The 144,179-nt window shown below is 37.5% G+C and overlaps 2 protein-coding genes across 2 annotated transcripts; both read left to right on the top strand.

Moving 5' to 3' along the window:
* The first annotated feature begins 30,813 nt into the window (after window positions 1-30,813).
* On the top strand, window positions 30,814-117,020 carry LOC149170213 (uncharacterized). Its single transcript, XM_089425482.1, has 6 exons — window positions 30,814-30,950; window positions 44,615-44,687; window positions 111,469-112,549; window positions 112,822-113,607; window positions 113,872-114,528; window positions 114,655-117,020. The coding sequence occupies exons 1-6, from the start codon at window positions 30,814-30,816 to the stop codon at window positions 117,018-117,020; spliced, it is 5,100 nt and encodes a 1,699-aa protein (XP_089281608.1).
* Window positions 117,021-131,551: 14,531 nt separating this feature from the next.
* LOC149170212 (uncharacterized) lies at window positions 131,552-132,364 on the top strand. Its single transcript, XM_089425481.1, has one exon. The coding sequence runs from the start codon at window positions 131,552-131,554 to the stop codon at window positions 132,362-132,364; it is 813 nt and encodes a 270-aa protein (XP_089281607.1).
* Window positions 132,365-144,179: the final 11,815 nt, after the last annotated feature.

Raw genomic sequence — 144,179 nt, 5'->3', positions numbered from 1 at the left:
CTTGTAAATACTTCAATGAAAGAGTGACACATTCAGGAAAGTCTTAATAACTGGAAGTTCATAGGAGTCAGAGCATGTGGGCATGAATTCTGAGTAATGATACATCAAGGTATTCAAAAGGAAAGAATTTAAAGTGATAGATCATAGTTTAATACCTAAAGGAATTCAGAGCATGAGTAACCATGAATTCTGAGTAATAAGTATTAAAACATTGAAGAAAAACATCCAAAGATAGGACCCAAGAACTCAATTCGCCATAGTTTAACACTTAAAGGAAGTCAGAGCATGTTCCTCCATGAATTTTGAGTAATAAGCATTAATACTATGGAAGTAAATCATATCAAAGATAAAAGATGAAGCTCACTGAAGTACACTAAGAATCTCAGCTTCAGAAAAGTCCAACTGCTTCTGTATATATCAATCCCTGCATAGCATTTACAAAAGTAGTCTTTTTCTCTAACATTTTCCAACCCTTAATACATTAGTTCTTCTCCCATATATAGAGTTCATGTAGATTCCTTCCTCCAGCATGAGGGGAATTCGAATTCCTCCTAATTTGACACCTATTGACACTTAAAACTAACTATTTAATACAAAGGACAGCTAACTAGGAGTCCTAGAGACCTAATACAACTAGGAGTGTAACTCCTTATTATGATTACAAAAACCTTATCTAAACATTTAAAACATTCTTTGACACCTAAAACTCCATGAAGTCGAATTTTATGGTGCTCATAACCTTTCAGCTGGCCCTTGATGACTCATCCTTTTACTATTCCTGGAAACTAGGAGGTTGTTCCTTGCTCTGTTCTCGCTGAAAAATGGGTCTTGGGACAGAGCTCATAACTTCTCACAAAAACCATATTTGGAAAAACTGAAGGAGGCTTTTGTGAATCAATCCATTTTGAACAAAAACCTCTCTTTGTTTTTTGAAACACCTTCCCTACCTCCCAGAATGTGTCTTTGAAAAATAGGAGTAAAATAGAGAAATATGCCTATGAAAAACTTGCACCTACAATAGTTTCGTAGCGCACATTTAGTCACCCATTTCTCCCAGATCATAATTAATTTGAAGAAAATGAAAGAGGTTTTTATATTTCCGTATGTTGGGAATACATACCTCTTTCAATTTCCCAAAATATGCTTTCGGTTGCTCTAGAGACCTCCTGGAAGTTGACTACCTAAAACAGTTTTTCTCCTGAAAAAGGCTGCTTCAGTGATTTCGTAGCGCAAGGTTTGGTATGTGCATATGTCTTCATTTCTTGAATTTTCCTTTTGATTAGGGCTCAAAAATTCTCAAGTGATCTTATTACACCTCTGCATCAACATCCCTTTCAAAATAATCTTCTTTTTCTTTCAAGGTAGATCCTCAAAAAACAAAACTGTCATCTTCAGTAGTTTCGTAGCGCGCTACGAAACTGTTGTGTGAGTCAAAAACACATAGTTCTCTTTTTTTAAAATCGTCTTTCTTGGGATTTCAGTGACTACAGATATAACCTCTGGAGAGATTGGTAATTCAAGCACTCCAACCTCTGAATTAAATCCTGTGAAATTGGAAGCAAATTCTTTGGTGACTTGCATGTGACCTCCTTGAAGTTTTTCGCAGAATCTCCAACAGCCAACCTGTTTGAAAGCTCATTCAATATTAGACACCTTCCTGACCTATGATCCTTCTTTTCTGTAAAGAACTCCATGGAATTCCTGCAAGATGAAAATTGAAAGAGCTTGCACCATCTTAATCTCGATCATTGCCTTGCTTTAAATGAAAAGGGAAGCTACTTCACTTGGACTTCAAAGAATTGTGATTAAGTGCTTGTCAATTTGCTTCTCATAGATGAACCCATACATAATCATAACTGCAAATACTTGGCTCCTTTTTTGAAATTTGAAACTTGAGTGCACCAAGACACTTAACGAACCTAATGATAAGAATGAGCAGTTGAATGTGATAGGCAAGGTGTATGGATTGACAATTGATGATGAAAATCTAACAAATTCTAGTAGATTTGAAAGTTGGATGACATTTGACACGAATCTGCATGAATCCCTGATTTCGTAGCGCAACCAATGCAAATTCTGGGTTTTGCGCTACGAAAACTCCTAGACTGGGTTTTGCGCTACGAAAACACCTAGACAGTTTCGCTGTGCATAAGAACTTTGAAATAGGATTGGCATATGGAGCTTAGGTGTGATGTGAGACCAGTGATGAATGAAAATGGAGTGTTGAACTTTATTTAAACATACCAACAAGACTCCTAGGACTTAGACACTAAAGAAAACATGGAAAAATTAAACCCGAACTAACACCTAACCTTTACAATCAAACTGATGTGAACAATTTAGAAATTGTTTCCTAAGTGATAACATGTCCAATTGGAATATTTTAATTAATAAAGTAATTTCATGGAGTCTTACCTATTCGCGGTACTAAAACATTTGTTTGACTGCATCTTGGAGAACAGGAACCCTCGTTTCAGCAACCTCACAACAAATTTGGTAACAACCAGCCATCAGGAGGCCACGTAGCTAGAGTCACGACTCCCCTGGAACTATTCTTGGACATTTTTTCTATCTCGGACATCTGGTGATGGTGTCGTTCCAACTAATGTACATTTTGAAGATGTAGTTACCATGTTTCAGGGAGCTCTATTAATCTCCCTCGCTGTGTATAAAATTCAGATTGTTCCTGTGAATTGGGGTTCTCCCATCGCTATTGTAATCATTTGTTACAGATTAATAAAATACCATCTATTTTGTTGCTCCAATATTTTTCGTGACTAACGCAACCCTTATCAAAGAGCTAGGCCTGCTTTTCTGATCAGGTGTTGCGTCTTTGTGTGTGTGAAAAATATTAGTTTATGCTTGTTGTTGCAGTTCTTTCCTGTTTATGATTATTTTTGAAGTTTTGTAATTAGTTCAATCTTACAACCATCTTTTGAATCTTAACCTACAAACCCTTGGTCAGAACGGATTATGCGTTTGCCCCTGCATATACCTTGTGCGTTGCCTTGAAAGGATACACACCCAGATTGATAATTTAATGTCGGAATAGGGTGAATAAATCGTTCATACCTGGACACCAACATTTTGGCGCCATTGTCGGGGAGGCTAACAAGGTGCGAACAATGATCCGGACCAACCAGAGGGTCAATCTCTCGTCCTGGGGAGAGAATGAGTTTTCTCACTTTGCTTTAGGTCCTGAGCGTAGGTATTCTTTCTGCTTGTTTATTTTTGTTTTTTTTGTTTGATTTTGGGCCATTCTCTTGTCCTAGGGAGGGAGGAGTCTTTTGATGCCCTGCTCCGGGCCCTGAGCGAGATTTGTTTCTTTTTAACCCTTGTGTTTTTTCTTTTTGGGAAAAACCCTAGTTTTTACCCTGGGGAGGGAGGAGTCCTCTGACACCTTGCTCTCGGCTTGAAACCCTAGATCTTTGTTTTGTTAGTTGCCTTTCTTTTTGTGAGTTTTTTTCATCTTGGGGAAGGAATGGTCCTCTAACACCTTACTCCAGGATTGAAGCATTATAGGTTCATACTAAGACCCTCCATCATATCAACTTTTGTATGAACAAAGAATCAAATAAGAGGGGCGGAGGGAGAGCCCCAAAGAGGGGAGGACCAGATTTGGGAAGAAAAACCTATATCCAATAGATCATAGCAAAGGTTGAATCAGAAGCATCCTCTTGTGCAGCTGTGAGACCAGGGGCAAGGAGAGTGAAGTCTGAAGGACAGAAGGTAGAGCAACCAGTGCTAGCTACGGTATTCTCTGGTAATTCAACACAACAGGTCCCTCTAGTTGTGGAAGAAATATCTAGTAGTAGACCTAATTCGAAGAATCTTGCACTGGTGATAGAAGAGGAAGAAATTGCAAGTAGGACATTGATAGGGTCAGACTGCTCCAATAAGGGAAAGGAAGTTGCAGCCGAGGGGTCAAGCCATCAGGCCTCAGGAGAAGGAAACGAGGAAAAACTTGCATCACCAAGAGACCGGGGAAGTGCTACTAAAGCAACTCAAGTTCCAGTAGTAAAGAATCCTCAGCCACCCTCCACAGAGCCTATTGAAATCCCCAGCGAGTATTGGAAGATATTTATGGCTCCCACAACCTCCACCATCGATTTTCTGATCGGGGATCTGGGAGCTAGCACGCCTACAAAGCCTATTCCATTGGCAGCCTTACCAAACTTTCATGGGCTCGTTTCAGAAGACCCCGACACATTTCTATTTGAGTTTGACATAGTGTGTCGAGGGTATGACTACACAATAGATGCCCAGAAGTTAAAGATTTTCCCATCTACACTAAAAGGAACGGCTCTGTGATGGTTCATGGGCCTTGGAGGAAAATCCATTTCCACATGGGATGATATGCAAACAGCTTTTCTGGAGAAATACCAGGATTACTGTAAATCCCGGAACATCAAGGAGGAACTCTTCAAGTTCACACAGAAAGAAGATGAAAGTTTGGAGGACTGTGTGGAGAGGTTCAAGTACACCTTACAAAGGTCAAGTCATTCTGACCTGGATAAGGAAATTTTAAAGATTATCCTCCTTCGATCTTTTCGACAGGACTCGATGGAACTATTGAACATTGTGGGAAAGGGAGACATCTCCAAGGAAACATTCGAATATATTTGCAATTTATGTATTCATTGTTCAAGGGGGCTTGTAAGGAATAATCTTGGGATCTTATTAGTGAAAGGATCTGGTAGGGGTGTTACAAAAGTAGAAACCGGAAACCTGCTAGACAATTTGAGGAGAGATATCCTCAGCACCCTGTCAGCACAAATGGACACTCTGCAAGTAAAACAGAAGCAGCTAGAACTGGATAGGACCATGGTAATATTTTATCCGAAGTGCAAGAAGAAGCACCTGGAAATGGAATTTCCACTAAATTCCATAGAGGAATGTGTGATCTGTGAGCTCAATCATGCAACAAGCTCATGCCCCTCCTTGCCAGACCTGAAAGCAGTATTTCAAGGAACGGGGGAGGACACGGAGCAGCTGTACCTCATGGGATCCAGGAAGCCATGGCAACCTCGACACCGATGGGAAATCAAGGTATGTACCCAAATCCATCTCAGTATTTCAATAATTACAATATGAATCCTGAGACCATGCCTTACCCCCCATGTGGCCGCAATACCAGTATCCACCTTGGTAGAAGTGGAACCCTCAAGCCAGTACGAGCTCTTCATGGGCTCCAACTTGGCAAGGATCCCCTCCTGGTCAGTTTCCTCAGCAGATGCCTCAGCAGATACCACAGCAGCAGCTCCAATTACCCTCCAATGTGCCTCCTGGTAACCAGCCTGCCTGTCCTCAGCTTCCAATGCAACCTAACCCTAATCCTAACAATAAGGGATCTCATCAAGCTGATGTTTTTAACCTACCTTCATATAGTATCTCCACTGCAGAGTTTTATGAAATGAATCTGCGATCAAGTCGGACAGTTAACTTCCAGCCTCCTCCAGTCATCATTGAACAACTTGATAGTGAAGGTAAGGAGGCAGAACCGACTAGTAAAGAGCCAAAACAAACTGATAGAAACTAGGCACCTTCCGTTAAACAACATCAATCTGAACCACCTTACCCAAAGAGACTAATTATGAGTAAACCAATCCCTCAAGCTGAATTTGATTTATTAGGAGAATTGCATAACTTATCTGTTAAAATTCCCTTGTTGCAAGCTATGAAGGATGTGCCAATCTATGCAAAGACTCTTAAGGAATATTGTTCAAAGAAACCTTCCAAGAAAACTAAATATCCCCTCACTATACATGTTTTGGGAAAATTATCGGACTTTCTGATGGGAAAATCAATGCCGTGAAATATGGAGATCTGGGGAACCTGATTTTGACAGTACAGATTAATGGGGTAGAGATTCCAAATGTGTTGGTAGACTTGGGAGCTGCTATCAATGTCATCACCACTGAAACCATGCATGTGTTAGGTCTTCGCAATTTGAAGCATACACCTACAATATTGGAACTAGCAGATCGATCTACAGTCAAACCTGTAGGGAAGTTGGAAGATGTGACAATTTCAGTGGATTCATGGCACTACCCCATAGATTTCCTAGTATTACATACACAATCTTCAGTGGGTGGTCATCCCTTAATTTTGGGTAGACCATGGCTGGCCACTACAGACGCTTACATTGGGTGTCGCTCAGGAAATATGGTTATTTCTAATGGACATAACACTAAGAATTTAGTGTTATATCCACTGGCAGAACCAAATTTATCTATAAAACCGGCAGGCGGCAAGAAAGTTGTATCTGTAGTAGATGTTGAAACGGAAGATGAAGAAGTGAGACCAGTCCTCACTATTGGACAGGCCCTTCAGTTGAAAATGGAATCAGAAGACGATGTAATCACTTCCTTCATGGATGATCCTTGTTCTGTTTCAGAACCAAACCAACAGATCCTAGAATCTATCCTAAGCTGCGAGACTCAGGAAACTATGGAAACAGTAGAAGGATTAGAGGAGCCACCTGCTGATACACCCCATGAAAGTGTTCAAGTGGAATTGGAACCCGAGAAAACTTTGAATATTAATCCAAACCTGTCAGAATCCCAAAAGAAGCAACTTGTAGACGTTCTGCGGAAACATAAGGAGGCCTTCGCCTGGGATTATGTAGATATGAAGGGGATCCCTGCCAACTTATGCACCCATCATATATATATCAAAGAAGATTGTCATCCTATAAGGCAACCTCAGAGGAGAATGAACCCTGCACTGAAAAATGTTGTGAAAGAAGAGCTTCAGAAGTTACTGGATGTAGGTTTTATCTATCCTTTCTTAGATAGACAATGGGCCTCACCATTAGTAATGGTCCCCAAGAAGAATGGAAAATGGATAATCTGCATAGATTATCGAGAGTTAAATAAGGCGATGTAGAAAGACCATTTTCCCTTGCCATTTATTGATCAAGTTTTAGACACATTGGCTAGCAAGAAATTTTTCTCTTTCCTGGATGGGTCTAGTGGATATAACCAAATCCAGATTGCTCCTGAGGACCAGGATAAGACCACTTTCACATGCCCTTGGGGAACGTTTGCATACCGAGTCCTTCCTTTTGGCCTATGTAATGCTCCTGCGACATTCCAGAGGGCAATTGTGGGAATCTTCTCTGAATTGATAGATGATAGTGTTGAAATCTATATGGACGATTTTACTCCATATGGGGACTCGTTTTTGGAGGGGTTGAAAAATTTGGAGAAAGTTCTCGCAAGGTGTATACAAGTGCGTGTCTCTTTGAGTATAGTAAAATGCCACATGATGATGGAAGAGGGAATCATTCTGGGACATTTTCTCTCAGTTGAAGGGATTAGGATGGACCCAACAAAGATAAAGGTAATTCTGCACTTCCCAACACCTAAGATGCCCACACAGGTACGCAGTTTCATTGGTTGTGCTGGGTATTATAGACGTTTCATAGAAAATTTTGCAAAAGTAGCACACCCACTATTTCAATTACTAACAAAAGATTCAGAATTTGTGTGGTTAGATGACTGTGATGCAGCCTTTACAAAAATTAAAGAATTGGTCTGCAGTGCTCCGATCCTTAGAGGACCAGACTAGGCATTACCTTTCCACATTCATATGGATGCCTCTCAAACAGCAATTGGTGCAGTGTTGGGACAGCAAGAGGGTAAGGTACCTTACGCAGTCTACTATGTTAGTAAAAATTTGGCCCCCGCTGAATTAAACTACACGGTGACTGAGAAAGAATTCCTTGCTATCGTTTATGCCATCAATAAGTTCTGACACTACATTACCAGGTATCCTACTTTTTTGCACACTAATCATGCAGTCATTAGGTATTTTAATGAACAAACCCGTTACCCCTGTCGTATTACAATATGGTTGTTGCTACTACAAGAATTTGATATTACCATAGTAGATAAACCAGGGAAGGACAATATGGTTGAAAATTTCTTATCTAGGATAGAACATGATGGTAAGGATACACCAATTGAAGATAACTTTCCAAATGAGCATGTTTTTGCAGTTTATGCTAACACCCCATGGTATGTAAATATTGCTAATTATCTTGCTACAGGTAAAGTGCCTCGTCATCTGTCCTATAAGGAGCAAAGGAAGATCATTCACCAGAGTACCCGATATTCATGGATGGTAGGATATCTCTTCCATATAGGGGTTGACCAGCAGATTCGGCGTTGTGTGGCAGGAGATGATATTTTTGAGATATTAAAAGTTGCACACAATGGACCCTATGGAGGACATTTTGCAAATAAAAGAACAGGTCATAAGGTGCTGCAAATGGGATATTACTGGCCCTCCATCTTTCGTGACGCTTGGGATTATGTTCGAAGGTGTGATAGCTGTCAACGGATGGGACAACCTGGGAAAGCAGATGAAATGCCTCTTCAGCCCCAGATAGTCCTTGAACCATTTGAGAAATGGGCCATCGATTTTGTTGGGCCCTTTAACCCACCTTCTCATCAAAAAGCTTACATCCTGGTCTATACTGACTATGTAACTAAATGGGTGGAAGCTAGAGTAGTCACGAGAGCAACAGAGCAAGTAGTGGCAGATTTTCTTTTTGAGGAAATCTTTGCCCAGTATGGGACTCCAAGAGAAATTGTATCAGACGGTGGATCACAGTTCACATCTCATATGATAGAAAAGTTGATGCAGAAATATGGGGTCAAACATAGAGTGACAACCCCCTATCATCCCCAGGCGAATGGACAAGTAGAAAGCACAAACAAGGTATTGGAAAATATCTTGACAAAGACAGTAGCAAGCCATCACCGAGATTGGGCACAGAAACTTCTAGAAGCTTTATGGGCATACAGGACAACATGGTGGAATACAACATGGTTTTCTCCATTTGAATTAGTCTATGGAAAATCCCCCTCGTTTCCAGTGGAATTTGAGATTAGCACACTCAGAACATCTCTGGAAGTAGGCTTAGATCTATCAGAAGCACATAAACACTGACTGGAACAGCTGAATGAGTTGGATGAGATTCGAGTGGTGGCTATTTAGAAGACTACTGCTATTCAACAGCAGAGAATGAAGTGGCATGATAAATTTATCAAAACTAAGGTGTTTCATGTGGGGGACTGGGCATTACTATATGACTCCCGATTTAAGGATTTCAAAGGCAAGCTCTGCACTCGCTGGATGGGTCCATATCAAGTGGACGCAGTGTTCGACAATGGAACGGTTAGACTGAGTACAATAGATATGACTCCCGATTTAAGGATTTCAAAGGCAAGCTCTGTACTCGTTGGATGGGTCCATATCAAGTGGACGCAGTGTTCGCCAATGGAACGGTTAGACTAAGTACAATAGATGAGAACCATACCTCATTCTTAGTAAATGGACACCGTCTAAAACTATACCATCGTCCAGCTTCTAAAGATGCTTTTGTTAAAAATATTTCTGCTTTATCTGATTTAATGGTCATTGGAAAAGAGGATACTCTCACTCTGTCCTATATATATATATATATATATATATATATATATATATATATATATATATATATATATATATATACACTGTCGCTACTTATTTGTATTTTGCAGGAATAACAAAGAAATATGGCGAGGAGAAATGTAACAACTAGTGTTGTCATGAAGATATCATTGTATTCCACTGGTGAGAGGCACTAAGTGTTGTTACTCCACTAAGTGTTTTTATTTTACTAAGTGTTGTTACTCCGTAACTGTCGTTATTTCGCAACTTCTATTACTCCTTAACTGTCATTACTCCACCGGTGCCGCTACTCTGCAACTGTCGTTACTCCGCAACTGTCGTTACCCCGCCGGTGCCATTACTCCGCAACTGTTGTCACTCCGCCAGTGTCATTACTACGAAACTATCGTTACTCCGTCGGTGCCGTTACTCTGTAACTGCCGTTACTCATTGTTTCTATTACTCCCGGTGTTGTTACTCGTTGTGTTGTTACTCGTTGTGTTGTTACTCATTGTTGCTGTTATTCACTGTTGTTGTTACTCGTTGTGCTGTTACTCACTGTTGTTGTTGGCACTGTTGTTGTTGGCACTATTGTTGTTACTCATTGTGTTGTTACTCACTGTTGTTGTTACTCGCTATGATGTTACTCACTGTTGCTGCTATTCGTTGTTGTTGTTACTCCTTGTACTGTTACTAGATGATGCTGCTACTCCGTTAGACATGTTGCTACTACTCCGTAAAAACTTTTGCTGCTACTCCACCAAAGGTTGGTCTGTAGGTACGTCTCCGTCGATCTTATGGATTTAATTAAATATTCCAAAAAGGACATTAAAATGTGCCGTGGTCGGCCGTCATTAAGTTGGTGGGGGCGGGAACCGTCATAATGAATGATGGCGTACCTCGAAAAAGCATTTATGACACATGATCCTTACCTAACTGAATCTATGATTTCAGTACTCCGTAATCATACTTTTGATGTGTTGGGATGCGTATTCGTACGCGCCGAGTTGTATCAGTCACCCTCCCAACATGCTGCATTAAATTTCAGAAACATCCCACAGTACCACCTTAACTTGTCATCATTCCCAAACGTACCAGTACTATTCATTCGTTGTTTCCAAATCAACCATGACGTTATTTCAGTTTCCAATGGTTTGGAGACCTGTCACTCTCCCTTGCCAGCCAACTACAGTCGTCGCGTTGATTTTGCCTCTGCAACAATGGGTGGCTGATCTATTCGCCATGAACCTGAGAATACAAGGGGAATTCGGAACAATCAGGAGGTGTGGCAGGTTTTCGAGAACATAGGCTGGGATGTTTATTTTGACAGATTGAGGGGGTCGAATGAAGAAATGAAGACAGCATTTGCATTGAACTTGGTAGAAGTAGGCTCTCAGATTTGCGGAATTGAGATCCCTGTAACAGAAGAAATCATCGCGGAAGTCAGTGGGCTTCCTCAGGTTGGGCAGCGATGGTTTTCGAGAAGGACCGCCCTCCCAGAATTTCCTGAGGCTTTTCTACAAGTGGGTGAGAGTATTGCACAGAAGGGTTGAGGGTATGACAGGAACTCGCTACCACATCCATGGGGAGGAGTAGCAGAGTTCGTCATCAAATATATGACGTGCGAAGGAAGATACTCCACCATCTTCAAATACCATCTCCGCATACTAGCTCACCTGTGATTTCCATAGGTGGAAGATTTTTCAATGAATGTGCCTTATTTTCTACTAAGGAGCCTTCACTTAATGGCACATTCGGCTCAGGGGTCGCGGCAGGTATTGGCGGTCATCACTCACCACGGGTTAGTTCAGCTGTTGATAATGAATGCTATTGGACAAATCTCGATTCCATGGGAGCTGTTTCGGGATTCCACAAAGGAACAAATAGCAGCTGTTGTGGCTGCTAGGGCAGAAGAACCTGAAGCTATGGAGGAGGATGCAGAAGATGATGATTATATTGACCAGGAGGAGCCGGAAGAAATGGAGATGGAAATAGAAGAACTTGGAGATGAGGTGGGTCCCCAAGAGCAAGCCAAAACTATGGAGTCAATGGCAGATGTGGGGATTGATATAGAAAGGCCCACTAGTACCATGGCTGAGGCTGTCCCACAAGAACCAGTCTCACCCATGGAACTAGCAGAGCAAGTTGATAACATGGAAACCATGGAAGCAGACCCACAACAGGCCAGCATGGATGAAACGGTCGATATGGTGACTGAGGGTACTCCACAAGGATCTCCTGCCACCATGGAGCTGATGGAGGAGGAGAATACGATTGAAGAGGAGGTCATGACCACTCCAACCATAGAACCCATGGAAGAGAGAGAACAGAGACAAGAAGGGCCCAGAGTTGAGGAAACTAGGGGACCCATGGAGGAAGCAGCGGGAGAATTAGGGCATGAGGTTGACACTGACCCACAAGAACCAGCGTCAACTTCGGGGCCAAATGTTGAGGATTCATTCCAGTTTTCCTTCTTTATCCCAAGAGGAGCGAGGGTAACTCATTCCCCACGACAAAAAGAAGAAGAAGAGTTTGTTGTTCCTATGGCTCTAAATCTGTCACAAAGGCCCCAACCATACGGGTTGAATGCTACACAAGCGGTAAGCACCTGGGAGCCAGAAAGGAGAGAAGAAACAGAGATTCTTGAGGCTGAAAAACCGGGAGGGATCCCAACAAGCACAGTAGGAGGAGAGCATCTCGCCAGGGCATCACCGGTCGTGATGAGTGCACATGAAGAAGAAATCGTCGTTGGCAAAAAGGAGGGACCAAGCGAAGCGGTCTCGATGAATGAGCCAATGACACAGCCTAGTGAGAAAGACGTGAAGAACAAAGTAATTGAAGAAAGGCAGAGAGTGGAGGAAAACTCAATAGTGGGCATAGCAGAAGAGGTTTCACGGGATTTACCCCCAGCTGCCGAAACGGAGGAAGTACTGATTAAGCAGGAATGGATCGAGCTGTGTGAACAACGAAGAATTACAGTTAAGCAAAAGTATTAGCTACAGTTTAAGGAGATAATGCAGCTCAAAATGGAGGTAAGGAAACTCAAAAAGAAGGTGCAAAGAATGCAGAAACAGATTAAGAAGTACAAGCGGCAAGCAAAAAAGTCCAAGACCATCGAGGTTGAAGCAGAAACTCAAGTGGACTTGACAGCCACAACCTCTGTTGCCACTCAAACAGACTCGGTCGAATGACTGTTTGAAGACTGGGAATATGCCTTAATAGCTGAAATACAGTCTTGGAAATCCACTGCGGCTCAATACAAAAATGAGATCAGAAGGACCAAGGAAAGAGCCTCCACAACCATCTTTGGATATGTGGAGCGCATAGATGTTATGAGATTAAGGCATGTGAAGCAGTAGCTCAAGACGGAGCAGCTGGAAAAGCAAGTGGCAGAACTGAAGGCCGATAAGGAGCAGATGTTCAGTCTGGTGCAAGAGGTTATGGCATGTCATCCCCCTGCTTCTTGTTATTCTTTATTTTTGCATGAACGTTTCCTTTTATTTTGCATGGAAAGCATCAGAAACAAGGTTAGCTATGAGATAGAAGACAGAGTACAATTCCTCTGAATCTTGAGGAGTCATGACGTGCCAACTCAACATCTGATGTGTGATTTTTACCTGCACGGGTATCTACTACGTCTGGACAAATATTTTAACCCAGTTCCATATGTAGGGGACATTCATTTAAGGGCCCTCACCTCTTATGCTTTCAATCACATTCACTAGCAGAAGGCTTGTAACACTTCTGAATCCAATCAAGTTACAAAGCCATTTATAGTAAGAGGCGAGCATGAGAGGTCAGTCACAATGTTCAATAAGCATAAAACCTTTTTGGGAATTGGGGAAAACAGAGATAGAATGGTGAGGACACAAAGATGGTGTCTTGATATTTGTGTCAAGAAACTCACCACATTTCAAAAATAGGCCCTTGATTGTTGTCAGAGAAGGTGGATGATGTCACCTACAGTTTTCCGGAACAGGGAACCTTTTGGGGCACCAAATTTTGCACGAGTACTTACCAGAGTGCCCAGATATGTGGCATGTGTCCAGACATGTGGGGCCTGGTGGATGGGGATCCGGTTTCAGTTTCCTATTCTTTGGTTGCCTGCCGAAACTTACACTCCAGCTTATGATGTTCCAAGGGATTGGTGGAAGGAAGTTCTCCTTTTGGATGGGTTTAAAGTTCCAGGAACAGAGATGGCCTCAGAATATGATCTCGTTGGGCTTCATGAGACTTATAGTTTGCAAAACCCAGACTTGAAGAGGTGGTGGACTGCATGAGGACATGCAGAAAGCTAGGTTGGGGGAGATGTTGGGTACCAAATTGGGTCATCTTTCCGTTCATTTCTATTATCCTTTTTTACCTTTTTGTACTCATTTACCTATGTTGTTATATTAGACCTACAAGGTAAACACCCCTGACTTGTGCAATTGGAATATTTTAATTAATGAAGTAATTTCACGGAGTCTTATCTATTCGCGATACTAAAACATCTGTTTGACCATAGCTTGGAGAATAGGAACCCTCGTTTCAGCACCTCACAACAAATCTGGTAATGGCCAGCCATTAGGAGGCCACGCAGCTGGAGTCACAACTCCCCTGGAACTATTCTTGGACCTTTTTTCTATCTCGAACATCTGGTGATGGTGTCGTTCCAACTAATGTACATTTTGAAGATGTGGTTACCATGTTTCAGGGAGCTCTGTTAATCTCCCTCGTTCTGTAAAAAATGAAAATTGTTCTTGTGAATGGGGGTTCTCCCATCGCTATTATAATCATTTGTTACAGATTAATAAAGTACCATCTATTTTTCTGTTCCAATCCTTTCCATGACTAACGCAACCCTGATCAGAGAGTTGGGCCCGCTCTTCTGGTCAGGTGTTGCATCTTTGTGTGTGTGACATTTATTAGTTTATGCTTGTTGTTATAGTTCTTTCCTGTTTATGATTATTTCTGAAGTTTTGTAATTAGTTCAATCTTACAACCATGTTTTGAATCTTAACCCGTGAACCCTTGGTCGAAATGGATTACGCTTTTGCCCCTGCATATACCTTGTGCATTGCCTTGAAAGGATACGCACTCAGATTGATAACTTAATGTCGGAATAGGGTGAATAAATCGTTCATACCTGGACACCAACAAGTTTCCCAGTCAGGAAGATTTTCCAGAAATGGCTACGTGACAGATTAAAGAGATAAGATTAGCATGTGTACAATTTGGTAGTAAGAAAAATAATTTATGTGCTAACATGTGTTTGCATGCATTCCTTTTCTATTTGATAATGGCCTTGCAAGGATCAAATGTAGAAACTTGGATACAAGCGTCTTACATTTGCTGACCCTAGCCTATAGTTGTATGAAAATAATATAATCACTATAAATGCATATATATATATATATATATATATATATTTGAAAGCCAAGCAAGTATAGTATACAAAGAGGAAAAATTGTGAACTATAATAAATAACTTTGAATAAAGTTATGATTAAAATCAAAGAGAAAGGTATCATATTCAAGTCATTCTGAAGAAAACTCATTACAACATGTATATATAACAATGGAGGGATTTTACTTCGTAAATTCAGTAAGAAAATTCCATAAAGTCGATACATCAGAATATTGACAAGATTCCACTCGACCTCAACCAAGAACAAATCAAACAAGAATTATATAAATAAGATCAAATATAATTTTTCAGGTTACAGGTATATATAACCTTGTGCCTATAAAAAGTACAAATTTATTATCCTTAAGCGACTACAGGTGTACAACCTTGTGCTCGTAAAAAGTATGAATCAAACTTTTTGAAGTAGCATTCATTTCACCTACTCAGTTCTCTTGACACAAATAAACCATTCAACTAGGGATCTATATGAAATTTCACTTATACAAGAGGGCTTAACTTGACAATACTAATTTGGCCTAGTCAGGTCGGGGTAACCTCCAGAAGAAAAAAGTTGTGACAATGGTAACATATAAGAAAAGGTACTTAAAATATGTAGATAATAAAAGGAAAGATAAACCCTTGTCAAGTCCCCTTCCCTATTGAACTTCATAATGCCATGAGTGAACAAACATGCAACATCATTGTTGTTAGTAATAATAGCTTAGGAAGTGAGAAATCCAAAAATAGTTTTAAGTAAAATATTTATCAGAGTATAGGACAATTGTTACCTGGAAATAGACTTGACGAAAGTGGGAATTCTTTGCTCTTGTCACAACACAATGAGGGCTTTACTTAGTAACCCTTGTTGGAAAGACAATAAACTTAATCACAAAAGTAAATGAAAAAATGCCAAGACCATTAGAATTTTCATTTTTTGGGATGGGTTACTTGAATGGCATTAGAGAAAACTAAATGTATCAATAAAAACTTGCAGACGAGTGCAGTGGAAGAAGAGGGGAAATAAATCCCTACGAAATAAAAAGAAGAAGAATGAATTATATTAACCTTAATTCGGGATCTGCAAGTCGAGTGAGTGAGGAAACTAGTCACTTGATAAGAAGTAATTTGAAAAACAAGTGATAGAAGAAATAGCAAAGAAAGGACCAAAAATTTTAACCACTACCTAGAATGCAAGAGAGTGTAGCTGTTTATACCAGGAGGCATAGAAGACAGATAATAAACCCTCATTTCTAACATAAATTTACCATAATAGCATATTCATGTTGAAATATGAACCTTGGTAGCAAGAATCCTTAGACTTCCAAATATTCGCCCTAAAAAATCAAGTGTGTAAGTGACAAAGGAGATAGTGGGAGGAGAGGGGAGTAGTTACCTTAATTGTTGGGTAACTAAACCCCATTGTTGGATCCTCAAAATCAATCTGTACCATTCACATCTTCCCTCACATGATCAGGGATGAGTTATCTATAAGTTTCCAGGCCATGTGCCCTTTATCATGTGAATAGCAAGACAATTGGGACCGTATTTGTAACACCTTGAATGCACCATCGGAAATTTACCAACATAGTATAAAGCACTTTATATACCAAAGTACATCAGTATAAGGGGAGTGAATTATTATGTAGTCAAAACTTTTAGTTGAACATGATGATAGTGTTGATTTATGCTATGTATAAAAAATATATATGTGATGACTTGTTACCATCACAAGCCCAAGAATCATTCCCAACCAATGTTATATAAATTAAAGACAAGAGTGGGTCCAGGTACCCTAGCCAACCCAAGAAGCCTTGATGTATAATAATATTTTAAATGGTTGATAAATCATGAGCAAATAAACTGAAGATAAAAAATAACAGTTATTCCTATTATGGTAGTAAATAAATGGGCAAGATTAGGTTAATCAAAGAGGATAATAAAAAATTTAATGGTATAAATTTGGATGTTCCATTAATTTAAGTTGGTAAGTTTTGAGGTATGTTACAATGCTTTCCTTTATAGTTCCCATAAATATTTCTAACAAATTATCCTCTGAAATATTCTTTATTTTGAGACTCAAGTTTTGGAATTGTTGAATGTGATCTATAACTAGACCTTTTTATCGAAGATATACTAGTTGACTAAAGAATGTATTTCTTTTAATGTCCCCATAATGTGATATCAATTCCTTTGTAAAAATGGACCAAGATATAACAATGATAATTTTTCCTTTGAAAAAGACATTGATACCATAAATGTTGGTCTTGTTCTTAAAACATAGATATACTATTTAACTTTTGTAAGGATGCGACTTGGTGTAGATCAAAGTATTGCTCCATCAGAAATATCCATGTTACAGGATCATTACCATCAAATCTCCTCATATCAATTTTTTGAATATAGTAGTTCCTTCATGTGAACTTATTGAAAATCCATGACTATGGTTCTTTGAATCGTAATTGTGCTCTCCAATTTTGATAGCATGTTTCCCATGTGAAATTCATTCTCAACACCATTCTTCTCCTTATGTTCCTGGTTTCCTTGTATTTACACATCCCTTTTTGGGAGATCATTTAATAAAATGTTTTGTAATTTTTTTAGTTTTTCCCTGATGGATTTTTGCATTTCTTCCTTATTTTCATTCATCTTCATTTCTATTTCTTCCTTATTTTCATTCATACTCTTTTTCACTCCTTCCTTATTTCATTCATCTTCTCCTCCATTTCTCTTTTAAAATCCACCTTTTTCAACATACTACCATCCATTCCATTACCTCAATTTTCTAATTGAGATAACCTAAATTCTAAGCCTTCACTTTCTTCATGAGTCAAGGATGATCCTTTAGTAGATTTAATTGGTGTAGTAGCTTTCTTTGGAGGCATGTTGGAAATTAATAATAGTACTCCTCTTTATAACAATTTTCAGTCACAAAAAAATGGGCTCTTATAATCAATAGTTAGGTCACTTGTAAGTTTTGTACCTTAATTTGGAGAATATTTGAATGGCTTAAGTTTTTCTTGATCTGTGTATGAGATTTAAGTCGTTTTGGATCTAAAAATTTGGTATATAAAATTCGAATATGTATTTTTTTCAATTCGACACGTGCGAATAAAATTTGATGTGCCAAGTGAAATTTATGGTAACTTTCCTAAAACTTTTTCATTTTTGGCCTCTTACAACGAGCAAACTTATATAATGTGCCATGTATCCAATCCTTCAAATATTATTTTGAAATGGGTACTTCTATATGTCTCCTAAAATCTTCATTAGAGAAAATTTCAGCCTAAAAGTGGCCTCCTAAGGAAAAATAATAAAATAATAATTAAAATAATAAAATAAGAGTTATGAATTTTGGAGGAAAAAAAAAACTAATTTTTTATTGTATTTTTGGCTTATCTTCTTATATATTTACTGAAATTTTAAGTTTAGACATTCATTGGATGCAGAATTAAATTCCACATCCAATGAGTACTCATTATGCATACTTACAAGAAGAACCACATTGATAATAAAAAAATGAAGTTACATTAAAAAGCATGCTCACCATGTTATAGGCCATTTTTTTACATATGGTCAATAGGCCTACAAACTAGATCAATCAACATCCATGAACATGTTGTCATCAACCCTTCACAAAGCCCTAAGCATGACCTTTCCAAAAATTCTGAGTTTCTGGGATTAATTACTCAAAATCAATGTTTTTATCCCCAGTGCACCATGTTCCTTTAGCCACCTGCATTCAACGTTGGTTGCTCCCTTCTACACCAATGTTGGTCAGCACTAGTTTCTCCCTTCCACAGGTGCATTTATTCTAGAAATTCGGGAAAACTAAAAATAATTCTGAAGCTTCCTCTTACATAAGCTTCCAAGGGTCGTTTTAACCATTTACCATTGATAAGAAGCTTGAATCCTATCTGATCCTACCTTGGAGATTTCACACCTTATCCCTTGATCTCATCCTTCCATCATTAGTGGATCTTAAGCTCATTATGGTAAATCCTAAACTACCATCCCTCTCCTATAAATTTACTTCCATCCATAGCATCAAGGTTAGCTCATGGAGATTGATTGTTCCCTCACATTGTTTCCTTGAACCTAAAGGAGTCATCGTCTTCATGCATTATGGTTGATATTGAGGTGTGCTTTGTGACAAGGAAGGACAAGTCAACTTGGGGAGACATATACAAGATCAGATATTATTTATGGTTGTAAACGCTCTCCTATTTTTATTAATACGAAGAGTATCTTGTTTTCCTATATGTTTTGTGTTCTTTTTACATTCATGTATTTTAATTCCTTGTTGATTCATTGAATAGATATGTTAGACTATGCTACTTGGTTGTTGTAGATCCTTTACTTGTTTTAGTCATGTGTGCAGGTTTTAATTATATCACTTGGAGCTGCAATTGGAGCTTACAAGCAAGGAGGAAGGAAAGCTTGTTACAAATTCGAGGTAGGTCTCTTTCCCATTTTCTAACTTCTCTAAGGGGGAACAATCCTCTTAGGGGGAAACATCCTTTGTGATGAATACAATGTACAATATAATACTTGATGATTCTCAAGGTAGGTCTCCTTAGTGTGTGTGTGTGTGTGTATATAGGAGACAAAGGGTACAATTATAATAAAGTGAGAGCATGAGAGGTTCTAGCCTACATAACAATAGAGATGTATTCACTCAATAAAATGGGTTTTAGGGTCAACATGGGGCTTATATAAGGCTTAACATCTTACCATCTAGTCAAGATAGAGGTAAAGACATTAAAAAAAATGGAAAAATCAAAAAGCTATCAAACAATTATTCGATATAATTTTAGGGTATGTTTGAGGTATAATTATATATTCAAAATTAAATATGGTACTATCCACACCTCAAGAGGGGGAACTCATTGAAAAAAATAAACTCCCTTACACCTTAAGGGTGGGAGTGAATATTACTTAGTGGTAAATCAAAAACCCCACATTGTTCAACTTAAATTGGTTAGTGGTCATCAAAAACCACCATATTGTTCAAGTGAAATGGTTAATGCTAAACCAAAAACCTCCAGTACCAATGGAATATCATTAATGGTCAACCAAAAACCACCAAATGAAGTGAATATGGTTAGTGGTTAAGCAATAAAACCACCACATAAAGACTCCAAGGCTCCAATTTGGATCCCTCAATTATGAAATTTTGAAGAACAAAAGAATCCAAAACTAGAGCTTGGATCCCTTTAGCAATATTCTCACCTTGCACCTAATAGTGGAGATATCAAATGTTAATGGTTAGGCTTCAAACTTAGAATTCTTGCCACAATTGAAATTTAATTAACATTTGGGAATTACAACATAAAAATTGATCTCCTCAATAAGTAGTCAACAATCATTTCAGTTACCCATTAGGAATGTTCTAACATGATAGCTATCCACTTCCAAATATTGGTGGTTGTTCAAGTATATCTTCATCAAAACGCAGTTTAATTATTTAGAATTGTGATCTAACGAGGGCGGGGGGAGGAATGTTGGACTATTAGTCCCTATACAATCACAAAGTTTGAATACCACATTATCATGAGTTGTAACCATAATATTTGATGAGGTGTTTCCATGAATCATTGATGACTTGTTAGTGACATCTAGATTTAGAATGTTTAAATTCATGTACTATAAATTCAATATTGAGATCGATACAAAATGTTGAATATGTCATAAAGACTTTTCACTATTTCTCTTGATGTGTTTGATTTTTCTCAACTATTAACAATATCTAACACATTCTCACACCATTCCATAATATTTGAAACTCATTTATGAGAGATTCAAAATACACATCCATTTTCTAAGTTTGATACCTTTTAAGGATGAGAAGTGATAACTTAATTATTCCTTTGTTTAGGAATGAATGGAAGAAAATTATAATAAATAATCACAATTTACCATATACAATAGTTTGTTGATACATGGGATAAAAGATTCACCCTACCTAAAGCTAGACCTAATTTTATACTCTATGGCTCATCTTTGAAGTTTTTTGGCATTTAAAAGCATTGGGTACATGCTAAAAACCTCTATATTTTTTCTTATTTTCATGATTTCATCAAATAAGAAATGTTAGTGACTTCAATGATAAAGCCATTGAAATCTAGGAATTAGAGGCACTGGTGTGAGATGTTTTAGGAAATTTTTTTATCAATGGCATAATAATGGTAATTTGGCTCTTAACCTAGTCAATTAGCTTAATTGATTTGAACAAACAATATCAAGGTGGAATTATTTAAGGTCTCTAATTTTTTAGGTCATTTAAGTTTCAAGACTACATAAGCTACACTAGGTTACCAAATACTCTTGTGTTTTGCAATTAAACCACCCTCCTTTCAAATGTTCCAAAGAAGAATGGAAGGCCTACAAGGTTTTCATTTTAAAAAAATAGTAATGTGGATTTTTATAATTGTGACATATTTTATATTTTATATATTCCTTAATGCTTTTTAATTTTTTTTAAAGCATTATATTATCTATATTCAATTCAAGTTTATGTTTCTATATAAAAGGGGTGGAAATATATATATATATATATATATATATATATATATATATATATATATATATATATATATATATCAACTTTAATAACCTAAACTCAATATATGCACATGTAAATATTCACATAATTAAGAAAACCTCAAAAGAAATAATAAAAGTAAACTTAACATTTACTTCAATATTGAAGTGAACCTCATGTTTGTGCAATTAAATTTGTCTTTCAATCCATTAATAACGATAAGAAAAAAACAATATGATATGTGATCGAATCCTTGATTTAAAAGTGAAGTGGTATTTCTTCTTTGATGCATTCCATTGTGTTAGAGTCGAAATTCAATTAATAATCGTTACAATCACTAACTAGATTAGTGTTTTGACTTTTTTATTTCTACAAGTGTATTTGTTTTAAGTGTGGTTCACGAATACTGGGTGGTCGCTACATCCACAATAAAATCCAGGAAAATCAATTTGAATGGATCTACCCGCCGGCCAAACAAGCGAGGCCTAACCCCAAGGGCATCGAGGAGATTTGACCCCGTGACCTCCCATCTGGAAGGGTACTGAGCAACAAGAACTCGACCAACTGAGCTAACCCTTGGGCTCTACAAGCGTCTTCCTTATATTCACTATTACTATCATATATAACATCATTCACCTTCCAAAATTAATGGAAAATAATATCATTGCTACCTCTTCACACAATTGAAAGATCAATAGGATTAAATAAAAACATTTTCGGAAGAAATCACATCGGAAGAATTAGGTCGACGTGTTTCAAACCAACCTATGTGTTTCATCATCAGGACAAGATGAAGAATCAAATCATAGCTGTAGGTTAAATAGGGAGATGGGCTTTCTAACAGCTAAAAGGAAACGGCTATGTTTGAGTGGGCGAGGAAAACCTAGAAAAATGAGAAACCATTTTTAGTTAGTTAGTTTAGAAATTTTTTATTACTATTTTTATTTGCTTCATTATTATTATTATTATTATTTTATTTTTATTTTTTTGAAACTAAGAGTCAAATAATAGATATTATTTTAATGGAATTTAAACTAATGGTCAAAGGTAAAATAATAATTGCTAATAGGTATATTATCAATTAGATAGATTTTAATTAATCTAAAAACTAACAGAGTGGTAAAATAATAAATAAAATTATTATTATTATTTTATTATTATTTATTTATTTAATAAATAAACATTCTTTAATATTTATATTTTATTATTATTTATTTATTTAATTTATAAACATTCTTTAATAAATAAATAAATGTATTAAAACCATAAAAATAATAAATTTAAATATATGTAGATAAAACAAAAATTATATATATATGGAATACGATAGAAATACCTTCACCTAAGGAGAAGCAGACCAAAAAAGCAGAAAGGGGAACGAGAAGAGAGAAATAGAAAATGAATCAAACAAGATAAGGAAAGAATCTAGGAGGAAAGGGTAGGAACTCAACAACTACTAATCTTCCATCCATCATCCCTATTAAGATTACTAGGCCTCTTCTCAATTTCTATGGCTTCCCTAAATTTACGGTGATGGAAATGAGAAACCTTTGCAATGACCTTAGCCTCCTCAATGCAAATATGATGTTTTGTCTTCTCTGCGTGCTCTGCTAAGGCTGAAGAGCGAGTTCTATTGTGCTTAATATCAGCAGCGTGCTCCTTAATCCTTTGATTAATGGACCTCCCCGTTTCACCAATGTAAGATGTTCCACAAGAACACGGGATGATATAAACACCTTCATATCTTTCGGGTCCAAGGGGTCCTTTACCGACTTTAAGGAACTCCTAATGGTGTTAAGGGGTCCTTTACCGACTTTAAGGAACTCCTAATGGTGTTAAGGGGTCTAAAGGTTGAGGGAATATTATGCTTCTTAAGGATTCTCGCAATCCTATTGGTTGTCCATTGGATGAAGGGGAGGTGAACTCCAAAGATATGATCGCCAGTGTCTTTTTTAACTTTGGGACTCTTATCAGCTTTGAGAAAAGCCTTAAGACCCTGTTTCCTACTATAACCATTATTGGCGAAAACCTTCAAGAGATGGGATTTATCCTTGGGAAAATGGTCCCCATCAAAAACCCTCTTAGCATGAGTAGCTAAAGTGCAGAGAAAACCTAACTTCTGAGCAAGGAAATGACGGGAACTGGCATGAAGATACTGCTCAGTATGAGTCTTCTTCCGAAAAACCTGATGGGAGAACGAGCCATCATCTTTCTTAGAAATGAGGACGTCAAGGAAAGGCAGGCATCCATTAACTTCCTTCTCCATGGTGAACTTTATGGAGTTAGATTGATTATTGAGATGCTCGAAGAAGAGATCTAACTTATCCTCACCTAAGCTTTGGAAAATGTTTGTAGATAGCACCTGCACCATTTGGCATCACGGTGAGGATACGTTAGATCTGTTCTTCGATCATCTCAATAATCAATCTAACTCCATAAAGTTCACAATGGAGAAGGAATTTAATGGATGCCTGCCTTTCCTTGACGTCCTCATTTCTAAGAAAGACGATGGCTCATTCTCCCATCAGGGTTTTCAAAAGAAGACTCATACTAAGCAGTATCTTCATGCTAGTTCCCATCATTTCCCTGCTCAGAAGTTAGGTGTTCTCTGCACTTTAGCTACTCATGCTAAGAGGGTTTCTGATGGGGACCATTTTCCCAAGGAGAAATCCCATCTCCTGAAGGTTTTCGCCAATAATGGTTATAGTAGGCAACAAGGTCTTAAGGCTTTTCTCAAAGCTAACAAGAGTCCCAAAGTTAAAAAATACCCTGGCGATCGTATCTCTGGAGTTCACCTCCCCTTCATCCAAGGGACGACCGACAGGATTGCGAGAATCCTTAAGAAGCATAATATTCCCTCAACCTTTAGACCCCTTAACACCATTAGGAGTTCCTTAAAGTTGGTAAAGGACACAGTGGACCCGAAAGATATGAAAGGTGTTTATATCATCCCGTGTTCCTATGGAACATCTTACATTTGTGATACGGGGAGGTCCATTAATCAAAGGATTAAGGAGCACACTACTCATATTAAGCATAATAGAACTCGCTCTTCAGCGTTAGCAGAGCACGCAAAGAAGACAAAACATCATATTTGCATTGAGGAGGCTAAGGTCATTGCAAAGGTTTCTCATTTCCATCACCATAAATTTAGGGAAGCCATAGAAATTGAGAAGAGGCCTAGTAATCTTAATAGGGATGATGGATGGAAGATTAGTAGTTGTTGGGTTCCTGCCCTTTCCTCCTAGATTCTTTCCCTATCTTGTCTGATTCCTTTTCTATTTCTCTATTCTCATTCCCCTTTCTGCTTTTTTGGTCTCCTTCTCCTTAGGTTAAGGTATTTCTCTCGTATTTCGTGTATATATATATATATATATATAATTTTTGTTTTATTTCAATATATTTAAATTTATTATTTTTATGGTTTTAATACATTTATTTATTTATTAAAGAATGTTTATAAATTAAATAAATAAATAATAATAAAATATAAATATTAAAGAATGTTATTTATTAAATAAATAAATAATAATAAAATATAAGTATTAAAGAATGTTTATCTATTAAATAAATAAATAATAAAAAATGTTTATTTTACCACTATGTTAGTTTTTAGATGAGTTAAAATCTATCTAATTGTTAATATACTTATTAATATAAATATTAAAGAATGTTTATTTATTAAATAAATAAATAATAATAAATTATTAATAATAATTTTTTATTTTATTTTACCACTATGCTAGTTTTTAGATTAATTAAAATCTATCTAATTGATAATATACCCATTAGCAATTATTATTTTACTCTTTGACTATTAGTTTAAATTCCTTTAAAATAATATCTATTATTTGACTCTTAGTTTACTTATATTAAAAAAATATATAATAATAATAATAAAAGAAAATAATGAGACCAGTTGGGAAAACATCCTCGAGCGAGGGTTTGAAACAGGGAGCGATATCAGCAAACTGGTAACCATGGAGGGACAAGGAGGAGGGAGCCATGGAGGGACAAGGAGGAGGGAGCTCCACTCCCTCCTACAACAACGTGGTCTTGAACAAAGGTAGAGGGACAAGTCGAAGCAAGCAGAAAAACACCATGGAGAAAGAGGCAAGAATCACTGAGACACAAGTGCCGGAAGGCAGTGAACCCTAGGAAGAAAAAGGGACCCACGAGGAGGCTCGGGAAGAAGCAATAGCAGGTGACAGAGGTCAAAGGTTGGAAAGCATAACTCCAATAGGACCCTGCAAGCCCAAGGCTATTATTAAACCACGGGTGGTCCTTAGTGATCCAGCTCTGTAGGAGCACAAAGATCACATGGCTATCTATGCAGTCATATGTAAGTTCATGGGCATCTAGCCCATGGAGAAAGCTCTATATTCTTGGATAAGAAACACCTAGAAGCCAAAAGGAGATATAACTATACATGTGGGTTCCAAGGGTTTCTTCACTATGGTTTTCAAGAACTTGGAGGATAAAGACAGAATATTCGAAGGACGACCCTACTTCTTTGCTGCCGCAGGTCTCTACATGCGAACTTAGACGATGAACTTTATGCCAGAGCGAGAAACATTCACTTTGGTCCTGGTATGGACTAGACTATATTCCTTACCTTTAGAAGACTGGCTACCGGAATCCTTGAAAGCTATAAGAAATAAACTAGGACATTTTATAAAAATATCAGAGGCTACTCTGCGTGGTAAATACACATATTTCATGCGCATATGCATTGAAATGGACTTATTGGGAGCACTCCCGGATGAGGTCATACTAGAAGTTTATGATGAGGGATGGGTTCAGGCAGTCGACTATGAACACATCCCGTTCAGATGTTACAAATGTCATGAACATGGACATCTCTTCAGAGAATGCCGACTCAACAAAAGAGAGAATAATCTGAAAGGAAACATTGGTAAAGACCTTGAAGGTTACACCAAAGTGGCAGGCAACGGGAAAGGAGGGGGGAAGAAGCACTAAAAGAAACCTAGTGAGAACAACCTACCAAGTCACAACAGTTTTGAGATTCTAAAAGAGGAGGGGAAAGAAAATGAAAAGAGTAAAGATATGGGGAATACCTCAACAGAAAGGGAAAGAGAAGATAACATGGACATAATACAGGATGACAAAGAAAGGAAGGATGACCAACTAAACAACATAGGACTTGGAGAAGACCAGGATATGACCCCCAGCGAAGTAGGAATGGAAGATCGAGACCTACAAGATATCCTTGAGAGGGAGAACCTAGAACTTGAGCAGTTTCTAGAATAGGGCACTAATAAAGGGATTGACTCTCTACCTCAAGAGAAGTTTGATAGAGTGCAACAACTCTACCTCCGTAGATCCAAAAAAAAGGCTGTTGGAGTCAAATGGAACTACGATAACTAGGAGAATAAAGGGGTCAAACAAATGGAGATCACACCATGAAACTCCACCAAAAATCCAGGAAAAAAAAGAGGAAGAAGAAGACAGAACAATCTCCTATCAGAATGCAGGAAACTCCTGAGTAATTCAGGTAAGATGAAAGATCTTACCAGTTACTCTTTTACAAGCACCTCATTATGAAGCTCACAACCTGGAATATTAGGGGGCTAGGCAGCAAAAGAAAGCAAAGAAATCTCAGTAATAGAATAAAAGAAGAGAAACCAGATATGGTTTTCATACAGGAAACCAAATGCTCAATAGAAAAGATCAGGGACCTCCACTGCAAATGGCTCAACAACTATGAGTACCTAGAGGTCAAAGCCAACAACACAGCAGGGGGAATTCTTACCCTCTGGAATCCTCAAAAAATTGAGATCACAGATGCAGAAGCATCCAGAAATCATCTCTCTATTATAATCCAACCTCTGGGGGACAAAGATTGTTACTTGACTACAAATGTCTATGGTCCTCAACTGCTTGAGGATAAACTAAGACTACTCACCTCACTAGAGGAACTAAGAGGAAGACATCCAAGCATCCCCTGGATTTTGCGGGGGCGACTTTAATATGATCAAATCACTTTCAGAAAAAAAAAGGGGAAGCAGAATGTTGGGGCAAGACTCACTCACATTCCAGAACTTCTTAGAAAACATGAGACTAGTAAGCATGGAGACAATAAATGGCATCTTCACTTGGAATAACAAGAGAGGGGGAACAGCCCAAGTTGCTTCGAAATTAGATCGCTTCATAGTTTTGGAGGAGTTAAAGACTCACAAGGAAATGGAATCGGTGCTGCTTCAACATTTCAAAAGTATAGGAAACCTTGGCAGATAGATCACACTCCATTAAGTACTTCACTAAGAATATTCCCAAGTTGGTGACCTAGGAAGACAGCTACAATATCAATAGGCCAGTAACGGAGGAAGAGGTCAACGAAGTGATCAAATAGATGCACAAAGGGAAAGCTCCAGGACTGGATGGTTTCAATGTAGATTTCTTCAAAACTTGCTGGGAAACTGTCAAACACGACATTCTTGATGTGGGAGAGGACTTGAGAACATCCAGAAAAGTTCTCAGAGCGATTAATGAATCTTTTATAACTTTAATCCCGAAACAAGAAAAGGCAATGACTCCTGAAAAATTTAGACCAATAGCTCTTTGCAATGTGGTGTACAAAATCATTTCCAAAGTTATAGCTAACAGACTCAAACCTCTACAACCATCGCTAGTTTCAGAGGAGCAGACTGGGTATGTGGAAGGCAGACAAATACTCAAGAACATCATCCAAGTGCATGAAGTCATCCATTCCCTCAAGACTCATAAGCAAGCAGGAATGATAATACAGTTGGACATAGTGAAGGCCTATGATAAACTTAGCTGGCAATATATAAAGGAAATCCTTAAAGCTTATGGCTTTGACTTCAACTAGATAAAGTGGGTCATGGCACTGGTCACCACAGCAAGCTGCTCTATCCTTCTCAACAGCTCACCTTCCAACACTTTCAGGCCTTCACGAGGCCTTAGGCAAGGCGATCCTCTCTCCCCATTCCTTTCCATTATCATGATGTAAGGATTGGGCAGAACGATCAATACAGCCAAGAAGGAAGGAAGAATCAAGGGGCTAAAACTGACTCAGAATGGGGAGGCATTAACACATCAACAATTTGTGGATGACACAATGCTGCAAGGCACACCCACTGTCAAGGAATCCAAAGCCTTTAAGAAAATCTTGAACGACTTTGCCCATGCTACAAGCACAGAGGTAAGCCTTTCAAAATCCAAAGTTTTCTTTTTCAATGCGGACATTGAAATCCAAAGACATCTCTCCAGAATTCTTGGTTTTCAACGAGAGAATCTCCCCTATAAATATCTGGGTATACCTCTTACTAACAAACCTCTAAGTAAGGCAGTATGGGAGGCAGTTACAAATAAGCTTAAGGACAAGGTCAACAACTGGACTAATAGATCCTTGAATTTAGCAGGAAGACTAGTTCTTACAAAGGCGGTACTTCAAACCATTCCAATCTACATGTTCTCTGCCCTTCCAGTGCCTAAAGGAGTTTTACAGCAGATTAGGAACATCCAAAGAAACTTCCTTTGGGGAAAAAGGGAAGAGAAAAAGAAATGGGCCCTGGTAGCGTGGGACAAACTCTGCAAACCCAAAACCCATGGTGGTTTAGGTCTCCACGACCCGGACACCCTGAGCAAGGTCCTGGGGGCCAAACTTTGGTGGAGATGGCTAAAAGAGTCCAACAATCCTTGGACCAAGTTATGGAAACAAAATTATGCAACAAATTGGCAGGAAAAGGACCACATTCGTATGTCAGGGCACATCAGGGGTTCTCCTATTTGGAACAAGGCGTGGGAGAATAGAACTTTAATTCAGAATCACAGTTTCTGGGAGATCAGAAATGGGAATCTGGCCTGGTTCTGGGAGGATAACTGGCAGCAGGAACAGAATCTATGCAGAGATAGTCTAGATATCATCAAAAATGACACCCTTAATAAGGGTCTCAAGAGGGTAAGTGACTTTTGGGACCAGTCCAGAGGGGAAGGGAAATGGAGATTATGGAGAGTACCATCTTACAGTGCAGAAACCCCTTTGAGAACCCAAGCAAAAATTCTTGAAGAGATCTTAGAAAAGAGACAGATTCTAACCTCAACTTCGGATGATATTCTTAGATGGGGTAGAAATAACGAAGGTACTTTCAACCTCAAAGAAGCCAAAAGGATAATCACAGGATCTGACTATTCAAATGCTGACAAGACTTGGGAGAACATATGGAGCAATCCTTACTAGATGAAAATCACAATGTTCATATGGCTAGTTGTACACAAAAAAATTTTGACCTGGGAAAATCAAAGAAAAAGAGGTTTTGTTGGGCCTTCTAGGTGTCACTTATGTGGTCTACAAGAGGAGACCACGGATCACCTTATTAGCATGTGTGAGTTCACCTCCTCCATATGAAACTGGGTAGCCTCTATCTTCAACCAAACAGATAGAAAGGAAAATGACATTACGGAAACTTTAAAAAATTGGAGGAAAGATTTCTCAGAAAATGAAACAGTCAATGTGGCTTGGACACTGATCCCATGCTTCTTGATCTGGGATGTGTGGAAAGAACGCAACAATAGAATATTCAAAAATAAATCAAGCTCAACACAAGGTATTGTGGCTCAGATTCTTAATCAGCTCAGAGAAACAGTTAAGGTCTTTATGAAGCAACCTCCTAGGAAACCCCCTGTTCAAAGAGACATCCTCATCCTAGAATAGCTGGGTCTTCAGGCTTATGATACAACAAATAACAATAAGAAAGCAAGGCAAAGAACTGAAAACAAAGCCTTCTGGAAACCTCCCCCTCATGGCTTCATGAAACTAAACATTGATGGAGCTTCAAAAGGGAACCCAGGGGATGTTGGTTACGGAGGTGCCATCAGAAATGCAGAGGGAAATATCCAAGTTATCTTTCATAGTCATTTGGGGAGGGCCACCAACAATATGGCAAAACTCATGGCCATTGAGCAAGGCTTAGAGATCCTAACAGATTACAATCTACCCAATACAATTATAGAGGCAAACTGAGAATTAATGATTAACTCAGTTAAAAGAATAAGCATTGGCTCAGCACCAGATAAAGTTTCAAGGAACTGGAGACTACGCAAGTGTTTCATAGAGTTCAATCTCACCTCAGAACACTTAAAACTCTGAGCTTTGTTCATGTGCGAAGAGAGGCCAACATGTTGGTGGATAGATTAGCTAATGAAGGAGTGATCTACAATCAAGAAAACAAGTGCCTAGTTTGGGAGACTGTCCAATCTGGACAACTTCGCGAGGACTGTAGTACTCTGGCACGTGAAGATAGGGAGCATCACCAAAACTCCAAAGGAAATCAGTTAACAAAAATCTCAGATGACGAAATTTAAAAGCACAAATGACAGACAGGCTAAGTTATGGGCCTTAAACAGGATAATAAGATAGAGGAATGGCACGGAGAGGAGAAAGAGAGGAAAACTAAAAAATGGATCCAGGGCTTCTTCTTAGAGAAGGGGGGTTTGGAAACCATTACCAGAGTTATCGGAAGCTCGAAGGTGCCAGAATCGGTTTCACCAGAAAGCCTCCGATGCCACAAATGGATCTACAAGTGGCCCTCGGCAGGTTGAGAATACCGCCTTCATCGGCCTAGTACACCCTACGCATCTCTTCAACCCGAGATCAGGTTCAGCTGTCGGATCGGGTGGCAAGAGATCTAGGGCTATGAATGGTAGTGCTTGTTGGTGGTGGGACCGCGGCAGTTTTACTACAGTAGCCCTGGTTTTCTGGTAGCTCTATTTACTTAAGTGGTTTTTAAGAAATGCATACAATGTCATTGATCATGCAACACGTGGCTCCAGACACAAAGGAAATACTGCCTTCATCGTGCGAGTAATAGTCGTGCATGTAGTCTACGCGATATTCTTTGCAACCGTCGGATCGGGAGGTAGCAGATCGAGGGCAGAGCTTGAGAGGGCTAGTTGGTGGTGGGACCGAGATGGTGTGGTCATAGTTTCCCGAGTTTTTTGGTATCAAATCAACTACAATCAGACTTTCGGTAAAGTCAATGACCAAGTGACAAATATTTTGAGGATCGATGTGCATCTTGGGCGGCTAATTCCCATCAATTCCACGAACTTCAAATGGTCGGAGATCGGCGGCTCAGATTTGCAGATATATCTGTACTTCTAAGGGTGACACTCCTAAGCTTTGGGGTTTGTAAATTGAATGCGCATGTGACTTTTGCTCTCATGTATATTATGTAACTTTTTTGTTGATTTAGTTGAATAGAAGGTTTGATTCTTGCCTAAGCAAAAAAAATAATAAAAGCAAATAAAAATAGTAATAAAAAATCTCCAATCTAACTAACTAAAAATGGTTTCTCATTTTTCTAGGTTTTCCTCACCCAATCAAACATAGCCATTTTTATAGCCATTTCCTTTTAGTTGTTAGAAGGCCCATCTCCCGATTTAACCTACAGATATGATTTGATTCTTCATCTTGTCCTAATGACGAACCACATAGGTTGGTTCAAAACGCGTCAACCTGATTCTTCCAATGTGATTTCTTCCGAAAATGTTTTTATTCAAAATATGGATCACAAAAGCTTAAATTTGAATATCAATAGGATTATTGGATATGGAAATAACAATGACTTAATCATTTATGAAATGGAGAAGGTACAAGTTTTTGACTTTCCTACGACAAAGCATCCAAGGTCTGCAAATTTCCATGAATTAAAAAGATAAGTGTCTAACTTTTGTATCACTTTCCATTGCAAATATTATATATCCATATGTTAAAGGAAGAAATGTGTCTATTTGTTAATTGAAAGGAGATAATTGTGTTTAATTATTCTTATGTATTTGTTATGCATTTTAGTATGCATTGCATTGTGTAAAATTATGAGATGGGGATTTCTAAGAAAGAAGAAATGTGTTTATTTGTTAATTGAAAGGGGATAATTGTGTTTAATTATTTTTATGTATTTGTTATGCATTTTAGTATGCATTGCATTGTGTAAAATTATGAGATGGGGATTTCTAAAGGGGGGAATTTTTCAATATACAGGTTATTAGAGGTAACCAACATGGGATTGAGTCTCACGAAAGGTAGGAATGGGTTAGCAGAGGGTTGTGGAATGTTACATTTACTGGACCAATTGAGAGACTAAATAGCTATGTTGTACGAGTACTAGGAATGAGAAGACTTGGAAGTATTCCAGCTTGATTGGAGACCTTGAAATGGGTGTGATAAAATCCATAGTCGAGATAGCTCTAAATGCTAATTTTCAAATCTATTATAAATATAATAGAGTCCTTCTTGTAAATCTAATGTGTTGATGTGTATCTAAATGATTTATTCTTACGAATCTATGGGGACTTCATTTCCTTAGAAGATGAGCCAAAGTGTTGGCCTCTCTACTTGTAAGTGTTTGAAGTGTGAAGTGTGAAGTTTGTAGTCCTAAAAGAGTGAGAAGAAACTCATTCATTTGGGTGAAATTATGGATTTGGACATTGGCCATCTCCTTAGCTTCCTTAAGAAGTTTCCTATTTATTGGTAGGATTTCTTTTAGATGCCTTTGTGGGTTGGTGAAGAGATTTCAAGCTTCAAAAGTATTTTGGGCAATCCTTGCCCTAAAAAAAATAAAAAAATTAAAAAAAATAATAATTAAAAATAAAATAAAAATTCAACCACAAAACATGTTAAGAAGTTCTCTCTATAAGCATGTTTTCCTTTGTTTTGGGATATTTGGGAATTCAAATATCGATCTCTTAGTCTCATGTTGCTTGGAAATTCGAGGATTGAATTATCCTTCATTTTGACAATTTTGGTAATTTGGGGATTGCGAACCTTCAATCCTAGCTCGTGGTCATACGAGTCAGTAAGGGGGCCAGGAGAAAGATCTTAGTAGAAGGGGACTTAAGCTTTAGAGAACGAGATATTGGTTGTCAACATATCAGGCTATCAATATCAAGTAACACTTCAAACCATGACTGGAATGAACTCCTAATACAAGCATACCTTAACGACATCCATCATTTAAATAAGAATTTCCCATCATCGAGATGGATATATATTGGCCCTTTGTCTATTAGGAAGTTAGTTCTCAAATTTCAAGAGATTGAGGATCAGGGGTTGGAATGTCAACTATTGGACATCGGACATCGAGGAGTACTTCAAACATCAGCCAATGAGAATCCCTGATACCAACAAATTCCAACAATCATTGTTAACTAACAAATAATTTTCCATCAATTATCTACAATTTATAAACCTTTGGTTATTCAAATGGTGGTTTATTGACCTTCCAGCTCTTGGAGTCAAGAATACTTCAAATAGTGTCCAGGACTAAACTCTCGATACTGACAAACTACAATACATCTATCGAGTAATTGACACAAAAGGTACAGGATATATCAATTGATGGGATATCGAGCCTCATGTTATTAGGCCACATGTTATAGTATCAGGTATCAGTCTTTGAGATATCAAGAGCTCAAGACACCCACTATAGAGGTTTCCTAGAACCCAAAATGTTCTAACGTGGTATGCTAGGTGATAAGTCTCGAGTGAGGTTGCATATTGGCGTGGTTGATGCCATGGTGAAATGATGTGCCATGGTTAATGTGAATGGCAATGTGCATCAATGATGAGGTGGAAATCAATGTGGTATGGCTAAATATGTGGTCCTATGAGGTGGTGACATATGGACATATTTTCAAATGTGCATAACTTTGGATAAAGAGCTTGAATTTGGACAAAATTTATATCGTTGGAAATCTTTTCATGAGAAGAAGATGGTGGCCTCCAAAATAAGTTTTAAGGTGGTTGCAAGAAAATAAATTTTGATAATCCCCACCTCTATAAAGTAACCTTAAAGGTCAGGTGTAAATACCCTGCATCCTTAATCATGCATTAAAGGGTTGAGTATGTTATAACTACTTTAAATGTAAACAATAGGATTTTGGCCCATTCAAATGAACACTTTGAAAGATATCAACGAGTCTTAGCATGGAGTTGGGTTACACTTTTTGGCAAGGGAGGGTGTGTTTAGGTGAAAAAAAGAGAGCTCGATCGAGCATATTAAGTGCTATATCAAGCCACTTTTTAGCGCTTGATCAAGCCCCTTGAGCACCAAAATAATTTCTCGTTAGAGCACTATGGATCAATCGAGCGTTAGAGCTCAATCAATCTCTTGTTTTCTATTAAAACTCACGCTCGCGGTTTTTGCACGTCATTTTTACGCAAACTGTGGACAGGCAACAGCTATACCGAGATATCTGGAGCTCGATCGAGTGATTGCATGATGGAGCAACCCAACCAACCTCACTAACAACCACGTCAATGTCCCAAAGGCTCAAGCAAAGTTAGGTTTCCTATCCTTTTGTGTTTTTTATTTAATTTTTCTTGCAAAATTAAATAAATTAATTTGAAAAAAAAAAACCATGAAGACCACCAAAAAAACCTTTCAAAATAACAAATAACAACTTACAAAACTACAAAACCAACCTAGAAAACCAAAAACGAAACCTAGAAAACCACAAAAATAACTTAGAAAACACAAAAAACAACGGAGAAAACGCATCAAAACCACCAAAAGAACTATAATCTAGGTTTTAAATTTTTTTTCTTACTTGCAATGGTAGCATGCTTATTATGCATATTTTCTAATTTTGAATGGTAAAAACATTATTTTCTAATTATTTTAGGTTTTAATGTTTTTCGTTAGGAATTTTGTAAAAAAAAATATTTTTTTGTTATTTAAAATGGATTTTAAATTCTAACAAATTTGACCAAAAATTTACCCCAAAAAACTCCAAAACAGAAAAAAACCAAACTATAACCAATAAATAAATTAGAAGCTTGAGATTGACATGATGAATATAGTTACTCATAGTCAACCTCTATTTATCACCTATGAAATTTTATTTTATTTTATTTTATTATTTTAAATTTAAATTAATTTAAATATTTTAGATTTTTTTAATAATAAATATAGTACAATTAGTTTTTAAAAAGTAATTACTTACCAATAAAATATTAATATGTTATTTAGTTAAATTATATATATATATATATATATATATAACTAACATAATGTCACTATATAACAAAACATAACTTAGTAATATACAATATTTAACTATATATAATTATAGCATAACATAATTATTTTTAACTATTATTTAACTATAACATCACATAACATAGAACTATATATAATATATAAAATATAACATAACTGATCCAGGTGGATATTGGTGGCCACCCGCCTATTCCACTTGGACCCCCACCATTGTTTCTTTCATTTTTTCAGTTTCCTTAATTGTAGCACGGTTTACTATTTTTGGCGGTTTTTCAGGTCCTGAACTTCTAGAGCTGTTTTGAGGCCCTAAAGGATGTTTTTTGGGAAAACCATTGGCGGAAAACATATGGTTTTAACACAATATTCACTTTCAATAGTTTTAGTCCTCGGATAGATCTTTCTAACGAGGTATCGTGTGCGTCAAACGGAGATCGTATGCCAAAGTTACGACCCCAGGAAGTTGATGTACCAACATAGACCAACGGGGCCCATCGTTTGGTGTTTCATCTCCTATAGTTAGGTTTTTGGATGCTTAGGGTTTTCCATTGTTTCTTAATAATAAATAGGCCTTAAAGCCTCATTATAAAGTAGTTCAAAGGCAAGTAGCGCCCACATCTCTTCTCAGAGATAAGACACCATCACCCGAGCTAGTTTATTTCCATTCTGTATGTAAGCATATTTCAGTTCTTTGATATTAATGAAATGAAGTTTTATTTCCGCTGCATCTCTGTGTGTGGTTATATCTGTAATTTGTTGTGTTCCTATTTAAATTTGTATCAATGGTATCATAGCGGTCAACTCTTTCTCGGTCCTTCTTTGCATGTCCCCAACGAAGTCGGGCTATAAGGAGTTAGGGTTCGATATGGGTGAACCTTTGCAAGATCAACCTCACAAACCACGACGGTCGCCCATAGGGGAAGAAAAGAAAGACGAGGGAGCAGGAGATCCTATCAAAATATTGCTCGAGGAGGCCCTCGAGAAACAAAGGAATGCAATGATGGATAACTTTGCCCAAATCCTTCAACAGTGACCCACCAGCGGCGCATCCACATCCAGCAGTCACTCTGCAGGCGTCACTCCTTTTAAGGTACAAGTAAACTTTGATATTCCCATATTTAAGGGCCAAATAGATGCAAACGCCATAGATAAATGGTTAAATTTGCTAGAAGGATATTTTTTTGTTCATGATTTTTCCAACCAGGGAAATATTACTTTTTCTCTTCTCAAAGTCGCCCCCCACATCAATGACTGGTGGGAAACCTACTGTGAGCAAAAAGATGAAAGTACGCCCTCACTGTTTTCAGCCGCACCCTCTTAGAATTCATTCTGGGATGCCATTAAAGAGTAGTACTACCCTATCAGGAGCTATGAGGATAAATACATGAAGTGCACCACTCTGGGTTAGGGAAGGGGCTAAGATGTGCTAGAGTTTACCAATGCTTTTCATACCCTTCACACGAAGTTGGGTATCAAGGCTTTTGAGAAACATTTGGTACTCAAGTATCACAGCTACCTACATAGGTACACCTAGGATGAGATGGAGTTCCATGACATTTCCTCGCTTGGAACGGCGTACCAATATGTTGTCAAGATCGAGCATAAGCTTAAATAGAAAAAGAGAGACTTTGGATCTGCAAATCCAAAGCAAGGGAAAGGTGCCCCCAAACTTCAAAATAAAGGACAAAGTCAAGGTGGGGTGGCCCAGGACAACCCGCCAAAGCAACAAGCAAATGACAACACCGTGAAGCTGAGGAATGACACATGAAAGTGGTGTGAGTTCCATAAGATCTCCACTCACAACACAAATGAGTCTCGGGCCAACTAGTCACTGGTGACCGAGCTGAAGGCTTCTGAATCAGATGCATGTTCTGACTCTGAGTCGGAACCTGACAAGGGGAATGAGAAAGGGAAGCAGATTATCGATGTGGAGCCCAACGCCATCGTTGCCACCATGAAGATCCAGAAGGAGGAACCCAAAGATCCAGAGGAGGAGGAGAACCTCTTCCACTCTCAGATGTGGGTAAATGGTTCCCCGCTATAGTTCATTGTTGATAATGGTAGCCAAAAGAACCTCATTTGAGAAGAGGTCATGAAGCGACTGGGCTTACCTACCACGACACATCCACAACTGTACACCATCGGTTGGCTTCACCAAGGACAAGATCTCCGCGTCAGTCAGCAGTGTCACCTTCCATACAGCATCAAGCCCTTCATGGATGAGGTATTATGTGACGTTGCTCCTCTTGATGTTTGTGATGTATTATTAGGCCAACCATAGTTGTGGAAGCGACAAGTGTATGAGTCAAGGCCTCGTACTGTTATTGTTACCTTGGTAAATAAGTTTTACAGAATACCGAAGCTAGAACCGCCTATCACCATCTCTTTGGTTACTGCAAAAAAATGTAGTAAGCTTATTTCCAAAACCAGGAAATTTGTTTTCCTAATGATATGCCCTCAAGGAAAGAAGAAGATGGTGGCCATGACCTCCAAACAGGGCCCCTCTACACGACAACAATAGATCGACAAGGTTGTGGAGGAGTATGAGGAAATCTTCACCTCACCCGCAAGGGTGCCTCTGCACTGTCAAGTCAAGCACTCCATCGATCTAACCCCAAGTGTGTCATTTCCCAATGGACCAATCTATCGACGCTCTATTCTGAAGAAGAACAAAATTAAGAGGGAGATTCAGGATCTACTATAGAAAGGTCACATCCGGCTGAGTTCATCGTCCTGTGGGAGCCCGATCATGTTGGTACAGAAGAAGGATGGGACTTGGAGACTTTGTATTGACTATCACAATTGAATAAGATCATTGCTCAGAATAGGTACCTGATCCCAGAGTTTGATGACCTTTTGGACCAACTTAATGGGGGCAAAATTTCAACAAGATCGACTTGGAGTCTGGATATCACCAAGTACCAATCAAACCCTTTGATATGTGGAATATTGCCTTCAAAGCCAAGGAGGGCCTTTTTGAATGGTTTTATATGCCTTTTGAGTTGAAGAATGATCCTGCAACCTTCACGAGGTTGATGGATGACATCTTGTGGCCATTCACCAACTTACTTGTAGTGGTATACTTGGATGACATCCTGATCTTCAGCCAGAGTTGGGAAGAGCACCTCCACCACATCCGACAGGTTCTCCAAACATTGCGACAACACAAGTTGTATGCCAACTTGTAGAAATGCACTTTTGGCATGACCCAAGCTCAGTATCTGGGATACATTATTGATGAATGGGGGGTGCATGTGGATCTAGCCAAGATCCAAGTCATTCAATATTGGCCAGCCCCAACCACTCTAACAGAGCTCCGTAGCTTTTTGGGTCTTGCCAATTTCTACTGTAGATTTGTGTTGGGGTTCTCTCATATCACTTAGCCCTTGAGTCAAGTCACCAAGGGAGAAGCGGAAGAAAAAAATATTTTGGTTTGAATCTCAATAGAAGAGATTCACAGAGTTGAAACATCACCTCTGGTTTGCATCAGTTCTCACATTACCAGACTTGCAACAACCATTTGAGATCAAGACAGATGCCTCTGACTATGCTATTGGGGAAGTCCTTACTCAACAGGGGCATCCAGTCGCATATCACAATGAGACACTTTCAGACATAATCTGAAAGTATCCCACTTATGACAAAGATATGTATTACATTGTGCAGGCTTGCCGACAATGGAAGCATTACATTTTGGGGAAGGAAACAGTCAACCACGTAGACCATCGACCCATGGAGTTCATATAGATGCAAGGGAATTTGCAGAATGGTCGCCATCAGAAGTGGTCCACATACCTGCAACAGTTCCATTTGAATTTCAAGTACAAGAAGGTTAGCACCAATAATGTTGCAGTCTGCCTCAATGGACCCCCGATCATGGCGTTAACCACCGTTCCCAACTCTTGTGGGCACGAGACTTCTCATTGGCCACTTCTCTACAAAAGCGACCCAGAATTCGGCCACACATACCTTGAGGTTGCACTGTTATGTAACCTGGGACACCTTGTTGTTCCTTCAAGTGAGTGTGCCAAGATGATTTGGGAAGTGCACTACAGATGGTTCATTGAGCATTTCAGGGTCGAGAAAACAGTGGCAGTACTGCAGAAGTATTTCTATTGGCCAAATCTTCGACAGGATGTTGGGAAGTACATGAGATCTTGCACTACCTGCGCCATTTCCAAAACGACCATCAAGAAGCAATGTCTCTATACTATGATGCCTACTCCTAGTTAACCTTGGGAATCCATCTCCATGGATTACATGTCAAGCCTTCCTTCGAGTACACATGGCAATGACTGTGCTTTTATGGTAGTTAACAGATTCTCGAAGATGGACATTATGGTGGCCTGTAAGAATAATATCACAGTAGAAGCCACTGCTAAACTCTTCTTTGAATGAGTGTGGGTACACTTTGGGATCCCACAGTCTATCATTTCAAATTGGGATAGAAGGTTCCTCAGTACATTTTGGTCGAATCTTTGATCGATGTTGGACACCAAGCTCACTAAGTCCATATCTTTCCATCCCCAAACTGATGGCCAGATAGAGGCCTTGAACAGGATGACCGTACACATTTTGTGCATGTACAATTAAAATCATCCACGCAATTGGGATGAAAGCCTCCTCTATGTCCAGCACATCTATAACCGGGATGTCCACAACTCAACTAGCTACAGCCCTTTTAGGTGTGCTTGGGATTCCAGACACTATGTCCCATTAATGTGGCCATACCATTTGCAGCTACTCAAACAGATTTGGCTCATGTCCAGTCTGAATCCAACAAGGAAAATAGCTTCATTGAGCACATTCAACACATCCTTCATGACATATTGGACAGAGCCAATGCTAAGTACAAGCAGTGGCATGATCAGCATCATGTGCCACACAAGTTCCAAGTGGGCGACAAAGTTTGGCTACATTTGCAGAAGGAGTGCCTCGTTGGACCCCACTGCAAGCTTTGCTCACTCCGATAAGGGACATACACCATCACCAAAGCAATAGAGGACAATTCCTTCGAGTTCATTATTCCACCATTCCTTGGTATGCACCCAGTGTTCAATGTGGACCACCTTTGGCCCTACTTTCCACCATTGTTGGACACATCCGACATTGCAGAAACTCACACCAATAGAGTTAAACTCGGACTGCATGGAACAAGCCACAACTAATCGAATCATGGAAACACAGATCAAGAACACCCAAAAGCAAAGGATCCAACTATATCAAGTTGTCAAAGCAAACCAACTCCTTCACTAGGGAAAGTGGCTCACCAAGGACCAAGTTCAGTAGAAGTTTCCTCATCTCGTGGAGGAATGCAACGCAATGTGAACCATTGCTTCTTAAGGGGGGAGGAATGATCCAGGTGGATATTGGTGGCCACCCACCTATTCAACTTGGACCTCCACCATTGTTTCTTTCAATTTTTCAGTTTCCTTAATTGTAGCACAGTTTATTATTTTTGGCAGTTTTCATGTCCTAAACTTCCAGAGCCGTTTTGAGGCCCTAAATGTTGTTTTTTGGGGAAAACCACTCGTAGAAAATACTAGTTTTCAACTTGATATTTGTTATCAATAGTTGTAGTCCTCAGATAGATATTTCTAACGAGGTATCGTGTGCGTCAAACGGAGATCGTATGCCAAAGTTATGACCCCGGGAATTTGATGTACTAACTTACCCCAACGGGACCCATAGTTTGGTATTTCATCTCCTAGGGTTAGGTTTTTGGATGTTTAGGGTTTTCAATTGTTTCTCAATAATAAATATGCCTTCAAGCCTCATTATAACACAGTTCAAAGGCATGTAGCCGCCACATCTCTTCTTAGAGATAAACTACCATCGCCTGAGCTAGTTTATTTCAATTCTGTATGTAAGCATATTTCAGTTCTTTGATATTAATAAAATGAAGTTTTATTTCCACTGCATCTTTGTGTGTATAGTTATATCTGTAATTTTTTGTGTTCCTATTTAAATTCATATCAATAACATAGTTCTATAGCTATTTAGCATAACATAAAGTTATTTAACACAACACACACACACACACACATATATATATATATCACATAGCTATATATTATAGTTCTATACATATTGTTTATAAAATAAAATAGTTCTATTCCTCGAAGTGGGTGATTTTATGACAACTGACTTCTAACGAGTGTTATAACTGGCTCTCGGCAAGTGTTTTTCTACCAACACAATTTTATGATCATGGCAATACCTTACATGTGAATGTTTTCATATGGCCTAAGGTTTTGCGACCCTTGATGTGTGAACCAGGCTCTACACTTGGCCTCGCATGGAATGCGCATGGCACTTCCACGCTCCATGTACTAGGGATCACCTGTCCAGGCCCCCTCAAATTAAATACTTGCAACTATGGTTTAGCATTTTCATACGCTCTGGGATCATCAACAAGATCATTCCTTCTGTCTGCTTTGATATGTTGAGCTCCTTCCATGGCATATTGGTTACAGGAGGTGAACATTTTGACAGACGATTTATGCTCATTTATGAGCTCATCATGAAGCATTTCCTTGGGATGGTGGAGCTTGGGTTCAACCAGGACACTTGTCCCTTATAGTGCAGGTTCTATGGCTTTCACTTCATTCATCGTACTAGTCTCCTCATGTTCGTAATTCGTTATATAGCCCACCTGGTCACCTGGTTTTCAAGGTCTTAGTATCTCGTCGTCTCTAGGCCTCTTCGACTCCATATAAAGGATGGCTAAATCATATGGTCATAACAGTGTTTAAAGGTTAGTTACCAGTTACATACCCTTCATTCCTTGCACCAGGTTTCTGTCATGGTCGTTCTCATCGTTGAATTTCTCAATGCTTTGTTACCCAGGGTCGTGTCTTTTATTAATGTTCTTTGTTTTGTTTTTTCACGACACAGGGGCCAGTTCGTCCTTCAAATTGGTGGTTGTTTTATCCTCAGCATCAATACAAGCCTCTGAACTAGCCAAGGTTTCATTTAATTTCCCAGTGCTTGTCTGTGGGGTTTGGTATTCAAGTACATTTTCCATTTGGTTCTAAAATTGGTTTTCGACTCTCCCAACCCTTGTCTTTGCAATTTTTCACAATTTTGGTACAGTTGTCACAATGAGTTTTCGAAGGGTAATAATTACTCCTCCTCTACTACCCCACACCCTTCTCTTGTATTGCATTTAAGCCTTCCTTCTTCATCTGGGTGAGACTACACTCTTGTCTAGACACTACTCATATAGTTAAACCTTTCATTGAGGAATTCCCAATCAATTTCATCTTGAGGAAATCGGTACACGAAATTACAAAAGCGTGTGTGAAATTGCTCAATGGATTCATCAGGTGCTTTCTATAATTCCAAAATTTCTTTATTGAGTTCTTTACAGTCAAAATGATTGAAATCGCGGTTTATCTCTGCGAACAGATGGTGGAAAGAGTGAATAGATTTTTCAGGTAGCGTGACAAGTCATTGCAATGGGTGCCCATGAAGCGTGTATGCAAACAACACGTAGGTCATGTAATCTTCATGGATTTCATGACTTACACAAGAGCCTACGATGCCAACTGTGTGTCTAAGCACAGATGCTCTACCTTCACCATCATATGTATTGCGTGACAAGTCATTCCAAAAATCCTCCGGTGTTTCAAAGTAATTTCCATAGGACATATATTCCGGAGGACAAAGTGTAACATAAGACAAGATAGATGTGGGAATATTCAAAATAGACTTTGAGGACTCATCTTGTCCTTTGGCCCTCCTTCTAGCGCCAAAAATGTTAATGGTGTTGGACCCGCCAACATTCAGGGGATCTCCCCGTATGAAGTCTCAACTATACCTCACAACGTTTGGTGTAGGAGTCCCATTAGGTATGATGGCCCGATTTCCATTATCTTAAATATTTCCTTAGCTCTTTCTTGTCAGCACATGAGAGTTATTTACTTTGTCTTCGAACAGCAAAGTTTGCGTGCCTGGTGAGTTCTTAGTGTCACTTGTGTCAAAGTTCTTTCACTGCAAAGGGAGAGGGTGGAAGTGAGTCTCAGGTTGAGAGGGAATAGTCCCAACTCTACCAGAGACACAAAACAAAACAAGACATGCACAACTTCTGGCGAAGTATTCCACACGGATGCGGTAGTCACAAACACAAGTTGAACAGATAGCATGCACAACACTCAGCGGAATAGTCCGCACAAGTGCGACGAGCATTATAACAAGTTTTCAAGAATGAATCTGTCGAGTGTCCGGTGGGATAGCCCACGTGGACGAGACATCATTAGCAACTGATACAACACATTTCCAATAGAATATGTACTAAAACAACCGAAATAGTTCAATTGTCTTAATACAAGTTAAAGAAACATGCCTTACAAGCATCCAAAGAATAGTCTTACAAATGAATACAATACATGTGTTAAAATGTGCTAGCCTATTAATAGACTTCTAAATTAAGGAAAAGTTCCAAGACACATCCATACACCATTACATCACTAACCCCGATAGTGGGGCGTTGGAGCCACTGCTCACTCCTCAAAGAAAATATTACAAACTCTCAAGGCTATGTGGGAGGAGCCAAGGTGAAAAAGTCCTTTGCATGTACAAATGAGGGGTATATATAGCCAAGGGTGAAACTAACCCTTGTGATTGTTCGACTTCCCTCATGACTGTTTGACTTACATGACTCTTCAACTTTACATGACTCACCAACTTTACATGTGGGTCTCTTGAAATTCCACATTACATTACATTGATTACAACAATATGGCCCACAGTAGTGATGTGGCTGAGATCAATCCTGACATGACTTGACACGACAGTGCTGGTATGTTCATGCTACTGATGGTGTTCATGTCGAGTTGTAGTACTGTTGAGTGATGAATGTGCTCTTGGTGTAACATAGCTTCACCTCTAAATGGCAAGGTGTGCGGAGTCTTCGATGGTCTTGGTGTTCGCTTGATGTTTGCACATGCATGTCTCTCCTTCACTTGTACTTGGCATGATCCATGTGTTCATCCGTTCATGAAAAAATATCCTTGCATGCACTCCTTGTTCGTCTTGTTCACGAACAAATGTCCTTACATGAGCTCCTTGTTCATCTTGTTCGTCTTCGCACAATGTCTCATCGATGTACCTGTATTTTCAATCACTCATGATGAGACGACATCAAATCCAAAAATATTCTAGTCTACCATGATGCATTATCTTTCACTTTTGAATGCAGGTGGCCGGGGAGAGGACAAGGCTCTGAAAATGCGCAGAGCACACTTGGAGCCAGGATGCGGCCTCTGGGCACTGTTAGTGAAATTTCACAGATGTCACTAGGAGGTTGAGATGCGAAATCCAGATCAGCAGTGACTATCTATGGGATCTGGCTTGGCTGAAGGGAAGATTTGTGCAATTTTTCCAGGGAGACAGTACAAGAAGCAAGGGGAGACTGGCAATGCAAACTGTGCAAATTCTACAAGGAGGCTGGTTGCGGGCCGCGGGAGGCTGCTGGCCAAAACTGCGCAGAGATAGGAGGCTAACCTACAAGAAATTCCTATGCAGTTTCTGGGTTGAGCAGGATGCTAGGAAGCTAGGAGACTACCCATGAATACTGCGTAGTTTTGAGGAGGAGCAACAGGAAGGCTGACAAGGTGATTGGCTGAGAAAACTGCCGAATTTTTTAGAGCAGTACAGGGACAAGCAGCGGGTGTCTGTCCGGCATGTCTGCGCAGTTTCATTAGTCAGCAAAAGCAGCCATGCTTGGCAACTTCTACACAATTTTTTGGAGGAGTGAGGCCCAGGGTCACTGCCTAGTCAAAATCTTCGGTTGACCAGCTGAAGGCTTGATGGCTCTGCTTGCGGGAAACACAAATTAGGATGAATTGCTGAGAAAACTTTGCATTGTTCTAGGTGATAGTCAGTCTGGTCAACTCAAGGATTACGTAGTGCAGACTTCCTGGGAAGCAGCCTCAAGCTCTATGTAATTATGGGCAGCAATACATGTTGACTAAGGGCTAAGACTATGCGATGCATCTCAGCGAAGGTCTGGATATTGGAGAGAGGTCTAGTTGTCAGAATTTCAATAAAATGACTAAGTTTGTGAGTGATTGAACTTGTGCATGCACGGCCTTGTGAGCACACACTCAACATGACTCAAAGACAAGACACCTCAAACCATCAAGACAACATGCACTTAGTGTGATTCACCGACGGGTCCGACTGACAAGCACAACACTTGTGAGTCCGACAGATGCTTACATAGCAAGCACAACTAAAACACAACATTCACCATCACCATAATGAGGTCGCAAACATGACATAGAAATCAACATGCCAAAGATGATAGTTTTTCAAACAAGCGAAAATAAAGCAAGACATGTAGAATAAACACATAAAATGACTTTTTGTGTTTGTGCACATGCATGTTACTAAGGAAAAGATGATATGACAATGACAAGCAGTCCTACAAACTCAACTAAGAGGTGTACTTCGAATGGTGTTCTTTACTCACCATACTTACCTTCAAGATGATCATGCATCTGATAGAGTTTGCGTGTGGTCCTGATCTTTTCCATTACTTGATTCCTTGGCCCTTCCCCTCAACTCCTTGGAAGAGATTTCAGCATGTCACCTTTTCCTGTAGTCACTGAGAGGTAGATCTGCACAATTTCAGCAGACAGTGACTACTGCCGAAATGAGGCTCTGGGAGGCACATCTATGCAGTTTCTGCATGCGAGACTGACAAGACAACTTGGAAAACACTGCATATTTTTGAGGCTCAAGGCACTGCTGTGAGACAAGGGTCCTAGGAGGACAGCTCTACGCAATTTTTGAGTGCAGTGTAGGTGGACTGCTCTGTGCATTTCTGGAGAGTAGTGCTGGCTTCCTGATTGCTCTGCGCATTTTTGGAGAGCAGTGTTGGCTTCCTGACTATTCTGCACATTTTTGGAGAGCAGTGTTTCCTGAGGTCTATGTAGGTTATGGGGTTTCAGCGGGCAAGGGAGGTTGGTGTCTCTGCGCACTATGTGGTTTCAGCAGGTAAGGGAGGAAGCTTGATGGTTGCAGAACCAAAGCACACAGTTCTGGGAAGCTGGATGAGGCTAGGTTTCTCGGGAAAATGGCTAAGTGTGAGATCAGTGAAACATATGTAAACATGATATGAATTGACTGTGATCACACACGGACACTTAATGACACAACTTAGACCACCCAGAATACATAAGACATACTTTTCTTGATGCAACAACCTTCGTGACAAGAGTGCATGAAGTGAGTGCGAAACATGTCCATGTGATGACAACCACTCATATAAACATGATTTCCCTTGAAGCAAAACAACATTCCCTTTGCATGACAAACAACAACCCCTATGCCCGAAAATGACACGTGTTGCATCAAGATGAGAAAGCGGGAAACTCTTAGGTTCAAGGAGGGGAGCTTGAAATCATCAGCTTACCAATAAGTGACCAAGGATGATCAATCACAGGATCGAAGGTAGCCTCCAAAATTTGCATGTGAGCCAAAATTTTGGAGGGTTTTTGTAGCCGCTACAACATTTTGTTATCACAATGTATCACTATAGGGTCCATTGGTCCTTCAAATAGGTTTGATAGCAGCTTCCTTAACCAAACATCTTCACTTCTTACTTCACGGGATGCAATGTATTAAGCCTCATCACTACTCAAATCAATTGTATTTTTATTTATTCTCATCTATGACTCACGTCACGGAGGATCCCAAACTAAAACGTCCTCATATAGTGCTCCTTCCATTCTTCTCACTACTTCCCAATTCATAATCTATATATCCAATCAGGTGGACATCATTGCTCCTATCATAGTTTCGGGTGTGGTGGATTGTTCCTTGTAGATATCTCAGTATATGTTTTGTTGCTATCCAATGATCATGCTTCGGCTCCACTTGGAATTGACTAAGAACATTTACTGCAAAACATATGTATTTTCGAGTATTCACCAAGTACATCAATGAGTCAATCAAATTCCTATACCTGAAAGGATCCACAAGGCTTGATTCGAAAATCCTTAGACTTTTCATGTTTGTGATCATCGGGGTTGTCATTGGTTTGCAATCCATCATGTCAAACCTCTTCAACATCTTGATCACATACTTTCCTTGACCTAGATAGATTTTATTAGGTCCTTTTCAAACTTCTAGTACCAAATAGTAGTGTCTTAGCCCTAGGTCCTTCATGTCATATTATGTTGCTAGATGCTTCTTACATTCCTCAATTTGACCTTCCACACCTTTCAAGAGAATATCATCTACATACAGAAGAATTATTACAGGCTCTACCTTCACAACCTTAATATAAAGGTTTGGATCATAATAATTCTTTAAGAAGCCTAATCTTTGTAGGTATGCATCCATCCTAGCATACCATGCCCTTGGTTCTTGTTTGAGGTTGTATAATTCCTTCTTAAATTTGTAAACATATTTCGTTTTGCATTTAACTTCAAATCCCAAGGGTTTCTCTATATAGACTTCTTAATCAATTGTGTCATTTAGGAATGCAGTATTGACATCCATTTGGTGGACATTCCATCCCATCGATGCTAACAAAGAGACCAATGAACGAATAGTTGTATATCTTGATGTTGGAGCAAATGTCTCTTCATAATTTATGCCTTCTTGTTGAGATAAGCCCCTAGCCACAAATCTTGCCTTATATTTATCAATACTTCCATCTGTTGCACGTTTGATCTTGTAGAGCCACTTGGAAGTTACCACAGATTTGTTTTCAGGCCTAGGTATGATCTCCCAAACTCCATTCTTCATTATAGATTGATATTATTCTTTCATGGCATCCTTCCATTCTTGGTGATTCACGGCTTCTTCAAAAGAGGATGGCTCTACTTCAATTAGTTTTGTCATGTAGGCTACATACCCAGAATATTGTTTGGGCTTCTTGCTTTCCCTTAATGTACCTTGAGCTACTTCATGACCTTCTGCATCTAGAAGCGTATAATTGAACCAATTAGTTATTTTTCTAGTTTTGGGAATTACCACATATTGTATTGGTTCAAAAGGACCTTCATCTTCATGGTTTAATTCTTCTTCATTCCTAGTAACTTCTTCTTCGAATACCATAAGTTCTTTATCATCAGAGTCCATAGGGAGATCCTTTTATTTCTTGAATGCAATACTTTTTTCAAATATCATATCTCGCCTAAATTATATTTGGTGTCCTTCCTTTATGTAGATCCTATAGGCCTTAGAAGATTTATTGTATCCCACAAATGTTCCATTCATGTTAGATGGATCCAGCTTCTTTCTTTTGTCCTTAGGTATATGTATATAGATAGGACAACTAAAAATTTGGAGATGATATATAGTGGGCTTCTTCCCAGTGAACACTTCTTCGGGAGTCTTGTTATATAGATACCTGTGGGGACTTCAATTTTGTATGTATATAGTTGTCTTTGTAGCTTCACCCCATGGAAATTTCGGTAAATCTTAATCATGTAACATTTATTTTACACTTTCTTGAATGGATTGATTCTTTTGTTTTGTAACCCCATTTTGTTCAAGATTATATGGGACTATCATCTCCCTCTTAATCCCAAACTCCTTATAGAAATATATGATTTCCTTGGTTGTATATTCTCCTCCATTATCAAATATTAATATCTTGATTCTTCTTTCTGTAAGGTTCTCTACTTCAGCTTTGAATTCTTGAAATTTAGTAAATACTTCATCCTTGGATTTCATTAGGTAAACCCAAGTCTTCCTTGAATGATCATTTATAAATGTGACATAATATAGATGACCTCTAATGATTTAGGAGTCATAGGACCACAAACATTGAAATGAATAAGATTCAATATTTCTTTTGACCATGAAGCACTACTTCCAAATGGTCTCTTGGTGTTCTTACCCAATGCACTTCCCTTGCATACTCCTTCATGATCTTCTTTCAGTTTAGGGATTCCATCTACTATAGAACTTAGAGTTTGAAGAATTTTGAAATGGAGATGACCAAATATTCTATGCCAAAGTTCACATGGGATGATTTCGATGTGAACTAAAGCTTGAGAAAGAGGGGATAGCAACCTGTAAAGTCTTCCTTCATGAATCCCAATTACTCTAGCATTTTATATGCTTGAACTTTTACCCCATACTACAAATTTTGCATCAATGAAAGCCACTTTATCACCTTTATTTTCTAGACTTGAAATGGAGAGTAAGTTCTTATGCAAACCTAGAACAAATAGGATGTTTTGAGATGAATATTCCCTACATTATCCAACTCTATTGAGGTTGATCCAATTCCTCCCACGTGATATCTCTTATTATCTCCAAGCTCTATGGAGTAAGAAGAATTTCCTTTTGACAATTTTTTTAGCTTCTTGTCATGCCCGGTCATGTGCCTTGATGCTCCACTATCTATTACCCAAATGTTCTCATCTTGAAATGTGTCAGTGACTGCTGAGAAATGTCCTTCGTCCTTTGTCTTGATTACTTTCTTCTTTGGAGTGAATAGGAAATTCCATGCTTCTTTGATACCCTTCTTGAGATGACTTGCTTCCTTTTAACACTTCCTTAGAAACTTCTTCAATGTAGTAGAGATCTTCATAATTCCCTCTGCCAACCTTAGCTCTAATACCATGTTGAGAAATCTAAAGGGAAATGATTAGAGTGATTTATCTTTTCTTGATAACTGATTGTGATGTCCTTTTAATTTTTCTTCCTTATTAGCTTCTTTACTTATTATTATGTTTGTACATCGTCAAACAACTACCAAACAAGAATAACAAGAACACATAATCTAGGTTGCAAGCCAGTGCCAAAACCTCTCCACTTGAGAGGAAAACTCGTAAATCTCTTCTCTTCCTTATAGATATTCAATTGATGAATTCCAAGACCTCTAGACCAAGACCAATACCCTCCAATACCAATTCCAATGCTTCCATATGTTGTTATTTCCTTGGCCAAGTCAAACTCAGTCAAATCTCTTCCAATAGCACAACTTCAACCCCTAGCTGTAGAATTTCGGCCTTCACTGTATACCTGAAATTTTCAGCCCTCTTGTAGTTGTTGTTGCCACATGTGTGAGATTCTTTTAGCCTCCCATGCCTTCCTCATACCTTCGCTTGGATTTCTCTTGCTTCTAGAGCTTGAGGATGGCTTCTTGTGGCCTTCACTTGACCTTCTTTCCTTTCCTTCATCAAGATAGAACCTATAGAAGAAAACCCTAGATCAACTATAAAAACCTTAGCCTTACTTCGCACATTTGAGCGAGAAATAGCCCAAAGACAAGTCTCCTTCATCCTCTTCCTTCTTTTCTACCTTCTTCTTCTTCCTCCTTCACTTGAATGAGCGAGTGATGAATTTGTTCCAAGGAGGTCGAGTTTCCTCCTTTATATAGGCTTCTCAAGGTGGACGTTGCTCCTCAAATTAGGCTGACTTGCCAACTACCAGGTCAACTTTGCCTTGAAGGGTATTTTGACACTTTTAAGGACAAAACTAATTTTATTTACAAGTTATAATGTGCTCGATGGTGTCTTCAAGTTATGACAATGACTCTTTTGAATTCTTGACCTAGGACCAACCCTAGAAGAATTCAATGGGTGCTTGACCTATAAAATAAAATACCTTGAGCATGAAACCCATGCTCCAAAAATAATAGTAATAATTTTCTTTCATTTTACAACTTACAAGAACCAAAATTACATCTCATATTTATGAAGGTCGAACCTATTTACACATATTTCAACAAAATTATCAAAAAATGGACTCTAAAGTTTAGGACTTAAGGCTAAATTATTCTACTTGAGTTTAGAAATGGTTTTATTGTCAAAATTATTTCTAAGTCAACATTTTTTTCTTGGATTAGTTTATATATATTATATGTAATAGTTTAGTCAATATTTTTTCTTGGATTAGTTTATATGTATTATATGTAATATGTTGAGGCGTCTCCTATACGTGCCCCAACTGTAGGTCATTAAAGTGTGAGGGGATATGTTATACATGTTCGGTCTCATGATAGATCACGTAGCCCACCCAAAGTGCACATTCCAGTCATAGATCCTGCCTTCGATGCCAATCGAAGTGTCAAAGGCAGTGTTTTTTTCTCTATTGATGATCATGCTACCTCTAGTGGACCCTCTTCACATGTTTTAAGTACACCTCCTGCATTTTTAAATCTTTTTAAACTTTATGCGTTTATGTCTTAAAATTGTCTTTAATTTTAAATTGTCTTTGACTGATGTGTTTGAATTTAATGTATATGTTATTGTGCTTCTAGTTTGTTAAATATATATGTTAAATTATGTTTACAATTTGCAGACCCTCAACAGGGCGAAGTTGGGGATCACAATGCAACATCGATCCTTCCGTGGGACAATGCTACATCTCATATCACATTGGAGTATGTTACAACCCAGTATACATGGATCACACAAGAGCTTCTTAACATACCTGCCAATTCACCTACTAGTCATTATTTGTCTTTGATGTTGGAAAGCATCAATAGGTTGATCGAGACATACTAGAGGTCCAACCCATAGAGTCACCTCCTACAGTCCATACAGAGGATTAGGAGGAGTTAGGTTAGAGTCCCACATACTTGGGAGGTAGTGAAGGAGGCCACCAAGAACATTGATGTTAGTGGGGAGTTGTTCGACATCTGTCCAAACTACCCTACTAGACATAAAGGACTGCTTCCACTCAAAAATTTTAAGAATGTTGATGTAGCCCCTTTTCTGCATGATCGATTCATTAGATATTGGATCTAGTTCCCCCACAACGAGTCACCGTTTATTTTTCCAAGGATACATATGCAGAGTTTGTGTTACATATGAGGTTAGATTACATTGATACCGGATCTCATCATTATGGAGTCGACTTGGGATGTAAATATGACCGCGAGGGGGCTCATAAGGACCCCACGTATGTACAACCATCTCCAAGATTTTTTCACTATCGTATCAGAGCGTGGTATTTCCAACAGAGCTAGAGGAGTCATTGCAACTCAGTGTTGAGACGAGGGGTACCATTGCAAATAGCATGTGAACGTCGTTGGTCAATGTGTGTGTTGCATTGCATGGAGAGATTAGCAGATCACCACCATTGCCTCATGACCCGCCAATTCTTTATATGATGATTCATTTTTCTCGAGTTTACTTGTTGACCAACTTTTTTCATATGCATGTATGTATCGTGATGTCGTCCATGACTTTGGAGGGTGCACGACCCACGTGACACAGACCAAGTACATATATATACAAAACTTTTAACTCTTATTATCAACTCATGCATAATTATTTATATTAATTTCTAGTTCATATTAGATTGCATTTATATTAATAAGTTCATGATAACATGTAGAAACAACACAACTACATGGATGAGCTTATGATCTCATCCGAGGGGGTAGTTGATCAGCTAGGCCATCCTCCACCAGAGCATGTTTCCATGGATTCTCCTCCACCTCATAACATTTATGTGGAGGAGAGTCATTATGTACAACCATATGGACTAGCAGTTGTGGTAAACGTTTTTATTCCTAATATTTCAACATTTTCCTTTTTAAGTTATGCATATGCTAATTAATTCGTAGACTAATTATAATGTGTCCTTGCCATTGTATACATAGGCCCATATGCAGAGTGTTGTTGATGTCTTAGTTATGTGGATGCATGAGTGGCATGTTGGGTATAGAGGCACTGACCATGTAGTTCCATCGATGCAAGTCTCGATCATTGAGTCATAGGCAGGGGATCACCAAAATCAGATTCATCAGACCCCCATCCTATCTAACTTGCATTTGGACTTGACTGAGTTTAGTAGATTCATATATATAATTAAAAATGTGGCTCAAAATCATTTATTTCCATATGTATTTATTTTGTACAAATAATGATCTAATTATTTTGAATTTGATTGTGTAATATTACAGTACCAACTTATGGACACTTACTTTATGCAATAGAACTCGCATAAGAATTCTAGTGGTACTTAGAGTGGATAATTTGTATATTTTCAGGCCCATTTCATAGGGCACATTCACTTGTGATACAAAATTTGTATATTTTCATACATGGACAATTTATGGATGTACATCAACATTATTTCAATTTATGGACACTTATTATTTCAGTTTATGGGTGTTCATGTGATATTTGTAATTTGTATATATTTTCATATGGATAGTTTATTGATACATTATTTCAATTTATGTATTTGTATTAATCTTGTTTATGTATGTTCATTAATTTTTATTTTTATTTTGTAAGCTTGGTAGGACCTTTCTTTTCGTTATCATTCAAAAACAGGTAGGTTACATCCATATCCTGAATGGTTTGGTGGCCTCAACCTGCCCTGAGGGAAACTAGGTTTCTTGGCCACCTAACAACAAGATAAGCCATCCAAAAACAAAATAGAATAAGTCGATCCGTCCATGCTAAAAAAATTTGATTGTCCTTAAACTACCTAACATCTAGATACCTGTATAAATACTAAAAGTACTGACAAGATAAAAATTGTTTCATATAATAATAAGTAAAAGAGAGGTGATATGCCAGACTACTCGTCAAATAGGGTTAGAAATCACAATCTACACTAAAATAAATGCATCTAATGTAAGCAATCAAATAGGATTAGAAATAAACATCTACACTAAAATCAATGCATCTAGTGCTAGCAATCAAATAGGATTAGGAAACAACATCTACACTGAAATCAATGCATCTAATGCAAGCTCAATCAAACAAGATTAGAAATTAACATCTTTAATGAAATCAATGCATCTAATGCAATCTCAATCAAACAGGATTAGAAATTAACATATTTAATGAAATAAATGCATCTAATGCAAGCAATGAAATATAATTATAAATCAACATCTATACAAAAATCAATGCATCTAGTGCAAGAAATCAAATAGGATTACAAATCAACATCTGTACACTGAAATCACTGCATCTGGAGCAAGAAATTTTCTTCCCTTTCTCTCTGCCCTCCATCTATATCTATATCTCCATCCATCTCGCCTTCTTTGTCTCTTTATATCACCTCCCCAAACACACATGTTCTCTCTCTCTTCATATCTATCTATCTCTCCCTCCCTCCCTCCCTCTATCTCTCTCTTCTTCCTTGTCTCCCCCTTCCATCTATATCTCTATCTCCCTCTATCCCTCCTTCTTCTTTGTTGATTATTTCACACATTAGAGTTAAATGGAAAATTAAACATTTTTTTTTTCACTTTCTCTTATCATTGTATGTGATTCATTTGGTTTTCTAAACAATACCCCTCACAAAATCTTCCCATATAGTTCCTACGGCACCATAGGGGACCCAAAGTTTACCCATATCTTTAGGTGTGTACCAGATCTCCCACCTTTATCGGGAGGAGTACTTGGTTTCTCACGACATTGTCGTAGGACACAACATCCAACTATCTTGTTTGGCACATCCATTCTTGGCACAAATTTGTTAGGATCCAATTCTTCTCCAAGTACTCCAATCAACACTCCTTAGGGGAACACCAACACTACCTCATAGGGTACCCCTACCAAAACCACCCCGCAGGGAACTCCTTTCAACGCCACATTGCAAGGTCACCCCACAAAGGAAAACATTAATAAGACACCATTTGTAGTTTCATTGAATCTCCTAGATCTTACGAAGATTACAAATGATCCCATTGCACATAATCAACAATGGCCCCTATGCCAACCAAGTTACCATCGTAAATACCTAAATTTGAAGGAAAATAGGGGGAAGATCCTGCCAACCATATCATGACCTTTAATCTATGATGTTCCTCCAATAACATCATTGAGGACTCAGTTTGATTGAGATTATTTCACCACACCCTCATCGGCCCTACTGTGAAAGGGTATGTTAGTGTGGCTACAGGTTCCCATCAAACCTTTGATTCTTTAGAGAAATATTTCCTCGCCTTTTTTTAGCTCCCATTTTTCCAAGACACAAACAGGGTTAGAATTGTTAACCCACTTTCGACAGACTACCTCCACCCATATTTCAAATCATGTTCATGAATTTTGGAAGTGTCGTAGTCTTTGCAAAGAGGACACAACAACACCTCTCCTTTTGGTTTTCTTCTTGAAATCAAGTTTGCCCACAATTGCAAAAAAAGTCACCATTTCCATGCCGCAAAAAGAAGAAGAGGCCATAATCAAGCCCAATAGTTTCATCTTATTTACATGCAATTACGGTACCTCTTTTGTGTTATCCCATATTCTCCTCACTTGTATTCATTTGTTCAAGATAAACTTGGAGCATCAAATGTTGTTGATGGGTTGGTTAGGACCCTCACCCATAATCAACTAGGGAAATTTTTCCCATATCCTGGAAATATGTATGGTACGCAACCATATTCCAAAACATTCACTGGAACATCTGCAGCAACAACACCCTGAAGTGTTTGATATTATCCTAACCAACCTACACCTCCTCAAAACGCTCTCATGCAAGGGAATCAATTCCCAACACACTCTTCAGAAGGAGTGTCAACCTCCCAAACTACTTACGCAAATCCTAATCAAGGGAACCCTTACTTTTCTTTCCCAACACCATAGTAGAATAAACCCCCACCTTAGAAAAATGCGGGGATTAATTTTTTCAACTTTCATTCCCTCAATAGAAATAGTCATTCGAACAACTCAACACTACAAACCCACCTAATGTCAATAAAAAGAAAGGGAAAAATAAACAAAAAAGATATCAAGGACAAGGGGGAAATCAATAACAACAACAAAAACTGAGGGAATCAATTTGAGGCAATCCCCTAATCGAAACCAAAACTAAGTTACGAATAACTTTCAAAATCAAAACAATAATTTTGGTCTCTGAACTAACCACTCTTGTGCCATTTGTGGAGAATATGGACATTATACCCATCATTGCCCTCAACACCAAGAGTTGAAACACGTGAGAGAGGATAGGGGACAGGGAGGATCAAACCAACAACCTACCATCATGCAAAATTTGTTTCCACATCAAGGAGAGGTAGCTACTCAACATGAGTTTAATCCTCCCCAATATCAAAATAAAATAGGGGGAAGTTCAAACGGCACTGCTAGTCATGACATCTACATGCAAGGAACATATGTCCTACTCCAAACATGCAGTCATGAAATCTACATGTAAGGAACAGATGTCCTGCTCTAAACATGCAGTTGTGATTATGGAACCCCTCCGGAACCTAATCCCTCAACATTAACAGTACTCATTACAAATACATATATGCCACCTTTGATTATTCAATGACCTCCCATTGAACCTATATCCAAGATGGTGAAAGGACCATTATGTCGCACAACACATAATTCAAAGGCATCTTACAATTATAGTATCATTAACAACCTTTCACAACCCCCATTAGCCATGTCAGCATTGGAGGTCCTCCAAACATTCCCAACTCAATGGAAAGCACTCCTTTCCGCATTAGGTGCAACTGATCTTTCATATTCGTGCTTGATCACCTTTAAATTGAACAATTCAAAACTACGACTGCCATCCATAGTCACATTTCAGATTCCATTTACCATTCAAAATGTCACTATTCATCATTGCATTGTTACGGGGGGCATCCACATGTATCATGTCAAAGTCAGTTTGGCAGAAACTAGGATCCCCCAAACTCATTACTTCCTCCATCACATTGAGAGCATATGACAGCGGTCCATTGTCACATGTAGGACTCTTTCAGAATGCCCCTGTTGAACTTGTAATAAAGGCAGTTCTCATAGATATTGAATTCCTCGATGCACCTCTTGATTACAACATCTTGTTTAGAGGGTGGCATCATCAATATTTTGCACATGGTGTTCCCCCATAATGGAAAAATCATTACAAACTTTTAAATCATTACCATTGACCAATTAACCCATTATGAGACAAGAAAGTTTTCATTGTTGGATGATGTGTTACCTTTTGTTGGGTCCCAAAATGAATTGGTCCCTTCCTTGACTGAATTCAGCCCAGGAATGTTCAAAACTTCATCTCTCCTCATCACATACTGAGGAGACCCACCAATCGTCACACCAGATTCCAAAACTATTGTATGCATGATGACCACATCAGATGGTAACCAAATGCAAAACCCTTAACCACCAAATTTGGAAACACCAAATGTGGTAATAAGTGAACCTCCTTTTCTTCTTTACATGATTAGTCAGACCCCTTTCCTATATCCTCCACCTGATTTCAGTTTTCACCAACTCATGGAAACCCTCACCTTACTAAATATGTCTATAGCGATGATCATTTGATATTTGGCATCCCAAGGCATGTTGGAAAGATCGAGGATCACATCTACTGGATTGGTTACCACAACCCCCCTTACGAAACCTTACCACCCGAAGTATCACCTGCATCGACACCAAAGAGGGCCACCAAGAAGGATGAATAAAAATTCAATAAGAATGACACCCCAACTACCTCTTCTCCTAGGGTACCTCCCCCATGTGCATTATGTGATGTAACAAGGCACCCTAGCTATGGATGCTCGTCGTTGGAAAAGTTGGAATCCCTTATTCATGCCCCAAAATCACTTACTCCTTCCCCCTCTGCTCCAGGAGAGAATTCCACCTCATTGTGCAATAAGGGATTATGCACCAAGCACCCATGTGCTATTTGCGCACAACATGGGCATTATACTCACCATTACCCAGATTCCCCTCAATATCGGGATGTATTATTTTTCCTCCATCAAGCCAGTATAGTTGCATCATTGATTTCTATTACTTCGACGGTTGATGATGCACCCCAAACCATCTACTGTGTCTTTGAAGATGAAAACTTCCAAACAGCATACCCATGCGCTTTCTTCCATCATAAGTCACATTTTATGTCAGTCTCCACCAGGATGAAGAAGAATCTGAAATAGACTCCTCCAAAACCAACCCCTTCATGTGCCCTATGTAATGAACAAGGACATTTGATCAACCATTGTTCATCTTTGAAAGATATTTTGAGTTTCTTCCATTCGTCTTTTCCAACCCCTCAAATTGCACACAAAATCAAGTTAGGGTGCAATCATAACAATTGTTGTATTTTCACACAACATGTGCACCACACATGTTATTTCGCACGCCTCCCTAGGTTTAGAGAAGCATGGATAAAGCCAAGTTTGATAGGTAGCATGCATCCCAACTCACAATCAGGAGCTATGACTGAATTTTCACCACAAACTATCCACTACATAATCTTAGAAGCTACATATTGTGCTTTACATCCATGTGATATTTTCACTAGCACTTCCCATGCCTCATCCACATGTTTGCTTCTTTAGATATTTGGGCATCTTAATATAGCGCGATACCCCCCAGATGAAAATCAAGAAGAGCGCCATCCCAGAGAGGATGAACATTTTGCTTCCAAGACATCGGCACCTTCTTGGGAATCATCTCCTATTCACCCTCAAGCGGCCATCAAAGAGATACCCATGCCCCCTGGTGTTGATGACACACAACATCATATTCGCTTCATCTCTTCTTTTGTAGGAACCATGATTAAAGTCGTTTGTTCATCGTTCCACGGTGTCGAGATTCATTTGTCCATTGTGAAGGTTTCACCGCCTATGACCGTATGGACTCACCACGTCTATACGTTGTCAACATCTCTTAGTTATACGACAACAAGTATGAAATCATTCCCCTGGTTGTCATCTAGCACTACCATGCACCAAAAAAATTCCTCATGACCTATCATCACCTCCATCACCATTTTCGAACCTCTTTCATTCTGACAAGGAAATCCTGGAAGCCATGACAAAACGTGAATTTCCATAAGATGCCATGCATCATCGCTCTTTCTTCCTCCCAGAAAAATCATTCACACCTACTGGAGCACCAACTAACACTATTTTCCTCGTACAAACCAAATATTTCCTACCTACAGGTCATGTAGATTGGTTTTAAAACCCCATTCCTATGCCCGATGTGTTTGAAGACCATAGCACCATCCAGTGGGTATGGCCCCCATGAGGTCAGTAAAAAAAATTAGAAAGAGAGAAAAGGGGGAAAAACACCAAAATTCTCAAGCCTGGCAACCCTCGCAACTGTTTGGAAGACATTCATGTGGGCCTCACGTGTGTACCATTAATAGGAATGAAGGGCCTTACTCATGTGCCCTATACAACCATGGCCAATGTCGTAGATGTACATCCCTATCCCACGAGGGCCCCTCGAAGGGGATCTCGCATCTTTTTCCACGCAGTCGCAACATGGTCATGGTTGCATCTTATTTCATTGTTATACCATCATGACTTAGTCTCTCTAACCCGCAATGGATCATGCGACTATGATCCAGTTGCCCACAAGGGTTAGGAAGTTTTTCCCTAAAAAAAAGGATGTACAGGCCATCCTATATGACCTATCTACCCTAGATCTATTGAATTGGCAGAGAGGGTTTAACGATGACAAACTTGGCTCTCCTCACACGGTGAACAAACACTCTAGCTGACCGCAATGACAAAAATGATATTTGGGCTGCACAACAAGCGCCACTTTAGCAAGTACAAATGAGGTGGAAAAATGGGCCCCACTACCCTTATATATGCCATTTTTGCCATTTTTCCCGAGGTTCATACGGGATCCCATGAGATCCTTTCACCAAACTTTCAATGGTGTTGGGTTCAAGAAATTCTCATCTACACCATGGTACACTCCTTTTAATTCATCAAAAAAAATCATTTTTGGGCCCATTTCACATTCAAAGTACCTGCTAGGTGCGCCTTTTTATGTTTTTGGATACATATTCTTCAAAACTTATAGGATACATGTTTTTATATGAATATATTTTCACTTGGGTATTATTTTTTAAGTTATAGGTCATCGGTAACTTTCACATTGAACTCAATCCTTTGTTGCACCAATCGGAAACTAAGGTATCATTCTCCACTAGCACGATAGGTTTCCCTAGAAATTCTTCATATGCTAAAATCATTTCTCTAAAATTAACCATAAGGTCCATCAAATATGCCATGTTTACCGTCACCTTCCACTCGCACTCAGTAAACATTCATGTTGGTCGATAAAGATTCCACCCACATGGATTACCCCATTTTAGTATTTTCCCCGCTATTATTGGTATCCATGACCATGTGTTTAGGCCTGGGAGCCGTTTCATTTGCACGATTTGAAGACAAGTCTCATCTCTCTTCTTCAATTTCCTGCTTACTACCTTCTTCCTGAACCACCATTCTTTTCGAATCATGACAAATGCACCAACATGTTCAACACTTGGCCTACCATCCATCCACATTCCATTAGACCATATATGTTATCATTTTTATTTCATCCACCTCACAATGAGACCAGCCAATGGGAACCCCACCCTTTCAAAATACCCACATGTATCATTAAGCAGGCCACCGTACTCTTGGTTCACTCGTCTCTGTTTTCGTGCATCCAAAACAAATTTTAACTTCTTTTGGAAAGTGTACAAATATTTTTTGGAAAAGGATTTTCACCCATATTTTTGTGTCAATTACCTGGTAGAAGTCCTAGTATTCCCTTGGTTAGAGCTTGTTTTATACCCATCTCATACCCACATCATTGATCACCATTTGTTCACACCGTCCACAGCGGTAGTCAGAACATATATATACCTCCACTAGACGTCCTCCCAACCTTAGAGGCCTATCCCTCAAAGTTATTTTGACTACCGCCACTCGCATTATAGCTCCAACCTTGGGCATTTTTCCATATCCCTCCTATACTGTCAACATTCGTTATCATGCCTTTGACCCATCATATTACAACACCTACCCCAACTTCATATGGATTTCCCATAATCATTTTTTAGGCGGTTAGAACTTCTTTTCTGCTGACAACTCTCATCTTCCACAATCGAAGTAGTAACTTTGTTGCTTCCCACCTTTTTTGGGACACTCTCGGGTAGAGCAATGGAAGCACTCATTTCCCATTGCTTTCATTGATCCCCGTTGATGTTTGACACCGTTATAAGTTTTCACATCTGGGGTGTATCATACTTTATGACCATTGCAATTCTCTCATTTAGTCAAAGACCCATGCGTCCAGATTGCACGTCCTTCAACATTGCTTTGTATTTGATGCATAGGGGCACCTATTTCAAGTCTATTTGTCAGAGACGACCCGGAGGGTGAACACAATTATCTTCTGTAATTAACAGCATATCAGCCACTTCAATGATGATTTGACATGATTTTCTTATGTGTTTATAATATTTCGGTCATAGTCATGAGCATGGGACATGCTCGTCTCATATAGACACTTTGTATCAATATTTCTTCATAACATGGTTTTCTTTCAGTTCTCAGTCAAGGTCATTTCTCCTAATCATATCAACACCAAGTTTCTCTTTCTCAAGAAGTCAGTAAGACTCATCGTTAGAAAAACAAAACATGATGTATTTTGGCTATACACTTGCTCCTAACCTCACACATCAGGGGGAAACTATTATTATGAAAAAATGCTACACTCACTTGTACACAGTAGAAGGCACTCAGAGTCAGTAAGAAGCATATATAGAAGACACATTTGGAGATTAAAACATTATGAAAAGCAAAAATCAAAAGGTTTTCCTAAATTTTTCTTAAAAATCAATCCTCGCGGGTGCTCCAAAGACATTTAATTACACACTCGCAACCTTTTCTTTGATAGCCAAAAGCGTCACTAGAAGCCCAGTAAGCACCTCAAGATACAAACTTGCTTGAAAAACACTCAAACTCTTGACATGATGGGCTAACCATTTGAACCTGGAGACTCAATAAGCCTTAATGGCACAAAGATGGTAGTTCTTATCTCATTTATGAGCCAAACAACCTCATTGATGAGCCAAAGAAGGGAGAGAGTGTTCAAAAAATATATAAATGCAAGAGCGTGGAGAGCCAAAAAGAATAAGTGCATTGTTATGCTTCCAAAATTTCTCCAAAGAAATCAAGCATACCAAGGCTAGGAGAATTTCACCATTTGAGAGAGTTTTCCTTACTTCTTTGAGAGAGAAAGAGCTTACAAAAGAGATTTAAAAGGGGAAATCCTTGTTGAGAGTTATTGAGCATTATTTCTCAATCAATTCTCTTCAAGTGTCTTTGAAATTCATTTGCAATTCTTCCCCTACTAGCAATCAATATAGAGGATCATTTTCCTACTCCTTTTTTTATTTGTTTTTCTTCATTGACTTGTTTTTAGTTGTTTTAGTTTTGTTTTGTTTCAAGTTTTTGTTTATGCGTTATTTCCACTTAATTCAATGTTTTTTTAATCCACATATAATCACTAACATCAATCATTCTTTGTATATTTCCTTGTAAGAAGCAATCGGCTACAAGGAAGGTGGATTTGGTACTCATATGCTACCAAACACACCATACACCTAGGACTCTAGTGCCTTCTATTTTTCCTTTATATGAAAACCAACTTCTGGTTTGTCTTGGGTCAATTTCTTCAACTCCTAGTAGGCTTGGGGGTTTCTCTAGCTCTTTTTTTATTTAGGGATGTGTTTTGTTTGAATTTTCCTTCTCTTAGCTTGAATGCCATTTGACTTTCCCTTCGGTTGGTGGTTCTCTTATGGTCCTAGTTTTGGTACTACTACCACTCTCTCATTCTCTTACATTCAATTGTCGATGAAGTGTGAGTTATTATAATCTTTTTGAATGGGGGAAAGAGGGTGACTATAAATTTGTTCTATTATTTAATTAATCAATCCACATTAAATGATATTATTTGGAATTGGCATTGGGGGAGTAGTGGTTCTTACCTTCTTGGAGTGTGTTGGCTTCTATGGTTCCACTAGTTCATTATGCCCCTTTAGCATGCTCGTAGTCAACGTGATGTTGGGGAGAGGACAAACCAAAAAACCTCACACTAAGACTCTCGCCTAGGAAGCATATAATGTTTACCATGCAGCGACCTCGCTAGTCCATTAGAGAAATTTCGAGGTCTAAAATGGGCCTCAAAACAAAAATGTAAAATCAAAATCAATTTTATAAGAACCAATAGGATTCAAGATGATAATGTCAACCATGGGGGATGATTCACCATTTTTGGAGTAAAAAAATTAAAAAGTTAAAAAATTAAAAAAGTATTTTTTCAACTTGTATTTTTAACTTATCTCCCTATGATTTTACTCAAATTTTGAGCAGGAGCACTCATTGGATGCATAATTTAATTCCTCATCCAAGAAGTACCCATGTTGCATACTTTCAATGGATCATGTTACACGAAAAATTAGAAATACATGAAAAATGTGATTGCAATCACGTTTTTTCATGTATTTATCATTTTTCGTGTAAAAGGGTCCATCAAAAGTATGTAACATGGTTACTCCTTGGATGAGGAATTAAATTCCACGTCCAACAAGTTCTCTTTATCAAAATTTGAGTAAAAACGTAGGGAGATAAGTTGAAAATACGAGTTGAAAATTTAGTTTTTAAATTTTTCCTCTAAAATTTAATGATGTAATCTAATCTTATTTTATTATTTCCGCTATTATTTTATAATATTCCTTAGGAATCCCATTTTAGACCTCAAAATATATCTAATGAGTTAGCCTAATATTCAACAGTTGGAAAGGAATATTTACAAATATAGACAAGAATTTTCAATTCTAATCTTAATAGGGTTCTCAATGGCATCCAAACCATGGGCACACTAAAGAATGGAGAAACCAATATATGCACATTGTTACTCTTCTCGGGGAGTTTAAGACTTTACTAGGGTAATTTCTTAAGGAAAATCATGATGACAAAAAATAAAATAATTTCATTCCACAATTACCTCCAGCAGAATGAATGGATAATGTACAATAGCCTTCATAGACTGGAAGCTCATTTGTCCCATATGGAAATGCATATTCAATGTGAATTTAAACTCCCAACTATTGATATTTTTATCTTGGGATGTACTCAAAACTTAAGGCTAGTGGGTTTTGGAGGAATGAGCACACAAATATGTTTGTGGGCTTAAAACCCAAGTTTGTGGGATTTGCACCCAAGTATGTGGGGGTGAAACCATGATGAGGTTTGATGATGTGATTAATAGAGATGATAAAGGACCTCGAGAGAAACCAGAGGCAATGAAAATTATCGAAATCTAAGTTGTAGAAATGGATATATGATTTTTTATGTGTAGCTTGTGGGTTTTGTGGCACCTAGAGCAAGTCGGCTTGGTGTATTAGAGTGCCACAAGAAATGTTGGAGCACACCATATGAAGCCCTGGTATTTGTGTATAAATATAATGTGATTTGGAGTTGTTTTCACACATCCAATAAGCATCTAATATCAAGAATACCTCTGTCATTTGGACAGCGAGTTAGAGGCAGCTTGGAGATAAGGAGGACGAGCATCTTGAGGAGTATTTTCTTTGAGTTTGGGTGTAGATTTATTGTGGAAGAAAGTTGTAGGCCTATGTAAGCTTGAGAAAGGGCTAGAAGGACTATTTGGGCAACTTTTCTTCTATGATTGAGTGTGTCTTCCTTTCCATATCCTAGTTGTAGATCAAAGGTGAGTTTAAGGGTTGTTTATGCATGTGTTAATCGTATTTTTGTACTCTGGTTTTGGGTTGCAGGGAAAGTTGCTACTACAGCAAGTAGGAGGAACTTGTGGAAGGGCCAAGAGGCCTAGTTTGAGTCCTCTACTTCAGCCACAGTCAAGGAGAGTAGGTCGTAGTCAAAGCAGAGGATATAACCCTTTCTTATGGGAATATTCATGTTTTTGTTGGTAGAGGATTGTTGTAGGGTGTGTTGAGGAGAAGCCTCAAGCCCTAGATCAGTGTTGAATGCCTATAAGTGGACAACAAAGGGAGAAACTCATTGGGAGAAGGTTACACAGTGATTTGAGCATTGGTTTAAGGTTCTTGGTGTTCCCTAACTAGTCTGGTTGATGCACATATCACAAGGCAAGGTGGTAGAAGCAAGGAGTTGTAGATGTCATCTTGGTTGATGGTTGGATGTTAGGTGGATGAGTGTCCTAGAAGAGGATAGAATGTGGAAAATTGTTAGCAACCAAGAGGAAGGGTAATAAAAGTGATCAGATGCCCTGAGGAAGGGTAATAAAAGTGATCGGAGGGCAGCATGAGAGTGGACCACATCTGGGCCTAGATAATTCAGAGTTGGAGCATCCTAAAGAACAACTTGGGAGGATTGTAGAGGCCTGCTTCAAGCCTGAAGAAACAATTATCTTGAAGGACTAAGGGATTGTTAGATGTGACAGAAGAAGAGCTCATAGTTCTGATAATCCAAGAGCAGTTTGCAACCCTAGACTTGCCTTGTGGGGGAAATCTATAGTAGAAGAAGGGCAGCCCTCCTAGCCTATGTTCATTGTGGGAGAAGGACATCTTGCAGTGATAGGTGCTAGCCCTTCGTGCCCTATGTTAGTCTTCATTCGAGCAATGCAGGAAGACTATAGTGGGATAAAGTCCTGAAGTAGTTGAGGAGCAGTAGTGGGCAGACGAGAGTTGTTCACAAACATAGTTGTGAACAACTCGATAGGAGTCTAGATGTGTTGATGTGTTGAAGGACTAACGATCAACAAGAGAGCAGGTAGGAGCCGAGATTCAGTGGCCATATGGGTTTGGTGCATTGATAGAGGTAGTTGCTGCAAATATGGAGTCGAAGGACTGGGTAGGTGTGTTCAGGGTACAACCTAGAGGAGCTGAGAGAGCACGCTACAGCCATATGGTCAGAGTATCTTGTTCAGGGTAGATTGGTGGTCATCGTGACAGACACCAAGCCCTAGTTGTTGTATATATTTGTATCAATGGATGTATGAGGGCCATTATCCATGGTACGAAAGTCTTAAACTGTTGTATTATCAGTTTGATTAATAGAACAAAGTTGGGTTGTTAAATTTGTAAAAATTTGTGTATATTTTATGCACTAGTAGATTTATTGTCGTATATTATTCCATTGTGCAAAGTAGTCTTGTTGTGATACTTGGATTGGTAGCATTAGTTATTTAAGTTTTATCATAGGCTCTAGTATCATGGGAAAACAACACCAACTCCTTCAAACCACATGTCGTAGAATCCAACTCTTGTGACATCATCTAATTCCTATAATGACTCTCTATTTGGCTTGCTTACATTGTATTTGTGTCTCCCTCGAGATGTGACTTTTTGGGTAGTCCAATGACTTTTATTGGATATAAAAATTTTGATATATCACATACTAACCAACAAATCTAGTCAATGTGAGGTTGGTATAATTTTGTTAAAATGTCATCAGCGAGATAATCATTTTCTTAATAAAAAACCCTCAACTTCCTAAATAAAAACTTATGCATATCAACATTGTTACAAACTTAATCCATTTCAATGTTTAATTATTGGGATTTTTGTGCATCATCAAAAATTTTGAGTTATTTATAATTCAATAGCCTAAATATTTCGCATGCAAAAACACAAACTATGCTCAGACACACTTTAGTGAACATGTATTGACACAAATAAAACCATTTAGACCAAGAAGAATGTCCATATCATCCCATACATGATACCTTATTTGAATTTACTTATTTTAAGTTAATGATCACCATAAATGTATATTGTCACAAAATCCATAGAAAACCATTTAAACTAAGAAGAATGTTCATATCATCCTGCATTCTAGTACTTGGTACCTCATTTAAATTAAATATTTTAAATTAATATTTACCTTTTTCAAACTTGTATTTTGCACTGTTTAACTATAAAGTGCTTTCTATTGAAAACTATTTTTTTACTTATATTTAAAGTGAGTTGTAAGGTATTATTACTACTATTAAATAATGATTAAAATTTTTAAATTTATTGAAAACATTTTTATTATCAAGACTTATATTTCAAATTTTAAATATAATAACAAAATATTGATTAACCTCGGTTAAACTAATTAAAGCACCAAATAAAAATAATCATAACACAGTTATGAAATAATAATAATCATGAAATTATTATAAATCACTTTTGAATTCAAACTCCGCCCAATAATAGTAAAATTTAATAACAGATGACTATTCAATTTAAAATTATAGCAGCGGTATCAAAGCAACTAGTTTGCCTTGATAGGAGAAACCTTAATAGGGAAATATTAAAGATTTCCATTGAGCAATCAAATAATCCCTTTCCTCTTACATTTATAGATGGCATGAGACAATAATTTTGTTGGTCAAAGCAACTAGTTTGGCTTGATAGGAGAAACCTTAATAGGGAAAGATTAAAGATTTCCATTGAGCAATCAAATAATCCCTTTCCACTTACATTTATAGATGGCATGAGACAATAATTTTGTTGGTTAGAAAAAACTATAGTAATGAAAGACTTCCTTGTCCAGTGAAAGTTAGATACTCACACGACAATTAGATATTATGATATAAGGAATGGTAAATAATCTTTTAAAGCAGAAATGATGTTTCAACCATACATAATTTTTATTTTTTAATAGAAATTTTAAATTTATAAACAATTTACAGTGTAAGAAAAAAATATGTATTGTCTACGGGGTTTTGGACAGATGGTGATCGAGCGCTGTGTTAAGGCACTTCATGATGTGAAGTCACTAGTTAAATTCTTCGCCTGATTGGAGTGATATATTAGACATAATGAAGATGTACTCCTACCAAGCTTAGAAAAACAAAACATGTATTATTTTCATTAACAAATAAAAATAACTCAACAAAATTATTTATATTTCCATTTTTTGTAAAATTATTTATATTTCTATTTTTTATAAATAAAATTTTATGTAAATTAATATTAATAAAATATTGGACAACTTATTATCCTTGTTGCTATGAGGGTATTGTTGTGTTGACCTTTTATTTTTCTTATTTAACCAATAATTTAAATTCCCCAATTATAATGTTAACATTATAAATAAAAATAATAATTTATTTTTTTATTATTTAAAATCTATTTTTTTAATTTGTGATTTGTTAACTGGGATCTCATCTTGAGTTATGATTGAGGCAACCAATATATATGTAGATATTTATATATTAATGCTCTTTAAGTATTCAGTCCATCCCATCTCAGGCATCGATCCATTCCATCCCTCATGGATTCAGGCATCCCATGGGCATCGCTCTACGTCTATCCCCATTCCTCATGGATTCGGGCATCTCATGGGGCATTCCTCTGAATTTCATAATCAAAATAGATATGTTGGCGATCACTTAACTCCATTAACGCCTCAATTGTTGGCAGTTGTTTACTCCCACCTACCCTCCCACTCAAACATTCATTGAACTCGATGCTAGACACTTTGCTTAATCACACCTCGGTGCTGAGCTCTCTAGAGAAGCACTTAACAGGGTTCACTTACTGCTTCGACCTCTCTGCAACCTGCAACAAGGTTTGCTTGCCCTCCAGTGACAATAACCAGCAAATGGAGTTCACTTGTAAGTCGTCTTCGTGCCTTATAATTTAATGGAGCTTCTAGAATATTCCTCATTTGTCAATAAATATGTGATCTCTTCATTGAAAAGCTCCAAGAATGTTACTTTCATACTATAATTGGCGTTTTTGGCTTCCAATGTGTCAATTATTTGGCGAACCGCTTTGGGATGTAGGTTTTAACCCCGTACATAAATTACTTGCATACGAATTCTAAAACACATAAAATAAACAATGCGAGAGCATAACACATAAAACACATATACATAGATATTTTCCCCAGGATCCCAAAACCGGGACTACCAACTTGATTTTCATTATTTTCCTTTCAGTGTTACAATACATATTTATACATGCCGAAGCATCCAATACCATGGACCGAAAACCATAGTGTCCAAAACCATGGACCAAAAACCATCATGTCTAAAACCATGTGCGGAAATCATGCACAAAACCATAGGTAGGTCCACCCAACCTAACATAGGGTCCAAAACCAAAATTTTCCGGGGCGTTGCCCCAGACCCCATAGAGTGGGGTTACCTGCACCCCTCAAACCCCCTGTGACCCCCCCCCCGCTACGCAATCGGCGCAACGAAGGGGGGGCTACACCCCCCTTCTAACCCTGTGGTTAACTACGTGGGCTAGTCGTGGAAAGAATATAACACAACCCAACATTCTCCCACTTGTTGTTTTCTTTCCACAGGGGACCACAAGAGAGCTTAGTCATTTATCCAACCCTGCAACACCCATTGTTTCTCTATACCAAGAGAACTTCTCAGAGCTCACAGATTTTGTCAATGCATCTGCATTATTCCTCAAAGTGTCCACCTTTACCAACAACACCTTTTTTCTTCTATCATAACCCTCACAAAGTGATATTGAACATCAATGTGTTTTGTCTTTGAATGATATGCAGGGTTCTTTTACAAGAAAATTGCACTTTGGCTGTCACAGTCTATCCTTATAGCTCCCTGTACTAACCCCATACTTGAACACAATATCTGCAACCAAACTGCTTCCTTACTTGCATGAGTGGCTGCCATGTATTCTGCCTCTGTAGTTGATAGTTCCACTACAAATTGTTTCTTACTCATCCAACTGACTGCACCTCCAAATAAGTTAAACACATACCCACTTGTAGATCTTCTCTAATCCAGATCTCCAGCCTAGTCTGCATCAACAAAGCCATGAATATCCAACGCTCTGTCCAATCCTAGTCTTCCTTGGTAGCACAAACCATAATCACTAGTGCCATGCAAATACCTGAAAACCCGCTTCACTGCTATCCAATGCTCATTTCCTGGTTTTGACATAAACCTGCTCAATACTCCCACTGCATGTGCAATGTCTGGTCTAGTACAGGCCATTGCATACATCAAGCTACCAACTGCACTTGCATATGGAACACGGGACATGTCCTCTTCCTCTTCTTGTGTCTTGGGACACTATTCAGCAGATAACTTTACACCTACAGGAATAGGAACCTTCACTGGTTTACTATCCTGCATATTAAATCTCCGCAATATTGTCTCAACATACTTCCTCTGGTTTAACCAGAGCTTCCTCTTTGCCTGGTCTCTTTTAATTTCCATGCCCAAAATATAGTTTGCAGCACCAAGATCTTTCATGTCAAATTTGGAGGACAATTGGGTCTTCAAATCCTGGATAATTTCTTTGTCATTTCTAACCAACAACATATCATCCACATACAAGACCAAATAAATAATACGGTCACTAATTAATTTAAAATACACACAGTGATCTTCTTGGCTTCTAGTGAAGCCAAGTCCCCATATAAATGTATCAAATTTCTGATACCACATCCTTGGTGACTGTTTTAACCCATACAGAGACTTCTTTAACTTGCATACTTAGTTCTTTCTTACCCTTCACCGCAAAGCCTTCAGGTTGCTTCATGTATATTTCCTCTTCCAAATCCCCGTGAAGAAATGTTGTCTTCACATCCATCTGTTCTACCTCAAAATCAAAAGCAACAACAACAGATAAAAGTAATCTAATAGAAGTTACCTTGGCAACAAGAGAAAAAATATCACCAAAATCAATTCCCAGCACCTGGGAATAACCTTTTGCTACCAACTGAGCTTTGTATTTCTCCACCTTTCCTTCTGATTCTGTCTTCTTCTTGAACACCCATTTGCTGCCAATGGGTTTCCTTCCAGCCGGCAACTCCACCGGATCCCAAGCCTCATTTTTGTGCAAAGATTCCATTTCATCAACCATGACCTCTTTCCAGAGTTTTCCATCCTCTGAATCTACTGCTTCCTTCATAGTTCTAGGATCATCATCAATAATAGATAAAGCAAAATTTGAACAGAAAGCAAATGGAATATACCTTTTTGGCTGCCTTCTTTCTCGAACTGATCTTCTCACGCCCGGACTTTGTGGCTCTTCATCTTTTGATTCCTCCTCTGTTGTAGAGTTTGATTCTTCCTCCTTTAGCTCAAACTCTATCTTCTCAGATTCCTTTGGTTGGACTTCATGTTTAATAACATCTTTCACCTCTCTGAACACCACATCTCGGTTGTACACAACCTTCCTTGTTACTGGGTTCCAAAGCTTATAACCCTTTAAACCATCCTTATACCCAATAAATATGCACTTTTCAAATTTACTATCCAACTTGGTTCGTTTCTCCTTTAGAACATGTACATATGCATCACATTCAAATACCCTCAGATGTGAAAGAGAGGGTTTCTTACCAGTCCATACCTCTTGTGGAGTTTTATCCTCCAATGCTGATGAAGGTGATCTGTTGACCAGGAAACATGTTGTCTCCACCACCTCTGCCCAGAATTCCTGTCCTAACCCGGCACCACTGAGCATGCTTTTTTCCCTTTCCATCAACGTCTTGTTCATTCTTTCTGCAACTCCTTTTGCTGAGGTGTATACGGAGTAGTCTTATGTCATGCTATACCACACTTCTTACAAAATTCTTCAAATTCCTTACTGCAATACTCTCCACCGTTATCTGTCCTCAACACCTTTATCTTCTTCTCTGTCTAGTTTTCCACTAGAGCCTTGAATTCTTTAAACCTGTCAAAGACTTCAGATTTATTCTTAAAGAAATATATCCATGTATTCCTTGAGAAGTCATCTATAAATGATACATAGTACACAGACTTACCCAGTGATGGAACCTTCACAGGTCCAAACACATCACTATGCGCAAGCTCTAATATATGTTTCGTCCTCTTACCACCAGAGGGGAAACTCACCCGATTCTGCTTCCCATATACACAAATTTCACAGAAATCAAAATCCAGAGAGCTATTACTCATACCTTCTACCATACCTTTACCATGAAGTATTCGAAGGCCCTTCTCTCCAATATGTCCAAGCCTTTGATGCCACAGCATGGTCTTCTCTCCAGAGACCACTAGATTTTTTGCTCCACTTTCAGGAACCACAGAACTGTTGCACCCATCAACAACCGTGCTACCTTGCATATTGTACAGAGTTCCAATCCGAACTCCCCGCATCAATACCAGTGCTCCTCGAACCATCTTGCAGGTATCCTTCTCGAACACTGTTTTTACACTTGCATCATCCAACTTGCTTACAGAAATCAGGTTTCTGGCCAATGCAGGAATATGCAGAACACCGGAAGTGTTCTAACCCTTCCACCTTGCAACTTCAACTTTACTTTTCCGCGACCAACAATTCTAGCCTTCCTATCATTCCCTAAGAAGACATCACCACCATCGTATTTCTCATACTCACAGAACCACTCTCTATGGGGAGTGAAGTAAAAGGATGCACCTGAGTCAATCAACCATGCCTCATGATCTACATGTGTACTTGAAACAGCCAAGTACACATCCCCACCTTCATCTGAGGTGGTTTTCGCCTCTGTAGAAGGAGCATCATCGGATCCCTTTCCTTTATCAAGAGCTTTAGATTTACAGTCCCTTTTGTAGTTCCCTTCCTTTCCGCATTTCCAACACACCACCTTTACAGGTTTTCTTGGAGATTTAGATCTCCCTCTAGATTTAGATCTCCAACTCGATGACTTATTTTTGTTTCTATTCTGGGACTGTCCTCATACAGACAAGGCATCACCATTCTGGCTCTCCATATTTTTCCGTCAGCAAGGATAAGACTATTTCATCAAACTGCAAGGCAGTTTCATTGCTACCTATTGCAATAACCAAACTATCCCACAAATCTGGTAGAGAACACAACAAACTGATGCACTTATCTTCATCTGAAATATTAATATCAATAGATGCTAGTTGACTTACCACAGTATTAAATGCATTCAGATGCTCTGTCACTAAGTCTCCATCTTTCATCCTCAGGTTATACAATTTTTTCCACAGGAATAGTTTATTCACCAGAGAATTAGATTGGTACAAAGTCCCTAACTTGTCCCAAAAAGCCTTCGCCGTAGCTTCCCCTGATACATTCAGCAATATTGAATCTGAGACACATAATCGTATTGTGCTCTTTGCCTTCCGATCCAACTTCTTGCATTCTTCATCAAACACTCTCGTTGGTTTAGTACCCAGATCTAACGTGATCCACTGATCTTTATCCACCAACAGATCCTCCATCTTTAGTTTCCACAACTCAAAACTCTGACCATTAAATTTTTCGATCTCTATTTTTCCCCTTCTCGCCATATTCTTTCACCACCAGAATCGATCCCGTAGATCTCCCACTGAACAGGGTCTACCATAGGCCCAAGCGAAAAACCTCGGCAACAAAGGCGACCCTTTGAAGCCAAAACAGCTCTGATACTAGATGTAGGTTTTAACCACGTACAAAAATTACCTGCATACGAATTCTAAAACGCATAAAATAAACAATGCGAGAGCATAACACATAAAACAAATATACAGAGGTATTTTTCCCTGGATCCCAAAATCGGGACTACCAGCTTGATTTTTCATTATTTTCCTTTCAAAGTTACAATACATATTTATACATGTCAAAGCATCCAATACCATAGACCAAAAACCATCGCGTCCAAAACCATGTGCGAAAATCATGCACAAAACCATAGGTAGGTCCACCCAACCTAACATAGGGTCCAAAACCAAAATTTTCAGGGGCACTGCCCTGGACCCCATAGAGTGGGGTTACTTGCACCCCTCAAACCCCCTGTGACTCCCCCTGCTACACAATCGGTGCAACGAAGGGGGGGGGGCTAACCCCCTGGTTAACTAGATGGGCTAGTCGTGGAAAGAATATAACACAACCCAACATGGGAATGACTCCAACATTGGTAGGGAGTTCTCCATTATAAATACCATTGCCACGTTAGAGAAGCTTTGAGACAATAATTATGAATTTTCTTGCAAGAAACTTGAATAAATACATTTTATGGGATTCTAGGAACAAATGAACTTCAAGAATATCATAAACTGGTATTGATTGAGTATCCAACTTGTTGTATTTTGTATTAAAAATAACATAAATGATTAACTAACATTTTCTCAGTAGATACACATACCTTACTTATCCTTCCTCCTCCTTCCATAGTGTACGTTTTTCATGTGCTCGTTTGACCATAGGAAAAAATGGTGCAGTTAAATCCTTCAAGCACTTCATTAATAATAGGTGCAATAGCATGTTCGTATAAACTTCTTTGTTGCCACTTAGGTCCAAAAATCTATTGGACATTGGAAACAAAGTTTGTTCCATTTGATATTAGATGTTGTGATATATTTTTAAAATGAAGGCATGTAAAAAAGGGCAACATGCATGCTCCCTGACATGGTAAACCATTAATGAGTGTTGCAAACCTTATCAAATGTGAAGGTCTAATTTCACATAGATCAAAGGTTGATATTTAACTTTTTAAAATGTATTTTTAATTACATAAATAAATTCAATATCTTAAAAATCCCTAAATTGTATAGATTAGGCAGCTCAACTTATAATTTTAACAAATATCTATCAAATTGCAAAGAAAATTAACATAACAATATGCCCAAAACTCTAAAACATTGAAGAATTATATGCATATTTGCAAGCATACTTCATGATTTTTCACTCATCAATTTCTAACAAAATATGTTAAGGTATTTAACAGATTTCACTTATCAAACTCTAACAGTACCTAACCAGTCCTTACTTGCGATAAGATTTTAGATTGAAATTGGGTAACGATAAAAAGTATAGTTCCAGCAAATTTAGACTTTTGTGTTTTAGTAAAATTATAAAAAATGAAACTTTGCCTTTGTGATGTTACACTAGGGTTTTACTTAATTCTGATTCTGTAATGGTGTTATTTAAACTAATGAAAGAAATGGGTTTTTTGTCGGGATACAATTGTGTGAAAGATGTTAGAGTGTGCAAGGTATTAGAGTGGTTCTGAAAAAATTGATTTGGTCAAGTTACTAGTAATTTTGGTACTCCATATATATGAAAACTCATAGTTTTTCTTGTATTATTCATTTCTAGTGTGTCATATTTAAAGGCTGAAATATTTACTAGTAGTTTTGGGACTCCATGTTTATAACAAACCATAGTTTTTCTCATTGTATTTATCTCTAATGTGGCCTATTTAATGGCGGAAAGATTTCATGTTAATTGGTCTTCGTGGCCAATGGGATTCCAGCAACAGTGTCTATACACACCACCACTTCTCTTGGTGTTTTGGGATCTTGATACAATGTTGTGATTTTTCGTGGTTTAAAATGTGGTTCTAGGTACATAAATAAATTCAACACCCTGAAAAACTCAACTTGTAATTCTAACTATAACCCATCATGAAAAAACACACTTCAAAACGTAAATGAGTTAGTTTCACTCATCAAATTCTAACAAAATCTATGATTATGATAGTTAACAGATTTCTATCCTCACAGAAATAAAAATCTTTGAGTTTTCCTTGTAAAAGGCCTTCATTTTTACGACCCCACATGCATCATAGTCCTACCAAATCGTTAGTAAAAGGGGAAACTAGACTAGTTTTATTGAAGGTTCCCTTCAACTAACTGTTATGTCATGTTGTTGTCTTTTTCAAAAACCATGGCAGTATTCATTTGAATCATATTATAGCAGGTGTTTTTTATTAGTGTAGTCTATTATGGGTTGTTGAAAGGAATCACAATTCTGTTTTCTTAATATTGCAGTGTGTGGTGGGTCATTGAAAAGAATCAAAGTTAGTGAAAAAAATTGAAAATTATAAAATAAACAAATAAAAAAATTAACAAAAGGATAAAAATAAATATATAAAAAGGATAAAAAAATATGTAAAGTTTTGATTATGCCAGAGCAAAAATAAATGAAGTTCAAAAAGACCAAAGAAAAATAATACTATTTTATTGTGAATATAAATATTTTGATTCATGTTATCTTAGGAATAAATGTGCTTTTTAGAAACATAGGTGGTATATTATTAGAATGCAAATATATTTTATAATTTCAGATAAGGAAGAATAGTTGGACAACCATGCTTTTGGAATAAAGTTATATAGTTATTATGATCAATGTAGAATTATGACTCTTTATGTCATTATTATTTTTGAGTAAAATTATTTATAAACAATTCCTTGAGTCCTGGGATTTTTAATAATATTTTATGGTCATTTTATTATAAAATTTAGGATGGAAATGACATATCCTTATGGACTATGTGGAATAGAAGTTTGTATGTATAAATCTATATACGAACCTATAATTGATTTTATATATATATATATATATATATATATATATATATATATATATATTATTTGTATCTCAGTTGTGTAGTAAAGTTGATATTTCAAAAATATTGACATAATTTTATTAAGCCTCGCCATCTTTCCCATACTAAACTATAAACGTCTTTCAATGCAATGATTAAGTCATACTGAGATTAGACAAAAATTATATAAATGTGTGAACATCATATATTTAAAATATATGATTTGTTGTCTTATTATATATTAATTATAAACAAGTTAGGATTATAATAAAATTATCGTTTTATATTATAATATGATATTACTATTGAAATTGGTAATTATTTGATTTTTGTTAATCTATATTTAAAATATACAAAATTTGTAATCAAAGAATGAGAACTACCTAATTAATGTTATTTGGCCTTTTTATTTATGATTAGAAATATATTGAGCAATTTTGAGTTAGTATTTCTTCATAACATGCATTAACATTACCTAATATTTAGGACATATAAAGTGATTTTGTTAATTTTTATGAAATATAAATTTCTAATAAAGGGCTTCTCACTCAAAACTATGGGAAAGTGTTCATTCTGGTGTATTATCTTTTAAGGATTTTAGTCGCGCTTAAAAGCATTGGAACTATTGAACTCATTTACGCTGTGAATTTATTTAAATGAAAGCGTATTATAGAGTCAACTTTATAGCAGAAATTTATTGTTAACATGTGAGGGATTAGATTTTTTAATTTTGAATAAAAATATTGGGAATGGTGTTATGTGTTATTTTGATACCTATTTGTGTTTAAGTTTAGAGTTCTATCTTTTTTTTTTAAGTTTTGAGAGAATGAGTTAATATTATTTTTATTAAGACAAACTATATCTTGTTTTTTTACCATTAATTAGCATCTAAAACACTACTACTTTGCATTTCACTGTGTAGTCTTGGAAGGTCCTTCACTCTATAGAAATTTTAAAATGTATTTAATATATTGATTTTCTACTATATTGATGTGTTCTTCTTGTTATAGACATGATTGAACAAAACAAAACATTGTTGAAGAAGGTTGATACCTTGGTGAATGTCATAGATCCATTATAAATTTTGTTCATATTAAAAAAAATCATATTGTGTAGATACTAATAATAGAAGGAAATTTATTCTTAACATGTGAGGGGTTAGATTTTTTAATTTTGAATAAAAATATTGGGAATGGTGTTATGGATTATTTTCATACATATTTGTGTTTAAGTTTAGAGTTCTATGTTTTTTTTTAAGTTTTGAGAGAATGATTTAATATTATTTTTATTAAGACAAACTCTATCTTGTTTTTTTACCATTAATTAGCATATGAAGCACTACTACTTTGCATTTCACTATTTTGTCTTGGAAGGTCCTTCACTCTATAGAAATTTTAAAATATATTTAATATATTGATGTTCTACTATATTGATGTGTTATTCTTGTTATAGACATGATTAAACAAAACAAAACATTGTTGAAGAAGGTTGATACCTTGACGAATGTCATAGATCCATTATAAATTTTGTTCATATTAAAAAAAATCATATTATGTAGATACTAATTAGTTAGTTTATGTAAAGACAGCATGTGTTAATTTTAATATTTATTATTTATGGTATAACACTTTTTGAAATACTAAATTGATATATTTTATAACACTTTAATCACTATAATATGTGATGATTGTAAATTTTAATTAAATTATTTATAGTCTAGTACAATTTATAAAAGATGTTGTTCCAAAATCATATAAGTTATAATCGAGAACATTCATAATGCATATTACTTATAATCACTATCACTCTTAATCTCTATAATTTTTCTTAGTACTTATCATTTGTGATTCCTATTTGTATAAAACTTCATCCCTAAGGAATTTAACTCTTCACTTATTTAAACCCTAGCTCCTATAATCATAATTACCTTCAACTATTAACTTATGTAGATCTCAACTATTAGTAGGGTAGTTACTTAGTCTCTGATTTAAGTTTTTTTCATTTCACACATAGCTTAATTAAGGGGAAAAGTAAGTGGTCATAATCCACACATATTTTTCAATTTGTTTTGATATTTTTTGTAAGTCACATAACTTAATTAGAAAAGGAGGAAGTGACTTGTAATCCACACATATATTTTTACTAACCAAAGCATTTTTACTTTATTAGCATTGGGACTAGGAGCCAAGTGTTATTAGAGAAAGGGAGCAGTCCATGCTTCCCTTGCGTCTTGGGCTTGCATCTAAAATTTTTCTCAAAGCACTCAGTTTTCCATCTCCCTTTTTAGGCTCACATAGTGTAATAGGAAGGAAGTAAGTGGCCCATCAACCACAAATTATTTTTTTTGCAGGTAAGGAACAAACATAAGTTAGTGTAAGTAGGAGATTTTGAAAAGGATGATTGCATATCCACATCACTACACGTTTTGTATGTTTTTTTTTTTCACTTACACACATATTGCACTACACACACTACGCTACTCTAAACTTTGAACAAAGGGCATCCAGTTTCAGCAGATTTTGTACTTAGTTTATTTGAGCTTATTTTTTCATGCCATAAGTGAAGGAAGACTCCTAAAAGAAACCATAACTTGAACAAATTAAATTTCCCCATAGGGCCATAAAATAATTTATAGTTCCGGATAGGACAATTGGGGGTAGGCATCCAATAAGCTGCCATGTTCATGTTACATTTTGAAACATAAAAGTTGTCTTATAGGGTGCTTAAAATCCTTCACCAACTCACGGAAAATATTACGCGGCCACGCCAGACACTCCATTCAGAGGGTATGTCTTAGGTCCCCGTGTGTGTGGTACTATACGGGGCTATCTGACGTATATAGTGCTCGATACTGACAACTTATTACTAAGAAGTTAAAGACTCGATTGCCCCCATGAGGTGGAGGTATCCTAGTGGCCAAATTTTAGGGCATATTTACTTATAGGTGGAAGTGTGGGAAGCACTAAAGCCTCATTCATTACCTTGGTTGATTCTTTTGGTTATTAGAAGCATCACCAGTTACTTCGGGACGTAGCCCCAATATCTATCATAAAAGATATCTCTACAAGGCCTAGTTACTTTGAGAGTGAAAGGATGAATAGTTCTTCATATGATATTTTATCATACGCAAAACAAACAAAAACCATTTTTCTTGTTTGATTGATCACATAGCATAACTTAAAAGGAAAGTAACTATTTATTTTTTGCTTTATTTTGTGTGTAATTTATTTTCTTTGATACATATCCCTCCCCTCACCACAAAAGTGACACACACTCCACATTAAGAATACATAAATACCTTACTTTTTTCTATTAAGAATAATACGACAATGATACACAAAACATTTCAATTCTTGTTTCACCTTAATCTACATTAAAATAAATTTTCTAAATAAAAAATGAAACAAAATATTGAATTTTACCAAAAAAATATTTTAAATAATAAAAATAATTAAGAAAATTGAAACCATTAACTATATTTCATTCACTATAATTATAAATTATATTTACTTATAAATAATGCTTACTTTTTCCATTAACTATCGTGGAAATGTAATTATGATAGTAAAATACTATTATTAATATCAAAATTTAATAAGTTAATCGAATTCAAATTATCCATTAAAAAACAATTAAAAGAAGTGTAAACTTACTTCATAATATATCTTGTACAAATTGAAATATGTTCCCAAAACACTGTTGTTAATATCTAAAGGTAAATTTTGTTATACTAAAATGTGAATAATAAACGTACTTGTTATTGAGATTTTGAAATTTATTATCAAATGATATATAATTGGTTATGGTATATTAAGTTTTATGTCTTAGGAGCCAAATCAGTGTTCTTAAAATTTATTTATAAGTGGAGAAAGAAATATAACTAACACAATTTATAAAAGCGCAGGTATATTGAATAAATAACCTACTAAACTCATCAAATGTAGTGACAAAAGTAGGACTACAATTCTCAGACAGAGACATGTCTTTCTTTGTATATATCAAAGTAAAATTCTACTTCCAGTGCTTATGTTTTTGAAAAAAAATGTTCGATTAGAAAAGTTCAACAAAACTAGTGCAACCATATAAATTAGATGACTAGTAAATATTGATAGACATCACTTGATAATCAATAACAAGAGACACTACTTTAGTCACATCTCATATTATTGAGATTTTAAAAACACAAAAATTAACTAAATTATAATTTAAATTTAAATTATTATTATTATTATTATTAATTATAATGTAAATAATAATCATTAATCTTTTGAAATTTGTTATTAGATGTTATATAATCCGTTATGGTTTATTAAGTTTTATGTCTTAGGAGCCAAATCAATGTTCTTAATATTTATTTATAAGTGGAGAAATAAATATAACTAACACAATTTTAAAAAGCACAAGTATATTGAATAAATAACCAACTGAACTCGTCAAATGTGGTGACAAAAGTAGGACTACAATTCTCATAAGGAGATGTGTGTTTCTCTCTATATATCGAAGCAAAATTTTACTTCCAGAGCTTTTGTTTTTGAAAAAAAAATGTTTGACTAGAAAACTTCATCAAAACTAGTGCAACCATATAAACTAGATGACTAGTAAATAGTGATAGACTTCAATTCATAATCAATAACAAAACACACTACTTTAGTATATCTCATAGTATTAAGATTTAAAAAGACATAAAAAATAACTAAATTATAATTTTATTTTAAATTGTTATTATTATTAATTACAAAAAACAAGTAATACATAAATAAACATATATACATTTGGAAAAACATGTAACAATATTTTTAGTCATGGAGATTCACACTCACTTTACCATGGAGATTTGCTAATGTAAATAAGCTTTGTTACAATATCAAGGCTTATAAATACCACATGACCGAAAACCATAACTTGTTTTATATGACACTTGGTTGTATGGTATTTTTTTTAATTAGTCAATTTAATTAGAAAGACAAAAAGAACATAAATATTCTAGAATATTCCACGAAAATTAAATCCCTACCACTAATAATTATTGATGGTTCAATTAAAATTCTAAAAACTCTACTAATTATCTTAACTTACTAATTAGCATGTTATAGAGTGGGGTGGTGGGTGATAGAGGGGTTATTACAGATCCTATAGGATTAATTGAAAGTGCATTTGTTTGGGTTCTTGATATTTCAATAAATAATCATGTTGAATCTTATGCACTATGGAAAGGTTTGAAGGCTTCCATAAACTTTGGTTTTCAAATTTTGAAGGTGGTGATGGATTTTTAGAATGTAACAAGGCATATGGTTCACATTACTCCATTGAACACTCTTTTGGATTTAATACTAGAGTGGGTGAAGGAGGTATCCAAGACCTCTCTAGGGTTAACTTATTGCATGCTTTAAGGGAGAATAATGCTTTGATTGAGATATATGCAAATCAATCCATTAGTATTATAAGAGAGGGGGGCTTGATTATCAATGATAAGTTAGGAATTTAAGTTTCTCATGAAGGACAAGACAGGTATCTCTTATTTATGGATGCACATAATAAATCTAATAGTCATATTGCAGGGTATATAATGTGAAGAGACCCACACCCTTGTTGCTTACGTGAGCAACTATTTGAGGTGTGGTTTGGTGAGTCTTGTCTTTATGATCTAGTTGATTTTCATGGTCCTTATCCTATTCTATAACATTAGTAAGTCACCACCATTGTGTCTTGTTTTCTCAAAGAAGATTTAATAGAGGGGATTGCCTCTTGTCTTAATTCACAACATTTTTTAGTGGTTTTACTCTCGATATTGGGGGGTTTGTTGGGGAAAGGTGTTATGTCTCTTACCTTTGATCCCTCTTTGGAGGGCCCCCATTAGCACGCCATCTCATGCGTCGGTGTGAGGCAATTCCCTTTGACCCCTTCTGCCTTACTGACTCATCACAAGTCACCCCTTGACACTAACATGGTGGCACCACCTCCAAAAAGACTTCATATGCCATACAATTAGTCTAAATTTTTCATAAATCTCTAAGTTGATTAATGACCCAATCTCTTATTATCTTACTTATTGCATAATGTCATGTAATATCCCCTCAATATTACTTAAACCCAAAGTGGTTTACCTAAAGAGTATAAAATATTTACCTAAAAATGAGACTTCCATGCTTAGTGATATGCATTAATCAAGACCATAATATTTACTGAAGCCAAATTATTTTCAATGCAATTTGTATAAGTATTTGAAGAATGACTAAGCGGGAGAGGATTATCGAGTTGTAAGTTGAAGACCCAAATCATATGATTGAATTTTCTGCCGAAGACTTAACATGGACAGAGGTTGATGGGGACCAGGTTGCAATTATTCCATATTTTCCACTTGATGATTTTATAAGAGGAGAGGAATCTGGTGAATGTGCACCCACTCAATTTATTCTTCGGTCTCATCGAAGTAATAAAATAGATGATATCAAACACACATATTTCAACATATCTAGAGTACGTTATGTGAGTTTTTATATATTTTTTCAATATACGTATAATTTTTTCAATATGCATAAATATTATATCTATTTTTTTGTGATTTTTTGACATATAGTTATTGGTGTGCATATTGTCCAGGGTCGAAAAAGAGAATTATGAGTGCATCCTCAGATCAAAAGAAAAAATGCAATCGACATGAAAGTATTAAAGTTGTGTAATATCCCTAGTTAAAAACTCATGTAAAAATATATATAAGACCACGATTGATGGGACACGTATTTCAAGCTGAATTGTGGGGAAAACATCCTAATGGGTGTTGATTCAGTTTATTATGGCTAAGGAAATTGTCAAAGGCAATGGCTAAGGCTTTAGAAAGGCAAAATGGAATTTGTGGCACACTTATTTATGAAAATAATGGAAATTAGTAAAAGGAAGGTGGAAGGTCGTAGGTCGCATGTGAGGAGGAAAATGAAGAAAATAGAGGCCTCATTAATAAAAAATGATTTTGAGGATTAGTTGGAAAGCTCTTGGCTCAGGCTTGGTCAGTTCAGTTTTGGAGCTCTCTCATTATTCTTTCTCTCTCTCATACTCTTAGAGACTTAGATTTTTCTTGAAGCACCCTTGGTGAGTGTGGCATACTTGGATTCTTGGAGAATGAAGGAAAAGGAAGAGCAGGAAAGTGCAAGAAGGCATCGAGATCAGCAGCTACATCAGATTTTCTTGCAGGTACCGAGTTGCATGTATTTTTCTTTCACTAGTTTTTTCATGCATGGCATATGCATGTGGTTTTTTGGTTGTGATTTGTCATTGGTATGTAGGATGGTTGGGATTGATAGTGGATTGCTTAGCCTTTCCAGGATAGCCATGGAAATTGTGGGTTTATTTCATTGTTTATTTTGGTTGGTTCTCATGTTTCCTTTAGCTTGGGTTGATTTATTAGTTCCTAGAGCCTTGGTCGGAAAAACACTCTAGAAGCCCTGTAACGGTTTGGGTTGAGTTACTAGTCATGTAACCTTGGTTGGAAAAACTCTCTGGAAGCCTTGTAACATCTTGGGTTGATTTACTAGTACCGGGTGCCTTGGTTGGACAAGCGCTCTGGAATCCCTTGGTGGGTTGAGTTACTAGTCTTGGAATTCCTGGTTGGACAAACACTCTGGAAGCCCGCAAAATGTTGTGGGTTGAGTTACTAGACCTGGAGACTTGGTTGGACAAATTCTCTCAAGCCTGACGGTAGTCGTGAGTTGAGTTACTAGTCCTGGAAGTTGGGTTGGAACAAATGCTCTGGAAGGCTTGGATGGAGACCAATTTGATTATGGTTTTTTGATGTTCGATCGTGAGGTGGAATCATTGTATGATGGGTTGAGGTGGGTGGCCTTTGGAAGCCCTGTATGAGTTTTGATTATTATATTCTATGAGATCTCTCATTCATGCTTGGAATATGGCACGGGGGTGAATGGCTGAAGAGATATTTGGCTCAGCCATTCTATGGTCAAGTGGAACATTGAAGTCCCATCCCGGGTTTTGATTCTTCATCATTAATGAAAGGTTATTTCTCCTTGTATTAATGAGTATTATACTGGATTATATGTGGCTATATAGTTGTGATTTCATGGGTATTTATGTCCCTATCATGCTGGTTATGTATGTGTTTTATGACAGCATCTATGTATGGCTCTCATCATATTTTACTTCTATATGAATGAACAATGTATCTATGGTCTAATGGATGGAATGGAAGTTAATGTGTTGAGGCATCAATGCTTCATGGTGAATCTCAAATAAGTATGAGACATGTATGCTCAGATCTATTATTTACACCTGTAGTTTACATATTCGTGATATGTTTGACGAAATGACCGTCATGGCTAGTAGAGGTCCAATCAAGGTCTTAAACAAGTATTTTCTTTAGTACTATCATTTCTAGGTGATTTTACTGTTCTAAAGAGATGGTTCAATTCTGGGCAATGACCTGGGCTCTGGGCCTAAAAAAGTGGCTCAAATGTCGGGGACGCTAGCATAGCACTAACTAAATGAGTCTTTGGACACTGGTAGGCAAGCATGTGAGAGTGACTCTAGGTTTCTGGACGTTGTCATGCCAATAACATGAGAGTGATTGAGGCTTAAGTTGTCCAAAATCTCATTAGGACCTAAGGGCAAGTTGTATGAAGTGTTGGATTGGTTCCTGAGGATCCTGAAGATGATGATGAATGTTTGTATGGTGTGTTTCTATCGATTCCACTTCTTAACGTGGCTTAGGAGGTAAAATCATATCATAATGGCCTCTCGTCGCATGTTTATCTCGGTTGGACGGTTGCCTGGGTAGATGTGGGAGGAGGGTGTTACATAGTCGTATCAAAGTGGGTTTCACTCTCTCTGGGTCATATCTGATACCACAGAGTGGCACCATAACATGGTTCACCCCTTGGACTAGATGGGTGGTGTGTTAGTCATGCATTCATGTCGGTTGCATATGCGTTTCTTATGCTTGTATTCCATGTGCATGTTGCATTTGCATGGTGTTGAGCATGGTTGTAGTGATGTCGCCATGTGAAGGTTGATGATGTTGTTGTTGGGATGCATTGTCATGAGTGTATGGTTGTATATGAATTTGTTATGCACGTCAGTATTCACATGTTATTAAGTGCAATTGATGTGGTTGTTGTTGTCATGCATGAGGTCATGGTTTGTGTAGTTGATATGGTCATGCATTGATGAGTGGACTCTAACTATAATGATGTGTATATGGTTTTGTACTCTTTTGTTATATGTCTATATACAGTTTTTATGCATGTATGGTCTTGTTTATAGTTATGCATGAATAGTAGGTCAAACATGCCTTGTGAATTCATTGTATGAAATTTAGCTCATCATGGTGCTATTGGTTGTTATGATGCTAATGTGTTGGCTGAGATAGAGCAAGAGATGCAGATCATCATAATGGGGTTGTAGCATTAGACTTTGGGATAAGAGTCCATCGTCATACAAGTTTACATGTTGGGCATGCAGGTAAGTAAGTTAAGGATTGTTATATGCATTAGGTTTATGTACCTGTCTTTTGATGTTATGGTTACATACATAATAGATTATAGTTGATTAGTGTAGTCATATGCACATGTGTCGGATAGTCATGAATGATAGTAACTTGTGGTCGTATGCATTTTTATTATTGTTTTATGTTAGATAACTTGATGATTAGGTTATATGTTGTTGATGAGTGTGATATATAGCTTATTGTTGTTATATGCTAGTAACTTGGTGATTAGGGTTATTACATTAAGATATTGATGTTATATACTAAGTTGGATTGGTATATGCAAATGGTTAGGGTTATGACACTCAAGTATGAGTTAATATGTTGTAATATTATGTCATACTAATCTAGATTGGTTGTGCATATACGATTATTATGTATGAATGATAATATTTTATGAGTTTTAGTGATTATTATGGATATCATGATCTTATTTATGTTTAAGTTGATGTGTTGAGAAGTCATTTCATGATAACTAGATTGATTGTGTAGACAAGATTGCCTCCCTTGAGATACATTAAGATATGAACTTGTTTGATTCATCTACCTTGTGCTTGATTGTTTTATTATGACATCTATTTGGTGTTTGAGTGTTTGGTGTCTAGTTTATTTATTTAATATGGTATGGTTGATAGTTGATTGAATGTTTGATGAATTGCATAAAATGAGTATGTGTTCAAATGATCTTGTTTCAAGATGATTGTACTAACACATATGTGTTGAGATAGTTGATATGTACTTGAATGTAGTTTACAATTGTAGCATTATGTCTAATGACTATGAGTTAACTATGGGTTATGACATGATTGTTTGTAAAAGTTGCTTTCAAATTGATATGATTGTCTTGATATTTGGAACATGTGATTGACATGTGTGAGCAGTGGCAGGAAACATGCTTATTATTAGTATGACAAGGTAATAATTGATATGTTTATATAACTAACAGTTGGGTGATGTGGCAATACATAGTAAGCCTCAAGTGCAACAAGGTAAAAAAAGGGTAAAAGAAAGGAATTGGACAAGAAGTCTTTTGGCTACGTTTGGAAACCTTAATTCCAAACGAATGAGTGCCTTGCATACAGGAAGTGTTTTAACCTTGATTTTGTTTAACATTATGTGGATATGTGCTATAGTCATGAACATGTACTTGATAGATATATTAGCCAATCTCTAGTTACAGGTGGATTTTTCAAGGGAATTGGAGTCCCTTGAGAGATGGTATGGATGTGTTTAGTTGCAAGCAAAGTGCTTGGCATGGTAAGATAAGGTAACTGGTGTATTTTTATATTTATTATGCACTGACATTTATGTGTTTATGGCAATATGATGCAGGAGATTGCATGGAAAAGGGACTGCCATGAAATCTTGAAGAAGACTCGGGTTGAGCTTTCCTTGGAAGCACTAGGAACCATGGAGACTGATTCATGGTGTTTGTTGTCAATCTTGTGCTTTTGGTATTTCATGATTTTTTGTGCTTGATTGGCGGCTTTGTTTATGTCTAGTGTATGGCCATACCACTTTGTTTGTGGTATCGTATTGTTGTGGTTTTCCATGGTTTTCTTCTTGTTTTTTTCTTGGCTTTCCTTTATGTTTTGAGTCTTGGGAATTGATTGGGAAAGAGGAAAGTTAATGGAGCTTGGGAAGAGCTATGTGGTACCCGACAGGTAATGTAAGACATGGATGAAGCTCAATGCATGAGTAAGCACAGTGGAAGGTAAGCCTATGACAGTCAGTTGGACTGGTTGGGTCCATTGTGGTAAATGGACGATGGCAGTATAGACATGAGAAAGGTAACTAGAAAAGGTAACGTAAATGGATCTAAGGTGTCAGATGCCTTGGCTAAGTTGGGAACTATGATTCTCAATGTTGTGCACAAATAAGGAAGTTATCTTAACCTAGACCTTATGTTATCTGGAAATTATGTTATGATCGTGATTATATTGATGTTTATATGTATACATGTATGTATGTGTGCATATCGTTGTCTGACAAGACCATGATTGTTTTATGCTAATGTTTATGTATATGTATGTATGTATCCATGTATCTATGTCACTGTTTGACAGGGTCATCAGGAATCATTATTGTGCAGAAATGATTGCTTATGCAGGCAAATGGCATGACAAGGTTCCTGGTCTTATGGGAATCAAGTAGGAAGAGTAGTCATGACATATTTATAAGGTCAGTATCATGTGGTCATGAGTTGATATTATGTGATTATATTATTTCTATGTTATGGATAGGATATACCAAGGGATACATCAGCGAAACTAAGGTAGTGTGGTCTGCGACATGTTGGGACAAACATGGATAAGACACTGGAAGTAAAGACAGTGTGGTTTTGGATGTGTGGTACTATTGTTGAACATATGTTGTATATGTTGTACATGTTTCATATGTGATATTGTATGCATGCAGTGTTGCGCATATATAGTGTGTGTACATATTGTTTATGCATTGTTATCTACAGGATGGTACAGATAGTGTTGTGTGAATATTGCATATGCAGTGATGGCAATAGATGGTCCTATGTACAGGTTGTATATGTAGTGTTGTGTATAGATGATGCTATGTATGTGTTGGATATGCAGTGCTATGTACCTATGGTGTTGCGTGCATGTTGTACAGGTGGTGCTAGGTACATATGGTGTTGTGTGCATGATTACACAAGTGGTTTTGTCTTCATGTAGTGTTGTGTACATGTTGTACAAGTGGTGTTGTGTGCAGGTTGTGTTGTGTACATGTCGTGCATATGGTGTTGTGTACATGTAGTGTCATGTACATGTCGTGCATGTGGTATTTTGTACATGTGGTATTGTGTACACATTGTACAGGTGGTGCAGTGTACATGTGGTGTTTTGTACACGTTGTGCAGGTGGTGTCATGTACATTTGATGTTATGCACACGTCATGCAGGTGGTGCGGTGTACAGGTGGTACTATGTACATGTTGTATAAATGGTATTGGTGTATGTGTCGTATTATGTGAATGTCGTACATGATGTGTTAAGGGCATGAGGTACTGTGTATGTGCATTGTGTAGTTGTGGTGTCGTGACATGCGTACTCGTTGTACTCTATGTAGTACATGTATTTTGTTGTGTTGTACGCCAAGTGTAGGTACATGTATTGTGTGGTGTCATATATTGAACATAGGAGTATGTATTGTGTCATGTTGTACATTGGGTGTAGATGCATGTATTGCATGGTGTTGTATGTCATGTGTGGTGGTATGGGTGTGATGCACACTATGTGTATACGCACATGGTTGAGGAGAAGGCACTGGGTGTTTGTCAGGTAGGGGAACTGATCCAGAGTGCATATGAAATAAGGACAAAGGTGGAAGCCAAGGATTGATTAAAGGATAAGTATTAGTGTTTTATTTAGTTTTATCATGCATGTGATTTATGATTATGGTATATGATGATTATATGTGATCTATGGTTTTGGTTTATGATGGTTACATGTGATTTATGATGTTGATCTATGATGGTTATGTTTTGATTTAACCTGATGTGATATGTTTATACATGGTGATTTGATCAAAGATGTTAGTTTGACTTGTTGTGATAGGAAGTAAACAGGATTGCAAGTGTACCTTATTGACGAGCCACAATGAGGTATGATTTGAAGTTATTTCAATTTATTTTGAATCTAATGGAAATTGTGTGCTTGGTACAAGAAAACATGAAATGCCCGATTGAGTGGTAGAAACTAACAACAAGCATTAGCAGCAGCAGCAAAGGAATTGAAACATGCAATAGTATGTTGGTAAATCACTTCAGGAGCACGGCCATCATGGGACACTAGTAACCAATAGTGTCCATTTAATTCCATGAGCATGCTATGGTCGGTATGATGGTTTTAAGATAGGGATATTCCTTGGTTTTTGTATCTTCCGATGCGAGGAAGCCTTGCTAAGGGATGGACTGCCCGAGATGGGGGTGTCAGTGGAACTGGGAAGATGAGTGACTGCATGGAAGGAGTTGACCAGATCACCCGAGGGAATGTGTAGCAGAGAAGGGAAGACCAGGGATGGATTTTTTTGTCATTAGAATTTCCAGATGGAATCAGATGCACATTGGGAGTGCGCCCTGGAAAAATGAACTGGTAACTGTTCACTAAGAGGAAAAGTGGCGCTTGATTGTAGTGTTGGACATTGAATGCAGATTTGACTTCACACTAGATTCTAGACTTCCTGGGAAGGAGGTGAATCTTGGTATTGCTTTGAGGGTGGAGGTGTGAGCCTTTGGATTCCCTTGTTGCAAATGCAGGTATCGTATCATTTTATTTGTTGGTTGAGAAAATGTGCATATGTGTATATGTGTGTATTATTGTAAATATTGTATCGAGCTAGATTTATAAAGCTCCATAGGTAGTATGTTTATTTGTTGGTTGAATCAAATGTGTATGTGTATATGTGGTTATTATAAATACCGTAATAAGCTATGTTATAAAGCTCCAGTAAACTGTATGATTGTCATGTTTCAGCAGTGGTCATTGTAAATACTGCAACGAGTTGTGTTATAAAGCTCCATGGGCAGTATGTTTTGTTTTCAGCAGTCTTGTTGGTTATAGGTGTCATTGAACACCAAGGACGGTGTTCCCCCAAGGGGGATGGTTCTGTAACAACCCTGATTAAAAACTCATGTAAAAAAAAATATAAGGCCATGATTGATGGGACAAATATTCCAAGTTGAATGGTGGGGGAAGCATCCTAATGGGTGTTGATTCAATTTATTATGGCAAAGGAAATGGCTAAGGATTTGGAAAGGAAAAATGGCATTTTTGGCACATTTATTTATGAAAATAATGGAAATTAGGAGAAAATTAAGGTAGAAGGTCACAGGTTGCATATGAGGAGGAAAAGGAAGAAAAATAATGGAAAATGAAGAAAATATAGGCCTTATTAATAAAAAGGCTTTTGAGGATCAGTTGGCAAGCTCTTGGATTAGGATTGGTCAGCTCATTTTTGGAACTCTCTCATTATTCTCTCTCTCTCTCTCCTACTCTTGGAGACTTAGAGTTTTCTTGGAGAAATCTCAGTGGCCATGGCATACTTGGATTCTTGGAGAAAGAAGGCAAAGGAAGAGTAGGAAAGCGCAAGAAGGCATCGGGATCAGCAGGTACATCATATTTTCTTGCAGGTATCGAGTTGCATGTATGTTTCCTTCACTATTTTTGGCATGCATTGAATATGAATGTGGTTTGTTGGTTGTGATCTATCATTAGCATGGAGGATGGCCAATATTAACAGTGGATTTCCTAGCCTTGCCATTTCCTAAATAATCGTTAGGTCGTTACAATACTAGTGATTCCCCCATTACTATTGTCATTGTAGCCCTTATTGTTATTATTGTGCCCCTATTGTCCCTATATTGTTATTCTTGCGCTCCATAGAAGCCCACTATTGTTATTTTTGTTCCCTTATATTATTATTGTTATGTTGGCTTTGATTATATTGTGACCCCTTAGACTCCTATATATAGAAAAGAGGTTTCGTCATTTGTATCATCCAAGAATTGTTCATTTGTGTAATGTAAAGGAGGTTTACCCCTCGAAAAGACTAATTTTGAAGTCGTTGATCTATCTTTTCTATCTTTTTGTGAGCTAGTTTCATAACATTTGGTATCAAAGCTTTGGATTATAGGGTTTCGCTGCTCGAAAATAGGTCATCGTGGCATTTTAGCTATAACTTTTTTTATGCGACATTTCAAAAGCTTAAAAAAAAAACCAATTGAGCCAAAATCTCAATGATCCTTGGGTCCTAATTTCCTTATCTTCTCTTGCTATATGTTCAGAGATATGATCCAAAGAATTTAGGGTTTTTGCAGGCTCCCGAATTACATCCCAAATAGATGACCTTGGGAAAATCATGATAACGTTATCTCTGAGTATCATATTTAAATTTCGTAAGAATTTAAAAAAAGAGGACGGAATGTAGTTTTTTGTGCATTGTTTTCAGGTCCAAGGTTGAAAGAGTGACACATGGAACTTCGTACAAGTTTTATCTACTAAAAAAGTGTATAATCAGGTCATCTTGGGAGATTGAGCATAACGCTTTCTTGGGGAATCCAATTTCGATCAGAGTGGTGACGTTGGAAAGGGGACTCAGATGGATACCATAGTTCGTAATTTTAGACTTTGGAGATCCGAAATTTCATAGATAAATCAGATTCAATATCAATCTCCTACAAAGTGAAAAAAGGTGTGTAGTTTTTTTTTTAATTTTGCATAAGTTTGGTTTGAAAAATTAGTTTAAAGGAATTCAAAGGGCATAGTGAAGAATAATTATCATTAATTGATGCCCTGAAGAAAGAAAATGGAAACACCTAGTAAGCAACCTGAAAGCTCTAGCATGACTCATGAAGAAGAGGAAGAAATGCAACATGATATATCAAAATTACGAGAACAAGTGCAACAAATTTCACTCTCACAAAAAGTAACAGAAGCTAAGATGGATGGTTTAAAGAAAGGCGTGGAAGATAAGATGGATCGTTTAAAGAAAGGTGTCGAAGCTAAGATGGATGGTATGAATGACAACATTGAATACTGGAAGAAGTACATGGCGAGTTAGAAGGAAGGTTTGAAAAAGTTGCTACAAGAAAGGCTTCCTAATGGCGAAAAAGCAGTAGAGAAAACTCAGCATGAGAACAAAATAAATGTTAATCATGATTCAAAGAATGAAAACGTTGAATACTTGAAGAAAGATGTGGAAGGTTTGAAGGAAGGTTTTACAAAGTTGCTACAAGAAAGGCTTCCTAATGGTGAGCAGGTAATAGAGAAAACTCATGATGAGAACAAAATAAATTCTAATCATGATTTCATAGACTCTAACGGTGGATTAAAGACCCACCATGTTCCAAAGATCGATATGAGGAAGTTTGATGGCAAGCATCCCCTAACATGGATACTGCAGATGGAGCAATATTTTGATCTTCATAATGTGCAAAACACACAAAAGGTACGTATTGAAACTTTATATTTGGAACCAAATTAGTTTGAATGGTATCGATGGCTTTGCTCTCGTAAACAAATTGTCACTTGGGAATTTTTTACAGAAGAAATGATAGCACATTATGAGGATACAAAAAGCAACACTTTTTTAGCCAATTAATAAATCTCAAACAAAAGGGTTCAATGATGGAAGCACATTGAGGACTTCCAAAAATTGAATATAAAGGTAAAAGATATTCCAAAGGAGAATAGGATTGATGTGTTCATAGTGACTTTAAAGGATAACATCCAACATGAGGTTCGCCTTTGGGAACCTGATTCATTGGAGAAGGCATTCAGGTTGGCAAGAAAAATGGAAAGCAAAATTATGGCAACAAGGAAGCCTACCACTCACAACTATAAAGATGGAAGTGTTGTTTCCCCTAGCCTTCAACAACCTACAAGGTTGACACCACAACAATTGGAAGAAAAAGGAGAAAAAGGGCTTTGTTACAGCTGTGATAGTAAATACAATAAAGGTCATAAGTGTGCTAAGAAGAAATTATTTTACATACATTGTGACAAGGAGGAAGAAAAGGAACAAGAAACGTCAAAAGAAGAGGATATACACCAAGAATAAACCCTAGATAAAGAATAAATGAATCCAACCATATCTTGTAATGCATTGGTCGGAATTACCACTCCTCAAACTATCAAGATAGAAGGACAGATCAAGAAGAAAAAAGTAATATTGTTGATTGATTCGGGAAGTACCCATAATTTTATTCTTTGTAAGATAGCCAAGGAAATGAGTTGCTTCCTATATCCAGCACTAAAGTCTCAAGTGATGATTGCAAGTTGAGGAACCATAAATTGCTCTGGAAAGTGCCATAATATCAAGCTATCCATGGGAGAATATGTAATATCAAGCTATCCATGGGCGAATATGTATTGAATATCCCAATGCTTTCCATTTCAATGGGTGGTGTTGATGTTGTACTAGGAGTCCAATGGCTACAATCCTTGGGTATAATAGCTTTTAATTTTCAAGAACTTTTCATGAAATTTTTTAAGAAGGAAAGGAAGTTGAATATAGGGGTATCACAGGAAAATCGGGAAAGATAATCAGCTCTAACGGAATGACAAAGCTTCTAAAGAAATAACAATGAGGCGTAATTGCACAATTATGTTCGCTAGAGGTTCCCACATCAAAATCATCTATTTCTCCATATCTCCAAAAATTCTTAGACAATCATTCCAAGGTATTTGAGACTCCAAAAGGCCTCATGCCTATTTGTGATCATGATCATGCTATTCATTTGATTCTAGAAAGTGTTCGTCCAAACATCAGGCCTTACAAATATCCCTATGCCCAAAAGAGTGAAATTGAACGTAAGGTTGCAGAAAGGCTAGAGGCTAGTATAATTCAACCTAGTCAAAGTTCTTTCTCTGCTCCAGTAGTATCGGTGCCCAAGAAGGATGGTTCATGGCGCATGTGTCTAGATTATAGGGAGCTTAATAAGCTCACTATTAAAGATAAATTTCCCATTCTTGTCATTGATGAATTATTGGATGAATTGCATCGACCAATTTACTTCACCAAGTTGGATCTTCGTTCAGGATATCATCAAATCATAATGAAGACTAAAGACATCTGAAAACAGCATTTAGAACTCATGAGGGTCATTATGAATTTTTGGTCATGCCTTTTGGCCTTACCAATGCACCTTCTACATTTCAAGGTTTGGTGAATTCCATATTCAAACCATTCCTTAGAAAATTTGTGTTAGTATTTTTTGATGATATACTAATCTACAGCAAGTCTTGGAAGGATCATGTTCAACATGTTGACATGGTGCTCAAACTATTGTAGGAGAAACAATTATATGCAAAAAGCTCCAAATGTTTCTTTGGGGTACAAGAGGTGGAATATTTGGGTCATATCGTATCTCATAAAGGTGCTAAGGTAGACCCTAGCAAAATTAAGGCTATTAAGGAATGGAAAATACCCACATCCATATAGCATCTGCGAGGATTTCTCAGGTTGACAGGGTATTATCATAAGTTTGTTAAGCATTATGGGAGAATAGCAACACCTCTAACAACATTATTGAAGAAAGATGCATTTTCATGGACTCAAGAAGCAACGAAGGCCTTTGAACATCTTAAAGAGGCAATGTGCCAAGCATCGGTCTTAGCTATGTCGGACTTCAAAAAAAACCCTACTGTGGAATGTGATGCCTCGGGAAATGGAATTGGTGTTGTTTTAATGCAAGAAGAAAGATCCATTGCTTTCAAAATTCGTCCAATCAAAGGAAATTATTTACACAAAGCTATTTAAGAGAAGGAAATGTTGGCAATACTACTACATGCACTTAATAAATGGTGACCCTACCTAATGGGAAGACACTTCAAGGTAAAAATGGATCATGATAGTCTTAAATATTTTTAGAACAAAGATTATCTTCAGAAGAGAAGCAAAAATGGGTCATAAAGATGTTGGGTTATGACTTTGAAATCATCTACAAAAAAGGGAAGCAAAATGTTGTGGTAGATGCACTATCAAGAAAGGATGAGGATGTGGAAGCATTGCTTTGCGCCATTTCTATTATCCAACCATATTGGATATACGAAGCAAGGGATGAATGGAAGAATGGTGAAGAAGTGTGGGCACTCATTCAAAAGTTACAACAAGATACTAGTACATCTAATACATTTAGCTGGAAAAATGATTCGTTATGGTCAAAAATCGTTTATATCTAGGTAAGAATTCCCAACTCAAACAAAAGATTCTTATGGAATTGCACACTTCTGCCTTAGGAGGGCACCCAGGATTTTTAAAAACTTACCACAGGGTTAAGAAGGAATTTTTTTGGGATGGCCTTAAATCAGATATTCAAAATTTTGTGGCGGAATGTTTGGATTGCCAACAAAATAGAGGTGAAACAATTAAGACCTCGTGTCTATTACAACCTTTATCCATTCCAATCCAACGTTGGGAGGAGTTTTCAATGGATTTTTTCACAGGTTTACCCAAGTCCGAAGGAAAGAGTGTCATCATGGTGGTAGTTGACAAACTTACCAAGTATGCACACTTTTGTGCATTATCTCATCCATTTAAAGCCAATATAGTTTCTATTGGATTTATGGAAACAATTCAAAAGCTACATGGAAACCCAGAGATTATTTTAAGCGACAGAGATCCCATTTTCAATGGAAATTTTTGGACAGGATTATTTTCTTTTCTTGGTACTCAGTTAGCTCATAGCTCATCTTATCATCCTCAAGCTGATGGGAAAATTGAGATAGTAAAAAAATGTTTGGAAGGATATTTTTGTTTCTTTATCTCTGATAAACAGACATAATGGGTGAAATGGTTGCCTCTAGCTGAATGGTGGTATAACACTTCCTTCCATACTGCAGCAAAAATGACCCCATTTATGGTGGATATCATCCACCATCCGTCACATCATATTTAAGAGAAAATTATAAGGTTCAAGCAGTGGAAGATCACATTGAACATCAACAACAAGTTCTCCAACTCTTAAAGGATAACCTCACTTTGGCGCAGAATATAATGAAACAACAGGCAGATCAACATCGCAGCGAAAGCAGTTTTGATGTAGGTGACTAGGTATTCCTACGGCTACAACCATATAAACAAATATCCCTCACGCAAGCTAAGAAGGACAATAAATTATCACCAAAGTATTATGGTCCATACAAGGTGTTGCAAAAGATTGGTACTATGGAATACAAATTGGAGCTTCCTTTAGCTTCCCGAGTGCACCCAATTTTCCATGTTTCATGCTTAAAGAAGATTATAGGTGCCAAGCTCCTAGTTCAGATAATATTTCTAGAAAATGACGAGGAAGGAAAACTCATATTGGAACCTGAAGTAGTCACAGAAACAAGAACTCGACAGCTACGAAATCGATCAATTTCAGAGTATCTCATCAAGTGGAAGAACTTACCCCCTGAAGATTCCACATGGGAGGATGAAAATTTTATACATAAGCATCCAAAACTAGTCAAGCGATGAGGACAACACTTTTTTGAAGGAGAGGGGCATGTTAGGTCCCTATAATACTATTGATTCCCCCATTATTATTGTCATTGTAGCCCTTATTGTTATTATTGTGCCCCTATTGTCCCCATATTGTTATTATTGTGCCCCATAGAAGCCCACTATTGTTATTGTTGTGCCCTTATATTATTATTTTTATTTTGGTTTTGATTATATTGTGACCCCTTAGACTCCTATATATATAAAGGAGTATTTTTCATTTGTATCATCCAAGAATTGTTCATTTGTGTAATGTAAAGGAGGTTGCCCCCTCGAAGAGGTTGATTTTGAAGTCGTTGATATATCTTTTCTATCTTTTTGTGAGTTGGTTTCATAACAATAGCCATGGATATTATGTGTTTATTTCATTGCTTATTTTGGTTGGTTATCATGTTTCCTTTAGCTTGGGTTGGGTTATTAGTTATTGGAGCCTTGGTTGGAAAAACGCTCTGGAAGCCCTGTAACGGCTTGGGTTGAGTTACTAGTCCCATACCCTTGGTTGGACAAAAGCTCTAGAAGCCCTGTAACATATCGGGTTGAGTTACAAGTCCTGAAAGACCTGGTTGGAAAAACGCTCTGGAAGCTTGGAAAATGTTGTAGGTTGAGTTGCTAGTCCAGGAGCTTTGGTTGGACAAACACTCTAGAGCCCGGCAGTAGTCATGGGTTGATTTACTAGTCCTAGAAGTTGGGTTGGAACAAATGCTTTAGAAGCCCTGGAAGGCTTAAATGGAGACCAATATGATGATGGTTTTGTGATGTCCAACCATGAGGTGGAATCATTGTTTATTGGGTTGAGTTGGATGGTGTCTAGAAGCCCTGAATGAGTTTTGATTAATGCATTCTATGAGATCCCACATTCATGCTTGGAATATGGCATAGGGGTGAATAGCTGAAGAGAGATTTGGCTAAACCATTCTATGGTCAGGTGGAACGTGAAATTCCCATCCCGGGTTTGGATTTTGCATCATTAATGAAAGGTTATTTCTCCTTGTATTTCTATGAGTATTATATTGGATTATATGTGGTTTATATGGTTGTGATTTCATGGGCATTTTTGTCCCTATTATGATGGTTATGTATGAGTTTTATGATAGCATATATGTATGTCTCTCATCATATTTTTAATTGTATATGAATGAACAATGTATCTATGGTCTAATGGATGGAATGGCAGTTAATTTGTTGAGGTATCACTGCTTCATGGAGAATCTCAGATAAGTTTGAGACCCCTCTACTCAGATTTGTTATTTGCACCTGTAGTTTACATATCCGTGATATGTTTGACAAAATGTCTGTCATGGCTAGTAGGGGTCTAGTCAAGGTCTTAAACAAGCATTTTCTTTAGTATTGTCATTTCCATGTTATTTTACTGTTCTAAAGAGATGGTTCAATTCTGGGCAATGACCTGGGCTCTGGGCCTGAAAAAGTGGCTCTCTCAGGGACGTTAACATAACATGAACTAAATGAGTCTTTGGATGCTGGTAAGAAAGCATGTGAGAGTGACTTTGCATTTCTGGACGCTTTCATGCTTATAACATGAGAGTGACTAAGGCTTAAGTTGTCCAGAAGCTCAATTGGACCTAAGGGAAAGTTGTATGAAGTGTTTGATTCGTTCCTGAGGGTCCTAGAGCTGATGTTGAATATTTGTATCGTGTGTTTCTGTGGGTTCCACTTCCTTAACGTGACTTAGGAAGTCAAATCATATCATAGTGGCCTCTCGTCGCATGTTTACCCCGGTTGGCTAGTTTCTCGGGTATATGTGGGAGGAGGGTGGCTGGTTTCTTGGGTATATGTGGGAGGAGGGTGGCTGGTTTCTTGGGTATAGGTGGGAGGAGGGTGTTACAAGTTGGTTGCCAATGTCACTTCATTGTGTGACGACTTCAACTTAGACCAGACCATGTTGTAATAATATATATGGCATGTAGGCATATTGATAAATCCAATGTTGTTTGTCATGGAAAAGATGCAATCGATAGGCCTATGAGATTCAGTTATGCACCGCATTTAACAAGAGATGTGTGATCTATTGTCCAACATTTAATCCAACGAGGTTTTAATGTTACAATGATATGGGACAAGTTATCTCTGATGTGAAAGATAGATTCGGTGAGTTATACACAGGGATATCTCGAGATACATACATGACAAGACAAGATATATTAAACATTTACAATGATACCATAAGTCTAGAGTATGTTAAATATCAAAGTGATACAAACAGTGTACAATGTTGGTATAAGGAACGCCCCGAGAGATTTTTCTTACCAAAAACAAGATCTTGTTGAAAACATCCATTTTATCAAAAACATACAAACAAAGTGGATGTGTTCAATGTTGCTAAATCATTCTCACAATAATATAATCTCAATGGATTAAACATTTAGTACAAATAAGTATGGGGCCAGTATATATTTATCCTAAATCTAATTCATTTATTCAACCTCATTTTAATGCATGTATCTTATATAAATATAATTATGTACATTGTTTGTAATGCAGTATCAACTTTAAACCTTAATGGTTTTTGATGAACATCACAATGCGATTCCAGTAGCTTGGGTGATATCGTCACACAACACTATAGCTGACATTTCTAAATGGATGTCAACTCTCTTTACCATTGGGAAGAAAGAGTGACCATATTGGCATGTTCAAGCCTTCATCACAAACAATACTAAAATTGAAGCATTAAGGTGATGTGTTTATTCTTTTTATAAGAGATATAAAAATATTGTTAATGTATATTTTCTCTAAAAATTATGTTATTTTAGGTCTTCAATAAAGTGTACAATATTATTATGTGTGTGGCATGTCCGTCGTGCATGGTTGAAATATTTTTGGAAATAAAGTCCAAGAAAGGGAAAACCAAACCCGCATTTTTCGTGCTTTAGGAGAAATCATGCACACATGTGAAGATGATGAATCTGCAAAAAAGAAAATTGAAAGGTTCTTTGAAGAATTCAGTGAACATAAAAAGTTTTTGGAATATTTTAAAACCACTTGGTTAGCCAACAACAAAATATGTAAGTTTCTTGTAGGTGGTTTTAATGACTCTATTTTTCATGTCATATGTATAGTTATTAATACATAACTAAGAATAATAATAAATCTACAGATATGTGGGCAAAAGCATACAGAAATTTTCCACACTCCAATCAAGATACAAACAATGCAATTGAATCTTACCATTGGTATATCAAGGAAATGTACCTAAGTGAGAAGAACAATGCATGCCATAGATGGGTTGATTGGTTAATTTATGTGTTGTTGACAAAGGTTGTCTTATATTACAATCATACACAACGTTTAAAAGAAGTTGGTTTTGTACGACCCGGAAAAATCAAGGAACAATTGAATTCATCCAAGTGTAGAGCTAACCAAATCCCAAATGAAGATTGTGTGCCTGATGAAAAGAGAAACAATGATTATTGGGTTCATAGCCAAAATAAGGATACTCGTGAAATTTGGTACAATGTCATATATAAACGTTTCAATCTACACTTTTGTAATAATCAATTGGGCCCTAAATGTAAATATCTATAAACATGTATTGGAATTTGAGATGTTGGTGAGTAACAATATTTTGGGTGAAAATATACTACCTAATGTCACTAATTCTACTACAAAAAGGCCTAGAATTTTATTTGATTTGAATGAAACATCTATATTCGGCCCAGAAATCCAAACAGAGCTTTTTCCATACTTTGTTTCTCCTCCCAATTTGAATTATCATAATGAAACAAGAATTGATTATTTATAGAATCTCATATAATGTTTAATCAACCAATGTACGACTAGATAGTGCATTCTTTGAAGATGATGAGTTGAAACGTGCTAACTCATCAACCCATGAGAAATTGAGATCCATAATACCTACAAATTTGAAACATGCATATGCATTGAACAACTTGATAGACAAACCATGTCAAGAATACAACAAAATGTTTTCCAATACTATAACTCCATTTAAGATCACTACCAAGAGAAAACATAGTTTCTTGAGCCCGGTCAATAAGAAAAGGTGATGTGATCACAAGTCAAAATCACGGAAGATAAACTACAATTTTAAAGGATTCGACGAGTTCGTCCAAAAAAAAGGCATGGATGAAAAATTGAAGTTATCTTCTCAAAAACAAAAAACAAAATACAAAAAAATGTGGACCACATGCCTGACTCAGTAAAACATTATATTATACACAAAATTGGTATGGAAATTTGATACTATGCATTATTTTACGTGAAATGCAATATATTATCATTTTCAATGCATTTGCATAACTATATGAACATTTTTATTCTTATAGTTGAGGAACCCACATCTCACAATGTTTCAACTAGTCGAATTTGATTATTTGATGAGCATGTTACTGAAAAATATCTAGCATTGGAAACACTACTCCAATGATTAACATCCCAATTTCCTCCCCGAGGGTGCTTCCCCATCTTGTACAACCAATGGGCATGTATCGTCGCCCACACCCACCACCGTTTTCCTTCATAAATTCTTCCATGCCTATAACCACCTCTCCAAAATCTTCCCAATGCTCACCCCTACCCATTAGTCATCCACCATTCTCATTGTTTCAATCATCCACCCTTAACATTCCAATTTCCCCCCCTAGGGTGATCCACCGCCCTAGGGTGATTCCCACTATCGTACAACCAATGGGGGTGTATCATTGCCCACACCCACTACCTTTTTCGTATTTCACTTCCACCATGCCTTTATCCATCACCCCTGAACCATGTATATATCCATCACCAAGTGCTCCACCATCTATCTAGGAAGGGCAGTCTTCTCCATTTCTTTAGATCTTCACTGTGAGAATAACTATTTGATCAAAATCTCATCATGAATTATTAAAATTGATTCTATGCATTTTGTTTTTTATAACTAATTGATTAATGTAATTTTTGCAGAAATATCAATTTGGAAATGAACTTGGGAGTGCCAAGAGGGGCGAGGGTGACTTATAGACCCATATTCTAAATCAATCATGATGTCATTTTTCCATTATATCATTTATGGGCATGATCTTCCATTATCTATGTTGGGAACAAAGTTTCATTTTGTAAAAAATAAAAACGTAATTCTGGACCAATTTTGAATACAAATACATGAATTTGGACTTGTGTATATGACAACATCTTCATTGACTTTTAAATTCATGATGTGGATTTTATGTTATATTTTATCAATGTTACATTGCTTTTGATGAATGTAGCTAGAATGGATTTATTTTTTTTATCTACAAATTATCAAGTTTGCAAGTTAAGTTACTTTTATATTTATTTCTTACTCGATGTTGCATGCATGGGTGTACATATTAATACCATGGAACTTTTCTTAGTTATAATAATAGATGTATCATGTACATGAAGAGATCATATATCATGTACATGAAATTGATGTAGATGTAAGAGCATGAGCTTCCATTATTTAGGGGCTTGAGCTTCTGCACAAAAAGTATGTATGGTGAGAATACAAGAAGTGTGTAAGATTTTTTTGAGACATGTAGGAAGAGCACAAAAAATATGTATGGTGAGAAAACATATAAGAAACATGCATAGTGAGTGTGCGCCAAAGAAAATGTACACTAGTAAAAGGAAAAAACATGTATGGTAAGTGTAGTAGCAATTGCGATATTGAGCCTCTTTCTTAATGTATAAAAAAACTTTAAAATTAATATCACTTTACCTTAACTCAAATGTATAAAGCAATTGTGATTTTGAGTCTTCACAACCTGAATTTTAATTTGACAATTTTGTTTAGGTGACAAGTTACCTCTATGAGTTTCACAAAAATCAATAGGCTTGAAATTGACATGTTATACTTACTTACATGTTATATCTTACCAAGGCCAAGTATATATGGAGGTTGAAGTTGTGCACAATTTTTATATATGTACATATATAGAAGTTGTGTATATATGGAAGTTGCGCATAGATACTGTATATGCACAACTTCCGTATATGCACATATATAGAAGTTGTGCGCAACTTCCATAATATGCATACACAACAGTCTCTATATATGTGCAACTTCCATATATGCATATCTTTCGCATATGCACATATCCTCCATATACGCGTATCTTCGATATATGCGCAACTTCTGTATATGTCTATATCTTTCATATATGTTTATCTTATGTATATGAACATATCTTTCTTATATGTGCATATACAAAAGATATGCACATATATGGAAGATATGCACCAATATAGAAGTTGCACATATAAGAAAGATATACACATATGAAAAAATTGAGCATATATTTTGTATATGCCTACATCTTTGTGCATGTTCAACTTCCATATATACAAATATATTCTATATATGCATATACGGAAACCTCCATATGCGCATATTTTCAGTGCATATACTGAAGAAGTATATATATAAAAGAAGCACATATATGGAATATATGCGAATATACAAAAATTGGGCATATATGGTAGACATGTATATATATAGAGGTTAGAGTTTTTCACAAATTTCGTATATGCACAACTTCTGCATATGTGCTTATCTTCCATAAATTCGCATATCTTCCGTATATGCACAATGTCTGTATATGTGCATATCTTCTGTATATGCATAACTTCTGTATATGCACATACCTTATCTATATGCACAACTTCCGTATATTTGTATACATAGAAGTTGTGCACATATGGAAGATATGCACATATATGGAAGTTGTGTATATACGGAGGTTGAAGTTTTGCATGGGTATGTGCATTTACAAAAGATATGCGTATGTACAGACAATATGTACATATACAAAAAATATACGCATATACGAAAGTTGCACATATACGAAAGATATGCACATTTATGGAAGGTATGTGCATATACGTGTTGGGTATGTGTTATATTCTTTCCAGAACTAGGTCCATGTGTTGTACGTTACGCCGGGTGCAGCTAGGTCACAGGGGGGTGGACCCAAAGATGGTGGGAAGACCTAAGGATGGAAGGCAGACCCAAAGATGGTGGGCAGACCTAAGGATGGAAGGCAGACCCAAAGATGGTGGGCAGACCTACCCATGATTTTGTGAATGGGGTTTTCACATGGTTTTGGGCATGATGGTTTTCTGTCAATGGTATTTTTTAGATCCAATCAAGGGAACTACAGTTATGTTCTAATCAAGGGTTAGTGGATTGAGGTTTATGAATGTTTCAACATGTATATATATGTATTGTCACATTAAAATGTAAATAATGAAAAATCAATCTGGGAGTTCCAGTTTTGGGATCAAGGGGAAAATATCTATGTATATTTGTTTTACGTTCTCACCATTGTATAGTTTATGTTTTAAGAATTCGATTGCAGGTAATTTTTGTACAGGGTTAAAACCTACAATATGGAAGTTACGCTCATATATAGAAGTTGTGCGAAAGATATGCATATACAGCAGTCGCACAACTTTTATATATGTGCGCCTTTTGTATCACATATCTTTCACATATGCACAACTTATGTATATGAGCATATCTTCTATATATGCACATATAGGGAAGATATGCGCATATAATGGAAAGGTACATATACGGAAGGCATGCACATATTATATGGAAATTGTATATATATAGAAAACATGCACATATACAAAAGATGTGCATATGCAACTCATATATGTGTATATCTTTCGTATATGCACATATATTGAAGAAGCGCATATACAAAAGATATGCACATATACGGAAGTTGTGGTTAAAAGAAAGATATATGCATATATGAAATTTGTGCATATCTTCTGTATATGCGCGTAGCTCCTATGCATGTGCAACTTCCGTATATATGCATATGCATCAACCTCCATATGCACATATCTTCAGTGCCTACACTGAAGTACATATATGGGAAAAGCACATATAGAGAAGACATGCGTATATGTGGAAGTTGTGCATATATGGAAGACATGGGCATATAAGAAACCTACGCATATATATAGAGGTTGGTGTTTTTCATAACTTCTATATATGCACATATCTTCCATATATGCACAACTTCCATATATATGCAGATCTTCTGTATATGCACAACTTTCGTATATGTGCATATCTTCTATATATGTGTAACTTTTGTATGCACATACCTTCTTTATATGTTCAACTTTCGTATATTTGTATACACAAAAGTTGTGCGCATACAAAAGATATGCTCATATATGGAAGTTATGTATATAAAGAAGATGAAGTTGTGCATCGGTATGTGCATATACAGAAGATATGTGCATGTACAGAAGATATGTGAATATATGAAAGTTATGCATATACAAAATATATACGCATATATGGAAGTTGCACATATACGAAAGATATGTGCATATATGGAAAATATGCTCATATACAGAAGTTGTGCATGTAGAAAGATGTGCATATATGGAAGTTGCACAAATTTTATATATGTGCATCTTTTGTATCGCATATCTTCCACATATGCACATTTTTTGTATATACACATATCTTTTGTATGTGCACTTATACAAAAGATATGTGCATATATAGAAAAAACACATATACGAAAAACATGTGCATATTATATGGAAATTGTACATATATAGAAGACATGCACATATACGAAAGATGTGCATATGCAACTCATATCTTCCATATATGTGTATATCTTCTGTATATGCACATATACCAAAGAAGCACATAAACGGAAGATATGCACATATATGGAAGTTGTGTATATATGGAAGATATGCACATATACGAAATTTGTGCATATATGGACATGCACATATCTTCTGTGTATGTGCATATATCTTGTATATGTGCAACTTATGTATATAATTATATCTTTCATATATGCATATACGAACCCTACGCATATATAGAGGTTGGAGTTCTGCATAGCTTCTGTATATGCGCATATCTTCCGTATATGCACAACTTTCGTATATGTGCATATCTTCTGTATATGCGCAACTTTTGTGCATGTACGAAAGATGTGCATATATGGAAGTCGCACAACTTTTATATATGTGCATCTTTTGTATCACATATCTTACATATATTCACAACTTATGTATATGCGCATATCTTCTATATATGCATATATGGAAGAAATACATATACAAAAGATATGTGCATATACAAAAGAAACACATATACAAAATACATGTACATATTATACAGAATTTTTTCATATATAGAAGACATGCACATATACAAAAAATGTGCATATGCAACTCATATCTTCCATATATGCATATATCTTATGTATATGCACATATCTTTCATATATGTGCAACTTTCGTATATGCACATATGCAGAAGTTGCGCATATATAGAAGTAGTGCGCAAATTCCATAGTATGCATATATGGAAACCTTCATATATGCATATCTTTCATATATGCACAACTTCTATATATGTGCATATATTTTGTATATGCGCAACTTTCGTTTCCTTTGTATATGTCTATCAATTTCCTCTATCTTGAGCCCATCTAGTCCAAATTTTTAACTTAGAGGCTTTGATACCACTTTATAACACTCTCTCCCACTCCCTTGGATAACCCAGGTTGAATGGGTGTTACTTTGCCCAAACTCAACCTCCATGATCTCATCATGGATGTGGGGTTATATAATTTCTTCTTTTCCCAAAATCATCAAAATTAACTTTGGGCCATACCATCATATTCAGCGTGTTGAGAGTTTTCCGATTATACAAAATTTATCTAAATCTCGTGCCTGGATCAAAAATTATGCATACTTAATTTTTTTCCATTAAACCTTTGCCATAGTTGCAAGGAAGTTCCCTATGAAACCCTTGACTAGCATATGCAGTGTTGCAACATCACTTCCTTCCCCCACCATCGATCTCGCCATGTCACCATGATATCGTGCCTCCATGTGCCACCCTATTGACGTTGTTGAAAAGTGTGCAACAAGAAATGCTTGTTGAGAGTGCAACAAGATGATGGAGCTTAGTGAAAAGAGTCGCCTTCACTAAGTGGGCCCGCAGGCTATTTTTGGCGCAAGTCTATTTTTAGACTATGTCTATTTTTAGACATATGGATCATGTCTATGGATTGCAGGTTGTTGTTTATGGATGATTGGTCAAGTTGGGAAAAATAGATGGACTTCTATTTTTGATGAAAGTGTGAGTGATCACAGTGTGAGTGATCAAAGTCTATTTTTAGACTGGCTGTCAAAAATAGAAAAGTCAAATATTATTGTCTCATAATAATATTTGGACTATAAACTTGATCTTATTCTCTTGGAGCACTTCAGGATGAGCTACGGATGTGGTACATGCAGATCCCAGAGGGAAATACATGGTTACCTATGGGATGACTAATATTTGCATGCAGGACTTCAGTTAGAACTCAAGTGAGTTGAGTTTAGTGGACTAGAGGTGCAGTTGATGGAGTTGTGTTCAGTTTAGCTTTGTTAAACTGGTTGTGTTTAGTCTAACTGATCAATAGACTAGAGATGAGTTGGGTGAATTAGTTATTAATTAATTCACAAGTTATTAACTCATAATACAACTATAGAATACATCAGTTAACTTAGTTGCATGTCAGTGCATGTTCAGTTCAACAGGGACAGGTGGTAGAGAATCAGATTGCTATCAGTTGTGACTATAGTTGTGCACCAGATCTTGCACAATCAAGGGATTGAGTATGCCAATGAGTTTGCTCACGTATTTGCCCAGTATTGTATCCTTTTCTCACGTCCAACAAAGTGTGAGTGATTATTTTGAGGTGAAATACGAGTTTGGGAAGCCATTCTCATCAGTTCTTGAGGAGGTATTGAGCTGGAGAGGCAGGCAAGCAGTGGAATAGATTTGGAGATCAGATCTGAGCTGTATTGTGTGTAACAGGTGGAGCTGGTACTGGATTTCTTGTGATAAGCATTGTAATTTGTAATGTTACATGATTCAATCAATATAATATACAGATAGTGTGGGGTTTTTAGCGAGATGCTTTCCCCGGGATACATATTGTGTTAATGAGTTTGATTGATGCTTCTATGTGTGCCTGTGAATGTTTCTGCTTCTGTAAATTGATGATCAGCGTAGAGGAGATTATGTATTATACATGTTCCGCTTATAATTGTATGATCAGGATAATCTCTGTGAATATGTGTTAAATTATTCAAAATTTCTACATGGTATCGGAGCGAGCTGATTTGTAGAAGAAGTTCTACATGATATTAGTGTTGTACTGATCATCAGATCTATTATTCAGGAAGTGTTTACATTTTATTTCTTCAGGCAGAGTCTGTAATCGGGCCAAGTAGCCTCTGGATTCATCCTTCTTTTGGAAGGTGAGATATCCAGTAAAAGCCCAGACAGTCAATCTCTGTACAAGAAATACTTTGTTCTCACGAATTCTAGATCAGAAGCGGTTGAGTTTTGAGCTGGTGGAATTCGAATTTAATTCCAAAGCAAGAGTGAAACTCAAAAACATTCAGTGTGAGAATGGAGACAGTATGCCCCAGTACCTCACGAAGTTCACCCAATGCCGGGATGATTTGGGAAGTGTGGGGGTGACTGTCGGATGGGGATGGTGAGTCTAGGACTCCTTGACCTTCCTAAGAGTTGGCATAGCTACCAGGACTCAGTGAATGGAAGGGAGAAACTGCCAAATTGGGAACGACTATGGTCGGATTTGATGCAGGAGGAGATTAGACGGCACACCAGAGACAGTTCTTCATCCATGCAGGATGAGGAGAACTGTGCCTTAGCGAGTAAGGTGAAGAAGGGGAAGGAGAAGGTTTCTCTTTCCGAATCTTGTTCTTCCAGTGATGGGAAGAAGGTTGACAAGTCGAAGGTGAGATGCTTTCATTGTCATGAGATTGGTTCACGGGTCAGGAACCTGTATGCTCTTGAGGTTCAAGATGCATGCAAAGCCTTGAGCAGCGAGGCAACTGATGGAGACTTGGTGGTTGAGAGGGAGCGTATATTACCTCTCAACATGCAGAGCCAGAAGAAGTCTCAGACGATTGTGGAGGAGCCACGATTGGTGCAGCAGCTTCAGGAGGTTGTGGAGGAGCCACAACAGGGGAAGCTGAGAGGAGATCAAGTAGAGACATCTACTCATCTAGAGACCTCCATTAGGGGGAAACTTCGAGCCAGGTGGGCTGAGGGATCGCATGCAGCCATACCTCCAGGTAGGAGGTGGGGTGATGTGGATTGATTGTCCCAAGGAGGAGGGGCAGGATCCTTGAGGTACCCAACCTCTTGGATGAGACCTTGCTACGGGATCCCCAGATGTGTAGTAGCAGGAACTGACTGATTGGGTAGAGACAGATGCAGATGGAGCGGCAGAGAGAGCGACAGTGCAGGGAATCCCAGGATAGCGCATAGCTAGCAGGCTGCAGCAATGCGAGAGGCACAAGTGTTTTGCACAGTGCTAGGTGGCACAGAGAGGTGTGCAATGGTGCGAGATGCATGGAGATGTTGCAGTAGCGCAGATGTCAAAGAGGGAGCACTTGTCAGCAGCAGGTAGAGCTTCAGCATCAGAGGGTGTTTCTATCCCAACAGGGAGGTCAGTTGGGAGGTGCAGTGCGGATGCAATGCTGGGAGATAGAACCAGCAGCAACACGGATGCAGTCAGAGATCAAAGTGACAGAGGCTAGAGCAGTCAGATACTGAAGAGCACAGAGATGCAGAGTTTCAGTCGACAGAGGCAATAGCAGTCAGAGACTTTGATGACAGAGCAAGTGGACCAGCCAGATGTGTTGCATGGAGAACATTCCAGAGTTACAGGATCGGGTTTGAGAGGAAGCCTTTCTTGTTGAGAGGGAGTGTTGAAAAGTGTGCAACAAGAAATGCTTGTTGAGAGTGCAACAAGATGATGGAGCTTAGTGAAAAGAGTCGCCTTCACTAAGTGGGCCCGCAGGCTATTTTTGGCGCAAGTCTATTTTTAGACTATGTCTATTTTTAGACATATGGATCATATCTATGGATTGCAAGTTGCTATTTATGGATGATTGGTCAAGTTGGGAAAAATAGATGGACTTCTATTTTTTTATGAAAGTGTGAGTGATCAAAGTCTATTTTTAGACTGCTGTCAAAAATAGAAAAGTCAAATATTATTGTCTCATAATAATATTTGGACTATAAACTTGATCTTATTCTCTTGGAGCACTTCAGGATGAGCTACGGATGTGGTACATGCAGATCCCAGAGGGAAATATGTGGTTACCTATGGGATGACTAATATTTGCATGCAGGACTTCAGTTAGAACTCAAGTGAGTTGAGTTTAGTGGACTAGAGGTGCAGTTGATGGAGTTGTGTTCAGTTTAGCTTTGTTAAACTGGTTGTATTTAGTCTAACTAATCAATAGACTAGAGATAAGTTGGGTGAATTAGTTATTAATTAATTCACAAGTTATTAACTCATAATACAACTATAGAATACATTAGTTAACTCAGTTGCATGTCAGTGCATGTTCAGTTCAACAGGGACAGGTGGTAGAGAATCAGATTGCTATCAGTTGTGACTATAGTTGTGCACCAGATCTTGCACAATCAAGGGATTGAGTATGCCAATGAGTTTGCTCGCGTATTTTCCCAGTATTGTAGCCTTTTCTCACGTCCAACAAAGTGTGAGTGATTATTTTGAGGTGAAATACGAGTTTGGGAAGCCATTCTCATCAGTTCTTGAGCAGGTATTGAGCTGGAGAGGCAGGCAAGCAGTGGAATATATTTGGAGATCAGATCTGAGCTGTATTGTGTGTAACAGGTGGAGCTGGCACTGGATTGCTTGTGATAAGCATTGTACTTTGTAATGTTACATGATTCAATCAATATAATATACAGATAGTGTGGGGTTTTTAGCGAGATGCTTTCCCCGGGATACATACTGTGTTAATGAGTTTGATTGATGCTTCTATTTGTGCCTGTGAATGTTTCTGCTTCTGTAAATTGATGATCAACGTAGAGGAGATTATGTATTATACATGTTCCGCTTATAATTGTATGATCAGGATAATCTTTGTGAATATGTGTTAAATTGCCATGTCACCATGACACCGTGCCTCCATGTGCCACCCTATTGGCGTGCCATGTCACTCTACCCTCCTCCACCTGAGAGAGAACACTAGGATCCATAGCGCTCTACTCCACTTCTTGTTTCTTCTCTTTCAACCTTTTTTGCATCCTCACTGTCTGCATTTCTCTTTCTTGCACCATTTTTTATCTATTTGTCTCCCCTGTGTTTCCACCGCATACTACTTTTCTAGCATGTTGTTTTGTGGCATGTTGACCAGAGCCACCTCTCCCTTAAAAGTGGGACTTTGAATCCAAGTCTACTCTCGATCCAATCATCTTTTACAATTCTTATTGATTTACATCAATTTACATGACTATGTACAAAACAATATTTACAAGAGGGTGAAAAGGGGGATGTTACAGTTAAAGTTTCATGGACTATTGTGATTGGAATTTAAAAGTAATAAACAATTTGTATTTCACGTGCAAAAGCGACGGTAAGAAATATGACATAACAGAACTGCGAGCCTCGGCTTCCGCGAGATCCGCTCTTTGCGCGCTCTAAAACCTGGGGCTCTGTCCTCTCTCTGCGGGCCTGCCTGCAGTAGACCTGGTTCTGATCTGAGATTGTCAGTCGATTCTCTGGCTAGGGTTTGGCCGTTGCTGCGTGGCTGCCCCTGTGGCGGCCGGCATCAGGCCAGATCATATGGAGACGCAGGGCCAACCCTCGGATCCGCCCTCTGATCCTGCCTTTGATGCTTTCAATCAGCTCCTGGTCGGCTTGCCTCCGAAGAAAAGAAGTGATGCTTCAAAATTCGTTAAGAAACTCGATGAAATTCCTGAGATCTCTTTGCCTCCGGAGACCCCCATTCAAGTAGCTTTGTCTCTGGCGGATCGTGGACTTATTGGCCAATTCACGGGACTTTGGCCCTCTCCGAAAACTACTGAGCAATGGGTTAATAGGAATTGGGCACCTCTGATCAATCAAAGTGTTACCTCATACTTTCTGGGGCGAGGGTATTTTCTTTTCGAATTCACCTCCAAAGAAGACAAAGATCTGATCTTTCAAAATGGGTCGTATTTCATGGGTCCTCAGGGACTCTACCTGAACAAATGGACTCTGGACTTTGACCCGGCGGTCGATGTTCCCAAGGCTGTTCCGGTGTGGGTTCGTCTCCCAAATCTGCCAGTTCATTGTTGGAACTGGGACTCCTTGAAACACATTGGCAACTCCCTCGGGAAATTCATAGATCGGGCAAGCAACAAGGATCAGTACGATTGTGCCAGGATTTGTGTAGAGGTAGATCTAGAGGTGGGTCTACCAGAGGCAATCAAAATCAAAGTCGGCAGCTGGTCTCATGTGCAGATCTTGGATTATGAACAGCTGCCATTCAAATGCAGGAAATGTCACGTTTATGGGCATTTCGCCAGAAACTGTCCGACCAATGCAGAGCCAGAGAAAGGGAATGAAGAGGGCTGGAACCAAGTCAAGCGAGCAAGAGCCAACCACAAGGGGCAGAAACAGGGTGGACCCACTGGCAAAGGCAATCTCCAGGCTAATGTCCAGCGTCCCCCTTCCAAAAAGGCGCAAGAAAACAAATTCGACCCTCTAAGCCAGCCGACAAAAGACACACCGGAGGTAGAAACCGAAAAACCAGTCACTTCAAGTAAAGGCACTCCTCCAGCTTCCCCCAAAGAAGTTGAAAATCCCAAAGGCATGGCCTTAGAGGATGAGGAAGAAGAGCAGGAAACTAATGAGTCAGAAGAAGAAGGAGAAATAGGAGAGTCCCAAACCTCGGTAAGAGGCCGTAAAACAGACAAAGAAAAAAGAGAGCAGCAGACCTACAAAGACAAGCTACAGGGCAGCCAGCCAACTCTGGAAAAACTGCTAGCCTCAAAGCCCAAGATGTTGAAAAATCAACCCCAAGGCTCCAAGGGAGCCCACCAGAAATATAAATAATGAAGGTCATCTCCTGGAATTGCAAAGGTATGGGGAGTAAAGTTAAGGAAGAAGCCATAAGAAACCTAATAAGAACAGAAGCTCCAGACATACTTCTCGTCCAGGAGACCAAGCTGGAAGACAAATTCTTCCTACAAGCAAGAAAAAATCTGTGGTCCAAAAGTGAAGCAAGAGCAATCTCAACCATGGGTGCCTTGGGAGGGATTGGTACACTATGGAACTCCAATAAATATGCAGTCATATTTGAAGTGAGAAAAACTCACCGGTTGCTGCTAAAAATGCAGAATCTAGACACAAAGGAAACCTTCAGCCTCTTCAATGTATATTCTCCAGTTAATATCCGGGAGAAAAAGGATTGTTGGGACTCTATAAGACGACAGGCAGACTTGACAAATCTAGAAAATACAATCATTGCTGGAGACCTCAACCTCACTCTACATTCGACTGAAAAAAGGGGAGGAAGTGCAGTCCGAGACCCGGCAAGAGAATGGGCAGAGGATCTTTTGCAAGATTGGGACTTGCTGGACATCAAGCCCTCATCCGATAAGTTCTCTTGGTCTAACAAAAGAGTAGGTCCTAGTCACATTGCTGCCATGCTAGATAGATTTTTCATTCAAATCTCTTTCATGTTACTTGGTTTAGAACCCAGAATGCACATTCTTGCTAGCAGCGTCTCGGATCATAAGCCTGTAAAGCTAGAGCTCCTTGCCCATCTAGATCTGGGCCCTATCCCCTTTCGATTTAGTCCCCTTTGGGTTAAGGAGCCTCTTTTCATGCAAACAGTCAAAGATTGTTGGAGCCAGCCTGTCAAAGGTTCACCCTTCTTCATCTGGGAGGAAAAGCTCAGAAGGGTTAAAGGAGTTCTGAAACGCTGGGCCAAAACCCTGTCCAATCCTGCAACAGAAAGGAAAGCCATCAAAGCCTCTCTTGCCTCTCATCAAATCCACATGGAGAGCGCTACAGTCACAGAGGAGATGATAGATCAAGAAACTCAGCTGCAACAGAGCTACCATAAGGCTTGCTTAGCTGAAGAAGAATACTGGAGATTAAAATCTCGAAACCTTTGGCTCAAAGCAGGGGACAGGAACACGGGTTTCTTTCACAAGCAAGCCCAGGCCAGGAAATGCTTTAACACTATTTCTGAGATCAAGGAAGATAATGACACGCACAAGGAATTCGCAGACATTAAGAAAGCAGCCTTCTCTCATTTCCAAAACTTGTACAGTGATGATCAGGAGTCACTCCAACACCAAGAGCTGCTAGACATTATCCCTCAAGCAATCTCTCCTCGTATGAACAGGATTCTAGAGGCCAAAATCACTAAAGAGGAAGTTAAAAAGGCCCTCTTTGACATGGATCCGGACAAGGCCCCGGGGCCAGATGGCTTCTCCACCAGGTTCCTCCAAGTCTGTTGGCCGATTGTTGAAAAGGACCTTCTCAAAATGATACAAAAGTCTCAAAATACACAGAAAATAGGAGGCAACACAAACTCCGCTTTCTTAGCTCTCATACCAAAGGAAAAAGGCGCCAACAACTTTAGCAGATTCCGCCCGATCTCATTATGCAACACTGGGTACAAATTAATCACCAAGGTCATTGCAAATAGACTGAAGCCCATTCTGCCTAGAATAATTCCGGAAAATCAAGGAGGCTTCATCCAGGGAAGGCAGATCATGGACAATTTCACTCTCGTTCAAGAGGCAATACATTCAAGTCTTCTCCGAAAGGAACAAGGTATGGTGATCAAACTCGATTTAGCAAATGCCTTTGATCGAGTAAATCATAGATTTCTTTTAAAAGTCATGTGCAAGTTTGGTTTTGGAGAAAATTTCATAAAATGGATCTGGGCATGCATCTCAGAGCCATGGATTGCCCCTCTTGTAAATGGAAGAGCCACTGAATTTTTCAAAGCCTCGAGAGGACTTAGGCAGGGATGCCCCCTTTCCCCTCTGCTTTTTGTCATCCAAGCCTCTGTCTTCAGCTTTCTGTTAGACAAAAAGATGCAAGATCAAGAAATTAATGGACTGTGTATTGCTAGAGGGGTCAAAAGCATAAACCATGCCTTATTTGCGGATGACACTCTGCTGTTAGGCAATGCCACCCTTTCCTCAGCCTCTAAGTTTAAAGTTGTTCTGGATGATTTCAGTGAGGCCTCAGGCAGCGCTGTTAACAAGAATAAATGTCATATCTTCAGCTGGAACACCTCGCCCAGGATTCTCTCTGCCATATCTAGATGTCTGGGCTTTGCAGCCTCCTCCTCCTGGACCTCATTCAAATATTTGGGCCTCCCTGTTTTTCATAAGAGACTTACAATCAAAGACTGGCACCCTCAGCTTGAAAAATTCAAGTCTAGGATCCAAACCTGGGGCTACCGCTGGCTCAACGTTGCTGGCAAGTCTGTCCTTATAAAATCCGTGCTCTCCAGCCTCCCCTTATTCCAATTTGCTGGACTTCTCGCCCCGGTAACCATTCTAAACAAAATGGATGAGTTCATGCGCAGGTTCTTCTGGAAGGGCGGAAAACAGAACGAAAAGAAAATTCCTCTCATCAGCTGGGAAACTATCTCCAAGCCGTTGTGGGAAGGTGGATTGAATTTTAAAAATATATGTCAGCAGAATGTGGCTATGGCAGCAAAGACTATCTGGAGGATCATTGCGCCCAAGCCTGGATGGGCCCAGCTGGCTCTATGGAAAAAATATTTCAGAGGACCTCGTTTAAGCTGTCTAGAGAATGTGATCCAATTGCAGAACTCGCCTTTTCTCAAGTTGTATGCAAAAGCAGCCCCATTAATCAAAACGCACTCCTACTGGATCCCTGGAAACGGCAGAAAGATCAACATATGGACTGACAAAATAATGAATATGGATCCAATCGAAGATAGAACATCCATCAGAGAACTGTGTTACTGGATGGACAGAGAAGGGTTGTGCACACTGTGGGATATCTCTCTATGGTGCGACTCGGTATGGGCAGGCTGGAAACGCATTGAGGTGCCGGTCCAACTGCGCAGTGAATGGTCCACGCTGCTAGAACACCTTCACGGCCTGGCACCCACGCAAATGAGGAAAAAGGATTTGAAAGGCTGGGGATCGAATGACAGAGGATACACTGTTTCCATGGGTTATATTAAGCTAAACGAGAGGCCTTACGTTCCCCCTGACCCAGCACCTTGGCAAGGAGTCTGGCGCATTCCCTCATGGCCCAAGATCGATTTCTTTGCTTGGCAACTCTGTCATGGACGAATTCTAACGTATGACATCTTGCAAAGGAAAGGATTTCACGGGCCATCCATATGCTCGTTGTGCAAAGAAAATGCAGAAACAGCTGTCCACTTAATTCTTGAATGCAAGTTCTCCAAGCAAATCTGGCTCTCCTTCACTCACAATCTGAATCCCAACTTCCTGATGCCTTGTTCCACTGTTGAGTTGTTCTCCAATTGGGCAGTCAGATACCCCGGTCCATCTCCTAAAAATCAGGTAATTAAAACAGCATGGGCCATTCTTCCAAAGATTATTTGCTGGCAGATTTGGCTTGAACGCAATAGAAGAATTTTCAGAAGCACTAACCAGAACAGCAAGGCCTTAGAAATCAAAATTAAATGCCATATAAAGGAGTGCTTGACTGATATTAAAGACGATACTAATCTCAGCCAACAGGACATTACTTGGGGTTCACTCCTCGACTTGCAATTCCAACCAGCAGTCAGAAACGCCCTCCCTATTAAAGACTGGCAAATAAGAAAATCTGAAGCTGACTTTCAAGACTGGCTCAAATCGCATTCAAGGCACTCTCTCTTCTTTGATGGGGCAGCAAAGGGAAATCCGGGCAAAGCTGGTGCAGGAGGTGTTATTGTAAATCCATATGGGGAAAAAACCCATTCCTTCGCTTGGGGGCTTGGACATACATCCAGCATTCAAGCTGAGGCTCTGGCCCTCTTTCAAGGCCTCAAGTTCCTCAAAGATTTAAATATTGATGAAGCTAATGTAATCGGTGACTCCCAGATCATTATAAATGCAATGATATCTAACTCCCCAGTGTTGGACCTCAAGCTAGCAAGACTGATATCTAGAATCAAGGGCCTTGGAAAAGACTTTCAGAAGCTAAACTACTTCCATGTGTTGAGAGCTCTTAATAAAGAGGCGGACATTGAAGCCAACAAAGCTGCCCTCCTCTCAGCAGGGATCAAGCAGAAAGATGAAGAAGAATCATGGGACCCCATCCCTTAATCTGATTGCTGCCATGTTTTACTGTTTGCTCTTAAAGAAATTTGTTTGTATCTCCAAGTGGGGGAAAATTTCAGAAATCGAAAATATAGACCCTATATCAAGGAAGAAGTCTACAAGATTTAGAGGCATGCTCACTCATAGAAGTGAGATGCACCAGGACACAGAAGTCCTCTATGTAATCAGCTTTTCGGCATTCAGGCCAAGAGGAATATAAATACCCCATAACCGTTTCTGTAAAAAAAAAAAAAAAAAAAAAAACAATTTGTATTTCAAAGTAATAAATAATGCTTATATCAAACTGAATATTCCAACCACCTATTTTTAAGATTAGATAGTGAATGTATGTATAAAAGATAACACTTTGTTGAATTTTGATACTAAGTTATTAGAGATATGCAATTTGGGTTTAAAAGTAATAAAAAAATTGGATTTAAAAGTAATGAAAAATTCTCCTAAAAAATCATAATTCAAATCCAGATAGTGTAGAGTATGCAAACTTTTATATCAAATTGTTATGTGGATAAATTACCTTTTCTCACAAACAACCATAGCTTTAAAATTGAATTATTATTTTTATTAACATAATTTTAAAGTTAATAAAATAAATGGTTTCAATTTAAATAGCATTTATGAATTCATGGTATGATATACTTTATAATAATATGTCAACTTAATCTTAATAAAAGAACATAATGGAGGAACCGGGATCGGCTCTGCAACATAGGCTAATGGAACCCTATTGACAGGGGTTCACAGGTCGTTCTACGGCCCTGTAAGCCCCCACTCACCCGTACTCCCCACTGTACCTTGTTTTTCCGTGCCGGTTTCTTTTTCCTTCTCGACCCGCGGCTCCTTATAACTTTTTCACCCTCGCTCCCCCGTTATTTTTACCCTAGGTTTTCACCTGGCTTCCTGCACTCTTAGCTCATCGGAACGGCGCCCTTACTTACCTGATCCGCCGACAGCTTACGGGGGCGGTCGTTTTCTTTTCTTCCTGCGAGAGCGACCTGTGTTTACAGCCGTTCCACCTGCATAACCATAACGGTCTCCCCCGCTGTCGGTGCCGACCCTAAGCGGTTACCAGGTTTCGAGGCGGGCACTAGCAGGCGGTTACCAGGTTTCCGAGGTGGGCACTAGCAGCTGTCGACATGGACTCAGAAGAGGTGGATTATTCGGATTCCCCGCTGGCGGAAAGCTCCATCTGGCGTTCCACGTTCACATCATCTGGGGGTCTGCACAGTGGAAATATGTCTGCCAGCCTTGAGAATCTCTCTCCATCTATCGACCCGTCTCTCCCCTCTTCCCTTTTCCCTGGCGAGCCCTCCTCCTGGAACTCTTTTGTTGTTCCTTCCCCGGCTTCTCTCGGCTTCCTTGCGGACTGTTTACAGTCCTCCCCGAACGGCGTCGCCCCCCAACTGTCGGTTTTACCCTCCCTTTCCCATTTCCCTGCAAATCCCGTGGAGATCCCTACTCACCCCGTGGAAAACCCTCCCCTTTCTGACCCTAACCCTCCCTCGGTCCCTCCCGTCCCCTCTGGCAGCTATCACGCCGTCCCCCCTCTCCCGGAAGCCATCCCCACCCCCCCCCCTCCTGTTCCCCCCCCGGCGGGCTCACAGGCTCCTGATATCCCGGGCTGCATGTCCTCCCGCCCCTCTAAGAAACAACGTTGTTTCAAATCCAGAGCCGAGGACGTCTTCCTGAGGCTTGAAGAGGATATTCAGTGGGGGGACGCTATGGATCTGGCGGACTGTGTCCTTGTTGGCCGGATTCGGGGCAGACATACCACGGCGGCAAAATTGAAGCAATGGGCCACGGAGATTTGGGGACAATATCTAGCGGAAATCCCATCTGTCCAGACGTTTGTGAGAGGATGGTTCGCACTCAGATTCGCAAGGGCGGACCACACGAGCTGGGTACTTTCATCATTTTGGCACTTTGAAAAAGCTTCGGTCCTACTCAAGCGGTGGACGCCCCTCTTCGACCCGGAGACGGAGTTGCTTGGCATTGGGCCTGTCTGGGTCAGACTACCGGGCCTGCCCCTTCAGTACTGGTCCGAAGATATCTTCAGGAGAATTGGGAACTCTCTCGGCACTTTCATGGAATCTGATAAATCCTACATCTCGACGGGCTCGATGGCTTATGCAAGAATCCTAGTGCACATGGACACCAGGGGGGGAGTGCCGGAAAATATCACAATTCAATGGAAATCCACTTCAAGGAAGCAGAAGCTCGACTATGAGGGCATCCCCTATCGATGCAGAAGATGCCACCAGGTGGGTCATCTATACAAGGACTGCCCCCTCCTCCAGAAGACCTAGCAGGCAGCCACAGGCCAGGACCTGCCCACTACAGAAGGTCTACCTGACCCTCCCGCAGCGGTGGCACCAAGGGCGGATCACAACATTACTTCTGACACGGTGGAAGCGCCTCCAGCACCTCGCCGCAAGAAGCAAACATCGAACTCGACTCGGCCTCCATCTCCTCCACTGACGCGTTCAAAAGCCGCAAAAGGAGTCGTCTTCTCTTCGGGTACGTCCTCTTTTTTGTCTGCCTCTGCTTCTCTACTTGCATCTTTGAGTTTATCAGCCCCTGGCATGCCCCCCCCTATCAGGATCCCCCCTCCCTCTTCCCCGTCCGCTCTTGACCTGGTTAAGGTCGTCTGCCCGCCCCAACCCCCTCCCCGCTCGCATTATTTGTCCTGCCCCATCCCGAAGCCATCTGGCTTACCCATCTCCTCCTCGCTTCCCTCTTTCCCCCTCCCCTCATTTCCTTCGCCCTCCCCATCGGTAAACTCATCTCCGAGATACTCCACCCGCTCGACCTCTAAGCTGAAAGTCCCGGACTCCATTGGGCTGTCGGTGGAGTCCCTTATCCTCTCGCCCAAGCAGGGGCGTGGCCGACCTACTACATTTTCAAAAGCACAGAAACAAGTGGGGGACGAGGTCCTCCAAGGCAGACAGCATACTATTGATAGGGCCCTTAGAGCGCAGGACACCCTCCCCCACCCCCCTCCATGAAAATCCTGTCCTTCAACTGCAGAGAGTTGGCCAGCCCGGAAAAAAAAATCGGCCCTGAAGCGTCTCTTACTCTCGGACCCGGTGGACATCATCTTTTTACAAGAAACCTTATGCAGAGCAGACTCTGTCACCTCCATTCTTGATTCATGGTTGCCTGGGTGGACTTTTACCGCCATTGATGTATCGGGTCGTTCAGGGGGCATTGCTATTGGCTTTAAGAACAATTCCATATATCTAAAGAATATCTGGGGTGGAGGGGGATATTTGGGGGCAGACATATACTCAAAAGATCTGGAGGAAAATCTTAGAATCATCAATGTCTATGGACCCTGTCTTAACAGAGAACACTATTGGCAAAAGCTCTTCAGCTCCCCTCTTCTCCAAGCCGGGAACACCATACTGGGTGGAGACTTAAATTTCTCTATGGGTTTCTCTGAATCATGGGGACATCTGGCACAAATCGATCCCCTCTCTGACTACTTTGGGCAGTTGCTAGAGGATCACCATTGGATTGATCTCCCTTCGGCCAAAATCCAATACACATGGAAGAACAACCGATCAGGGGACCAAAGCCTAGCTAGAAGGCTGGATCGTTTTATCATCAAGGAAGCGCTCCACAACTATCACCCTAGATCTCGGCAGTGGGTGGGAAGTGGTGGGATCTCGGACCATAGACCTATATACTTGGAAATGGGAGCAAGACAACAGGCCCAAAAGGCCCCTTTCAAATTTAATTCCACTTGGCTCCGAGATCCCACTTATATCAAATTAATAACTGATTTCTGGAAAGCACATCCGATCCCTGAGGATGCAGACCCAGCCACTGGCTTTGTAAGGAACCTCTCCGAAATCAAAGTGATCTCAAGAGATTGGGCAAAAATGAAGAGAAAACAGGATGATCAAACGATATCTCTTGCTGAACAAGCCATCGAGGTTCTTGAATCCCACTCAGATGGAACTTTTATATCCCCAGAACAGAAATCTATGTATGAAGGCCTCATCAATAGGAGAACACAGGTTCTCAGAGACAGGGAGGACTCCTGGAGACTAAGGAGCAGAGCCATTTGGCTCAAGGAGGGGGATGAGAATACAAAGTTTTTCCATCGCTTTGCAAATGGTCGGAAGGCGATCAACACTATCTGGGAGCTGCAAGATGGTCAAGGACATCAGGTTAGCAATCCTGGAGAACTTGCCTACCTAGCCTCTTCGCATTTCAGGAACATATACAAGGCCCCGGGAGAAGCAAGTCTATTAGAAATCATGAGAGTGGCAGAACTCTTCCCCAGATTTGTGGATGATGAAGATGCAGAGGAGCTTACAAAAGATATTACTTTGGAAGAGTTGGAAGCTACCATCAGGGGTTTCCAAAAGGACAAGAGCCCGGGACCTGACGGCTGGACCATTGAGTTCTATCTAGCCTTTTTCGAACTGCTAGGAAAGGACATTCTCAAAGCAATCAATCACTGTAGCCACACAGGATCTGTCCCCTCGACCATCAAAGCCACTTTCATTGCCCTTATCCCCAAATCCGATAAGCCGGAATCCTTCAATGATTTTCGGCCTATCTCGCTCTGTAATTGCCTCTACAAGATTTTGGCCAAAATCCTAGCGAACAGGCTCAAGCCCATCCTCTCTGCCAATATATCCTCCGAACAATTTGCCTTCCTCCATCGACGCCAGATCCATGAAGCTATTGGCACTGCCCAAGAGCTTCTTCACTCAATGCAGAGCAAGAATTTGAAAGGAATGATCCTAAAGGTTGACCTCTCAAAGGCTTTCGATAGGGTAAATTTGCTATACATCCGAATGCTTCTCACCCATTTGGGATTCCCATTCCTTTTCATTAAAAGGATCATGAGCTGTATCTCTGATGTACCGTTCAGTGTCCTCCTAAATGGCTCCCCCACCCCTTTCTTCACAGCCGAAAGAGGTCTCCGGCAAGGATGCCCCCTATCTCCCCTACTGTTCCTACTCATCATGGAAGGGCTAAGCAGGCTGATTGCTACTGAACACAGGAGAGGCCGAATAAAAGGGATTAAAATTACGGACAACTGCTCCCTTACTCATCTTCTGTTTGTGGATGATGTACTTATCTTTTTAAATGGAAGCATGGCTGATTCATCAACATTACAACTAGTTTTTGATCTCTTCCAGAAGGCCACAGGTATGATTATAAATGTTCAAAAATCCACCTTAACAACTATTGGTTGTACTCCGCAAGAGATCATCTATACAAAAAATCGCTTCCCCTTTCAAATTCACCCTATGGAGGAAGGGCTGAAGTATCTGGGTTTCCGTGTGAAACATGGAGGATATAGAATAGCTGACTGGATATGGCTAATCACAAAGGTGGAGAAGAGATTAAATGTATGGTATAATAGATACCTCACAAGGGCAGGAAGACTCACTCTTATAAAAGCTGTGCTGGAAGCTACGCCGGTGTACTGGATGTCTCTGGCTTGGATACCAAGAGGGATCTTAACCAGGCTTCAAAAAATATGCTGCAGATTCCTATGGAAGGGGAACAAACAGGGAAACCTCTTCGCCTGGGTAAAATGGGACACCATTGCAAGGCCTAAAAAATGGGGAGGCTGGGGAATAAAGAGACTAGATTTATTTGCAAAAGCTCTGGCAGCAAAACTGGGATGGCAACTTCTCACATCTCATAGTCTCTGGAAACAAGTAGTTATGGAAAAATACATTGCACCGGAAAGCATTTACAGTTGGATACGCAGGGAACATAGGGGAAGTGGAAGACATTCAATCATCTGGAAAGCAGTCCTCAATTCCCTTCCCCTAATTCGGGAGGGACTTACATGGAGAATCCATCAGGGGAATTCTGTCCGCATTGGTATAGACCCCTGGATAGGATGCGGCAATGCTCATCGGCTATCTGGGCAGCTCACAGCACATCTAATGGATCAGGGCGTCACTCATGTTGCACATATTGCAGATCAAGAAAACTCCAGTTTTCTTCATCAGGCTTGGAAGACAACGCTAGATCTCCACATCCCGGAGCAATGGAGACAAGAATGGGAGTCTTATACTGAGGCCCTCACACAAGCACACATAAGAATATCGGAGGAGGAAGACGAGATTGTATGGGCACTAGCTAAAAATGGAACATATACCCCAAAGGAGGGATACCTACAGCTCATGCAACCATATCAGCCCGATAATACACAGCAGTGGTGGAGAGCTATATGGCATCTAAAAGCAGCCCCCAGAACGCGTTTGCTCATGTGGGCTATCCTCTACAACAAAATTCCCACTGGTGCAAACTTGAAAAAACGATCCTTCTATGGACCTTTCTGGTGCCATTTGTGCAGAAGCAATGAGGAAGACACTGAACATCTCTTCCTTTCCTGCCCGGTAGTTTGTGAACAATGGTCCCTTCTTACCTCACGCTCCCCCTCCCTCCATCAATGGCATGGCCTATCCATCATCGATGCCTGGAGAAACTGGCAGGAGCAGCACTCTGGAAAAGATAAGAACATCCCACTCCTCATGTGCTGGTCCATCTGGATAGCAAGGAATCGTGCGATATTTGACCAAAAACCTCCTCACTGGCCTGTCATTATTGCCCACATTTTTGCAGACCTTGCACTCATACCCGATGATCCTCCACAAGCCCCTCCTCGGACTATAACCCCAGAACTCATCGATAAATCTTTCCCCTGGGCTTACTTTGATGGCTCAGCCCAAGAGGAAGGCTGTGGGGGGGGAGCCCTCCTCTACCTCAGAGAAAACCACTGTTTCATGCTCCAAATTCATCTGGGACGGGGCACAAACAATTATGCCGAGCTCACCACTGCAAAACACCTCATTTCCTTTGCACATGAGAAAGGATGCACAAAACTACAATTGTTTGGAGATTCAAAACTTGTCTGCAACTGGCTCACCAGAAAATCAATATGCACTGCTTTCTCTTTGAGACATATACTGGATGAGGCACTCAGACTAACAGATGCTTTTGAAAAATTTGATTGTCATCATATTTACAGGGAGCGCAACGCTCGGGCGGACTACCTTTCCAAGCAAGCAGCGCAGAGGCAAGAAGAGGACTGGCTAATCCAGGAAGAACTGGATGGAACCTTCTTTCAACACTACCACAGACCCTTTGTTGATCAACAGGCACAAAGGGGAGCACAGCACTGAAAGGGGTCCCATCATACACACAACACTGTTTCCTTTGCTTTTTCATATAATCTGTTTTTTATGACCTGTATCGACCCACGGGGGTAACCATAGTTTTATTTTGGGCAGCAAGCTACAGCTGCACAGCAAATGATGATAGCTATAAAACAGTCTGTATATAGCACGGGAAAAACATTCACAGTACATGTTCTTTTTTGTTTTTTTTGGATATATACCTCCCTGCGGTGGCACACTCCCTGCGTGGAGATAAACAGTTGGGGAGAGGAATGTTTCTTTTTGTTTTCCTTTCCAGGTTTGGAACAACTATCACAGTTTTTTTGACAGTTTTGAGAGGCATCCAGCCTCAGTATGCATATGCTCAGCATCTACAGAATGTAATTTCTTTTGACTTAATAGAAATTACGACTTTTTCTACGGGAAAAAAAAGAACATAATAAATTAAATTACAATTTTATTTATTACCATAAAATATGCTTTATCAAAATATTTTTATAATATATTTAAGTTATATCTTATAAAAAAATAAGTTATAGCTTAATTACAATTATAATTTTATAAAGTGAATGATAATGGGGCATATGCTTATGTATAAACTAGAATGGCTATATAAATTAAATTGTTATACATTTTCTAAAAAAAAAAAACTTTATTATTATAAACACTACTTTACCATAGAAAATATTAATTTATAAACAGATTTTGTTACAATATTATGGACCAATACCATGGTATAGCCTTCTTTTTAATTTATTAATTTAATTAAAAGAACAAAAAAATGCATAACTACTTTCAAGATAAATCTCAACCTTTGATTTATGAATATTCTAACATATTTTGTAGAGGTTAAATTTTAACCATCTACTTTATAATTTTTGATGTTTAAATTAAAATTTTGAAAATTATATTCCAAAATAAACATGTCTATTAAAATAATAATGCATATCAATTTATTATAATAAACATAAATAATGTAGTGACTTAAATTTAAATAATTATAAACCGTTATGGAAAAATAAATATAAAGATATGAATTGTTATCTCTTAGGATCCCATTTTGATGACTATCGAGGTTTGTAAAATTCATTTATAAATTATATTTGTATATCTGATTTTATTGTGATTTGAATATTCTTATTAATTTACATCATTTTACATAATTATTTGCAAAACGATATTTACAATAGGGTGAAAAAGGGGATGTTACAATTAAAGTTTCATGGACTATTGTGATTGGAATTTAAATAAATAATGTTTATAGCAAAGCGAATATTTCAACTACATATTTTTAAGATTAGGAAGTGAATGTATTTGATTAGAGATTTGTGATATTATCGTGATTTAGGTTTAAAGGTAATAAAAAAAATTGGATTTAAAAGTAAGGAAAAAAAAATATTTTTAAATGTCATAATTCAAATCTAGATGGAGTAGAGTATGCAAACCTTTATAAACTCTTTTTTTTTAATCAAATTGTTATGTAGATAAAATCTTTTATCTTGCAAACAATCCTAGCTTTAAAATTGAATTACTGTTTTTCTTATTAAAATAAATTTAAAGTTGGTAAAAATAAATAAATAAATGATTTCAATTTAAATAGCATTTATGAATTCATGACATGATATACTTTATAAGAATATTCCATCTTAATCTTAATAAAAAAATTACAATTTAAATCACAATTTTATTTATTACCATAAAATATGTTTTATTGAAATATTTTTATAATACATTTAAGTTATATCTTATAAAAAAATCAAGTTATACCTTAATTACAATTATAACTATATAAAGTGAATCATCTTGATTTAATTGAATAATATATGGTTGTTTTTAAATGATAATGGGGCATATGCTCATGTATAAACTAGAATGACCATATAAATTAAATTGTTAGTCACTATGGATAGATATCAAACATTTACTTCAAAATACATTTCCCTTGCTAAAATTTTTAAAGAAAAACATAAAAATTAACTTTATTATTATTATTATTAAAAGAATTAATATATGAATAATATATTTAAAAGAGCATGTAACAAGATTATTAACCATGTAAATTTAACAATATTTTATGTGGAGATTCAACACCACTTTAGCATGGAGAATCTTAATTTATAAATAGATTTTGTTACAATATCATGGACCAATACCATGACTTTTTTTAATTTTATTAATTTAATTAAAAGAACAAAAAAAAAGACATAATAATTTTCAAGATAAATCTCAACATTTGATTTATGAATGTTCTAACATATTTTGTAGAGGTTAAATTTTTACCATCTATTTTATAATTATTAATATTTAAATTAAGATTTTGAAAATTATATTCAAAATAAGCATGCTTATTAAAATAATAATGTATATTAATTTATTATAAATAACATAAATGATGTAAGTGACTTAAATTTAATAATTATAAATATTTATGAAAAAATAAGTATAAAGATATCACTTGGATAAGCCCCTTTGGATATCAAGTTTGTAATTTATATTTGATATCTGTCATGGACTATTGTGATTTTATCGTGATTTGAATGTTCTATTAATTTACTTTACTTTACCTAACCATGTACAAAACAATACTTATAAAAAGGTGAAAAAATGGATGTTACTGTTAAAGTTTCATGGACTATTGTAATTTTATTGTGAATGGAATTTAAAAGTAATAAATAATTTGCATTTCAAAGTAATAAATAATGTTTATAGCAAAGTGAATATTTCAACCACATATTTTTAAGATGAGAAAGTGAATGTATGTATAAAAGATAATACTTTGTTGGTTTTTGATATTTTACTAGAGATTTGTGATTTTATTGTGATTTGGGTTTAGAAGTAATAAAAAAATTGGATTTAAAAGTAATGAAAAAATTATCTTTAAATGTCAATTAATATAATAGTTATGATAATATAAAAATAATCACATATAATTATTTCTAAAGAAATATAGCTCAAGAACATATCTCTATAACACAATGACTATTTTTTGTGCATGCAAGAGTTTATCATAATAGCCCTTCTTTAGTGTACTCAACACATATTCCTTTCTCTAGAATACATACCATTATTAACTATTATTTTCATGTAAACGAATACATTTTTTTTTCAAAAAGAAGTTAATATAACCTCGTTTTTTTATTTCTCACGCTTCTATTTTCAAAAAATTATCATAGATGACCATATTTTATGCATAAAAGCCAGGCAGCAATAACAAGGTTAGCTTAACATTTTATGCAACTAAATCAAGAAATTAACACAATTCATCTAGTCAAGCAATATTAACATTTCTCTTTTCCAAGAATCTGATAATTCATGCAAAGGCATTTCACTTCTAAATCTAATACAATGATGCATGCAAAAAAAAAAAAAAAAAACATAGAAATTTATTTCAATAATTCCAATATAACGGATATTATTATTGTGTACATATTCTTATTAAGAAACTATAAAAATCATACTCATATGTCCAAGGAAATTAATAATCTAATTAATGATATAACTTGTTTTATTTCTCTTTTCATAAAAGAAGTTAACATACAATCTTTTCATGAAAAATATCATGATTTTTTTAATATATATTCTTTTGTGTACAAGTTCCAATTGTGTTTTTTTCCAAGACAACAACATCCATAATTTATCTTTTACCATGCAAATTTTTTTTCAAAAAAATAATATGATTTTTATTAAGAAGGTTTTCGACACTAATCACATCAAATCCATTTGTCCAAGCGTTTTCGACACTAATCACATCAAATCCATTTGTCCAAGCGTTTCGAACTAGCAAGTGTATTCATCCTCGGGATAAAATGAAGAACTAGATCATGGCAACAAGTTAAATGGAGAGACCGATCATTCAACGGCTAGAAATAAAGAGCTACTATTGATCATCATTCAACAAGTCAAATAGATAGACCGATCATTCAACGGGTAGAAATAAAGAGCTACTATTGACCATCATTCAAAGGCTAGAAAGAAAGAGCTAATATTGACCAAGAAAACAATGGCAACAACTACATTTGACTGGACCAAGTGATAGGGAAAGAAATATTAATTAGTTAATTAATAATTAATTAGTTTGTTTGTTAAATCTATTTATTATTATTTTTATTTGTAACTAAATAAATCTACTTATATTTAACTAAATTGTTTTAATGAACTTAAACTCAGAACTTAAAACCTAAATAATTTATTATTCTCTTTATTATTTTAAAACTAATAAACTATATAAAAATTTGTATTATTATAGGAATTCAAAATATATATATATATATATTAGTTAACTTGTTTACTAAATTTATTTCTTTCATTATATATGTAACTAAATATGTAATTAAATAAGTGTTAATTCTATGAAATATTATGGGATAAATTGTTTATAATTAATTAGTTACTTTGATTATTAAATTTATTTATTTTCATTTACTAAAGGTATTATGAGAGAAATGGGGATTAAACATAAATATTTATTAATTAATCAACTAATTATTTCTTTAAAATAATATGATTTCTTTATCTTTTACCATGGAAAATTCACATCCATTTTTTTATCAAAATTAAGATGACTTCCTAAATTTTGTTGTGTGCCAGATTGCCATACTCTCTCTTGTACTTTCTCTTTTAAAGAAAAACAACATCTCTACAATATATATTTTTTTAATAAAATTTATTATTTTTATTTACTGGAGGTATCATGGGATAAATAAAGATTAAACATAGATATTTATTTAATTAATCAACTAATTTTTTCTTTAAAATAATATGATTTCTTTATTTTTAACATAGAAATTCACATAAATCTTTTTATGAAAATTAAAATGACTTCTTAAATCTTTTTTTGTGCAAGATTGTCATACTTTCCCTGTACTTTCTCTTTTAAAGAGAAACTGCATCCCTGCAATATATTTTTTTAATAAAAAAGAAACAACATACCTGCAATATATTTTATTTTAATAAAAGAGAAACAACATTCCTCCCATATATTTTTTTAATAAACAACATCCATATCCATGTGCAGAATCTTCCAATGAAATAATTAATTTCTTTATAATAAACAACATCCATGTGCAGAATCTTCCAATGAAATAATTAATTTCTTTATAGAGAATTTCACACAGTAAAAGATTATTTATAAAATGAAATAATTAATTTCTCTACAGAGAGTTTCACACACAGTTGACCGATTGAACGATTATTTATAAATTATTTACTTAACATTTGACCGTGGTGGATTATATTTGTATATATTTAATTATCAAAATCCAACGTTAGCGGCAAGATTAAATTATCATAGATATCCATTACATTGAATGATCATTATTAAGTCACATAATACCGAAAACATTATTGTGATTTAAAAGATTAAATTATGATAGATATCCATTACATTGGATGATCATTATTAAGTCACATAATGCCGAAAACATTATTGTGATTTAAAAGTAATAAAAAATTTGTATTTCAAAGTAATAAATAATGCTTATAGGATAGTGAATATTTTAATTCTATTTTTAAAATTAAAAATGAATGTATATTGATTTTTTATATTTAATTAGAGATGTGGTGTTTTATTGTGATTTGGTTTTAAAAGTAATAAAATATTTAGATTTAAAAGTAATGGAAAAAAAATTGAAAGTTATGATTTACATTGAGATGGAGTAGAATATGCAAATTTTTATGAAAAAAAAATTAATAAAATCTCTTATCTGGCAAACAACCATAGTTTTAAAATTAAATTATTATTTTTATTATTAAAATAATTTTAAAGTTAATTAAAAAAATTGATTCCAATTTAAATAATCTTTATGAATTTATGACATAATATACTTTATAATAATATTCCATCTTAATCTTACACTCGGAGCTGCTCCTCTGCCGTGTGCACGAACCCTTTGTTGCATTCCCCCTACGATCTCTGCACCTACCTGGGCGTTGGCCTCCGGCCATGGCCCCCTCGGATCCGCCTCTGGAGGGGGTCGACTCTCAGCGAGCTTTCTCGGAACTGGTGAAATCCTTACCTCTACAGCGCCCCAGGCCTGCTCTGTCAAGATTTGTCAAGAAGCTAGATGTGCTCCAGGAAGTTCAGCTGCCTCCGGCCTTGCCACACATGGCGGCTTTGTCTCTTGCTGAAAAAGGTCTCATAGGACAATTCACAGGCCTCTAGCCTTCTCCTAGAACTGTACAAAGATGGGTTCAAAGAAACTGGGCCGACAAGATCCAAGGGAAAATCTCCATCAGGTTCTGTGGGAAAGGGTACTTCACCTTTCACTTTGAATCCAAAGAGGATAAGGACTTAATCTTCAAAAACGGGCCCTATTTTATGGACTCCAGGGGCCTCTACCTCAACAAATGAACTCCAGTCTTTGACCCTGAACTGGACGTCCCCGGTGCTGTTCCGGTATGGGTCCGTCTCCCTCACCTCCCCCTTCATTGCTGGGGAGATGAGTCTGTTCGTGCCATCAGGAATGCAGTGGACAAATACATCGATCGCAATGAGCCAAAAGATAACATGCAGGCCTGCGCAAGGATCTGTGTTGAAGTGGATCTTGGCAAAGGTCTACCAGAAGCAATAAAACTGAAAGTGGATGAATGGAGCCATATCCAACAGCTGGATTACGAGCATATTTCTTTTAAATGCAAGGTATGCCACAAATATGGACACTTCAACAATAGATACCTTAAACTTCTTGATGCAGAAAGCGGCGATCAAGAGGGCCAATGGGAATCGGTCAAAAAGAAGAAGTCTGCCCCTCCACCGAAACCCTCCCAGGAATCAATTCCTCCAGCGCCCTCTGCTTCACGACCATCTTCATCCTCCCCTCCTTCATCTGTCCACCCCTCTCCTGATCCACCGATCCCCTCTTCCTCTAATCCCTTCCTAGTCTTATCTTCCCTTGATCCATCCTCTATGGATCCTCCTCAGCCCCCCCTGAACCTTTCCGAGCCCTCTGATCCACCTCCCTTTCTGATCACCTCATCACAAGCCTCTCTAGAACCCTCTTTTCCTAGACATACCAGAAGCAGCACTAAAGAACATGGAACTGCCAGCGATACCCATAAGAAACCTGGACCTGGTAGAAAATCAGCTAAGAAACATAGGGACGAGAACGCTCAGAAAGATATAGCCATGGGAACTCAAACCCTAATAGAGTCTTTCATTCAGGGACATCAAGAAAAAGAAACAAACCACAAAGAGCAAGAGAGGCAAGCACCTCTCCGCACGCCAAGTATCCAATGATGAAAATACTATCTTGGAACAGTAGGGGGTTAGGGTACCCCTCCAAAATCTCTGTCCTCAGAGATTTAATCCACAGTGAAAAGCCAGAAATATTACTGATTCAGGAAACAAAACAGGATCAGCAAGTAATGAGAGGCATTATAGACCAGCAGAATCAATACAAAGGGTGTGTCAGCGATGCAAGAGGAGCTTCGGGAGGCATAGCCACCCTCTGGGATCACAACAAGTGGAACTGTGTCTCAATAAATCTACAGCAGCATTGGATCATAACAGCGTTCAATAGCAGAACAAATAACCAAACTGTAATTATCTACAACGTGTACGCCCCCAACCACTACAAAGAAAAGGAAACATGTTGGGGTGACCTTCAGGCTAGTATCGATGGTGAGCTAAGCTCAAACATCATAGTGGCAGGTGACTTCAATCTCATACTGCATGCTAATGAAAAAAGGGGAGGCACCTTTTCTCCAGATCCCTTTAGAGGCCGGTTGGAGGCTATTATTCAAGACCATGATTTAGTGGACGTGGCCCCAAAAAACCGTAGGTACACTTGGAGCAACCGCAGACTTGGCTCGGGCAACATAATGGAACGACTGGACAGGTTTCTCATCAACATTTCTTTCCTTTCCTCTTTCTCCGTGGGATATGCCAACGTTCTCACCTCATCTGCCTCTGATCATTATCCCATTACCCTCTCGCTGGAAACTCATTGTCCCCTTGGGCCCATTCCATTTAAATATAGCCCCCTCTGGAATGAGGTTCCAGCTATTAGAGAAATTATCCAGAGAACGTGGAATCAGCATGTAGAAGGATCACCAGGTTTCATTTGGGAAACCAAACAAAGAAAATTCAAGCAAGTTGTCAAAGAATGGGCAAGAGTTAATTATAAGGAACCTGAGGAGACCAAAAAGAAAGTTAAGAGCGATCTAGAGAATATCTAGAGAATGATAGAAGAACAAGGACTCTCCCAGCAGAGTATGGAGCAAGAAAGGAACCTCTACTCTCAACTGAGTCATATAAGTAGGGAAGAGGAATCCAAATGGCGGCTAAAATCTAGGCAACTCTGGCTCCAAGGTGGAGATAAAAATACAGCATTTTTTCATAAGCAGGCCATAGCTTGAAAACTCAGGAATAATGTTTGTTCAATCTTGGATAAGGAGGGCAATCAGCAAAACACTCAAGAGGTCATTAGAAATGAAACTACAGAATACTACAGAGATATGCTTACTGAAACCAAAGGAGAAGAGGATTATGATGACCTTCTTCAACACCTCCCTAAAGGTCTCACCAAGGACATGAATGACAGCTTGAATAAAGAAATCGAAGAGGAGGAAATAAGAAGTGCGATTTGGACTCTGAATCCTGATAAGGCACCCGGGCCTGACAGATTCCCCATATGTTTCTACAGGGAATTCTGGGGTTTAATCAAAAAGGATCTAATCAAGATGATCAGGTGGATTCAACAGAAGGGTAAGATAGGTGGTTACACTAATGCAACTTTCCTTGCCCTCATCCCTAAAGAAAACCGACCTTCTTCCTTCTCTCGATTTAGGCCCATATCCCTCTGTAATTCCTCTTAAAAAATCTTGTCCAAAATCCTAGCATCTCGACTCAAACCTCTCCTTCCCTCTTTGATTTCTGAAAATCAAGGAGGGTTCTTTCCCAACAGACAAATCACTGACTCTATTCTGCTTGTGCAAGAAGCCATTCACTCGAGTCTATCCAGGAAGGAGAAAGGATTCATCCTCAAACTTGACCTGGCCAACGCATTTGATAGAGTTAGGCACTCCTTCCTCTTTGCTGTTTTAAAGAAGATGGGGTTTGAGTCGCCCTTCCTCAGTCTTATCTCTGCTTGCATCTCTGGACCATGGATCTCCCCTCTCGTCAATGGAAGGCCGGGTGATGCCTTTCAATCCTCTAGGGGTCTCAGACAGGGCTGCCCCCTCTCCCCTTATCTCTTCATTCTCATGGCGGAATCCTTCAGTCAAGCTCTGAACCACAACAGAAGAGTGGGTCTCATTACCAGTATAAAATTTGGAAATGGAGCCAAGAATATCAACCACTCACAGTTCGCTGACGACACCTTGCTCATTGGAGGAGCCTCCACCACCATAGCACGAAGGTTCAAGTCTCTTCTTGACCAATTTATGGGGTACTCCGGAGGCCTGATCAACCAGCAAAAAAGTTGTATCTATGGATGGAACGCTTCAAATCAGGTCATTCACAACATTGCAAATATTTTTGGAGTCTCTTGCAATCTAGACTGGACTCATTTCTCTTACCTGGGCATGCCAGTGAGCCTAGGACCATTGAAAGCAAGAACTTGGGACAGCATCATTGACAAGATGAAGAGGAAAGTTCAGCAATGGGGTTCAATGTGGCTCAACCCAGCAGGCCGTCTCACCCTTCTTAAATCAGGTATTTCCTCTTTACCCCTCTATCGTTTTTCTCTCTTCCAAGCCCCAGCTTCTTTCCTACACAAAATGGAAGTTGTCCTACGACATTTTCTCTGGCAAGGGGGAAAAAACGACAAGAAGAAATTCAACCTTGTCAGTTGGAAACAAGTCATTCAGGCACAGGACAGAGGGGGTCTCGGAGTTAGGTCACCCACTTTCACTAATCTTGCCTTCGGAGGAAAGATAGTTTGGAGGCTCATCACTGGTCCTCCGGCGTGGTGGAAACGGGTTCTGGAAAGCAAATATCTGAACTTCCCCAGACAGCAGCTTCTAGACTCTGATATCCCCAATAGGGACTCCTCAAAAATTTGGCGACTATGCAAAAAAGCTATTCCTATGATGACTCAGAATATTTCTAAAGTCCCTAGGGGAGGATCTAGCATAAACATTGGGGCTGATAAAATCTTGGGACAGCAGCCAATAAACAGGCATGATGAAGCTATTCCTATCTTGACTTTCCTCAACAACAGAGGGATTTTTTATCTTGATCAAATCTCTAGATGGGACCCTTTGTCTCACATCTGGCTTGGATGGACTTTCCCTGCTATCCCCAGTGATATTAATTTCAGTTTATCCGCTCTTCTGTCTCTGCTCCATAGTAAAGCACCTATTAAAAAAACGAGAAGGACGGCTTCCGTTGGGACCCCTCAGGATCGGACTACTCTATTCAAGCAGGACATCAGCATATCAGCTACAGCACCTTCCACATGCCATTATGGAATCAATGGAGAATCGTTTGGAAATCAGAGGCGCTGCCTAAAATCAAATTCTTTACATGGACCCTTCTAAAAGGGAAAATCTTAACAGCAGAGAACCTGCAAAAGAGGGGTATTAACGGTCCATCTCGCTGCCCCAATTGTTGTGGCGCTGAAGAAACCATGCATCATCTTTTTGTCGATTGTTCCTATGCTATGGACTGTTGGAAAAATTTAGACCTTGTTGATAAGTTACCATGGACTTCCCAGCAATCAATAGGGGAAGTGATCCTTGCCTGGAAAAAGAGCTGTCCCTGGGGAAATAAGGGAAGCAACCTAGTGAAGAGAGTATGGAATATCGTCCTCTACACCATGCTGTGGAGTATCTAGCTAGCAAGAAACCGGAGAATTTTTAAGGATAAAAATACGGCATCGAGAATTGTCAGCAACAAGGCAAAGAATCTTTCTCTCGAAACCAATTCAGTCAAAACACATAGCAACATCGATGTAACAAAGTACAGCGTTGAGGAAAGAAGCTTCATCAGTTACATCCTGGATAAAAACAACAGCATTCAGAAAGGTAATACAGGGAAATTCCAGTGCAATTAGGATTCAAATCCATCCTTGGAAAATCAGGGTAAAAGAGGAGTTTGCCAACTGGTTACAAAACTGCAACAGCTACTACCTGTTCTTTTACGGAGCATCTAAGTCAAACCCAGGTATAGCTGGAGTAGGAGAACTGATCCTTAATGCTAATGGGGAATGCGTTCTCTATTACGAATGGGGTCTTGGGAACTTATCCAACAATCGGGCAGAAGCGTTGGCTCTTTATCAGGGGTTAACGCAGCTCGATAGGCTTGGAATAAGAACAGCAAAGATTTCTGGAGATTCCTCGGTGGCCATAAGCCTTATGATCCAACAAAAAGAGTCTCCCAACATCCTCCTTCAGCAGGTCATCCAGAGATGCCAGCTCTTGAATCAAACATTGGGCAACCTGCAGTATCATCACATTCTCCGTAATCTCAATAAGCATGCTGACAGGCACGCAAACAAGGCTTGCGAAAGGACTATGGGCAGCTTATGTTGCAACGCTATGGTGAGTCATCAATATTTGCCATGAACCGATTCTGTTCACCTTGCATCAATCCAACCTCTCCTGACACAAAGAAGTGGTCTCAACTCTCCCAGACATCCATCAATTACCTTAAATGCAACAGGATTTGGCGCAGATCCGACTCTCCCAAAGCTCTGTTCCTTTTGCGTTCTATCATTACCTTCTCTCTTCACACTCTCGCCTTTATGAACCTTATGAGAAGTCTCCAAGTCATCCTTTGTCTCTCTCCAGATTCCCTTTCTTTCCCCGAGGTTGACTTTCGTCCAACCTGCCCTTCTCATCGTTACCACTCAGCGTCCTTGATTTCAATAGACCATTTGATTGCTATCTCGCTGAACTCTGGTGGCCGAGAGGATTTATCTGTATCCCTGTTTGTTAACGCTCATAGGCAGTTTTCCAATACCTTCTATCTTATCCAGCACTGGATCATTCCCCTCCCTCATCAGTTCAATCATTGGTCTATAAGAGGCAGCCAGGCTAAGGAGCTCATCGCGGCCCTGAATTTTATGAAGAATATCTCCAACAGCGAAATCTCAAATCCCTCAAGCGCCAGTCATAAGGAATGTGAAGAAATGTTGGAGGAATATATAGCACAGCATCACAACCACATTACCATAGATCATGAAAGATTTGTCAATGTCAATTTCTGTTGTTCCAATTTGTAAGAATCTACTCCTGTCGAGAATTTCTTAAAACTAGAACAAGCAAGATTAAGGAGAACTTTCTGCTATGTAACTCCTCATATCCCGAATTTCTTCGGCATCTATTGTATTTCAGGAGTCCCGACTCCCTCTTTTTTTTTTAGAGAGTAATATAGCAACCGAATTTGTAAAAAAAAAAAAAAATATTCCATCTTAATCTTAATAAAAAAAATTACAATTTTATTTATTACCATAAAATATGCTTTATTAAAATATTTATATAATACATTTAACCGTGTATCTTATAAAAAATTAGGTTATAGCTTAATTACACTTATAACTTTATAAAGTGAATCGTCTTGATCTAATTGAATAATATATGGTTATTTTTTAATAATAATAGGGCATATGCTTGTGTATAAATTAGAATGGCCATGTAAATTAAATTGTTACTAAATGTTGATAGATATCAAACACTTACCTCAAAATACATTTAACATGCAAAAATTGGAAAGAAAAATCATAAAAATTAACTTTATTATTATTATTATTAAAAGAATTAATATATGAATAATATATTTAAAAAACATGTAACAAGATTATTAACCATGTAGTTTCAACATTTTACGTGGAGATTCAACACAACTTTACCATGGAGAACCTTAATTTATAAATAGATTTTGTTTTAATATTGTGAACCAATATCATGGTATGGCCTTTTTTTTAATTTATTAATTTAATTAAAAGGAAAAAAAAATAGGCATAATTATTTTCAAGATAAATCTCAACCTTTGATTTATTTATATTAGAAGAATTAAAATTTAAAATACAAAATTTCACACTATATAAGTGTATCTATTAAGGACTCATTCTCACTATCTTGTGAGAGCACTACATGAAGAACATCATCAAGCTACTTACAAGCATGTAATCAAAGAAAGAATCATGGTCATTTACATCATTTACGTATTTTAATCATGAAGATTTATATCATGAACTAAAGGAAAATTCCAAAGAATATATCAAAGTATAGTTGGTATGCAACTCTTTTAAAGTGTCATTCATATAAGACAAAATGCACATACAATTTCAAATGTGAAAAACACTTCTCTAATACACCATTCTATATCCAGAGAAATATTAGTTTATCATTCAAAAATATAATATTCATTATAAAAGGAGAAAGTTTTTTGTTATACAAAACAGTAATTAAAGCCTTAAACGTGTTCAGTTACCTAAACATGGTGAGTTGTTTTAGTTCTCAAAGTGTTAAGCCTAGTGGGTTTAGTAAGAGAAATACTAGTTGAGCATATATGTTCCATGTATTGTTTTTTAGACTTGAACCCACTGGCTTTGAAGCCTTTTAGTGTAACTTTTTTTCTTTTTCACCATCCCAAGATCATTTGTCCTTTTTGCCTTTCTTCAAAAGTTAGAACATAATCAGTAATATGCAAATTGATACCAACATAAAAAAAAATGGGTTAAAAGAAATGAAAAATAGTATAGAAATAACGAATAGATGGGCATCATGCAAAATGGAAGAAGACACAATGCATTGAAAAGCTATACAATTATAATGTATAATAAATTATATGTCAATGTATTATGAGCTATGGTATAGGGTATACAACTTACCTCTATTAAATTCCCTTGAAGACCAGGTGAGCATCGTAATGGTTGAACAATGTGGCTTTGGATGCATCACTTGTTGGCTATTTATTATGTGGATGGCTTTGAGGAGATACATGTTCTTTATTCTAGACACAAGATCGTAAATAGATATATATAATTATGAGTCTCAAACCAAATTAAATGTAAAATCTAATTAACAATCATAAATAATTACTTTAAAATATACTTGATCCATCTCACTTATGTTATTTTCAAGGCCATAATCATGTTATGGGGTTTCAAAATGATTGTAATGGTTCCAAAAAAAATACCAGCATCCATTTTCCTTATTATCATCCGAGTAAAACATAATAAAGAAGAAAAGAAACCTAAGAAATAAAATATATGTTTTCTCGCTTGTCATCCTAGTAAAATATAGTAATATGTATGTTAATGTTCATTTGAAATAGTTTGTATGGAAACAGAACTTACTTTTGAAATAGTTTGTATTGAAACAGAACTTATAGTAATATGTATGTTAATGTTCATTTGAAATAGTTTGTATTGAAACGGAACTTATAGTAATATGTATGTTAATGTTCATTTAAAATAGTTTGTATGGAAACATAACTTACTTTTGAAATAGTTTGTATGGAAACAGTTTGTATGGAAACAGAACTTACTTCTTCCAAAACCTGTTGAAATCTAAGTGAATGTAAGTGAATGTAGCAATGGTTCACAACTTGATGTATGTTGGGTTTCTCAGTGACCAACTAATGTGGAGATTTCTCGATGGAATTATGTTCATTAGGATAAGAATATCAGTAAAAATGGGAAATTAGTATACAATGATAATAAAAATAAACATGTCATTTAATGTGAAAATATCTTAAAATAAATGCAAGAAAAATTTAGACTTATGTGACTACTCATTGCTAAATCTATTGTATCTATAATTTAAGATATGGTTATGTCCATCTACCTCTTCTTCCCCTACATTAAAAATCCCTCTCTTTCATTTTGTTGCAAAGTGATTTCTATGCGCTTAGTCGTGTCCATACATCTACAAGGAAGACTTTGGTCCCAACGATCCATTCTCTTTGATTTTCAATTTTGAGGCATCATCAAGCTCATTTATCATAGAAAAAATTTGGATAAAAAAATCAATTAATTTAACATGTAATCATATATTCATGTTATTATAACAAGACACGCATCACCATGCCAATAAATACTTATAGCATAAATAATTTATTTTTGAACAAATCTTTTATATGCTTGTTGCACGCACAACATAACCTTGCATTTACATCATATTGGATATTTTCATTATGTTTCGCTTGGTGACTTGACCCGACGTCTCACGTTCTGGGGTTCTGGGGTTTTGGTCTCTGTCTCCCTCTCAGATGTGGGGGAATAGGGAGGAGATTGTGTATCATTATATGATGGTGATTAAGGCCACTTTATTTTGATCGAGTGAATACACCAGCACAATCACCAATCAAGCAAGAAAAAAATTTCTTTGGTACCTTTGACAACGACATTTCATTCATATTTATTTTCCTCCATTCCATATACATACATAATAATTTTTTGTTTTAAACAAAAAATATTAGAAACTTTCTTTAAAAAAAACCATAAAATACAAGTATATGATAAACAAGGCACAATATATCATCTCATGATAAAGGCAGTTGATTGTATAAATAAATAGAATTTTTTATGCATTGTAAAGAAATACATACATGCATATATAGATAAATTTTGAGTCTAGATTAGTAAATAGAATTTCTTGTGCACTGTAAAGAATTCCATACATATATAGATAAATTTTGAGTCTAGATTAGTAACCATTAGACTGATGGACATATAACTTCCATTTCCTTGTAGAAAACAGTCCTAGACTCTAGCTAGTTGATTGTATAAATAAATAGAATTTCTTGTGCATTGTAAAGAAATCCATTCATACATAGATAAATTTTGAGTCTAGATTAGTAAATAAAATTTCCTGTGCATTGTAAAGAACTCCATACATACATATATAGATAAATTTTGGGTCTAGATTAATAACCATTGGAAGTCTGATGGACATATAATTTTCATTTCCTTGTAGAAAACAGTCAAACTCTAGCTAATAGATCACAAGAAATAAATTATAGGTGCATATATAGATTTATACATACACACTTCTATTCCACATAGTCCATAAGGATATGTCATTTCTATCTTAAATTTTATAATATAATAGCCATAAAATATTATTAAAAATCTCAGACTCAAGGAATTGTCTATAATTAATTTTACCGAAAAGTAATAATGACTTAAAGAGTCATAATTCTACATTGATCATAAGAACTATATAACTCTATTCCAAAAACATGATTGTCCAACTATTCTTCCTTTTCTAAAATTATAAATATATTTGTTTTTTAATAATATACCATCCAAACTTTCCCGAAGGATTCTCTTCGCATTGCCGAGCCTCCACGAGCTCCTCATTATATAAGCTATTGTATTTAGTTCTACTTATTTCTTTCTTCTATAACACTTGTTCGAAAAAAAAAGAACAACCGAATGACCGACGCTTAGCTGAGCGCCGTACCTCTCTTTCTCTGTGACCGAAAGAACAACCGAACGACCGACACTTAGCTGAGCGCCGTACCTCTAAGGATTGTTTCTAAAAAGTACATTTATTCCTAAGATAACATGAATCAAAAAAAATTATATTCACAATAAAATAATATTATTTTTAGTTGTTTTTTTAACTTTATTTATTTTTTCCGCAAAATCAAAACATTACATATTTGTTATCCTTTTATCTCTATTTTCAATTTTAAACTATTTATATTATACAAATAAATATATAGTTTGAAAGAAAATTAAATATATTAATATTAATGATAAATCAATTAAAAAAAAGTGACTGGCTTGTATGATTTATATTAGCAACTATCTTTATTTACTCTTAATATGTTGTTCATTTTTTTTTTGAGGAAAGACATTTTGTTAGCTTTTTTTTCAAAACTTTTCAATTTGGTTCTTTTCAACTACACACCACACACTACAATATTAAGAAAAAAGGATAACAACATGACATAAGTGTTAGTTGAAGGGAACCTTAAATAAAAGTCCAATCAGTTTCCCCTTTTACTAAGAATTTGGCAGGACTATGGTGCAGTCTCATTTCCCCTTTTACTAAGGATTTGGCAGGACTATGGTGCATGTGGGGTCTTAAAACTGAAGGTATTTTACAAGGAAAACTCAAAGGTTTTTATTTATGTCAGGTTGGAAATTTGTTAGCTACCATAATTATAGATTTTGTTAGAATTTGATGAGTGAAACTAACTCATTTATGTTTTGAACTGTTTTTTTCTTTTTCATGATTCTGGGTTATGGTTAGAATTACAAGTTGAGTTTTTCAAGGTGTTGAATTTATTTATATACTCAGGGACACGTTTTAAACAATCAAAAAATCACAAACTTGTGTCAAGATCCAAAAACACTAAGAAAAGTGGTGGTGTGTATGGACATTGTTGTTGGGATCCCACTAGCCATGAAGACCAATTTACATGAAATCTTTCCGCCATTAAATAGGCCACATTAGAGATAAATACAATGAGCAAAACTATAGGTTGTTATAAACCTGGAGTCCCAAAACTACTAGTAAATCTTTCTGTCTTTAAACAAGCTACATTAGGAATGAATACTACAAGCAAAACTATGGGTTGTCATAAATATGGAGTACCAAAATTACTAGTAACTTGACCATGTCAAATTTTTCATAACCACCTCACTATCTTGCCTGCCCTAACATCTTGCACACAATTGTGTCCCAACAAAAAAACCAAAACTTTCACTAATTTAAATAACACCATTACAGAATCGGAATTAAATAAAGCCATAGTGTAACATCACAAAAGCAAAGCTACATTTTTTTGAATTCTACTAAAAACACCCAAGTCCAAATTTATTGGAACTATACTTTCTATCATTACCCAATTTCAATTTAGAAGCCTAGTAGGGAGTGATTAAGTACTCTAGAAATTGGTAAGTGAAATCTGTTAAATACCTTAACAGATTTTGTTAAATCAGGAAATATGCATATAATTCTTCGATGTTTTAAAGTTTTGTGCATATTATTATGTTAATTTTCTTTGTAATTTGGTAAAAATTTGTTAAAATTACAAGTTCAGAGATTTTTAAGATATTGAATTTATTTATGTAATTAAAAATACATTTAAAAAATCAAATATTACAATTTCTATTCAGAAGTTTTGAAGAGGTTTCTAAAGACACTGAATTCATTTATGTAATCAAAATTACATTCTCAACAATCAAACATCACAATCTCACCTACAATTATATTGCAAAATCCATACCCAAAAAACCAAAATTAAAAATAGTTATATAACACCATCATATATGTGTAAAATCCTAGTAAAACATTGCAAAAACAACGTTTCAATTTTTTGAATTTTATGTAACCAATTTTTGTTGTGACTACACTCTTTGTCGTTACCCAATTTTAGCCACCAAAAAAACAAAAAAAACTTACTGTAAATAGGGACTAGTTACTGGTTAAGTACCCTTTATGCAAGGCAAAAGTGAATCAAAAGTAGTTCATTTCCTGCAAAACGCACATGGAAAAAGGTAGATTTGGTGTTCACTCCATGGGATTATGCGGAAAAAGGTAGATTTGGTGTTCACTCCATGGGATTATGCATGTGAGGGATGATCGCCTACCATCTTTTAGGATTCCCTCTGCCCCAATCAAGAAGCAGTGATCATTTTGAGGCATCCAATGCCAATTTCCTGCCTAGTTTTCTTCCCCCTATGGTCGTTAAATGAGTCTAGAGCTACAGATTAGTGCGCCAGGTGTACAGTCATCTGCGGTAAGTTAATGCCAAAAATTATTATATAGATTATGTAGTATTTGACGAAGTTTGTACCATGCAACGAGCAAAATGTTCACAATGTATCGAAAACATAAGTGGTTGATAATCTGATTAACAATGTAGCGAAATGTTCAAGTGGTTGTCTTCATTCCTATACAATTATTCACGCTATTCCATATGTTATTAAATAATTACTTCTCTTTCACCAACAATTATTCTTCCTGAATATTAGGATGTTGTAAAAAAGCTCGATTTACTCCGTTTCTATAACTCAGAGAAGAGCCATAGATAAGCAACAATAATGTCTGAAATATATGTGCGTGTTTGTTTCGAGTATATTTTTTTAATTTAACGCGACTTAAATGCAATAGTATATCATGATTTAATTTTAATTTTAATTAGAACACAAGATTTTGATTTTATCAGAACGCAAGATTCCTTATCCCATTAAAAATAAAATCAGAACGCAAGATTTCAAGCTCCAGATGGGTAGGCAACACAGATTTCAAGCAGAATTCAAGCAAAAATTGTAAGGCAGGAAGACGACTTGCAAGTGAACTCCGTTTCTTGGTTGTCGTCCCTGGAGAGCAAGAAAACCCTGTTGCAGGTTGCAGGGAAGTCGAAGCAGCAAGTGAACCCTATTAGTAGCTTTTGCAGAGAGCTCAGCAACTATACTTCTGGAAAGTCCAAATTTGCTGGAACTATACTTCTGTCGCTACCCAATTTCAATCTAAAAGCTTACCGCAATTAGGCACTGGTTAAGTACTGTTAGAATTTGATAAGTGAAATCTGTCAAATACCTTAACGTCTTTTATTAGAAATTGTTGCGTGAAAAATTATGAAATATGCTTGAAAATATGCATATAATTTTTCAATGTTTAGAGTTTTCGGCACATTATTATGTTAATTTTTTTTTTGTAATTTGGTAAATAATTGTTAAAATTATAAATTGAGTTTCCTAATTTATACAATTCTACCCTTCTGAGATTTTTAAGATATTAAATTTATTTATGTAATTAAAAATACATTTTAAAAAGTCAAATATCAACCTTTAATCTAGGTGAAATCAAATATCAACGTTTGATCTATGTGAAAGTTCAATTTCACATTTGATAAGGTTTGCAACCGTCATTAATGGTTTACCACGTCAGGCAGCATGCGGGTTGCCTATTTTACATGCCTTCATTTTTAAAATATATCAAAGCATCTAATAAATGGAAGAGACTTTGTTTCCAATGTCCCATAGGTTTTTGGTCCCAAAAACCAGCAGATAAGTTCAGGTCATTGTACCTATTGTTAATGAAGTGCTTGAAGAATTTAACTGCGCCATTTTTGCCTATGTTC

Source organism: Pinus tabuliformis, chromosome 4_2 (genome assembly GCF_031772625.1).
Source record: "Pinus tabuliformis cultivar Carrire ecotype Pingquan chromosome 4_2, CPIR1, whole genome shotgun sequence".
Classification (NCBI taxonomy): Eukaryota; Viridiplantae; Streptophyta; class Pinopsida; order Pinales; family Pinaceae; genus Pinus; species Pinus tabuliformis.
The sequence above is the reverse complement of the archived record's forward strand: the minus strand, read 5'-3'. Positions and strand labels throughout refer to the sequence as shown.

Excerpts from the sequence above, each read along its gene's own strand:
- LOC149170212 (XM_089425481.1), top strand. The coding sequence starts at position 131,552 with ATGAGAGGCATTATAGACCAGCAGAATCAATACAAAGGGTGTGTCAGC.
- LOC149170213 (XM_089425482.1), top strand. The coding sequence starts at position 30,814 with ATGGATCCAGGGCTTCTTCTTAGAGAAGGGGGGTTTGGAAACCATTAC. Across the intron at positions 112,550-112,821 it reads AGAAGTTGAAAATCCCAAAG|GTATGGGGAGTAAAGTTAAG; the intron begins GCATGGCCTTAG and ends GGAATTGCAAAG. Across the intron at positions 114,529-114,654 it reads TCTTCTCCGAAAGGAACAAG|AGCCATGGATTGCCCCTCTT; the intron begins GTATGGTGATCA and ends CATGCATCTCAG.